Genomic DNA, 143,322 nt, shown 5'->3' on the forward strand with positions numbered 1-143,322 from the left:
TGCGTCCTCCGATACACAACCCAACCAGCCGTACTGCTTCTTAACACAGCGCACATCCAACCTGGAAGCCAGCCGCACCAATGTGTCGGAGGGTACACTGTGCACCTGGCAACCTTGGTTAGCGCGCACTGCGCCCGGCCCGCCACAGGAGTTGCTGGTGCGCGATGAGACAAGGACATCCCTACCGACCAAGCCCTCCCTAACCCGGACGACGCTAGGCCAATTGTGCGTCGCCCCACGGACCTCCCGGTCGCGGCCGGTTACGACAGAGCCTGGGCGCAAACCAAGGGACTCTGATGGCACAGCTGGCGCTGCAGTACAGCGCCCTTAACCACTGTGACACCCGGGAGGCCAATCACCGCATTCTTATCGGCAGACTAAATAGCCTTGGTTCCTCAAATGACTGCCTCGCCTGGTTCATCAACGACTTCTCAGATAGAGTTCAGTGTGTCAAATCGGAGGGCCTGTTGTCTGGACCTCTGGCAGTCTCTATGAGGGTTAAATTCTCGGGCCGACACTTTTCTCTGTATATATCAATGATGTCGCTCTTGCTGCTGGTGATTCTCCGATCCACCTCTATGCAGACGACACCATTCTGTATACATCTGGCCCTTCTTTGGACACTGTGTTAACAAACCTCCAAACGAGCTTCAATGCCATACAAAACTCCTTCCGTGGCCTCCAACTGCTTTTAAATCCTAGTAAAACTAAATGCATGCTCTTCAACCGATTGCTGCCCGCACCCGCCCGCCCGACTAGCATCACTACTGTGGACAGTTCTGAATATGTAGACAACTACAAATACCTAGGTGTCTGGTTAGACTGTAAACTCTCCTTCCAGACTCACATTAAGCATCTCCAATCCAAAATTTGATCTAGAATCTGCTTCCTATTTCGCAACAAAGCATCCTTCACTCATGCAACCAAACATACCCTCGTAAAACTGACTATCCTACTGATCCTTGACTTCGGAGATGCCATTTACAAAATAGCCTCAAACACTCTACTCAGCAAATTGGATGTAGTCTATCACAGTGCCATCCTTTTTGTCACCAAAGCCCCATATACTACCCACCACTGCAACCTGTATGCTCTCATTTGCTGGTCCTTGCTACAGATTCGTCGCCAAACCCACTGGCTCCAGGTCATCTACAAGTCTTTGCTAGGTAACAGCCCCACCTTATCTCAGCTCACTGGTCACCATAGCAGCACCCACCCGTAGCACGCTCCAGCAGGTATATTTCACTGGTCATCCCCAAAGCCAACACTTCCTTTGGCCACCTTTTCTTCCAGTTCTCTGCTTCCAATGACTGGAACGAATTGCAAAAATCACTGAAGCTGGAGTCTTATATCTCCTTCTCTAACTTTAAGCATCAGCTTTCAGAGCAGCTTACTGTACCTGTACACAGCCAATCTGTAAACAGCACACCCAACTACCTCATCCCCGAATTGTTATTTACTTTATTACTCTTTTGCACCCCGGTATCTCTACTTGCACATCATCATCTGCAAATCTATCACTAGAGTGTTAATGATAAATTGTAATTATTTCACCTCTATGGCCTATTTATTGCTTTACCTCCCTACTCTTCTACATTTGCACACACTGTACATAGATTTTTTTATATTATATATATGTATATATGACTGTACGTTTATTTATGTGTAACTGTGTTTTTGTCACACTGCTTTGCTTTATCTTGGCCAGGTCGTAGTTGTAAATGAGAACTTGTTCTCAACTGGTTTACCTGGTTAAATAAAGGTGAAACAAATAAAAATACAAATAGTCACTTTAATAACTCTACCTACATGTAACTCAATTACCTCGACACCGGTGCCCCCGCACATTGACTCTGTACAGGTACCCCCTGTATATAGCCTCCACATTGACTCTGTACCGTAACACCCTTTATATAGCCTCCACATTGACTCTGTACCGGTACCCCCTGTATATAGCCTCCACATTGACTCTGTACCGTAACACCCTTTATATAGCCTCCACATTGACTCTGTACCGTAACACCCTTTATATAGCCTCCACATTGACTCTGTACCGTAACACCCTTTATATAGCCTCCACATTGACTCTGTACCATAACAACCTTTATATAGCCACCACATTGACTATGTACCGTAACACCCTTTATATAGCCTCCACATTGACTCTGTACCGTAACACCCTGTATATAGCCTCCACATTGACTCTGTACCGTAACACCCTTTATATAGCCTCCACATTGACTCTGTACCGTAACACCCTTTATATAGCCTCCACATTGACTCTGTACCGTAACACCCTGTATATAGCCTCCACATTGACTCTGTACCGTAACACCCTTTATATAGCCTCCACATTGACTCTGTACAGGTACCCCCTGTATATAGCCTCCACATTGACTCTGTACCGTAACACCCTTTATATACCCTCCACATTGACTCTCTACCGGTACCCCCTGTATATAGCCTCCACATTGACTCTGTACCGTAACACCCTGTACAGAGCCTCCACATTGACTCTGTACCGTAACACCCTTTATATAGCCTCCACATTGACTCTGTACCGTAACACCCTTTATATAGCCTCCACATTGACTCTGTACCGTAACACCCTTTATATAGCCTCCACATTGACTCTGTACCGTAACACCCTTTATATAGCCTCCACATTGACTCTGTACCGTAACACCCTTTATATAGCCTCCACATTGACTCTGTACCGTAACACCCTGTATATAGCCTCCACATTGACTCTGTACCGTAACACCCTGTATATAGCCTCCACATTGACTCTGTACCGTAACACCCTTTATATAGCCTCCACATTGACTCTGTACCGTAACACCCTGTATATAGCCTCCACATTGACTCTGTACCGTAACACCCTTTATATAGCCTCCACATTGACTCTGTACCGTAACACCCTTTATATAGCCTCCACATTGACTCTGTACCGTAACACCCTGTATATTTAGCCTCCACATTGACTCTGTACAGGTACCCCCTGTATATAGCCTCCACATTGACTCTGTACCGTAACACCCTTTATATAGCCTCCACATTGACTCTGTACCGTAACACCCTTTATATAGCCTCCACATTGACTCTCTACCGGTACCCCCTGTATATAGCCTCCACATTGACTCTGTACCGTAACACCCTTTATATAGCCTCCACATTGACTCTGTACCGGTACCCCCTGTATATAGCCTTCACATTGGCTCTGTACCGTAACACCGTTTATATAGCCTCCACATTGACTCTGTACCGGTACCCCCTGTATATACAGTGCCTTGCAAAAGTATTCGCCCCCCTTGAACTTTGCGACCTTTTGCCGCATTTCAGGCTTCAAACATAAAGATATAAAACTGTATTTTTTTATGAAGAATCAACAACAAGTGGGACACAATCATGAAGTGGAACGACATTTATTGGATATTTCAAACTTTTTTAACAAATCCAAAACTGAAAAATTGGGCTTGCAAAAGCCTGAAATATGGCAAAAGGTCGCAAAGTTCAAGGGGGCCGAATACTTTCGCAAGGCACTGTAGCCTCCACATTGGCTCTGTACCGTAACACCCTTTATATAGCCTCCACATTGACTCTGTACCGGTACCCCCTGTATATAGCCTCCACATTGACTCTGTACCGTAACACCCTGTATATAGCTATTGTTTTTTATGCTGCTCTTTAATTATTTGTTATTCTTATCCCTTGCTTTTTTTAAAATTTGTAAGTCGCTCTGGATAAGAGCGTCTGCTAAATGACTTAAATGTAATGTAAAATGTAAATAAACTGCATTGTTGGTTAAGGGCTTGTTAGTAAGAATTTCACTGTAAGGTCTACACCTGTCTACACATGTATTAGGTGCATGTGACAATTAGATTTGTACAATTTGATTTGAATAAAATACGTATTTTTCATGAAGTCTTTTGGGTTCATATCTAGTTTTTGGTTTAAATCTGATTGAACTACTGACCAGTTATCGAAATGCTACTCAATAAATAAACACCAATCTATATAAACATATGCATAGTGTTTGTGGGCATCATTACAGTTTTTAAAATTGGAGTAATATTCTTTTTTCATCAGGTTTTGCCTGGTTCAGCTTAGCACTCTTGGCAAACAACAGCTGGCAGAGTGAACCAAAGCGGCTTTGGGTCTCGTGGCATACTGTACCCAGTCAACACGCTGGGCTCGGGCCTATTCCGTTTGAGACTCGGGGGACTCAGCATGGACTCGGATTCATTACATTACATTACATTTAAGTCATTTAGCAGACGCTCTTATCAGAGTAGCTTAATGCCGGCCGAGCTCTTTCCAAGTCTGGCAGATCATATTACTATGGGCTATGGCTAATGGTACTTGGGCTGAGTCAACTTCAGCTTATCTGTCCCGATTAAAATTTTCAGGAGTAGGGTCATTTGAGGTTTTTATTCGGCAGGTGATGTAATACCAAAGAAATTTGATATATTTCACTTCCTCGTCATCAAATTTGCTAGATCATTAAAAGCAAAAATGTGTGACAGTCTCTGCAGTCCTATAGCTATCAAAGATGGTCCCTAATTTAGAGAATCTCTGATGCTATAAATGCTTTCACTTTTACTACATCTTGCTGGGTGTGTCGGCTGCACATTTAGTATATTGCACTGAATGTTGTTTCAATGTTCGATTATGACCAACTCAATTATGACTAACTAAATAACACGTAGGCCTGTCTTTCATTTCAAAATCCTACTATAATCCACCAGGATTTACAAAACCCTATTTTTATCGCATTTTTTTCATCAATAATATGTCCAGAATTATAGCACCTGAATTTGACCCTGAAAATATTACTATTATATTTTCCCTTAAAGATTTTAAGCAATTAACATAAAGTGTGCAGTAATCTAATTTTAATTTCAGTATCTAAATAAGGAGGTAGGCATATCAGTTCCAGATAAAACTAGGATTTGAATATGTGCTTCACACTCAGCAATAGATCTCTGTGCACAGGCAGTCTGCTTGCTCGAGCGCATCAGTCAACACTCCATACTGCAGTTGGGACAGAGAGGTCAACACTCCATACTGCAGTTGGGACAGAGAGGTCAACACTCCATACTGCAGTTGGGACAGAGCGGTCAACACTCCATACTGCAGTTGGGACAGAGCGGTCAACACTCCATACTGCAGTTGGGACAGAGCGGTCAACACTCCATACTGCAGTTGGGACAGAGCGGTCAACACTCCATACTGCAGTTGGGACAGAGCGGTCAACACTCCATACTGCAGTTGGGACAGAGCGGTCAACACTCCATACTGCAGTTGGGACAGAGCGGTCAACACTCCATACTGCAGTTGGGACAGAGCGGTCAACACTCCATACTGCAGTTGGGACAGAGAGGTCAACACTCCATACTGCAGTTGGGACAGAGCGGTCAACACTCCATACTGCAGTTGGGACAGAGCAGTCAACACCCCATACTGCAGTTGGGACAGAGCAGTCAACACCCCATACTGCAGTTGGGACAGAGCAGTCAACACTCCATACTGCAGTTGGGACAGAGCACTGGGTATGCTACCCAAAAAAAGAGCTGAAAAATGTTTCACATTTTAAGAATTAGGCTAGCTCACAATGTCTCTCTTACACACACACACGGACAAACAATATTAATGTTTCCTATATGTGTATTTATTGTGAGCTAGCCTAATTCTTAAAATGTGGAACCCCCTATTTTAACATTTGAAAGTACAACACATTTTGTCTGTCCCTGCTCCCCCTCAACACTAATTCTAACGTTACAACTCTCAACTGCCTTACTCAATTCTTGATTCTCTTCTTTTGCAGGAATCTTCTAACTTAGATGGAAGGAAGGAGGATGGAACAAACGGGAAAGAGTACAGAAGTTATCCAGCCTGCTGACTAAGAAATGTAAATAGACAGAAAGATAGAGAGCCTATGTTTTGCTATCTCTCTCTGTATGTCTGCATAGTCAAGTTTTTCATATTCTAGAGAAAACAGACCATTTCCAATGCATTTAGTTTTATGGATTGGCACGTATTTCAGACATACACCGAGTGAACAAAACATTAAGAACACCTGCTCTTTCCATGACAAAGACAGACCAGGTGAGAGTGATGATCCCTTATTGATGTCACTTGTTAAATCCACACTCCATGCCCAGATGAATTCAGGCTGTTCAGATGTTTGGTATACTCAGTGTATATGATATTGGATTACTCCGAATATCACACATGGACATTTCCTATGGCCGGATATGGACTCATTCGATATCCTAAGACGTCCTATTTTCTCTCTTCATGTTGACAAATACTGACTGTTTACAACATCGCATATCTGTGTTTTCTCAGTATTCAATATGTTAAGCTATATTAATTCCAGATAGGCCTATGTTTGTCTTGGCTGAGGTCCATATCAGGATCTTGATTTGCTTTTTGATATGCTAAATAAGGACAGTTTCTGATGCTTATTTGAGGACATGCTCAATAATTTGACAAATATTAAATCCATGTCATTCTTTCATACACTAGCTATAATTTTTGTATTCACTCTGCATAAAGGTGCACACAAACTAAAATCGCTGTAACTGGTAGCCTAGAAACAATAATAAAGTATTTTCTGCGGTTGAGTTCCAACAGTCATTTTTTAATTTGGGGTGCCACAATGAGTGTGTAAATGGTGTGTGATCAAACTGACAACTGGAGTAACAAAGTGTGAAGCTGTTCAAAAACTACCTCAAGGAAGTTTATAGTAAGTAGCTAATTTGAGATATTTTATTTAGCTTAGTAACTAGAATCAAGAACGTTAGCTAATCAAATATATGAAATAACATATGGAATATGTAGTAACCAAAAAAGTGTTCAACAAATATATTTGATATTCTTCAAAATAGCCACCCTTTGCCTTGACAGCATATTTTCAAGCATAGTGGTAGCTGCATCATTTCATGTGTATGCTTGTCATCGGCAAGGACTATGGAGTTTTTAGGATTAATATCAAATGTAATACAGCTAAGCACAGTTAAAATCCTACAGGAAAACCTGGTTCATTCTACTTGCCAACAGACACTGGGAGACAAATTCACCTTTCAGCAGGACAATAAACCTAAATCACAAGACCAAATCTACACTGAAGTTGCTAACCAAGACGACATTGAATGTCGATGACGGCATGCATTTCCTTGCAGGTAACCATGGTTGACAGAGGAAGAACAATGATTCCAAGCACCACCCTCCTTGAGGCTTCCAGTCTGATATTCAAACTCAATCAGCATGACAGAGTGATTTCCAGTCTTGTCCTTGTCAACATTCACACCTGTGTTAACGAGAGAGTCACTGACATGTCAGCTGGTCCTTTTGTGGCGGGTCTGAAATGCAGTGGAAATGTTTTGTTGGGGATTCAGTTCATTTGCATTGCAAAGAGGGACTTTGCAATTAATTGGATCACTCTTCATAACATTCTTGAGTATATGCAAATTGCCATCATACAAATTGAGGCAGCAGACTTTATGAAAATGTATATTTGTGCCATTCTCAAAACTTTTGACCACGACTGTATAGGGAGGAGGTTAGAGACCTGGCAGTGTGGTGCCAGGACAACAACCTCTCCCTCAACATGAGCAAAATAAAAGAAGAAGCCCGTGGACTACAGGAAAAGGAGGGTCAAACACTCCCCAATTCACCAACAATCTCATGGTCCAAACACACCAAGAAAGTAATTAGGAGGGCATGACAACGCCTTTTCCCCCTCGGGACACTGAAAAGATTTGGCATGGGTCCCCAGATCCTCAAAAGGTTTGACAGCTACTCCATCAAGAGCATCCTAACCGGTTGCATCACCGCCTGGTGTGGCAACTTATGGCATCAGACCATAAGGCATCACTGGGGCCAAGCTTCCTGACATCCAGGACCTATATACTATGCAGAGTCAGAGGAAGACCCAAAATAATTGTCTAAGAGTCCATAGACCGTTCTCTTTGCTACCGCAAGCCAAATGGTACCGGAGTGCCAAGTCTAGGTCCCAAGGGCTCCTTAACTGCCAAGCCATAAGACTGCTGAACAATTAATCAAATGGCCCCCTCCTTTGTTTTTACACTGCTGCTACTCGCTGTTTATTATCAAAGCATAGTCACTTTACCCCTACCTACATGTACAAATTACCTCAACTAACCTGTACCCCCGCACATTTACTCAGTACCACTACCCCTGTATATAGCCTCGTTATTGTTTATTTATTGTGTTACTTTTCTTTTTTTACTGTAGTTAATTTCATAATTATTTTCTTGACCAACAATACAGGTTTACAAAAAAATAAAGTTAAGGGCTTGTAAATAAGCATTTCAAGGTAAGGTCTGACAAATACAATTTGATCAAGGTGAGGAAAGCTCTTTGAGACTTACCCAAAAAGACTCCAAGCTGTAGTCGCTGCCAATGGTGTTTCTAACATGTATCGACTCGCAAATCAAGACATTAGTACTTTATTTTTCAGTGATTTTTAATGCTCACATTTTTCTTTGACAGAGTATTCTGTGTAGATGGATGACAATTTCAAATTAAATCCATTTTAGTCCCACTTTATAACACAAAATGTGGCAAAAGTCAAAATGTGGCAAAAGGTGTGAATACTCACTGAAGGCACTATGTACATGAAGACAGGGTAAAGTGACTAGGCATCAGAATATAATAACAGTGGTACAATAAAGAACAGTAGCAACAGCATATGATTAGTGTACAAGTGTGTGTTTGTGTCGGTATGTGTTTGTGCATATGAATGTGAAGATGGAATTGAGGGACATGCTCAAGCACGCTCGCTCAAACACACACACACAAATGTAGTGCACTTCTTTTGACCAGAAAGCTATGGGCTATATAGTTTCCTACTCTAAAGGGAATAGGGTGCCATTTGGGACACATCCTAGGATGGAGATGAATGGGCGGAGGTATCTGCTTCATCTCATTTAATCCCTCAGTTTTAATGAGGGGAAACTGCTAATCACCTTCACTCGCTTCCAAATACTCAGACACATTTCTCAGCATTTGGAGAACATTAAGAACAGAACATAAGTTCTAATGGGGGCAGGCTGTCAATTCTGCAGGTGGGAGGGAGGGAGATGGGGTTTGCGCTAAAGTTAGACTTGCATCCTCTTACCTCAAGTAAAATTTCTACAATCAGAGTTGCCCTCGCTCTCTGTTAGCTTCTGAAGGAAATGAAACGAACCAGACAATGACCATTTAGAGGTGAGGTCCCCAGATGAATGGTTTGTTGCAGACAATACTGCTGTAACTATTGGAAAACTTCTGTGAGGCCCTACTGAGTGAGTCAGAGAAATACTGTGATGACATTCACAAATGAATCCTGTTGCTAGCACTACTTCCTCGCCCTCGGACCACGGTGAACAGAAGAGCAAACAGAAGATAATAAAATATGCAGCCTCTCTAGGACAAAGGAAGCAGAATTTGAGAAGGCTTTTGTATTGCAAAAAGTAAACCTTTCCGGCATGTAGAATTCACCTGATACTCCCCGGCATCAGCGGTATGTGTTGGTTTTTAACAATGTAGAAATATTTTCCTGTTGCGTTATATCATAACCATTCACCACAGCACCACCAGGAGGAAACATTACATAGTTCTGTTTCTCACACAGTGATGTTCTGAAGCTGTTCAACCAGAAAGTCCCAGCAGGTGGCACCAGGTACAAATATCAACTATCTTTCCTGTTGTTTATTTAGAAAGGGTCAAAATCACATGGAAGATATTGAGGTACTTCAGTTTATTGTATTATTTAAAAGCATAAGGCACAGAGCATTATACTAACAATGAAACATTTAACACTAATATACTAATTGTAAATGTATAACTGTACTTCCAATGGGCTTAAATATATGATATATACAATGACATAGAAAATATATGCAAATATATTGATGATTGAGGGCATAGAAAGAAATTATCTGCATGTATATGCAATGTATTCAATCTAGAGACTAAAATGTCAGAAATTAAACTACACAGAAAGGCCACGGGTCGTGGGGATATAATTACTGTAGGAGAGTGATTTGCCTAGCAACCTCTAAGTTTCAGGCTGTCAACCTGGACAAGAGAAGAGGCCGTCCATATAGGCTACATCATTCGTTCGTTTCATTAGGCTAACATTTACAATTGTGGTCTCAGATCGCTTGTTGAGTGCTTGGATATGAGGGCATCATCTTTAAAACAAACTTTGAAGCCTTCATAAACCCTATATAAAGGGCCACATAGAACCTTCACAAATGATTCCATACACTAAGCATACGTCTATGTGTAGCAGCAAGGGTGGAGGTTTGAGGGGCTTGCGAGTAGTTTCATTCAAAGACGGCTCTTCCAGCGGAACTGGGGGGTGTATTTCTACCAAGACGAGGGGTTCCCTATGGAAAGAGGGTGGATGCACACACACCATATGCACACGATTAGTTGGTATGGAACAGATGTACATCATTTTATAGAATAGGTATATAAAAAGAAATGAGAGACCCGATCTATAGATATTGCGTGTTACCAACCCCGGCCTGGCATTTGGAGAAGTTGACATGGGCATAGAGCAGCACTGCTATGTCTTTATGTCCAGCCTCAAGAGCTATGGACAGGGCCGTGCTCTCATCCTGCATACACACAGACAAACAGGGCACAAACAGTGAATCAGACAAACAAAGACACTAACACAGTGATAGTCTGCTACGGTGAGTGAAAAACACACACACAGTAACTCACGCTGTCACTCAGGGTGGCGTTACAGCCTGGCTTGGCCAGCAGCAGCCTGACTATCTCAGCGTGGCCGTGTTCGCTGGCACACATTAGAGCTGTAGAGCCCTCATCATCCTGAAGGTTGACCTCTGCCCCCTTGGCCAGCAGGGCCCGCACCATGTCCATCCTGCCGTGGCTCACTGCCAGCATCAGGGCTGTCTGACCAGCCTGGGGTCAAGGGTTAGAGGTCAGCAGTAAGAGGTCAGAGACAAAAAGATGGACTCAAAGAGATGGCCACTCGGGAGCTTGAAGTTGACACACTCAGCCAGTGACCAGACAAGCTCGGACTTAACTTGTCAAAGCTTAACCCCCCCAGACCTCTGGCCCTCCACATACCTGGCTGGCCTTGGCATTAACATCTCCTTTAATGAAGAGCTCCTCCACCACCTCCATGTCCTCTGGGGCCTCCACAGCAGCCAGGGCAGCCAGCATGATGGGGGTATATCCTGCCTTGTTCTGCTTGTTCACGTTACACACATCTTGAATGGAAGCCAAAGTGGAAATGTGACAAAACAATGGCATAGAATTAAAAATAACACTACGGGTTGCTCAGTAAAAGCTCTGTGACCAGATTGTGGGGATCATACTCTGAAAGAAGTATAGAACAAGAAGGCCCGCTCACTGTTAAAGCTATTCACTGCTTTGTCAGGTCAAACAAACAGAGTGCTCACATTGCAGAATATACACATTTCACCTCACATGACCACCACAAACGTTTATATACTCTGAAAGAACACATTTTAGATTAATGTACTCAACAGAACATCATATGTGTAACTCTGTGTCGTTGTATCTGTCGAACTGCTTTGCTTTATCTTGGCAAAATCGCAATTGTAAATGAGAACTTGTTCTCAACTTGCCTACCTGGTTAAATAAAGGTCAAATAAAAAAAATATGAGTGAGAGGTTTAAATGGAAGTCAGGTTCAGGTCTGAGTCAGAATCAGTACCTGCCAGCAGCATCCTCTTTACGACGGTGAAGTTGGAGTGGGACACGCTGTAGTGGAGTGCTGTGTTACCGTTACCGTCTGCCAAGTTGGCTACGTGTCTCTGCACGGCTGGAGAAACTGACCGGAACGCCGTTAAATAGTCCCCCACCACAGCCGGAGCAGCTGACTTCTGACTGGACACACGGAACCACTCGTGCTGCAGCATGTTCAGGCAGGACCGCTGAGTGTGGGACACAGGATAATACATTCTAAGCAGGACGTCAACCAACACATGTATGGGCACACAAACATTTATGACATACACACACACTCCTAATAGAGACCTACATTGGGTGAATTTGTTCTAGCTCGCTTGGACAGGCAGAGATTTCACTTCAGAACCAATGGCATGGTCTAAATGTCCAAACCCTGCACACCAGGGTGAGCTAAAACAAATGCAGCCAAACAAAGACACACTGTCAAACCTTCGTGTTTTTAATTCGGAAAAAGCACAAACAGGCGTTGTTGTCTGTCAGGACGAACACGCAGTACTGTAATTTGGCAACCCTCCATCATGCAGTGTGTGCAGAGAATTTTGAACAGTGAATTACCAAAGACATATTGTAATTATAGGGACATTAGTGAATGAAAATAAACATAATCAGCCAATACTTCAGTTCCTTTGACCTCACCAAACCCTCTTCCTTGGGGGGAAGACTGACTGCCGATGGCAGTGACAGATCATCCACAACTTCCCTTCACCACAAAAATAACAATTACTGGGGACTAGTGCCCAGGGCATTTTGAGGAGTCTTCAGAACATTAGGTATGGTTAGGACTAGGAACAGTGGTGAAGGGTATCACATGGTTGGTCTAGCACAGGGCAGTTCAATGTCAGTCCTGGAGGGCCGAAACATTTCTGGATATCATCCTGTTCTTGTAATATGGGAATAATTCAGACCTCAGTCTCTCCATCCCTGCTCTTCTTTCTCCCCTGGGATGTATTCATTATACCAACTCTGTTGCAAAACGTCTCTTAAACGGAAGTAACCAGAACAAAATGGGGGGAGGGACCTACAGTACCTGAATTTGTCAAGTAGAAATTTTAGTTGCAAAACGTTCCATTTTAAAACTGTTTGGACTAATCACTACATCCCCGCTCTTCTTTCTCCTTCTGTTTTCTATCGCTCAACCAGTCACTATGACAAGATAAAAAGCAGATGATGTGGAACACATATGGTGGCGTCAGAGTTAGTTAGGTTTCAAGAGGCGTAAAGGACGTAAACCAAGACCGAGCTAGATGTTGTTGTCTGGGTGGAACACAGACAGAGAGGGTGTCTATGTAACTCATACACAACCAGGCCTTGAAGTCCCTGCCCAGAAACACTACCAGACGGCAGAAAATTACAGGAGTCGGCACATTCCTCAGTTATACATGTCACAAATGAAATATTTTTTCCTCTAGTTTAGATTCCAAGACATCGAGTTGACCTCGTGCCAACATTTTATATGGTTTCATAAATTCTTGTATGATGAATCAAAGGGACACAGGCAATTAGAGAGGTCCTAAAGTCACAATTGTAGTCATTAACCAGTAATGTTCATGACCATTCCCATACATTCTTGTTAACAGACAAACAAAAACACATTCATACATACACACTTCCATTCAGTCTACTTGTGCCACTGGCCTCTGTTTAGCAGTACTCACCAGTTCTCTGCTGGATAAAATCTGGTCGTCACTCAGATGGGTCTTCAGCGCATGGCAAGCAGACAACATCTTCTCACTCAACTGAAAACTGTAGGGATAGGACCTAGTTATTTGATGCACTAATTGCACAATAACTATATACCCTGAACAAGCTGGAGAATAATTCCCAGAGTGCGATGCAAACTTATTGATGGCTGATGCTCCCTGAGGGGAGATGGGATTAAGTGAAGTACATTCCCTAAAACCACTACCATATTCACCTCTCCTGTATCTCCGTCCTCCCATGGCCACTACATTCTCTGTTGGCCACCCCTTTGTTCCCGCCCGTTCGGCTCCGATCCTGGAGGCCACAGACCTCCCTCCACCTCTCGTTCCCGTTCTTCTCTTCTTCTTCAGAGCTGGATGGTTCACTAGTTGACATGGACTCACACCTGCAGCCAATACCCTCAGTTATTTCGAACTTTCCTCTACTAGGCCAATGCTTACAAACTAAATATGTTTAACCCATAATATGTAGACTTGAACCCACACACACACACACACACACACACACACACACACACACACACACACACACACACACACACACAGTACCAGTCAAAAGTTTGGACACACCTGCTTATGCAAGGGTTTTTCTTTATTTTCTACATTGTGGAATAATAGTGAAGACATCAACACTATGAAATAACACATTGAATCATGTAATAACCAGAAAGTGTTAAATCAAAATATATTCAAGATGTTTGTATCTTCAAATAAGCCACCCTTTACATTCTCTCAACCAGCTTCATGAGGTAGTCACCTGGAATGCATTTGAATTAACAGGTGTGCCTTGTTAAAAGTTCATTTGTGGAATTTCTTTCCTTCTTAATGTGTTTGAGCCAATCAGTTGTGTTGTGACAAGGTAGGGTTGGTATACAAAAGATTTGGCAAAAGACAAAGTCCATATTATGGCAAGAACAGATCAAATAAGCAAAGATAAATGACAGTCCATTATTTCAAGACATGAAAGTCAGTCAATACGTAATATTTCAAGTTTCATAAGGTGCAGTTGCTAAAACCATCAAGTGCTATAATGAAACTGGCTCTCATGAGGACCGCCACAGGAAAGGAAGACCTACAGTTCTCTGCTGCAGAGGATAAGTTCATTAGAGTTAACTGCACCTCCAAAATTGCAGCCCAAAATAATGCTTCACAGAGTTTAAGTAACAAACACATCTCAACATCAACTGTTCAGAGGAGACTGCGTGAATCAAGCCTTCGTGGTTAAATTGCTGCAAAGAAACCACTACTAAAGCACACCAATGAGAAGAGACTTGCTTGGGCCAAGAAACACAAGCAATGGACATTAGACTGGTGGAAATCTGTCCTTTGGTCTGATAAGTCCAAATTTGAGATTTTTGTTCCAACCGCCGTGTCTTTGTGAGACTCAGAGTAGGTGAACGGATGACCTCTGCATGTGTGGTTTCCACCGTGAAGCATGGAGGTGGTGGTGTTATGGTGCTTTGCTGGTGACACTATTGTTTATTTATTTAGAATTCAAGGCACACTTAACCAGCATGACTACCACGGCATTCATAACACACCTCCAGGCTGTGTAAGGGCTATTTGACCAAGAAGGAGAGTGATGAAGTGCTGCATCAGATGACCTGGCCTCCACAATCACCTGACCTCAACCCAATTGAGATGGTTTGGGTTAGACCGCAGAGTGAAGGAAAAGCCAAGTGCTCAGCATATGTGGGAACTCATTAAAGACTGTTGGAAATTCCAGGTGAAGTTGATTGAGATAATCCCAAGGGTGTGTAAAGCTGTCAAGGCAAAGGGTGGCTACTTTGAAGAACCTAAAATATATTCATTTTATTTAAAAAAAATATTTACTACATGATTCCATATGTGTTATTTCATAGTTTGAGGTCTTCACTATTATTCTACAATGTAGAATAGTCTAAATACATTTTTTAAATCCTTGAATAAGTAGGTGTGTCCAAACTTTTGACTGGTACTGCTTTATCAGACCCTCACCCTGTGGTCATGCCCACAAACTTCAGGCTCTTTCTGGTTCCAGTGTAGCCTCGGTCACCATCTTGTTTCTTCATGATGGACCTCAACATGTTGGCGGTCGTGGGCTGACCTGGAGGGTTAATGTTTCCCAATTAATTCTAATTTGATTGTTTTGAACCACTTGTTGTGAAGTTCTGAGAATTTGTTTTACTTATTGAATGTCTACTTCACCTAGTACTTTCTACAGAGAGTACAAACTCTTTCACATATACAAACACTCATACATAGACATACAACTTCAGCTCTAGCCTGTCAGCCACAGACCGCTGTGTAGTGAGAGATGTGTGCTTTCCAAAACTCAGCATCCACCCAAATATTTCAATAGTAGGTCTTCCAGAGCCAATGCCAAACCAGAGAAAGAGCTATTTCCTCCTCCATGGTTCTACTGGTTCAAAGGAGGCCAGGCTTCTTCTAGGGAGCGGTCTGCCAGCAGAATGCTCCTTTAGTTTCTATTTTTCTCCCGCTCTCAACCCATCAACATTATGGAACTATTTAAAGGCACCACTGGGATACAACTGCATTCAGCCCCTTACATGCACACACAAACTGACACATACCAACAAAACCAAAAAAAACACACCGTGCAATGCAGAGGACGTTTGGTGTTCTATGCGTAGTATCTTTTGCTTGACCTCTGACTCCTTAGTGACATGCTGGCTGACCCCTGACCTTTCTGTGTTTCTCTTAGGTGAGGTGTTAGTGAACTGGCCGGGCCCTGCGATGGACTGAAACTGTACACAATCTGTACAAGGGAGACAGAGAGAAGGGAAGGAGGAAGAAATCACCCACTGGATTATTGTGTATAAAGAAAATGTCCATGATACCAAACAATTATCCTTAGTAAATACCCACCGCAGATGCAAACTGTGAGTTTAAAGACTAGACAGACTATATCCATACCTGTGGATTGTGAGGGTATTGGCCTGTCCTCCGTGCCTCCCTGTATCATGGCAGAGTTGACGGGTGACATGATGAGGGTGGTGTTGTCTGACGCCGGCTGGATGAACACCTCTCCCAGTTCACTGTAGCTCTCAGTCAGCAGGCCCTGCTGCTCCCTCAGCAGACACTGCATCTTCTCTATGTAGTGGTCCAGACCAGGCTCTAACTGGGATTGGCCCTGGGCCTGGTGAGAATGGGATGTCTGTGTCAGTGATGGTGGTCCTGCAAGATCCCGTATGCGCCCCTCACCCACCCCAATCCCAATACTCCTGGTCTTGGTGGGGTCGGGGAGACACGAAGGACCACAGGCGATGTTCCGGGTTTTCAGTCCAACCAGGAAGTTGTCGTTCACGTTAGTCATCCCGACCCCAGCGTCTCTGGTCGTTGCCTTGGTGACGGCCGCATTGGTTTGGGTTGGTTGTTCTGAGTTTCCTCCCCATGGCACGGTCGTTCCAATGCCAACGGAGCGGGTCTTAGCAACGGTCTGGATTAGCTCTGAGACCCTGCTGTTGCCAACAGCGATGTTCCGGGTGATGGTGTGCACAGTGTTGGTGTGTTTCTCCTGGGTGTTGAGCACGGTGTTTGTGCTGGAGGTGGTGTTGAACAAGCGGCAGGTGTTTGTGAAACGGGAGACCGAGCTGAAGGTTGGTGATGTGTTGGTGCGCTGGGAGACCGTCTGAGGTGACACCATGACACCTGAATCCACCCCTCTGACTGGAGGGTCGGTTGCCATGCCGACCTCCTTTACAGCACTCATCACGTCGTCGACCGTACAGTCCCCGCTCCCCACCGACACCAACTGACACTCCCCCATCCCCCTTCTTCTCGCTGCAGCCAAACTCTCCATGGTCAGATCTGTGTTGACACCTGCCTCATACACCCTCACCCCTGTCCCCACACCTTGGGTGACCATCACCACCTGTCTCCCAACACATTGGTCCTGGGTCTCCACTCTCTCTCTGACCACCCACCAAGTCATCGGTACCTCTGGTCCTGAGCTCACGCTCTTCAGCTCCGGCCTACAGGACACTCCAACACTACAGCCCCACCCCTCCACCTCCATCCTACCTCCAGCGGAGGCGTCCTGGACCTCTGTGTGGTTGCCCACCCCCAGGCTCCTGGTCTGGGCCTTGGGCCTGGCCTCCGGGGCCTCCGTGGCTGTGGAGGTGCTGTGGGTGGATGGCCTGGCGGTGGAGCCTTTATCAGCCTTGTTCCTGGCCCCAGCAGCCTGTAGCTCCAGCTTCAGCCTGCCCATCTCCGTCTGCAGGGTGGACTCCTTTACCTCTGCCTCCAACTGACACACCCTCTCCTTCAGGGCTTCTATGATTCTCTGCTGGGCATCTAGCTCCGACCCCTTATCCACGGTGACAACGAGGTGGGCCTCAGTTACACCCGTTGCTATGCATCGTGTGTCTGTGGGCTTGGTCTTCATGGCGATGTCCCCGTGTTGTTTTGAGGAACTGACATCTAAGATGGCATCCAAGTCTTCATCAATGCCGATGTCTACTGATTTGTGAGCTCTGCAGTTGCTGCGTAATGTGTTCTGGTTGAGGCCATGCCGTGCTTGCAAGCGACCACCCTTGATGGTCCTCTCCAAAGCCTCCATCTCAGCAGTCAGCTGCTGGAACTCCTTCAGGCCAGAGGAGGTACTGTTGTGCTCTGCCTTGTTCTCCAGCCCATCTTCAGGTTTCCCTAGAAGTTCAGAGCCCTTCCCAAACCGGAACCGACCGGCGCTGCCCGTGCTGTGGGCTCTCTTCCGGAACATGTCACTCAGCTCTTCTTGGTCCTGGTTCTTCATCCGAGAGACCAGCTGTCTCTTCTCCTCCTGGAGGACAGAGATCTTCACCTGTAGAACAGGGATGCTCCTCACCTGCGTAAAGATACATTCAAATCAGCTAATTAAAACTGACTAGCTAGCTAACTAACAGTGTGCAAGCAAATCTACAAAATCATTATACTGATATTTTTAAACATAAATTAATACTGGGATTGAAACACACAATATATTTTTATACTTTATTTTACCACATTAAGTCAGTTTCTAGAATGAAAGATTCCCTGACGAAGATGGCTAGCATTTTACACCTGATGCCAATGTCCATTCTAGTGTTCTATTTAATTCAATGCTGACCTGTTCCTCCAGCTCCTTCAGCCTCTGGATGGCCATCACCATCTGGTCCCTGACATGCTGCAGGTGCAGGGGGCTGAGGCCCGTGACTGGGGTATCCCTGCCAGAGCTCTGGGGGCTGGGTCTCAGGGACCCTCCACTGCCCAAGGAAGAGCCGTGGTGGAGGGATAGGGGCAGGGAAAGCTCACCTTCAGCATGAGGCTTGTTGACATTTCCGCTGTTGTTCTGGTTGTAGGAACCCCAGCCGGTGAAGGTGGACAGGGAGCCACTGGAGCCCACTCCCCCGAAGCTGGCTAGGCGCCGGCGGGGATGGGGCTCAGGGTGGGGCTGGGCTGGGGTGGTGTTGGAGGTTTTCTCCAGCTCTAAGCGCCTACGGGTCTCCACCAGGGTCTTCTCCACTAGAGGGTTGAACCTGGGGGTGTTCAGGGAGCGGACAGCCGGGGCAGGTTTCCCCTCTTGGGGTTTCAGAGGGACGGAGGACCCCTCCTGACTAGACGGGGTGGTGTTGCTGGTGGTAGAGGCACTGTGGGGTGGAGGAAGAGGGGGTCTCCCTCGGTTACCGGTCGACATGGCAGACTGACTCACCCGCGTGTCACCACTACTCGCCGAGGACAGGGATTCCGATGAGGTCCATGATTGGCTGGGTGTGGTGCCACTTTGCGCTTCTGCCCTGCTGTTGGTCGCCCTGGGGGGCTTCTTACTCAGCCTATTAATGGTGGAGCCGTTCTGAATGTCGTCCACGTACTTGAGGAAGTCCAGGTCCAGCTGGTATCCGTAAGGCGTCTCCAGATAGTAGTGGGTGGTCTCCTCAGTAGCACTGACTGACCTTCCCCTGTTACCTGGTAGAAGAGAGTTAAAGAAAATTACTATTGTTCAATTGTACATGACCTACCATCAGGACCAGAGGAGAAGAAAGCAGGAAGTTATGTTATGGCTCTTGAATTCATGAAGAAATATTAAACAAAACATTGGGTTGGTTGGTATGAGGAAATGAAAGACAGCAGGCAGGAATGTGGAAATTATCAGATTCCTGAGAGCTTTCCCTGGTATCAAACATAGGGTAGAAATCATGATTCAGTTAAATGTAGAAGACAAAGTTGTAAACCTGTATCATGTAGAACTACTGTTAGTTTGCAATAAAGATTTTGAATGCAATAGGCCTAGACATACCAGTATTTGATTTGTCGTCCGATGACCTAGAACTAAAAGCATTCAATTTGAATCAATTTATTTATTAATTGTCTGAATCAAGATTCTTTAGAGATATTTCTTTAGAATATAGATTAAGACATATTTGGCTAACTCTAACCAAGAACATTTGCACGTATGTTTCTCAAATTTGTAAGGCAAATAAAGGAAGATACAAGTTCAAGTAACGACAAAGGTTTTTTTCCAAATTTAACAGTACTGAGTGGCATCAGCCTTACCTAAATGTTACACATCATTTTCAATCCAGTAGGCCTACATGGTATTGTTGTCCTTGGTTCTCTCCTCCCTGAATTAAGATTGTTGCCTCTCCTAACTTTTCTGACAATACCCTATCCTCTCCAGTCTCTCCAATGAGGCAAAATGAGATCGGCCAAGAGTAGACTATACCAACACAGAATGGAACGTCATTGGCTGACAGAACCCTCCAATCAGTAAGCCTCTCTACTTAGACTGGACCAACTGAACTCTATAATTACTGTGCAAGTAATTATATTGCCCAACCATATTCTTGGCATTCATTCTATAAACTCGCTCCTTTTACAAATATTTTAGCTGCTCACTTACATAAGGATATTGACTATCTATGCATATCAGAATTCGGGTTATCAGTAGTTTACTGTCCTTCACAGCGTTACGACTCCTTCACAACCTCAGTGAATGACTAGGACACCACGTAGGTAAGGACAGAAACAACAATTGTACAATACCTTGGCCATTTCTGTAAATGTGTGTGTCTTGAGCCATTGGTACAGTTGATCCTTATGGCAAAGAAATGGTCCATCCATGTGTGAAGTCCAGCTCAAGGCCTAATGTGCATCTTAGACAGAAATATCAGACAGAAATATCTTATAACATCTTGGAAGAATATAAAGCATGTCTTCTCCTTTTCTCACACACAGTCAATAACAGATAAACAGTGCTTACACATATGTAACTAAATACCAAATGAGACATACTGTATGAGGGATAATTCTGCAGAGACAACACCGATCCTTAAAATCAAACAGTTCTTACTGCACTAGTATGCTTTTGTCACCCGCATTATAATACTGTATCCCTATTCCTGTAAAGAAGAAGCACCCAGTCTGATTAAGACAGACCATTGTCTTCTTTAGAGAGTAATGTAATTTCATTGAAGGAACATTTCTACTAGGAAGGGGTTCTCTTATAAAAAGGCTATTCCTCACAGCAAGTCTCTATGCAGTGCACTACTTTTGGCCAGAGTAGTACACTACATATAAGGAATAGGGTGCTATTTGGGACACACAACAAGAGTTCTGTCCTATGAACCTGCTCTTTCTCACACCTTTCTAATCCAGCCAACATATGTAGTGCTGCAGACAACAGTAGTGTCAACTCAATACATAATGGTGTTCAAATTCTATTTCTATGGGTGGACTCTGAACACACTGGCTTAGGACTGTGAGGAATGCATGCAGCCTAGCACTTAATCAGCACATGCCAATCTGAAGCAGGTAAGGAGGGACATGTTTGGCATTGGGACTTGTGAACTACACTTCACAACTCTAAAATTAAAAGTATGTCAAATTCTGTCAGGCTGCTTGAAGTCCTTATGATCCCATTCAAATCACTGCATCGTTTATGTATGGGGTGAAGCTGGCAGGGAGGGTTGATTTTGGTTGGAAACGCTCCGCTCTTCCCCATAAAAAGCTCTCTATTTGAGGACTCTGGTTAGGACTGTTAGGTCGTGGTGAGAAGCCACCATTGGCTCCAGCTCATAGCCAAGGCAGAACAGATGCAGCAGCAGCCTGCCTCGACCCAACCTAACCCTGCACTGCCATCTGTAGGGCTTGGAGAAGAACATGTTTGGTAAGAGCTGAGCAGAATTGGCAACATTTGATTTGGCCAATCATGAAAATTAGAAAAAAAATACATTCAAGCCCAAATCAGACTATTTTGTCACACAGAGTAGACAGATATGGAAATGAGTCCATGATGCAGGGCCAAACTGAGAACATCCAGGACAGGGGCGGTCAGAGACTTGCTATGCTGAGCCAAGCCAACCCTTATTGACCCAGTCCAAGACATCTGCATCAGGGCCAAGTGGCCTGAAGAACACTCATCAACAGCTTATATTATATTTAGAGGTTCACAGGTCCTGCCATTGTTGGGTGAATGAAGAGGCAGAATTTGGATATATGGCTGTTTGTACTGGGTCCATTTCTTAAAGACATCCTCTTGGATGAAGTCAGTGAATGCAATTTAGTTCAGATTTTCCTCGGCAGACAACTGGGAGTTTGGGACATTTAACACTAAGTAGCCAGAGAAAAACTCACAAGCATGCCAGAGGTCAAGTATGGATTTGTCTGCTTGTGTGAGAAGGAAGCTGGCTGTGTAACTTCAGGAGAGAAGAAAGAACAAACTTGGTGTTCCATACTTCATTATAAACTGAGTAGTTTGGGTCCTGGATGCTGATTGGCTATTACCTCACCATGAAATGGTTACTTACAAGCCCTTATCCAACAATGCAGTTCAAAAAATAGAGTTAAGAAAATATTTACAAAACAAACTAAAGTAAAAAAATAATAATAATAAGGCTAAATACAGGGGGTACCGGTACTGAGTCAATGTGCTGGGGTAAAGGTTAGTGGAGGTCATTTGTACATGTAGGTAGGGGTCAAATGACTATGCATAGATAATAAACAGCGAGTAGCGGATTAAAGGTTTTGATACCGCTTGCCGTGCGGTCGCAGAGAGAACAGTCTATGACTTGGGTGACTGGAGTCTTTGACAATGTTTTGGGCCTTCCTCTGACATCGCCTAGTATATTAGGTACTGGATGAAAGGAAGCTTGGCCCCAGTGGTGTACTGGGTCGTACGCACTAGCCTCTGTAGCGCATTACGTTCAGATGCTGAGCAGTTGCCATACCAGGTGGTGCTGCAACCGGTCAGGATGCTCTCGATGGTGAAGCTATATAACGTTGAGGATCTGGGGAACAATTTCAAATCTTTTCAGTCTCCTGAGGGGGAAAAGGTGTTGTCCTGCCTTATTCATGTCACTGTCTTGGTGTGTTTGGACAATGATAGTTCGTTGGTGATGTGGACATCAAGGAACTGGAAATCTCGACCTGCTCCACTACAGCCCCGTCGATGTTAATAGGGGCCTGTTCGGCCCTCCTTTTCTTGTCGTCCACAATTATCTCCTTTGTCTTGCTTATGTTGAGGGAGAGGATGTTGTCCTGGCACCATAGTGCCAGGTCTCTGGCCTCCTCCCTATAGGCTGTCTCATTGTCGGTGATCAGGCCTACCACTGTTGTGATGTACGCAAACTTAATGATGGTGTTGGAGTTTTGCTTGGCCACGCAGTCGTGGGTGAACAGGGAGTACAGGAGGGGACTAAGCACGCACCCCTGAGGGGCCCCAGTGCTGAGGATCAGCGCGGCAGATGTTGCCTAGCCTTACCACCTGGGGGCGGCACATCAGTAAGTCCCGAATCCAGTTGCAGAGGGGTGTGTTTAGTCCCAGGGTCCTCAGCTTAGTAATGAGCTGTGGGATGGTGTTGAAAGCTGAGCATTTTATTAGTCGTATGTACGGGATACACTGTCCAACTAAATGCTCACTTGCATGTTCCTTCAACAATGGAACAATAAGAAATAATAAAAGATAAGAATACGAATTTAAGTAAATGGTTCAGTAGAATACAATATATCTCACACACACAGTACCAGTCAAACGTTTGGACACCTACTGATTCAAGGGTTTTTATTTATTTTTACCATTTTCTACATTGTAGAATAATAGTGAAGACATCAAAACTATGAAATAACAAATGGAATCATGTAGTAATGGAATCATGTAGTAATGAATAAATGATTCTTGAAAGAAGCCACCCATTGCCTTGATGACAGCTTTGCACAACCTTGGCAATATCTCAACCAGCTTCACCTGGAATGCTTTTCCAACAGTCTCAAAGGAGTTCCCACATATGCTGAGCACTTGTTGGCTGATTTTCCTTTACTCTGCGGTCCAACTCATCCCAAACCATCTCAATTGGGTTGAGCTCGGGTGTTTGTGGAGGCCAAGTCATCTGATGCAGCACTTCACCACTCTCCTTCTTGGTCAAATAGCCCTTACACAGCCTGTTGGTGTGCTGGGTCATTGTCCTGTTGAAAAACAAATGATAGTGAGACTAAGCGCAAACCAGATGGGATGGCAGAATGCTGTGGTAGGCGTGCCGTTTAAGTGTGCCTGGAATTCTAAATAAATCACTGACATTGTCAGCAGCAAAGCACCATCACACCATCTCCATGCTTCACGGTGGGAACCACACATGCAGAGATAATCCATTAGAACCAAAAATAATCTCACATTTGGACTCATCAGACCAAAGGACAGATTTCCCACCGGTCTAGTGTCCATTGCTCGTGTTTCTTGGTGCAAGCAAGTCTCTTCTTATTATTGGTTTCTTTGCAGCAATTTGACCATGAAGGCCTGATTCACGCAGTCTCCTCTGAACAGTTGATGTTGAACTTTGAAAAGCATTTATTTGGCCTGCAATCTCAGGTGCAGTTAACTCTAATGAACTTATCCTCTGCAGCAGAGGTAACTCTGGGTCTTCCTTTCCTGTGGTGGTCCTCATGAGCCAGTTTTATTATAGTGCACAATGGTTTTTGCGACTGCTCTTGAAGAAACTTTCAAAGTTCTTGAAATGTTTTGTATTGACTGACCTTCATGTCTTAAAGTAATGATGGACTGTCATTTCTCTTTGGTCTTTTACCAAATAGGGCTATCTTCTGTATACCACCCCTATCTGGTCACAACACAACTGATTGGCTCAAAAGCATTAAGAAGGAAAGAAATTCCACAAATTAACTTTTAAACAAGCCCCACCTGCTAATTGAAATGCATTCCAGGTGACTACCTCATGAAGCTGGTTGAGAGAATACCAAGAGTGTGCAAATCTGTCATCAACGCAAAAGGTGGCTACTTAGGGTTAAACATATACTTTGGTTTGTTTAACCCTCTTTCGGTTACTACATGATTCCATGTGTCATTTCAGGTAGAATGGCGCTTAGGGGATGGCTTACGTTTTACGTGCTCCAACTGTGCTATTTTGTTATTTCATTTCACATTGTTTGTAACTTATTTTATACAGAATGTTGCTGTTACCGTCTCTTCTGACCGAAAATAACTTCTGGACATCAGAACAGCGATTACTCACCTCGAACTGGAAGAAGATTTGTACTTTAACGAGTCCAACGCAAAGGATATACTGCTTTCTTGGGAACGGGCCCAAATCCCCATCATTTGCATTGTTGGGTTCTGAGAATATTAAATATACTTATTCATGTCGCTGAAGGAGAGCGGGTAATGTATAACGTTTACATTATGTCAGGATATGTTATTGTTAGCCATCAGGGATCCTATGGGAGGGATCTTCTGGGTGGAGAAGAGACACAGTCTGGTACCAGGCACCATGACAGCCGTGAGTTGGGGAGGAGTGAGCACTTTGGGGTAGAGGTCTGGCTAGATGAAGTGAGGAAGAACAGATATCACTAAGGTTCTGTCTAGCAACAGAAATGCATTGGCTGTTCAGATGTGTAGGAGGAGACTCAGTCTAGGAGGAACAGTTAAATATCCGTGCTTGTGTGAAAATGTCTTTGTCTAAAGCAGCTGTATTGATCCTCTTGGAAGAATAAACTTGGTTAAGCTTTCATAGTGTCCGTTGAGTTTTTTAACTCTGAGAATTAGAACTTAACAGCGTGAAGAAAAGATGGAGAAAATGGGGCAGAGATCTGGCTGCCTTCTGAGAATTTGTAGGTGAGTGAGTAAACCCCCACTGCCATCCGTTCTATTGGCCAACGTGCAATCATTGGAAAATAAAATGAATGACATAGGATCAAGATTATACTACCAACGGGACATTAAAAACTGTAATATCTTATGTTTCACCGAGTCGTAGCAGAAAGACGACATGGATAATATAGAGTTGGCAGGATTTTCCATGCACCGGCAGGACAGAAGAGCTACGTCTGGTAAGACGAGGGGCGGGGGTGTTTATCTATTTGTCAATAACAGCACATTGTTTAATATTAATGATGTCTTGAAGTATTGCTTCCCTGTGGTAGAGTACCTTATGATAAGCTGTAGACCACACTACCAAGAGAGTTCTCAGCGATATTATTTGCAGCCGTCTATTTACCACCACAAACCGATGCTGGCACTAAAACCACACTCAACCAGCTGTATAAGGCCATAAGCAAACAAAAAAATGCTCATCCAGAAGCAGAGCTTCTGGGACATTAAATCAATTTTTCCCTAATTTCTACCTGCATGTCACATGTGCAACCAGAGGGGGAAAAACACTCTAGACCACCTTTACGCCACACACAGAGAAGCATACAAAGCTCTCTGCCGCTATCCATTTGGGAAATCTGACCATAATTATATCCTCCTGATTCCTGCTTACAAGAAAAAACTAAAGCAGGAAGTACCAGTGACTCGCTCAATACAGAAGTGGTCAGAAGATGTGGATGCTACTCTACAGGAATGTTTTGATAGCACAGACTGGAATATATTCCTGGATTCATCAAATCGCATTGAGGAATATACCACCTCAATCATCGGCTTCATCAATAAGTGTATCAACAACGTCGTCCCCACAGTGACCGTACATACATATCCCATCCAAAAGCCATGGATTATAGGCAACATCCACATCGAGCTAAAGGCTAGAGCTGGCGCATTCAAGGAGTGAGACACGGATCCGGACGTTATAAGAAATCCTGCTATGCCCTCAGACAAACCATCAAACAAGCAGGACTTGAAGACTATTACGGACTACAAAGGGAAACCAGCGGCGAGCTGCCCAGTGCCACGAGCCTACCAGACGAGCAAAACACCTTTTATGCTCGCTTCGAGGCAAGAAACACTGAAGCATGCATGAGAGCACCAGCTGTTCTGGACGACTGCGATCACACTTTCGTAGCCGATGTGAGCAAGTTCTTTAAATAGGTCAACATTTACAATGCTGCAGGACCAGGACGTGTACTCAAAGCATGCATGGACCAACTGACAAGTGTCTTCACTGACATTGTCAACAATACCTACATATTTCAAGCAGACCACCAAAGTCCCTGTGCCCAAGAAAGTGAAGGTATGATTACCTCCCCGTAGAACTCACGTCAGTAGCCAGGGCCATTAACTGGAAGTTCTCTGGATCAAATCCCGAGCTGACAAGGTAAAAATCTGTCATTCTGTCCCTGTTCCCCGGGCACCGAACGTAGCCCCCCGCACCGCTATGATTCAGAGGGGTTGGGTTAAATGCAGAAGACACATTTCAGTTGGACAACTGACTAGGTATCTCCCTTTCCCTTGAAGTGCTTTGAAAGGCTGGTCATGACTCACATCAAGAGCATCCTCCCATATACACCTAGACCCACTCCAACTCGCATACCACCCCAACAGATGACACAATATCAAATTGCACACCATACTGCCCTTTCCCATCGGGGAAAGAGGAACACCTATGTGAGAATGCTGTTCATTGACTACAGCTCAGCATTCAACACCATAGTGCCCACAAAGCTCATCACTAAGCTAAGGACCCTGGGACTAAACACATCCCTCCGCAACTGGATCCTGGACTTCATGACTGCCCGCCTGCAGGTGGTAATGGTAGGCAACAACAACTGCCACGCTGGTCCTCAACACTGGGGCCCCTCAGGGGTGTGTGCTTAGTCCCCTGGTTTACTCCCTCTTCAACACCATCATTAAGTTTGCTGACGACAACAGTGGTAGGCCTGATCATCAACAACGATGAGACGGCCTATAGAGAGGAGGTCAGAGACCTCTCCATCAATGTGAGCAAGACAAAAGAGCTGATCGTGGACTACAGCAAAATGCGGGCCGAACATCAACGGTGCTGCAGCAGGTCGAGAGTTCCAGTTCCTTGGTGTCCACATCACCATGGACCATCATCGTCCAAACACGCCAAGACAGTCATGAAGAGGGCAACACAACACCTTTTCGCCCTCAGGAGACAAAAGATTTGGCATGGTTACCCAGATCCTCAAAAGGTTAATATTCGTCACCAGACCCACTGGCTCCAGGTCATCTACAAGTCCATGCTAGGTAAAGCTCCTCCTTATCTCAGTTCACTGGTCACGATGGCAACACCCATCCGTAGCACGCGCTCCAGCAGGTGTATCTCACTGATCATCCCTAAAGCCAACACCTCATTTGGCCGCCTTTCGTTCCAGTTCTCTGCTGCCTGTGACTGGAACAAATTGCAAAAATCGCTGAAGTTGAAGACTTTTATCTCCCTCACCAAATTCAAACATCTGCTATCTGAGCAGCTAACCGATCGCTGCAGCTGTACATAGTCTATTGGTAAATAGCCCACCCATTTTTACCTACCTCATCCCCATACTGTTTTTATTTATTTACTTTTCTGCTCTTTTGCACACCAATATCTCTACCTGTACATGACCATCTGATCATTTATCACTCCAGTGTTAATCTGCAAAATTGTAATTATTCGCCTACCTCCTCATGCCTTTTGCACACAATGTATATAGACTCCCCTTTTTTTCTACTGTGTTATTGACTTGTTAATTGTTTACGCCATGTGTAACTATGTGTTGTTGTCTGTTCACACTGCTATGCTTTATCTTGGCCAGGTCGCAGTTGCAAATGAGAACTTGTTCTCAACTAGCCTACCTGGTTAAATAAAGGTGAAATAATAAATAAAGGTTCTACAGCTGCACCATCGAGAGCATCCTGACAGGTTGCATCACCGCCTGGTATGGTAACTGCTCGGCATCTGACCGTAAAGCCCTACAGAGGGTAGTGCGTACGGCCCAGTACATCACAGGGTCCATGCTTCCTGCCATCCAGGACCTATATACACTAGGCGGTGTTAGAGGAAGGCCCAAAAAATTGTCAAACACTCCAGTCACCCATGTCATAGACTGTTCTATCCGCTACCGCACGACAAGCGATATCGGAGTGCAAAGTCTAGGACCTAAAGGCTCCTTAACTGCTTCTACCCCCAACCAATAAGACTGCTGAACAATTAATCAAATGGCCACTGGAAAATGTACAGACGACCCCCCCACATTTAAAAAAATGTATACATTTACACTTCTGCTACACGCCGTTTATTATCGATTTACTTCACCCATACCTGCATGTACAAATTACCTCAACTAACCTGTACTTCCCTGTATATAGTCTCGTTATTGAGGTAGTTTATTTGGTAAATATTTTAACTTTCTTGAACTGCAGTGTTAAGGTCTTGTAAGTAAGCATTTCACAGTAATGTCTACACATGTTGTATTCGGCGCATGTGACAAAGTTAGATTTTTTCCATAGTTATCACGTCTTCACTATTCTAGAATGTAGAAAATAGTAAATAATTCAGAAAAACCCTTGAATGTGTAGGTGTGTCCAAACTTCTGACTGGTACTGTATGTGTGTCTGCGTTCGGTAAGGTCCCAAGAGTCAGAGGTGGTCAGTCCAGTTCGTCTTCAGCAGTCTAATGGCTTGTAGATAGAAACGGTCCCTGAACCGGTTGGTATCAGACCTCATGTTCCGATGGCGTCTGCCTGATGTTAAGGGAGTGAACAGCTCGTGGCTGGTGTGTGTGGGTTCCTTGATGTTGCAGTGGGCCTTCCTCAGGCACCGTTTCCAGTAGATGTCCTGGAGGGGTGAGAGCACTGTCCCTGTGATGTACTGGGCCATCTTCACCACCCGCTGGGGGGGCATGAGGTCGTGGAAGGAGCAATTCTCACACCAGGCCATGATGCAACCAGTTAGGATGCTCATGATAGTGCAGCAGTATTATTTGGAGAGAATTTATTCAGTTGCCTTAGGAGGAAGACGCTGTTGCGCCCTCTTGACAATAGTGGTGGTGTTGTTGGTCCATGTCAAGTCCTCAGTGATGTGGACGCAGATTAACTCAAAACTGCTGACTCTCTCTCTACTGCAGTCCTGTTGATGTTTGCTCCTCTGCAACAATCAACTCTTTTGTTTTTCTGACGTTGAGGGCAAAGTTGTTGTCCTTGCATCTCAATGCCAGTTCAATTACCTCCTCCCTATAGGCTGACTCGTTGTTGTTGTTGGTTATCAGGCCTACAACCTTGGTGTCATCAGCTAACTTGATGATCGAGTTGGTTTTGTGCAAAGCCACGCAGTCGTGTGAACAGGAAGCACAGCAGAGGACACACCCCTGGGGGATGTTAAGGGTCAGTGTGGATGAGGTGTTGTTGCTAATCCTCACAGCCTGTGGTCTGCCCGCCAGAAAGTCCAGGATCCAGTTGTTGCAGAGGGTGGTGTCCAGACCCAGGCTCTGAGCTTGGTGGGAACAATACTGTTGAATAATGAACTGTGGGTCGATGAACAGCATTCTCACATAGATGTTTCTCTAGTCCATATGCGTTACAGCTATGTGAATAGCAGTGGGAATTGTCCATGGATCTGTTGGAGCGGTAGTCAAATTGGAGTTATCCAGTGTGCCTGCCATGCAAGCCTTGATGTGGGCCATGACCAGCCTCTCGAAGCACTTCATGGGCATGTCACCTTGTTTTTCTTGGGCACTGTGACGATGGTCTCCTTGAAGCAGGTGAGAACTACAGCCTGGGACAGGTTGAAGATCTCAAAGAAGATGTCTACAAGCTGGTCAGAACACTGTGGACACGGCCAGGGATACCATCTGGACCGGCGGCTTTGTGAGTATTCACTTTTGGAGAGTTTCTCACGTCAGCCTTGGAGAGCGAAATAATCTGGTCGTGCGGAGCAGCAAGAGTCTTCCTGGATGGCTCGTTATTGTCTGCCTCAAAGCCTGCATAGAATGTGCTGGGAGGGAGGCTTGGGAGGGCACCACACAGCTGGAACATGAATTCAAGTTTGAGTCTTGACAATATATCACTGGTATGATGTATAGATACTTGTTTATTGTTCTATTAATGTTGGCAACCAGTTTATAATAGCCAATATACCACTGCTAAGGGCTGTATCCAGGCACTCCACTTCTTGTCGTGCGGAAGAACAGCCCTTAGCCATGGTACATTTAAGCAATAAGGTCTGAGGTGGTGTGGTATATTTGCCAATATAGCACAGCTAAGGGGTGTTCTTTGGTACGAAGTGAAACAAAGTTGAAAATAAGTTATAGGGAATGGGATGAAAAGAAGGACGAACAAACTGAAGGAGAGAGGGACAAATGACAGAGGAAGGAGGGGGAGGAAATGGAAGAGAACAAGGACAAGGCTTCATGCTGATATTGTTCTGAGAAAAGACCTCCAGCACCTATTTTATCTTTATCTTTCTCTCCCTCAGCGAGGATGTTCCCATTCAGCACACTGGTTGACACGGAAGCCCTGTTGCCAAGGTGATCCTTCCCTGGCCCAGTCTCTGCTGTGAGGGCAGAAACCTGAGAGGGCCTTTCTCTGAGAGGGCCTTTATAACAGACACTGAGCTGAGGAGGCTGAACAACCAACACCACACACACACCAAGCCTTTAGAACTCTACACAGCACTCTAGGACAGTAGATCCTGAATGTTTCTGAGCTGTGACACATCTCCAAGTCCTTTTCATTTCCTTGTGACTGAAACCATGTTGAAACTTCCTCACTGCAGTCTAATATTTCACTGTGATCCAAAATGAAGAAGCTCCTGACACAGATGGGAGACACTAAGGGAGACCTGATTGTCAGAAAGCGTGTAACTATAAACCATGCAAAGTCCCAGCCCTGGAAGTAATCCCACTTAAACCTTGCTGAATGCAAAGAGGAATGTTTTCATATTGTTAAAAAAAAAAACATTTCTCAAGACTAAATATCCCAAAAAAGTTCTACAAAATACTTCTACCCTATGGTTTCTCAGAAATCTAACCAGACCAGTGCATGAATGCTTTGATGTGTGAGATTATCTCTACTTGGTACAAATTACAACCAGGAACAATTTAGCCAGATCTATGGATTACCTGGATTTGGGGGACTGGTACAGAATAGTCCTATTTCTTAACTTCTCCATCCATCCATCGATCAAGCCTTTTTAGACCATAATAGCCCATCACATCAATCATTTTCAGCCGCTCAGTCCAAACACTAAATGAATATGCATGTTTTGCAGTGATGTAGATTGAGGCATGGTTCATTGGTCCAATAAAAAACAAAAATAGGAGAATAGCATATTTTGGGAAGAACACATTTGTAAAGTTTCAGGCCAAAGTAAAAACAAAAATGATTGGTTTGATGTTGAGATTACTTCGACAGAAGGTCCTAGGATGATATAAACGTAGCAAAAAAAGAAACGTCCCTTTTTCAGGACACTATCTTTCAAGGATAATTCATAAAAATCCAAATAACTTCACTGTAAAAGGTTTAAACACAGTTTCCCATGCTTGTTCGATGAACCATAAACAATTAATGAACATGCACCTGTGGAACGGTCTCGAAGACACTAACAGCTTTCAACGGTAGGCAATTAAGGTCATAGTTATGAAAACTTAGGACACTAGAGGCCTTTCTACTGACTATGAAAAACACCAAAAGAAAGATGCCCAGGGTCCCTGCTCATCTGCATGAACATGCCTTAGGCATGCTGCAAGGAGGCATGAGGACTGCTAATGTGCCTAGGGCAATAAATTGCAATGTCTGTACTGTGAGACGCCTAAGACAGCGCTACAGGGAGACAGGACGGACAGCTGATCGTCCTCGCTGTGGAAGACCACGTGGAACAACACCTGCACAGGATCGGTACATCCAAACATCACATCTGCGGGACAGGTACAGGATGGCACCAACAACTACCTGAGTTACACCAAGAACGCACAATCCCTCCATCAGTGCTCAGACTGTCCACAATAGGCTGAGAGAAGTCTTTTTTTGCTGAGTTTACCTAGAATCAGATAACAATAGAGAGCAAAGTACAGACGTTTCCCTCCCTTCCCCATGTTTTCAAAAAGTGACTTTAGTTGGTTTCAAGGGGTGAAATTATGCACTCCAGGCTAAGGGACCGTCTTAAAAGTGCATCAGCTAAACATTTTTACTTCTAACTATTCAAATTATCTAGAGATGTTAAACTAATTATGTCTTCTCCCACAACAATTACATGTTAAAATGTGATCGTTTCATTTTAAAGGGTTTTATGTAAAAATATAGCTAAAAAAAACACAGGCCTATGATATTTATGACTCACCACTTGGATTCGGTCTTATATAGCAAAAAAAAAAAATTTTTTACATTAGATAAAAGTAGAGACACAGCGCTACAAAATGGTATATCATACACTGCATGTGAGGAACAATGGGAAAGTAATTCTGCTTTGAAAGTTGATCAACTGGTAAATTCACTTTTGAGAAAATCATCTTTGAAAGTTTTGCTATCTAGTGAGGAGATCTTCTTTGGCTATATCCATTCAGCATTGTTCACACCCTCTTAAGCTTTTGCCCTACCCATCTTGTTTTGCTCTCAAAGCGCACACTTGATGCTCTGGCTGATGATTTGGTTACCCCTGGATAACATGAAAACAGCCTAACCAGCTCTGCTGGCAACAATTTAATTTTGCTTTTTTGCAGACGTTTACTGACACTGGCCATATTCAACGGGTGTTGTACACACGTCACTTTAGCTAACAAGCCAGCCAGCTAACTTTAGCTAGTTAAACAACAATGAACAGTGCCAACAAGGCCACAGTGCAGGCAGCTAACCAACCATGTTTAATGTTAGCTAGCTAACATTAGGCTCTAACTAGAACAGCAAACGGCTCTGGGAAACAAATAATACTGTCAGATAGGGAGCCAGCCAGCTAACAGTACACTTCAGCTTGAAATGAAACAACTTTCTAATATATATATATATATATATATATACACACACACATATACACCATCATCATGCATGGACACGTCTCCCTGTCAGGAATGCCATGCCACAGATTCCCTTAGTTTGAATATGTAATCCGGAGACAGGTGTAATCCCCATCTCTTTAGCTATCATACATAGTCATCTCAGCCAATCATGGCTAGTGGGAAGGTTGCTAACTTTTTCTGTGACTTAACCAACAAGGCTCGCAATTGAACAATTGTATTCATATTTACAGAAGTTCGTTAAGGCACATGAACGTTCACATGTCCGAGAAGGCATTTCTGACAAAAACCACATTTGATAAATAAATATTTTTTACATTCAAAATGGCTCTCCTGTGAAGTAGTGACTTGCGACATATGCCTAGTTTCCTGAATTGGGTCACATTTCTAACTCATACACAACCTACTGTAGCCGACTTGCATGACCTAGGTAGCTCAAATCACTTGTAGCAAAGTGACTGATGTCCATAATCCATGATACCCCCATTAGAATTCACATTTTAAAGTAATATGATTGTAAGTAATTATAATGGCTTCTGATCCACAGACAAATGTGTGTTCCCTGACCTTTATTATGAAAGCATTTTTTCTTCGATTTTCTAGAAACATTTCCCCTATTCATAGGTTGCACCTCCATCACTTGGTCGCGTCATGCCATTGTTATGAACGTTCTCAAGCCGCCCTCTATCGGCAGCACCGTTGTGGTGCCCTAAAGTGGTGATAAGCCCAGTCGTATCCAAATTGAAAACAAGTATTCTTCCCTGTTTAGTCTAAATATATAGGAGGTCAGTGGAGGTGACCTAGCATCAAGTTGTACATGTCATTTGGACTGGAAGCTATGGAACATTTGATCTGTATGTCATTTTATTAACCACAGCTGTAATAGGATAATTATTTGTAGAAAATCAAAGGTGGGGAATTATGAAAGAAATAAAAGGTGTACCTTTAATTTGAGATGCACCAGACCTACCCATCATAAGGAATATGCCTATAAAAATTAGGTAACTTGTGAACTGGAATTCTAATGAATGTTTTGTAGCATGGATGAGCGACGTCAGTGACTTCATATTATGTGGTTTTATCCATCTCACATGGATAGGCAGCTTTTGAAAAGTATCCTTGTAATTGGGTCAAATATAGCACAGTAGTTAGAGGTTACTAACAAAAATGTTAGTCCATTCAGTGACTGGAAGCAGTGTGTGTAATATTCGTGTAGGGCTACCCCAGGATGAGAATGCAAAATATTTTTCTTTTTTTTGCTTTCGTGCAAACGCCGGTATTGCACCTTTACGACGGTCCCTAAAACACCTGAGCGCTCGAACACAGTATATTGCCTCCTTCGGCTCTGTTATTAAGGTAATTGTCCTACTATAGGTAAATTCAAAGGGTGTACTTTGCCCTCTAGAGTCATCTTATACTAGATATATCACTCATCATCCTAGGACCTCCCACCGGAGAGCTATTGACGACCGAACTCAGAATATCGAAAGTAAAAACAAAATGTACAGCAAATGTACGTTACCATGAGTGTAGTGGTCGGTTGGGTGCAATAAAACGTTCACAGCATGTTGGCATAGGTCTATATCGAAATCATTTTCCTACAATACGTTTATGTGGCTGACAAATGTTTATATATACAGACAAGAGGTAAAAGTTACTATGAATATTTAAGAAGAAAAGTCACAATAATGCATGAACGTTTAAATAATTAGCTAATTAATTCGACTCACCTGGATCAGAGAGTTGTGCAAACGTTTAGCATGCCATTGTTGAATAAGTGTTTAAAGTAAAAAATAAAATAAAAAAAAATCGTGCATACAACTCGTTTTACAACTTCTCGTGAACATTGACGCTACATAATTTACTTTTCATCCAATTTCACTTCCTTTGGCCTTCATTTTGGTGCGCCACTCGTTTATTCTGTCGGATCCAATGTTTCACTATCCCACCGGCCCTTTCACTGCCCATGCGCAGAAAGTTGTCAACAAAGCACATCCGAGAGCTGAGCGACGCTCGTGCTTCTGTTGATGGTGAGAATGGGTTGATTCCATATGGATGAAATATTGATGAAGCTTTTTCAAACGCTGACTCAAAACCGCTGGTGACTGGTTCTGAAATGCAAAGTAGCCTACATCCTTTTGGTGTCTATTTACAGATGCGTGACACAATGTGAAACTGTGAGTGAGTTAGGACAACATAGTCTATCATTGTAGGGCAGCGGCACCTAGACATACACACATCATTTAAACACAGGGTTTATCTTGTTTTCTAGATGTTACAACTATTCTACTTGACAACTTTAAACTTGTTTTGTTTGAGTAGGTGGGTGATGCTATACAGAGTATCAAAACCTCACAGGTAAAGAATGTATGTATTGATTCACATTGATTCATTAATCTGGCTTGCAAATTAGTCAAGAGGCTGAGACAAATCATTTGGAGAGGGACTAGATTTAAACATTCCAAATCATGTTGGCTGTTCTGCTCTGTCATTTTCATACCATGTGACACTGTTTTATGTGAATTAATTTCCTTATAGCATTTTCTTTGTGCCTGTACTGTAAGTATGCTCAAGTATCAGTGTTTGTTTCCGCTGTATTCATGTAGCAGAGGTGCTGCGAGAAGTAAGACGATTACTTCTCTCGCCAACAAGACGATTAAGGAACAGCAAAATCAGACAACCCCAAATGAAAATAGTTTAGGTCAGCTTGTGTTATATGCGAGAGAAGAAGAAAAAAACATTAAAAAGTGCTGTTCGAATAGAAATAGTGCTACATAACATAGAACCATTTTGCTCAAAACTTCTAACTTTTTTTTTGTTTTTCCACAACACTCTAGAATTCGTTGTTGTTGTTGCAACCATATGGATAGCAAAGAACCCTCTCCAAGAAAAGGGTTATTTGTTTGAGTAGAACTAATGCTATATACCAGGAATGGGGTCAATTCGATTTACATTCCAATCAATTCAGGAAGTAGGCCTACATTGAAATAAATATTCTAATTTTCTTCAAAGCTTTTCATTTAGATAGATTTGGAATCGGTATTTGTTTACTTCCTGAATTTAAACAGAATTGACCCCAACCCTGCTAAGGAAAACACAGGTGGTTGGTGGTACCTTAATTGGAGGACGAGCTCGTGGTAATGACTGTAGAGGAAGCGGTGGAATGGTATCAAATACATCAAACACATGGTTTCCATGTGTTTGATGCCATTCCATTCGCTACGTTCCAACCATTATTATGAGCCATCCTCCCCTCTGCAACCTCCATTGCTATAGAACCATTAATCACTTCAATGAACCTCTCAAGAACCATTTAAAAAAAGTGTATCCCAATCTCCAAGTCCAACAGCCAAAGTTGCTTCAATACCTTCACAATTTCTATATTTACACTCTTAAAGGATAATGTGGAGCACTTTATTGAAATAATATCAGGCTACCCTCATTAATAAAGTGGACAAATGTAGGCCAATAGCGAAACACAAAGGCAATAAATATCACTACCACACAAAAGTTAAAGGCAAAGCTAACTAAATGGCGGCAATTGTAGATTTCAGCACCATGTACAGAGGCAACCTGGATACCGAGATCTGACCTTCCATACCACATGGCAGTGGACAGTGCCGCTGCAGTCACAGGTGAAGCTGGGACTGGGGAAGACGCCTAGGAAGCAAAAATACAGAAGGGTTTTTATTGGATATATCCACAGATTATCCATTATACTGACCAGATACTCTAGTGGCCACTAACAATTAAAATAAATGTCTTCAAAAATGGAAGGCAATCGGGAGGAGGCAACCACCACATTCAAGCAACCACCATGACATCCTCTCCATAGATACTGTATATAATTACGAGATGGTCTTGACTCTGCCCTAACAATGGGAGACGTTGTCCCAAAGGCGTGAAGGCAGGCGATCCGCTTATTGGTCTGCTTATCTCTGTATTCCCGTGTGGACAGATTTTGACAGGAGTGGACCCTCTTCTTCTCTGTCTTCTCGCTCACTGTCATTACCAATTAATACTTTTTACCCAGACCCATACACATCTTGGACATTTACTTTTGCTTTGTGAACATAAGGAATGGCATTCACAAAGTGGTATTTGCATTCACAAAGGGGAGAAAGCTTGCTAGCTAGCTACGTAGCTAGATTCAAAATCGACCTGCTGAAAAGGTGAAATAGCTAATATGTCTTGCTAGATATGAAGTGATATGTTGTGTTTGCTATTTAGTTGTAAATATGTATGCAAGTGTTATAGCTACTACTGTATGTAATACTTGTTTTGATTAATTTGTTTTTAAGCCACGTTAGCATCTAGCTAGCTACTGGTAGTGTAGCTTGCTGACTGCGCCATGCTTTGATTGGTTTCATTTGAAATAAAATGTTTCTTAAAAATGTATAGCTAACTATATGTATCCTTGACGTTGTTATATTGTGTTATATTTCTGATATCTGTGATCTGATAGCCAGGTATCCGAATTATTCAGATGAAATGTGTCCATATATTGGTCTTTTAGTGCCACCTAGTATCAGTTGTAACTGAATGCTACATCAGCCTATGGCTGAGCTCAGTTGAGAAGTGTGTCATCTTGTCGAATGATAGCTCTGAAGTATGCCGCCATCAGAGGCTACCGCTTGTGTATCTTGGCTACATTAGTATTTACATTTGGTGAAAATTGTTCGTCAATTTCGGTTAATAACCTATGTCACTGATTGTTGGAGTTATCTCTGTTGTATGTTGAACTTGGGCTTCATCAAGGTTTATTTGTGAGTAAATCTGGCTTTGATAATAGCCGGTGCTTACCCAGCCACCAACCTCATTGTACCTGATTGTCTCAGAGGGATTCTGTGCAGGTTTGTGGAGAGGATGTATCCCGTCACCACAGCAGACATCCAGTTCCTCCCTCGCCCTGGCCGACCAGCTCAAGATCTTGGTCAAGAGCTGGAGATCTTGTCTGCGCCAACGTAGGAGGCCACTAACGGTTGGGATACATGCTCTGTGGGGAGTATGAGGTCACTGACCGGTTGTGATACATGCTCTGTAGGGAGTATGAAGTCACTGACCGGTTGGGATACATGCTCTGTAGGGAGTATGAGGCCTCTGACCGGTTGGGATACATGCTCTGTAGGGAGTATGAGGTCACTGACCGGTTGGGATACATGCTCTGTAGGGAGTATGAGGTCACTGACCGGTTGGGATACATGCTCTGTAGGGAGTATGAGGCCTCTGACCGGTTGGGATACATGCTCTGTAGGGAGTATGAGGCCAATGACCGGTTGGGATACATTTTCTGTGGGGAGTATCAGCGGATGTTCTCTTTGGACCATAGCTTGCCCCTCCAATTCTTCACTGAGATCCGGGAGAGGTATCTCCGTGTGGCAGACATGTTGCTGGGTCAGTTTAACCTTGGGCTAACCTGCCCCGCCAAACACCAACATCAAGCTCCATAACGTCACCCTGGACACTGAGGCTGATGAGTAACTCTGACATAGCGCACTCTGACAGATGCCTTCATCTGTTATATCTTGGTACCTTGTAGTAGAGGCATTCAACTGGCCAGTGTTTAGAACCTAAGCTTTGCATTTGTTTACATTCTGTGAGACTGTGTCCCTCTCCATAGTCTTTCCAGAAACTGTTGCTGTGGTTGCTGTCGTCGCCCACCTAACGTATCAGGAAGTCACCTCAGTGGTTACCCAGCAGGTCACCGCAGACTTTACCTCCCCAACATCCTTCCGGATGCAGAGGCTGGTGCTGTAATTGTGGTGCCCGTCGTCTCTGTTGACACAGAGGCTGCTGAGTAATACTTGTGTTTAGAACCTAAGTTTAGAATTTCTTTACATTCTGTGAGTCTGTCTCTCTCCTTGGTCTTTCCGGAAGATCCTCCAAGCCGAGCAAAGAGACGATTTTTAAGCAGACTTTGGAGGGCTGTTTGCTCCTGCGCCCGGCAGGAAGAGAATGAGTAGCTTAAATGCCTACTCATCACACTCACCTGCTCCACCCAGTATTCAATTTAACGTTTGGACAACAATTTAATTAAATTAATTCTTTGCATATGGTTGCCTTCAATCTTCTTTTTTTCTGCTCACTTTGCCAAAGTGCCATACAATACCAGAAATAGTCCAGAACATCCACGACATAGGCTATTGAAACTTAAAGCCAGTTTTCCCGCGTTTGTGGAGACTGCATTCACGGTAAGCACTGCATATTTTGACTCCTGGTGTCCATGTGTCTGATACCATTCCGGCCATTACAATGAGTAGTCCTCCCATCACGAGCCTCATGTGGCCAGGTGCTACCATACAGTTTGAGATGAATACATGTAACAGTAACCACGTTTCATTTCCACAGTTTTATGCGAGTAAAGTCATACCGGATTTTTTTTAAAACATGCTGTGATGGAAACGGGGTTTTGTTGCAATTTTATAAATGCCGACAGATAATTAGTTCGTTAGACATGGTTGTAGTGTTTGAGAGATAAGCAGAATGTTATTATGCACACCAGAGCTGTGTTTGAATACTCGTACTAACCATACTATTTGCGACGTGAATTGAGTACATAGTATGCTTATTGGTCATAGTATGGATATAAACTCAGCAAAAAAAAGAAATGTCCCTTTTTCAGGACCCTGTCTTTCAAAGATAATTTGTAAAAATCCAAATAACTTCACAGATCTTCATTGTAAAGGGTTTAAACACTGTTTTCCATATTTGTTCAATGAACCATAAACAATTAATGAACATGCACCTGTGGAACGGTCTCTAAGACACTAACAGCTTACAAACAGTAGGCAATTAAGGTCACAGTTATGAAAACTTAGGACACTAAAGAGGCCTTTCTACTGACTCTGAATAACACCAAAAGAAAGATGCCCAGGGTGCCTGCTCATCTGCGTGAACGTGCCTTAGGCATGCTGCAAAGAGGCATGAGGACTGGAGATGTGGCCATTGCAATGTCCGTACTGTGAGACGCCTACGACGGCACTACAGGGAGACAAGACGGACAGCTGATCGTTCTCGCAGTGGACGACCACGTGTAACAACACCTGCACAGGATCGGTACATCCAAACATCACACCTGCGGGACAGGTACAGGATGGCAACAACAACTACCTGAGTTACACCAGGAACGCACAATCCCTCCATCAGTGCTCAGACTGTCCACAATAGGCTGAGAGAAGCTGGACTGAGGGCTTGTAGGACTGTTGTAAGGCAGGTCCTCACCGGGGCGGGAGGGTAGTCTAGTGTTTAGAGCGTTGGACTAATAACCGGAGGGTTGCAAGTTCAAACCCCCGAGCTGACAAGGTACAAATCTGTCGTTCTGCCCCTGAACAGGTAGTTAACCCACTGTTCCTAGGCTGTCATTGAAAATAAGAATTTGTTCTTAACTGACTTGCCTAGTTAAATAAAGATTAAAAAATCAAATATCACCGGCAACAACGTTGCTACAAGCCCACCGTTGCTGGACCAGACAGGACTCTGACGAGTCGCGGTTTTGTCTCACCAGGGGTGAGGGGTGATTCACGTTTATCGTCGAAGGAATGAGCGTTACACCGAGGCCTGTACTCTGGAGCGGGATCTATTTGGAGGTGGAGGGTCTGCCATGGTCTGATTGCAGGCAATCTCAACGCTGTGCGTTACAGGGAAGACATCCTCCTCCCTCATGTGGTACCCTTCCTGCAGGCTCATCCTGACATGACACTCCAGCATGACAATGCCACCAGCCATACTGCTCGTTCTGTGCGTGATTTCCTGCAAGACAGGAATGTCAGTGTTCTGCCATGGCCAGTGAAGAGCCCAGATCTAAATAGCATTGAGCACGTGTGGGACCTGTTGGATCAGAGGGTGAGAGCTAGGGCCATTCCCCACAGAATAATATATGCCATTTAGCAGACGCTTTTATCCAAAGCGACTTACAGTCATGTGTGCATACATTCTACGTATGGGTGGTCCCGGGGATCGAACCCACTACCCTGGCGTTACAAGCGCCATGCTCTACCAACTGAGCTACAGAAGGACCACTGGACAGAAATGTCCTGGAACTTGCAGGTGCCTTGGTGGAAGAGTGGGGTAACATCTCCTAGCAAGAACTGGCAAATCTGGTGCGGTCCATGAGGACGAGATGCACTGCAGTACTTAATGCAGCTGGTGGCCACACTAGATACTAACTGTTACTTTTAATTTTGACCCGCCCTTTGTTCAGGGACACATATTCCATTTATGTTAGTCACATGTCTGTGGAACTTGTTCAGTTTATGTCTCAGTTGTTGTATCTTGTTATGTTCATACAAACATTTACACATGTTAAGTTTGCTGAAAATAAACGCAGTTGACATTGAGAGAATGTTTTATTTTTTTACTTTAGCTAGTATGCCAAAAGATCCTGGATGACATACTAAATTCGCCAAAATACGAAATATACATGCAGTGGACGCTATTTCCGTGCTTTTAGGGCCCATAATGCCTTTCTTCAGAAAATGGGCGTGCCTTCACAACATTTTCAGATTTGAAGAAAATGACGGAAAGTATGCAGCCAAAGTCTGACGAAAGCGAATATAAATTATTTGCTTTAACTAATTTCGAAAAATGATGAAGAAAATGTTGAGCAATGTAATAAAGGGTTAGGGTTTCTAGTAAGATACGTTACACGTTATGTTGGCTGACAATTTGTTAGCTACACTATCCTTACGAATCGCATAGCATTACAGCAGTAGCTTTCTACCTAACGTTAGTTGGCTACTAAATACATTGAATTTGCCAGGCAGTATTATTAACTATCTGCTATCTAACTAACTACCCAAAGTTTATTGACTTGATTATTCACATAATTCTTAGCTAAGTGGTATAGTTGTTGTGCATTTCAATGGACATTGTTCATTCTGGCTATCTACTCCCATTTCAGAGCGCTCTCGAGCAGAACAACTGATGAATTTACGACACCTGTTCAACACCTGTTGAATATGGCCTGTGTAAGTAAATGTAAAATGTAATTCAATTGTTGCAAGCAGCACATTTACAGTCACCAACGCTCTGGATAACATGAAAACAGCCTAACCAGCTCTGCTAGGGCGAGTTAAATGGTGAGGTATCTGTCATTTGTGTCTGGAAGTAGCTAACCAATGTTAGCAAGTTAGTTCTTCAGTTGAAGGCTCAGATCAACCCTACTCCTCAGGCAAGTGTCCAGTGTCCTCTCTGAATGCTCCGAATTTATGAATGGACAATCTGACAATGCTCTGGATTTGCGATTGCCCAGAGCGCACTCTGGCACTCCAGATTGAATTTACGAACACAACCGAAATCCTAAAATGTTTAGCTAGTAATTTGTTATGCTAACAAAATAGAAAAAGGTTGCATAGCAACATCATCAACTTCTGGTAGACAGGCGAAGCTCTAGTACGATACAGTTTGTTTACAGTATACTAAAATGAACTAATAGTATGTAGTATACAGTATGTTAGTATGGGTATTCGAACACAGCGATGGTTAAAATGGTATGCACATGTTTAGTGCGTGATATTGGAAGTATGTATCTGAATGGATACGCATAGCTTTATTGGTAGGCCCTCATTGGTTGTTGGCGAGGGTATTCAAGTGTGCTACCTTTGAGCGTGTGCAGATGGAGTTTGGAACCAGCGAGGTTCTATCCGCTGTCATGTTGGAAATGAACCGTCTTCATGATGTTAATGCTTTATTCTGTCGAGCTTCTCTTTGCAATAACTAAAAAGAACCCGCTTCCTTTAACCCTTGATGCAACAATGGTGGGATCTTTTTGTGTCTGTAAAATGTATTATGCAAGAAAAGGCGCTGGAAATGCATTTATGTGCAAATATATTGATATAATAACCATCATATTAAAGTAAACTTGGAGTCATGAGAAGATATGGTGTTGGTGTGTGGTCGTCCCACTACAACTTGGGAAACCATGCAGTTTATTAGGCGACAGATGAAATAAATTATGATGAATACCACGTGGTGGTGAAAGTGCACAGTGACGAGATTGATGCTCCTTTCCAGGAAGTATTGTGGGTCATGGTGACATGACGATTGACACTTGACTGCCATTTGACATACACAAATATTCTTGCTCTTATCCAAAATAATCTCATAATGTAGATTAGCCTACCCGCACTGTATTTGGGCTCCCGAGTGACGCAGCGGTCTAAGGCACTGCATCTCAGTGCTAGAGGCATCACTACAGACCCTGGTTCGATACCAGGCTGTGTCACATCCGGCCGTGATTGGGAGTCCCATAGGCGGCACACAATTGGCCCAGTGTCGTCCGGGTTAGGGATTGGCCGGGGTAGGCTGTCATTGTAATTAAGAATTTGTTCTTAACTGACTTGCCTACTTAAATAAAGGTTAAAGAATATATATGTAAGTGTTAACTGTTGGCTAGAGTGCATGTGACAAGACCAGAGTAGGCACATTTAATGCAACATATGCTTTAAAATGCAATGGAAACACATTGGACTTTATATTTTTGGGGGGGTAAATGAAACCTGAAGTGAAAGTACATGTGCACTGTAATCATGCAATGATTCTGAGACAACCAATCAAAGCTCAAGCCAATTGTTGCTGGATTATAGCACCAACAAACTGACTCCTGTCCAGATTAGTGTGTCACAACTCTCCCTCAAGGTGTACCACGTGAGTCGCATCAGCCCGGCTACCGGTCTTGGCCCAGGGACCTCAATCCTCACCTGAGGCCAATGAAGATGCTTGACTTCATAAATTATTCCCAAATAAACTCTACTCCTCTGCCTAGTTTCAGTCTTAGACATACAGTAGGTGTTTACAGTGAATTCAGAAAGTATTCAGACCCCTTTACTTTTTCAATTTTTTTTTACATTAGTCTTATTCTGAAATGTATTTAAAAAATAAAAATGTTCATCAATGTACGCACATTTTTGCAAATATATTAAAAATAAAATACACTGAAATGACAAAAAATTGCCTTTATTTAACCAGGTAGGCCAGTTGATAGAGTCGAAATCCTTGGCCAGGTCGGTGAAGACGGCTGCACAGTACTGTCTTTTATCGATGGCGGTTATGATATCTTTTATGACCTTGAGCGTGGCTGAGGTGCACCCATGACCAGTTCTGAAACCATATTGCATAGTGGAGAAGGTACGGTGGGATTCAAAATGGTCGGTGATCTGTTAATAACTTCGCTTTCGAATATTTTAGAAAGACAGGGCAGGATGGATATAGGTCTATAACAGTTTGGGTCTAGAGTGTCTCCCCCTTTGAAGAGGGGGATGACCGCGCCAGCCTTCAAATCTTTGGGGATCTCAGACGATATGAAAAAGAGGTTGAATAGGCTCGTAATAGGGGTTGCAACAATTTCGGTGGATAATTTTAGAAAGAGTGTGTCCAGATTGTCTAGTCCACATATGTCAGAGTCAAGGCCCGCGGGCCACATCCGGCCCGCGAGAAGGTTTTTTACGGCCCCTGGGATGATCTTGATTTATTATTAGAACCGGCCCGCAGACCGCAGCAAGCCGGCAGCCCGCAGATCTTTTACACGCACCAATACTACATTTCCCACAATGCAACGGTGACGCACCGAGCAGTAGGCTGCTTCATTTCAATATTTATTGGCACAGCAGTTGTCAGCATCACAGTAAAATTAACTTTCAGATACCCATCAAAAATGGCAAAACGGAAGGTGGACACTGAGAACCGGGGGTTTCAAACAAGGTGGGAGTCGGAGTATTTGTTCACGGAGGTAGCTGGAAAACCTGTGTGTCTTCTGTGTGGAGAAAGTGTGGCGGTACTGAAAGAGTATAATCTGAGACGACATTATGAAACGAAACACGCGGACAAAAACAAGAATATGGACATGGAACAAAGGCTACAAAAGGCAGAGGAATTAAAACGAGGCCTCAAATCTCGACAGGCTCTGTTCAAAAAAGCCAAATCACAAGGCCAGGCTGCTGTCAAGGCCAGTTTTATTTTGGCAGAAGAGATCGCTAAATCAGCCCGGCCATTTACGGAGGGGGATTTCATCAAAAACTGCATGATTAAAGTTTGTGACGAAGTTTGCCCAGAAAAAAGGCAACTCTTTTTAAATGTGAGTCTGAGCAGAAACACCATTGCCGAGAGAGTAGACCAGTTGTCCATCAATCTAAAAGAGCAGCTTGTGAAAAAGGGAAAAGATTTCATTGCATATTCCTTGGCTGTGGATGAGAGCACCGACATTTCTGACATTGCCCAGTTGTCAATTTTCATCCGCGGAGTGGACTCCAGCCTAAGCGTGACAGAGGAGTTTTTGGCTTTACGTCCTATGCATGGCACAACTACGGGGCATGATTTGTATGAAGAGGTGTCAAGATGTGTAAATGAGATGGAGCTGCCTTGGGAAAAACTCGTGGGTTTGACAACCGACGGAGCACCTGCGATGTGTGGACACAGGAGCGGCCTGGTTGCGAAGATACGGGAAAAGATGCAAGAGGAAAACGCGACAGGTGAGCTGACAGCTTATCATTGTATCATACACCAGGAAGCGTTGTGCGGTAAAGCCTTGAAAATGGAGCATGTAATGAGCATCATCACGCGCACAGTTAACTTTATCAGAGCCAAAGGTTTGAATCACCGCCAGTTCAAGGCATTTCTGACGGAGTTAGAAACGGAGCATGGTGATTTGCCTTATCACACAGAGGTGCGATGGCTAAGCCAGGGAAAGGTGCTTCAAAGATGTTTCGAGCTTCGTGAGGAGATTTGTCTGTTCTTGGACAGCAAAGGGAAAGACACAACACAACTCCGAGACAAAATGTTTCTGTGTGAAATGGCTTTTCTGTGTGACATTACGAGTCATCTGAATGCAATGAACTTGCAGCTGCAGGGTCGGGATCGTGTCATCTCTGATATGTACAGTACAGTGAAGGCATTTAAAACCAAACTGACTCTGTGGGAGACGCAGATGCGGAAAGAAAATTTGAGCCACTTTCCCAGCTGCCAGACCATGAAAGAGAAGCTCTCTACCAGTGCGTTCCCGAGCGCACAGTTGGCTGATAAAATAGGTATGCTTGCCGCTGACTTTCGACGCCGATTTGCTGACTTTGAAGCACAAAAAAGCAGGTTGGAACTGCTCGGTAACCCATTTGCTGTTGACGTGGAAAGCTCACCACCAAACCTCCAAATGGAGTTGATTGACCTCCAATGCAATGATGCACTGAGGGCAAAATATGCGGCAGTGGGTGCTGCGGAGTTCGCCCGTTTCCTCCCCGACACAATGCCCCAGCTGCGCATCCAGGCTGCTCAAACGTTGTCTATGTTTGGCAGCACATACCTGTGTGAACAACTGTTTTCTTTGATGAACTTGAACAAAACATCACACAGAAGTCGACTTACTGCTGAACACCTCCACTCAATTCTGAGGATTTCCTCAGCTCAGAGCCTTACCCCGAACATTGATGAACTTGTGGAAAAGATGGGACACCACCAAGTATCACCCTCAACCTCAAACAAGTGAACATTACTGTGCAATCACATATTTAGAGTTTTTACTCAGTTCAAGTTTAAAAGTTAAAGTTTAATATTTGTTTTCACTGCATGTTACTTCTCCTTAAACAAAGTGTTGTTTTTGATTAATAGATTTTTGCACTTTATTTTATTGTATTTCAATCCAATTATATTTTAAAAATATTTCAGTTGAGTGGATGATAGAAAATTGCTATTATTGTTTTTTTCTTTGAAGTAAATTTAGCCCACTTTTGCTAAAATAGAAAATATAGGCTACTGATGGTGCCTTGAATACCGGTTTCTTTCATTTAATGTTCATGTTATGGGGATTTTTATATAAAGGAAATTTGTCTTTTGTGTCTGTTGAAAATTAAAGATTACTGACAGAGCCATAAGAAAATATTGCTTTATTTATCTGATCATATTGGAATATATTTGTTAGGTTTTCAGTAGGTTCAATTAGGTTCACTAGACTATATGCGTCATTTAAAAAATTTTCAATGAACATTCGAACAGTCCGGCCCTCGGCTTGTAGCTAAATTTTTTATTTGGCCCTCCGTCCATTTGACTTTGACACCCCTGGTCTAGTCCATCTGATTTGTAGGGATCCAGATTTTGCAGCACTTTCAGAACATCAGCTGTCTGGATTTGGGTAAAGGAGAAGCAGGGGGGGTTTGGACAAGTTGCTGCAGTGGGTGCTGAGATGTTGACCGGGGTAGAGGTAGCCAGGTGGAAAGCATGGCCAGCCGTGGAAGAATGCTTATTGAAATGATTGATTATCGTATATTTATTGGTGGTGACAGTGTTTCCTATCCTCAGTGCAGTTGGCAGCTGGGAAGAGGTGTTCTTATCCTCCATGGACTTTACAGTGTCATTTATTAAGTATTCAGACCATTTACTCTACTTTGAAGAAACACCTTTGGCAGCGATTACAGCCTTGAGTCTTCTTGGGTATGAAGCTGGGTTCTGGCTGGGCCACTCAAGGACATTCATAAGCCACTGCGTTGTCTTGGCTCTGTGCTTAGGCTAGTTTTCCTGTTGGAATGAGAACCTTCGCCCCAGTCTGAGGTCCTGAGCACTCTGGAGCAGGTTTTCATCAAGGATCTTTGCTCCGATCATCTTTCCCTCAATCCTGACTAGACTCTGTGCAGCAGACAAATATCCCCACAGTATGATGCTGCCACCACCATGCTTCACCGTATGGTGGTGCCAGGTTTGGTGCCAGGTTTCCTCCAGACATGACGCTTGGCATTCAGGCCAAAGAGTTCAATCTTGGTTTCATCAGACCAGAGAATCTTGTTTCTCATGGCTTAAGCCTGATGAATTTACTGTGTTAAATGGTTACACTGTTGACCACACAACGGTGGGGGTGTTGCTAACATTTACGATAGCAAATTTCAATTTACCAAAGAAAAACAATGTTTTCGTCTTTTGAGCTTCTAGCCATGAAATCTATGCAGCCTACTCAATCACTACTCAATCACTTTTTATAGCTACTGTTTACAGGCCTCCTGGGCCATATACAGCATTCCTCACTGAGTTCCCTGAATATCTATCAGACCTAGCAGATAATATTCAAATATTTGGTGACTTTAATATTCACATGGAAAATGTCCACAGACCCATTCCAAAAGGCTTTCGGAGCCATCATCGACTCAGTGGGTTTTGTCCAACATGTCTCCGGACCTACTCACTGCCACAGTCATACTCTGGACCTAGTTTTGTCCTATGGAATAAATGTTGTGGATCTTAATGTTTTCCCTCATAATCCTGGACTATCGGACCACCATTTTATTATGTTTGCAATCGCAACAAATAATCTGCTCAGACGCCAACCAAGGATCATCCAAAGTCGTGCTATAGATTTTCAGACAACCCAAAGATTCCTTGATGCCCTTCCAGACTCCTTCTGCCTACCCAAGGATGTCAGAGGACATAATCAGTTAACCACCTAACTGAGAAACTCAATTTAACCTTGCGCAATACCCTAGATGTAGTCGCACCCCTAAAAACTAAAAACATTTGTCATTGGAACGGAAATGGCGCCACACCAAACTGGAAGTCTTCCAACTAGCTTGGAAAGACAGTTCCGTGCAGTATCGAAGAGCCCTCACTGCTGCTCGATCATCCTATTTTTCCAACTTAATTGAGGAAAATTAGAACAATACTGTCGCAAAGCTAACTAAAAAGCAGCATTCCCCAAGAGAGGATGGCTTTCACTTCAGCAGTGATAAATTCATGAACTTCTTTGAGGAAAAGATCATGATCATTAGAAAGCAAATTACGGACTCCTCTTTAAATCTGCGTATTCCTCCATAACTCAGATGTAATGAGTCTTCACAACTCTACCAGGACCTATGATCAAGGGAGACACTCGTGTTTTAGTACTATATCTCTTGACACAATGATAATGACAAAATAATCATGGCCTCTAAACCTTCAAGCTGCATATGGGACCCTACTCCAACTAAACTACTGAAAGAGCTGCTTCCTGTGCTTGGCCCTCCTATGCTTAACATTATAAACGACTCTCTATCCACTGGATGTGTACCAAACTCACTAAAAGTGGCAGTAATAAAGCCTCTCCTGAAAAAGCCAAACCTTGACCCAGGAAATACAAAAAAACTATTGGCCTATATCGAATCTCCCATTCCTCTCATAAAAATAAAAGCTGTTGCTCAGCAACTCACTGCCTTCCTGAAGACAAACAATGTATACGAAATGCTTTAGTCTGGTTTTTGGCCCCATCATAACACTGAGAATGCACTTGTGAAGGTGGTAAATTACCTTTTAATGGCGTCAGACTGAGGCTCTTTATCTGTCCTTATGCTCCTAGACCTTAGTGCTGCTTTTGATACCATCAATCACCACATTCTTTTGGAGAGATTGTAAACCCAAATTGGTCTACACAGACAAGTTCTGACCTGGTTTAGATTCTATCTGTCGGAAAGATATCAGTTTGTCTCTGTGGATGGTTTGGCCTCTGACAAATCAACTGTACATTTCGGTGTTCCTCAAGGTTCTGTTTTAGGACCACTATTGTTTTCACTATATATTTTACCTCTTGGGGATGTCATTCAAAAACATAATGTTAACTTTCACTGCTATGCGGATGACACACATCTGTACATTTCAATGAAACATGGTGAAGCCCCAAATTTGCCCTCTCTCGATACCCGTGTACAGACATAAGCAAGTGGATGGCAGCAAATGTTCTACTTTTAATCTCAGACAAAACAGAGATGCTAGTTCTAGGTCCCAAGCAACAAAGAGATCTTCTGTTGAATCTGACCATTAATCTTGATGGTTGTACAGTCATCTCGAATAAAACTGTTAAGGACCTCGGCGTTACTCTGGACCCTGATCTTGCTTTTGACGAACATATCAAGAATGTTTCAAGAACAGCTTTTTTCCATCTACGTAACATTGCAAAAATCAGAAATGTTCTGTCCAAAAAGGATGCAGAAAAATTAATCTATGCTTTTATCACTTCTAGGTTAGACTACTGCAATGCTCTACTTTCCGGCTACCCGGATAAAGCACTAAATACATTTCAGTTAGTGCTAAATACGGCTGCTAGAATCCTGACTAGAACCCAAAAAATGTATCATATTACTCCAGTGCTAGCCTCCCTACACTGGCTTCCTGTTAAGTCAAGGGCTGATTTCAAGGTTTTACTGCTAACCTACAAAGCATTACATGGGCTTGCTCCTACCTATCTCTCTGATTTGGTCCTGCTGTACATACCTACACGTATGCTATGGTCACAAGACGAAGGCCTCCTAATTGTCCCTAGAATTTCTAAGCAAACAGCTGGAGGCAGGGCTTTCTCCCATAGAGCTCCATTTTTATGGAATGGTCTGCTTACCCATGTGAGAGACACAGCCTCGGTCTCAACCTTTAAGTCTCTATTGAAGACTCATCTCTTCGGTAGATCCTATGATTGAGTGCAGTCTGGCCTAGGAGTGTGAAGGTGAACGGAAAGGCACTGGAGCAACGGACCGCCCTTGCTGTCTCTGCCTGGCCGGTTCCCCTCTCTCCACTGGGATTCTCTGCCTCTAACCCTATTACAGGGGCTGAGTCACTGGCTTACTGGTAAGTTGGTGGTTGAAGATATCTCTCTACTGGTGTGGGGGCTGTGCTTTGGCAAAGTGGGTGGGGTTATATCCTGCCTGTTTGGCCCTGTCCAGGGGTATCATTGAATGGGGCCACAGTGTCTCCTGACCCCTCCTATTTCAGCCTTCAGTATTTATGCTGCAGTAGTTTATGTGTCGGGGGGGCTACGGTCAGTCTGTTATATCTAGAGTACTTATCCGGTGTCCTGTGTTAATTTAAGTATGCTCTCTCTAATTCCCTTTCTTTCTTTCTTTCCTTCTTTCTCTCTCTCTCTCGGAGGACCTGAGCCCTAGGACCATGCCTCAGGACTACCTGGCATGATGACTCCTTGCTGTCCCCAGTCCACCTGGCTGGGCTGCTGCTCCAGTTTCAACTGTTCTTCCTGCGGCTATGGAACCCTGACCTGTTCACCAGACGTGCTACCTGTCCCAGACCTGCTGTTTTGAACTCTCTAGGGACAGCAGGAGCGGTAGAGATACTCACAATGATCGGCTATGAAAAGCCAACTGACATTTACTCCTGAGATGCTGACCTGTTGCACCCCCGACAACCACTGTGATTATTATTATTTGACCATGCTGGTCATTTATGAACATATGAACATCTTGGCCATGTTCTATTATAATCTCCACCCGGCACAGCCAGAAGAGAGCTAGCCACCCCTCATAGCCTGGTTCCTCTCTAGGTTTCTTCCTAGGTTCTGGCCTTTCTAGGGAGTTTTTCCTAGCCACTGTGCTTCTACACCTGCATTGCTTGCTGTTTGGGGTTTTAGGCTGGGTTTCCGTACAACACTTTGAGATATCAGCTGATGTCAGAAGGGCTATATAAATATTTTTGATTTTAGAGTTTTTTAGGTGCCTTTTGGCAAACTCCAAGCGGGCTGGTATGTGCATTTTACTGAGAAGTGGCTTCTGTCTAGCAACTCTACCATAAAGGCCTGATTGGTTGTGTGCTGCAGAGATGGTTGTCCTTGTGGATGACCCTCACATCTCCACAGAGGAACTCTAGAGCTATGTCAGAATGACCATTGGGTTGTTGGTCACCTCCCTGACCAAGGCCCTTCTCCCGGGGATTGCCCAGTGTGGCCGGGTAGCCAGCTCTAGGAAGAGTCTTGGTGGTTCCAGACTTCTTCCATTTAAGAATGATTGAGGCCACCGTCATCTTGGGGACCTTCAATGCTGAAGAAGTGTTTTGGTACCCTTCCCCAGATCTGTGCCTCAACACAATCCTCTCAGAACTCTACGGACAATTCCTTCAACCTCATGGCTTAGTTTTTGCTCTGAAATGCACTGTCAACTGTGGGACCTTATATAGACAGGTGTGTGCCTTTCCAAATCATGTCCAATCAATTGAATTTACCACAGGTGGACTCCAATCAATTTGTAGAAGCAAGGATGATCAATGAAAACAGGATACATCTGATCTCAATTTCGAGTCTCATAGCAAAGGGTCTGACTACTTATGTAAATAAGGTATTTCTGTTTTAGTTTTTTGTAAATTTGCCAAGAAAATCTAAAAACATGTTTTCACTTTGTTATTATGGGTTATTGTGTGTAGATTAGTGAAGATTTTGTTCCATTTTAGATTAATGGAAAATAAAAATGGAAAAAGTCAAGGGGTCTGAATACTTTCCGAATACACTGTATATATTTGAAATTCATGTTGATTCTTTAATGTTATCGACTAGAGAATTTGAAATTACAAATGTAACAAGTTTTTTATTGCTTATCAGCCTTGCTGTAAGAACAGAGTCCATGTGTTTCTCAAGAATTTAATCGACCAGTCTCTCAGTTCATGTGGCCAAATGTGTTTTTATTTGACCACGTTGTTGTATATTTAGAGAAGTAAGGAAACAAGGATTTTGACCTAGTATTACTGACCATGTGGCACAAGCATGCGGTAGCCACACTACAGCATGGCAAGCGGTAACGGAGTGCCAAGTCTAGGACAAAAAGGCTTCTCAACAGTTTTTACCCCCAAGCCATAAGACTCCTCAACAGGTAATCAAATGGCTACCCAGACTATTTGCATTGTGTGGCCCCCCCCAACCCCTCTTTTTATGCTGCTGCTACTCTCTGTTTATCATATATGCATCGTCACTTTAACTATACATTCATGTACATGCTACCTCAATTGGGCCGACCAGCCAGTGCTCCCGCACAGTGGCTAACCGGGATATCTGCATTGTGTCGCACCACCCGCCAACCCCTCTTTCACGCTACTGCTACTCTCTGTTCATCATATATGCATAGTCACTTTAACCATATCAACATGTACATACTACCTCAATCAGCCTGACTAACCGGTGTCTGTATGTAGCCTCACTACTTTTATAGCCTCGCAACTGTATATAGCCTGTCTTTTTACTGTTGTTTTTATTTCTTTACTTAACTATTGTTCACCTAATACCTTTTTTGCACTATCGGTTAGAGCCTGTAAGTAAACATTTCACTATAAGGTCTACTACACCTGTTGTATTCAGCGCACGTGACAAATAAACTTTGATTTGATTCATAAAGTCTGCTAATACATAAAATAAACAACAAATGTTTAAAGGTCTAATGCAGCTGTTTTTATCTCAATACCAAATCATTTATGTGTAATAATTAAGTCCCTTACTGTGATTGTTTTCAATTAAAATGGTCAAAAATAAACATAAATCAATTCTTAGCAAAGAAACATTTCTCCAGCAAAAATGTTGCTAGGACTGTCTGGGAGTGGTTTGAATGGGGAGGGGAAACTGAAAACTAGGATGTAATTGGCAGACTATTTCTTATTTGTCTATTAACACACCACCTAACAGGTCTAGACGTCACAAGGCAGACCAAAACTCCATCCTACCAAAACAGGCTGAAATTCCAGGCAGTGTTTTCAAACAGTTCCTACACTAAAACGGCATTATCATCATTTTCACAATTTCACAGTGTTTTTCCAACCTCATAGTGTGGAAATATATATAAACGTAATAATAAATAAAAATCACATTTTTGACTGCAGAAAGCAAAAACATCATAGTATTAGGAATTTCATAGTAAGTCATGTCAATGAGTCAGCGAAATTTGTTTTGTTTAATAAGTCAATCAGAAATTATAAACACGACCTAAAAAAATCCATTCACCGTTCTGTTTATACCGGAGTCCAGAGATCTCTATACAGTAATTATGTTAAACTCTTTGGGAATCTGCTATTGAAAGTGTTTAGAAGGAAAGCCCACCACACTGGGGTAGTAATAAACCGGAGGTGATTTAGAATAATTCTGGATTCTGATCCCTGATTAGCTGCTTGGAAGGAAAGTCTCCCAAATGCAGGGTAAAGGTAAGGAGAGAAGGTGGTGAGAGACAGGGGAGAGAATGTAGCCAAACAAGGGACAGGGAGAGGGGAGAGGACAGGGAGAGGGGAAAGGGGAGAGGACAGGGAGAGGCGAGAGGACAGGGAGAGGGGAAAGGGGAGAGGACAGGGAGAGGGGAAAGGGGAGAGGGGAAAGGGGAGAGGACAGGGAGAGGGGAAAGGGGAGAGGAGAGGGGAAAGGGGAGAGGAGAGGGGAGAGGACAGTGAGAGGGGTGAGGACAGGGAGAGGGGAGAGGACAGTGAGAGGGGAGTGGACAGCTAGAGGGGTGAGGACAGGGAGAGGGGAGAGGACAGTGAGAGGGGAGTGGACAGCGAGAGGGGTGAGGACAGGGAGAGGGGAGAGGACAGTGAGAGGGGAGTGGACAGCGAGAGGGGAGAGGACAGTGAGAGGGGAGTGGACAGGGAGAGGGGAGAGGACAGTGAGAGGGGAGTGGACAGTGAGAGGGGAGTGGACAGCGAGAGGGGGAAAGAGAATGGCATGAGAGTGGAGAGAGAGGGAAAGCAGGGCATATAATTAAATAAGATTCCTAGAAGATCTGAACGGGAGAGTAGGCGACTAGTCCCTGAGCTGCTGATTTAAACAGGACACTCAGAAGAGTAGTGGGACGCTGAGTTAATGGATCTTTCTTGAGGCATTGAATACTTACGGTAATTGGATTTATTTTGTTCAAAGAGTCTCTGAGTTGATTGTAAGAATAATTAGATTACATGTTATTTTCCTATATGCAGGGTATCGCAAATAAAAACAAATCCAACCAAATTGCTGGATTTCTAGGTTTTCTGTATTCACTCATGGATTGGCTTTAAAGATGATTTTTGTCAGATCCTTGACTAACTCAGAGTTGGTGAGAATGCATGTTACAGTATGAACCGATAATATAATAATTATATAATTGGGCTGTTTTATGTGTTTTACCTCTAGATTATCGTACAGGGTGTGAGTTGGGGAGAACTATTTCCATTTCCTATTGTTGTGTAATGAATGAATAAGTTAGTTAAACTATGTCTGCTTATGTGCTGAATAACCTTACTGTACCTTACATACTGGAACAGGAGGGGTTGGTTTCCTTGAGGAGGGGTTAACATAATGATTCTTTCAATTTGGCTTTGAGTTCAGTAATACTGGCTAAGTAATAATTGCTAAGTCATGTCCCCCTTTTAAAGCTTTGCCACACTAGGATATATTTCTTGTGGAAAGTTCTTTTCACTGTACATATGTTTTTATGTGCAAAAAGCATTTGATAATGCAACTTATAGTAAATTGGGCAGTATTAGTTATGTGCACCAGACGGAGTGGAAAGGGTCAAACCTCTGACTTAACCTTTGACTGAGGACCTAAAAAGAATTATGCTAATTTAAGATCCAGCAGGAATAAAACTGACCTTGACGTGGAATAACAGGACATAGCTGTGTGTGTGTGTGTGTGTGTGTGTGTGTGTGTGTGTGTGTGTGTGTGTGTGTGTGTGTGTGTGTGTGTGTGTGTGTGTGTGTGTGTGTGTGTGTGTGTGTGTGTGTGTGTGTGTGTGTGTGTGTGTGTGTGTGTGTTTTTTATTTTTAAATTGTGAATAGCATGTGTGCGGGAGGGTAGAGGGGAGGAGTTGTTGACACACGACTGTCTCTAAAGTAAACTACGGGTATTACAGGCGTCACTGTTCATGGAGATCTGGACACTTCTATTCCTGGCTCATATATCACAGGTAACAACTGATTTATAATTAAAAACAACATACCCAGAACTATTATGTATGTCAGAGTTGTCCAAACCTGGGAGTTTGAGTTTGCACCCCAAGTGGTGCACATTTGAGTTTTTGCCCTAGAACTACACAGCTGATGCAAATGGTCAACTCATCATTAAGCTTGGATTTGTTTGAATCACCTGTGTCGTGCTATAGGACAAAAACATTAGAGAGTTTGGGAAACACTGCTGTATGTGGACTTTTTTTTATGTGTTTACTATTTTCTGTCTAACTAGTTAATCTAGTTTATGGAGTTCATGGGACTTTTCAAAACGTAATTTGCTTTTACGTATATGGAATGCTGATTCTAATAAGTATTTTGACGGTAATAGAGTTGAGAGATATTTTGTGTAACTTGTGTCATGATCAATGCATCTGGTAAATGCTATGTTAAAAGGTTTGCCCATCTAGATCAAAGACTCCTCATCTTATGGAAACATAGAACACAGTTGGCCAACTCTTGACTAGATTGTACCATGATTCGTTGCTTATTTGACTTGGGTGTGTTAGTTCAGGGTTTCACATTCCTGACCCTGAATGTAGTTTATGGACCCAGAGAGCCAATGACCCAAACTGTGGATTTGAAGTATCTATTGAATAACATTCGCTAGCATTGTTGAAGTCAGGCAGTGGGAGTGGTAGGTAGGACCCCTGTTAGCATGCTCCAGATATCCAGACAAAACCAAATAATTTACTGCAAACCAGATGGCATAGCAGCACAGTATCTTAAAAACATTTCTGTCCAAAGGTATCACATTGCAATTGTTTGGAGTTTAGCTTTTATCACTCCACTGTGGAGTTATTACATCAACAATATGGTCATGACAGCATATCCAGAGAACTTAGAACATTGTTTTGGAACATTCTGAACCTCAGTCTGGGCCTAGGCCAGATACTGTAATGATATGATACATTTAATTATTGAATGTTATCTACTGTGTATGATTATAGCTGCCCTGCAGGAATTGAAGCCACTAATGATGACCCCAGCGATGGAGGAGGCGAGGTCTGTAGAGAAAGGGGCTACTCTTACATCCCATCTCTCCAGAGCACTCAATCTGCTTACTGGGGACATGCGTGTGTATGGAGAATGGATCAAAAGTAAGACATGTTCAATATATGATAAAGTAAATATATAAAAATCCGGGCCTTAAAGTCCCCTGCACTGCTGGGTCATGTTAAGTAAGGCACACTGTAGCAAAACCTTTGCTGAGGGAAATGTAAATCTGTGTTCTTATTAGACACGTTTAGGTAGTCCCTCCCTGTTTTATGCTGTTTCCAACATTTACTCCTCACTGAACTTGAGCCAGGTTTTCATCCTTACCCTCTAATCAGAGACTGATTCAGAGAGTGGATATAATGGTCAATCAATGACTGCCTGTCTGTCTTTCTCGGTTGCTCTGCTGCAGGGCAGATTGTGGTGGTCCAGGTGGTGGACTGGGTCCTACGTGGGGTGGCCCAGGTCATGTTTGTCAACAACCCCCTCAGTGGGCTGCTCATCACGTTTGGCCTGGTGCTGCAGAACCCCTGGTGGGGCCTGAACGGACTGCTAGGATCCCTCGCTTCCACACTGTCTGCACTCCTGATTAGACAAAACATGTAAGTCTATGGCAAGACCAGTAATCTACTTCCAATTAGGCCGAATATAAATATCCCTGGACAAAAGTCTCACACAGCCAGAGGGGTATGCTGCAAAGCAGGATCAATTAGTTAGTCTTTTGCTTTTTTAGAAGGATAAGCTTGAAATGGGCATGGTCTAATTAACACAACAACCAAAAAATATCTAAGCATAGATTTCTTAATGAACCAGATGTTTATCAAAGTTAGCTTGCTAACTCAGAGATCCTGGTTTGTAGTATACCCCTCAGGAGTTGTAATCTTGAATATGCTCTGCAAACTGAGGTTGGCGTGGGGAAGTCTGCTTGTCTCAGTCTGAAACTCACACCAGATGTATCATTTCTCGCAATACCTTGCTTTCCTTCCCACTCACTTGGTCTTTTTTTGACCCTAACATTTCTCAATATCATTGTATTTCTTTGTAGCTGTGTCTTTTCTGATTTGTTTGTTGTCTGTGCTTCAGGGGTGCCATCTGCTGGTTTATATGGCTACAATGGGACCCTGGTTGGAATGCTGATGTGTGTATTCTCGGCCAAAGGGGACTGGTACTGGTGGCTTCTGCTCCCTAATATGTTCATGTCCATGTTATGGTATGTTACAGTAAGAATGTTCTCAGTATTTTGATCAATGTAGGGGAGAGTGGGGTAAGTTGAGACATTTAAAAATATATATATTAAAAAAATATTCCGCATCACTCCGTCAAGGGAAATATAGTATTCTAACAAAGATATCTATATATATTTCCGGTGTTGTTTATCCCTGGAAATAATCCGAATTCATGTAAACATTCCAGTTTTGAAAATGCAGCTTGTGCCAGGAGCCCACTTTTTTTGGACAACTTACCCTGGGTATGGGACAGGGTACTGTAAGTCAAGCCGCCTACACATACCTGTACTGAATTAAATATTACCGCTACTTTTTTTTTTAAACCATGTCTATCTTTATTTACCAAACACAATTCAACACTATATAGAGATATATAGATAGATAAAACATCACAAATCACCTCCACAAATAAAACTTGAATCAATATTTTAAATTTCCTGAATGACACCAGATGACACCAGATGAAATGTATGTTGAATTTTGTTCCAGCAATATGGTGCATTTTAAAATTAAATGCAGGGCCTCCCTAGTGGTGCAGTGGTCTAAGATACTGCATCACAGTGCTAGCTGTGCCACTAGAGATCCTGGTTCGAGTCCAGGCTCTGTCAGGTTAGGGGAGGGGAGGGTCCCATCGCGCTCTAGCGATTCCTGTGGCTGGCCGGGCGCATGCATGCTGACATGGTCGCCAGGTGTACGGTGTTTCCTCCGACACATTGGTGCAGCTGGCTTCCGGGTTAAGCGGGCATTGTGTCAAGAAGCAGTGCAGCTTCGCTGGGTCGTGTTTTGGAGGATGCACGGCTCCCGACCTTCGCCTCTCCCGAGTCCGTATGGGAGTTGCAGCGTTGGGACAAGACTAACTACCAACTGAGGAGGAGAAAGGGGTGAAAATAAATAACAAAAAAAAGAAATGCAGATTTACTTAGCTCGGTGGAGACACTAGAGTTAACCAATCCTGTGAACAGGTTAGGCAACTCGGGTGTCTACACTTCAGCAGCAAAGTTAGATAAGATGGAAGTTAATGAAGTAGTGCCAAAAAGGGAGTAATGTAGAGCTCTACTGGTCTTGAGTGAAGTCTAGCGAAGTTTTGATACAGTGATGAGTAGTAGCAGCATAAATAATATCAAAATAATCAAGAACAAAGGTTGGCTGAATCATTTACTTCCCACTGCATAGAGAAAGGCACGATCTGTGTCTGTAGAAAAAAAAGTTAAATCTTAGCTTCTTAACCAGCTCATCTATGTTTTTTAAAAGTCACATTTTTGACAGATTGACCAATGATGTTTATATAAATAGTGAAGAGAACAGGTCGCTAAATTGATCCCTGTGGTACACCTTCATGTACTTCAAAAAATTCAGACAACCCCATCAATCACGATGGCCTGAGTTATGGCACTAATATAATCATGAAAACATGAACAGTCAGAGTTCAGGCCTTTCGTAGACTACTTATTCAATACAATAACATGAGCAACAGTATCAAACGCTTTAGACAGGTCCACAAACAAAGCTGCACATTTAATTTGAGTGTCTAAAGCATTGACAAGATCATTAACAACTAAAGTTGTAGCTCTAATAGCACTATGCCCAGGCCTAAACCCAGATTGGTTTACATTCTAAATATATTTCTCAGATAAATAAAGAGTAAATGTATACATTTACCAAGGATTCGGAAATCTTAGCTAGAAAAGGAAGCCTTGAAATGGTGTGATAATGATTAAGATCATGTTTAATAAATGTGGATTATTGAGCCAACAATGATGGCCGCTGCACAGTTAAGTAGGCAGGATCCAATTGGTCAGCCCCGGTTGATTTCTTGTCTATTGCTAGCAAAGCATCCATGACTTATTTTTCTGTAAATAGCCTAAAAGAAAAGCTTTGACTGTCATTTCTCTGATCATTCAGCAAGTTTCCCCAATCAGCATCCTGACCAATATCATTGTGAATAGGCTTAGAAGTTACTTCAAAGAGCCTGCTGAAATAAAATGGTGATTAAATGCATTAATGATGTAATTTGTTTCCTGTAATGAGGCCAGTGTCTGAAGTCATTTGTTGTGGCAGAGAGGAGGAAGTAGTGGCGCAGTGGTCTAAGACACTGCATCTCAGGCAAGATGCTGGTACAAGACACTGAAAGCCTGTGTTCCTGGCCTTGACCCAAGCATCATCTCTTTCATGAATGACTTCTGATAATTCCAGAGTGTACCATGCATTCAATCTACCTTTAACTCTTAATGTTTTGAAGGGAGCATGGTTATTGAAGACATCTGCTAAATGTCTCATAGCTAATTCAGGTTCAAAGATAGCTGAAATACAAATCAAGGTCACTAAAATAGAGATGTAAAAAAATCATTTTAAAAAGAGCCTGTTCACTAAAGTTTTTCAAGTTCCTCTTTGTGATGAAATGAGGCTTCAGATTTTTGTATTCTCACATCTTTAACACAAACAACTGGGCAATGGTCACTAATGTCTTGGGCAAAGACACCCAGGAAAATAACTTCTGATTTAATAAAATAAGACTAAAGACGGTAGACCCCTATAACAGTTACAGATACATGTTTCCCCACTCAAAGCCTTAAAGATGGTAGCTAACATTTTTGGGCAAGGAAAATGGTTTTCAGTTAGGAGACAAATAAATAATTTTGAATAAGAATGGCCACTCCACCGACTCTACCCTGTCTGTCATCGCTGAACACAAACCCCCCATAGATCCAAGTTTCAGCCAATACCAGAATGTCTGGATTTATCTGCATAGCCCAGATCATGATATTGTCCAGTTTATGAAGTAAGCTGCTAATTCTTTTTGTCTCTCTATCGGGCCGTAGGCAGCTATGCTATCGTAAATACAGAATCTTATGCATTCTAAATAAACGGCCATTTTAAAAAGGAAAATGCAATAAATATTTACTCTGAGCTGCGCTTTGGTAGATTGGTCATAGATAGAAGTTGTCCAGCATGGATCTCTTGTCCACTGACGAATGTCTAGTAGTTAACTGGAGCGTGGTAGAATGGATACTCTGTCTGTCCTCTCCTAGCCCACGTTTAGAGCTGCGGTTGCTAACGCATTGGCTTTGAGGTATCACTTCTTTAGTGAAGAGTTCAAAGTTCATACCAAGTTGCCATACTTTAAGCTCATGCTATATTCTGGCTGGTTTAGTCGAAATTCATCCTTTCGGTGTGTTGATCGTCATCTTCACGTTGAAATTCGATGCTAATTTTGTTAGGTTCTTGTCGTTCAACCAGAACTCACGCTGAGGTTGGCTTGGTTTTGTTGGTGATCTTGTCCTCACTTCCTTCGAACAGAAAGTTACATTTTTGTAAAGGGGCTTATATAGGGTTGGGAGAGAGGGCCGTGTTTCATAGTTTACAACCAATGTCTGTTCACATGGGCGGGGCCACTGAATTGAGCATAGTTCACTCATGAAAACCAATTCTCTCATTTAGAAGCTAAAATTACATTTAATCTTTTCACAAATAGTTTCATATTTAAACATTTAAATTGCACAATTCCATGTGAATATGATGATAACTAGAATATGTAGACATTTCAAGATACAGTTTGTCGTCTTATCATCAGTAATAATGTCTCAGACACCAACTGATCTGACATGATATTCATTAAGTACCAACACATATTTTCAACTGGTTGGATTACCGAAATACGGTTCCGTTTCCCACCTTTTGATGTTCCCAGACTCTCTATGTTAACAAAGCAATTTTTAATAGTCACATCGGTAGAGTAGAGAGAGGAAAAAGGGGAAAGTTATTACCTTCAGAAGTCACATAATTAGTTAAATAAAGTTCACCTGTGTGCAATCTAAATGCCACATGATCTCAGTATATATACACACCTGTTCTGAAAGGCCCCAGAGTCTAAAACACCATTAGGCAAGGGGCCCCACCAAGACCAAGGAACTCTCTTAACAGGTCAGGGACAAAGTTGTGGAGAAGAACAGATCAAGGTTGGGTTATAAAAAAAATATCTGAAACTTTGAACATCGCAAGGAGCACCATTAAATACATCAATTAAAAAATGGAAAGAATATGGCACCACAACAAACCTGCCAAGAGAGGGCCGTCCACAAACTCAGACCAGGCAAGGAAGGCGTTAATCAGAGAGGCAACAAAGAGACCAAAGATAACCCTGAAGGAGCTGCAAAGCTCCACAGCGGAGATTGGAGTATCTGTCCATAGGACCACTTTAAGCTGTACACTCCACAGAGCTGGGCTTTATGAAAGAGTGACCAGAAAAAAGCCATTGCTTAAATAAAAAAATAAGCAAACACGTTTGGCCAAAAGGCATGTGGGAGACTCCCCAAACATATGGAAGAATGTACACTGGTCAGATGAAACAAAAATGTTGCTTTTTGGCAATCAAGGAAAATGCTATGTCTGGGGCAAACCTAACACCTCTCCTCACACGAGAACACCATATCCACAGTGAAGCATGGTGGTGGCAGCATCATGCTGTGGGGATGTTTTTCATCTGCAGGGACTGGGAAACTGTTCAGAATTGAAGGAATGGTGGATGGCGCTAAATACAGGGACATTTCTGAGGGAAACCTGTTTCAGGTTTCCAGAGATTTTAGACTGGGACGGAGGTTCACCTTCCAGCAGGACAAGGACCCTAAGCATACTGCTAAAGCAACACTCGAGTGGTTTAAAAGGAAACATATTTTTAAATGCCTTGGAATGGCCTAGTCAAAGTCCAGACCGCAATCCATTTGAGAATCTGTGGTATGACTTAAAGATCGTTCTACACCAGCGGAACCCATCCAGCTTGAAGGAGCTGGAGCAGTTTTGCCTTGAAGAATGGGCAAAAATCCCAGTGGCTAGATGTGCCAAGCTTATCAAGACCTACCCCAAGAGACTTGCAGCTGTAATTTCTGCAAAAGGTGGCTCTACAAAGTATTGACTTTGGGGGGTGGCTAGTTATGCAAGCTCAAGTATTCTGTTTTTTTGTCTTATTTCTTGTTTGTTTCAAAATGAAAAATACTTTGCATCTTCAAAGTGGTAGGCATGTTGTGTAAATCAAATCACACACACTCCCCCAAAAAATCTATTTTAATTCCAGATTTTAAGGCAACAAAATAGGAAAAATGCCAAGGGGTTGAAAACTTTCGCAAGCCCCTGTACTCAATGCCATTAAATGCTGGGGCCAATCAAAACAGTAACGCAACGGAGTTCATGTTACCAGTATGATAGCCAGGAGAGAAGCACATGGGAAGGGATGGACAGTCATGGCCAAAAGTTTTGAGAATGACACAAATATTAAGTTCGCTGCCTCAGTGTCTTTAGATGCCCTGGTATGCTGTCAACTAACTTCTGGGCCACATCCTGACTGATGGCAGCCCATTCTTGCATAATCAATGCTTGTAGTTTGTCAGAATCTGTGGGTTTTTGTTTGTCCACTGGCCTCTTGAGGATTGACCACAAGTTCTCAATGGGATTAAGGTCTGGGGAGTTTCCTGGCCATGGACCCAAAATATCGATGTTTTGTTCCCTGAGCCACTTAGTTATCACTTTTGCCTTATGGCAAGGTGCTCCATCATGCTGGAAAAGGCATTGTTCATCAGCAAACTGTTCCTGGATGGTTGGGAGAAGTTGCTCTCAGAGGATGTGTTTATACCATTCTTTATTCATGGCTGTGTTCTTAAGCAAAATTGTGAGTGAGCCCACTCCCTTAGCTGAGAAGCAACCCCACACATGAATGGTCTCAGGATGCTTTACTGTTGGCATGACACAGGACTGATGGTAGCGCTCACCTTGTCTTCTCCGGACAAGCTTTTTTCCGGATGCCCCAAACAATCGGAAAGGGGATTCATCAGGGAAAATGACTTGACCGCAGTCCTCAGCAGTCCAATCCCTGTAACTTTTGCAGAATTTCAGTCTGTCCTGGATGTTTTTCCTGGAGAGAAGGGGCTTCTTTGCTGCCCTTCTTGACACCAGGCCATCCTCCAAAAGTCTTCGCCTCACTGTACGTGAAGATGCACTCACTCCTGCCTACTGCTATTCCTGAGCAAGCTCTGTACTGGTGGTGCCCCGTTCCCGCAGCTGAATCATCTTTAGGAGACGGTCCTGGCGCTTGCTGGACTTTCTTGGGTGCCCTGAAGCCTTCTTCACAACAATTGAACTTCTCTCCTTGAAGTTCTTGATGATCCGATAAATGGTTGATTTAGGTGAAATCTTACTGGCAGCAATATCCATGCCTGTGAAGCCCTTTTTGTGCAACGCAATGATGACGGCACATGTTTCCTTGCAGGTAACCATGGTTGACAGAGGAAGAACAATGATTCCAAGCACCACCCTCCTTTTGAAGCTTCCAGTCTGTTATTCAAACTCAATCAGCATGACAGAGTGATCTCCGGCCTTGTCCTCGTCAACACTCACACCTGTTTTAATGATAGAATCACTGACATGTCAGCTGGTCCTTTTGTGGCAGGGCTGAAATGCAGTGGACATGTTTTGGGGGATTCAGTTCATTTGCATGGCAACGAGGGACTTTGAAATTAATTGCAATTCATCTGATCACTCTTCATAACATTCTGTAATATATGTAAATTGCCATCATACAAACTGAAGCAGCAGACTTCGTGAAAATGTATATTTGTGTCATTCTCAACTTTTGGCCACGACTGTAGTTTCCAGTACAGGCTGGTGGAAGATGGGAGGGAGGCAAGCGCTTACACCGGGCCACGGGAGAGTCAAAGAGAGTTAATCCAAGTAGGCTTAACCAAGTGGAGTTAAAGTTTGGCAGTAGTCTAAAGACATCCCAGACACAATGTCAAGTGGAAGTATGAAAGCAGCAATAGGCAGGTTTCTGCTCAGCTAATGCCCCAGTGCAGGCTCCAGTGCAGACTATGGTAGCCAGGTATATCCATGTAGGCCTCAAAAGTTTCAGCAGACCTGTTTTGTATGTCTCCTTAAAAACACTGTATGCACTATTGTCCAATGTGTTCACAGCCAGCTGAAACCACGCTAAAATTGAATTAAACTAAAACACCCTAACTTCTAAATAAAGATCCAACCCTCCATTTCCTTTTTTCCTCTACCTGATTATGATCATATTTCAAGCTTCTTGTTGTGTGTTCTTCACTTCCTGTTCCTGTCCAGTCCCATAGTCTCCAGTGCCCTGGGCTCAGTGTTCAGCAAATGGGACCTCCCTGTGTTCACTCTACCATTCAACATCCTTGTGTGTTTGCACATGGCTGCCATGGGGTCTAACCACCCCTACTTTCCAGAGGTAGGCCCAAAATATACTAACGTACACACAGAGGTACACTACCGTTCAAAAGTTTGGGGTCACTTAAAAATGTCCTTGTTTTGAATGAAAATCAAAAAAGAATTGTCCAAAACAATAACATCAAATTGATCAGAAATACAGTGTAGACATTGTTAATGTTGTAAATGACTATTGTAGCTGAAAACGGCAGATTTATAAAAAATAAAAAATGTGAATATCTACATAGGCGTTAGCTAATCCAAGTTTATCATTTAAAAAGGCTAGTTGATCATCTGAAACTCATCAGTCTATTCTTGTTCTGAGAAATGAAGGCTATTCCATGGGAGAAATAGCCAAGAAACTGAAGATCTCGTACAAACTGTCTCTAACCAGAATAGAAAGAGTGGGAGGCCTCGGTGCACCACTGAGCAAGAGGACAAGTACATTAGAGCGTCTAGTTTGAGAAACATATGCCTCACATCCTCAACTGGCACTTTTATTAAATAGTACCCACAAAACACCAGTCTCAACAGTGAAGAGGCGACTCCAGGATTTTGGCTTTCTAGGCTATCTCAGACTGGCCAGTAAAAAGAAAAGATTAAGATGGGCAGAAGAACACAGACACTGGACAGAGGAACTCTGCCTTGAAGGCCAGCATCCTGGAGTCGCCTCTTCACTGTAGACGTTGAGACTGGACAGAGGAACTCTGCCTTGAAGGCCAGCATCCTGGAGTCGCCTCGTCACTGTTGACGTTGAGACGGGTGTTTTGCGGGTACTATTTAATGAAGCTGCCAGTTGAGGACTTGTGAGGCGTCTGTTTCTCAAACTAGACACTCTAATGTACTTGTCCTCTTGCTCAGTTCTGCACCGGGGCCTCCCACTCTTTCTATTCTGGTTAGAGACAGTTTGCACAGTTTTGTGAAGGGAGTAGTACACAGCGTTGTACAAGATCTTCAGTTTCTTGACAATTTCTCGCATGGAATAGCCTTCATTTCTCAGAACAAGAATAGACTGACGAGTTTCAGAAGAAAGGACTTTGTTTCTAGCCATTTTGAGTCTAATCGAACCCACAAATGCTGATGCTCCAGGTAGTCTAAAGAAGGCCAGTTTTATTGCTTCTTTAATCAGGACAACAGTTTTCAGCTATGCTAACATAATTGCAAAAGGATTTTCTAATGATCAATTAGCCTTTATAAATGTATAAACTTGGATTAGCTAACACAATGTGCCATTGGAACACAGGAGTGATGGTTGCTGATAATGGGCCTCTGTACGCCTGTGTAGATATTCCATTTAAACAAAACAAAATCTGCCGTTTCCAGCTACAATAGTCATTTACAACATTAACAATGTCTACACTGCATTTCTAATCAATTTTGTTATTTTAATGGACAATATTATTTTTGATTTTCTTTCAAAAACAAGGACATTTGTAAATGAGCCCACACTTTTGAACGGTAGTGTACATATGCACTCACACACTCTTACATACCACACACACACACACACACACACACACACACACACACACACACACACACACACACACACACACACACACACACACACACACACACACACACACACACACACACACACACACACACACACACACACACACACACACACCTCCCAATATCCTAATACCCTCAGTTTCTGCTTTCCCCAGGTGCTAGTGCAGCCAAAGTCCTCCCTACATCTGAACACCACCTTGGCAGAACGAAGCATACCTCAGGTAGGACAGTACCCTGTACGGTGTCCATATTAGGACAGCCTCCGAGTCACAACACTGTAACCTTGTGTGTTTCTAAACAACCTCTCCAACATATTCTAGAGGATTCTGTCACGTCAACAACTAAGAAACAAAAATAGGTTAAACACATAATCCTCACAGATATAGTCCAAAGAAACAATTTCACTGAACTTTCCAAGAGCAGGAAATTAGATTTCTAACAAAAGTGTATTGAGTGGATGTAGGATTATGGTAGCTTGTGGTGTTAGCTACCATGAGGTAGAAGTGACAGATCTAGGATCAGATTACCTTACTCCCAATCCTAACCCAAAGTGAAGAAATGAAATAGATCTTACCCAGGATCAGTGGTTGGTGATAGCCTGCTTGTTGGTTACTTCCTGGTGCAGCTCTTGATGGCGGTGCCAGTTGGCGTGGGTCAGGTGTACGGCTGTGACTGCCCCTGGACAGGAGGAATCTTCATCATAGCCCTGCTGCTTTCCTCCCCAACCATCTGCATGCACGCTGTACTGGGTTCTATTGTTGGTGTAGTGTCCGGTAAGAGACTTCCTTTCAGAGAATTTTGTACACCTGACCTCTAATCCCAGCACATACTGTGGAAATACTGATTGGGATACAAAACACGTTTGGTTTTAATGGCTATACTCATTAACAATACCAATGGACATGCTCTTTAGAGATATAACCGAGAGTGGTATAAACTGCATCACAGAACACAACAGGAGCTGTACTTCTTTAAAAAGCTGTCTTAAGAGTGCGCCTCAAAAAATAACTGGGGCGCATAACAGTTGTGAACATTACTTTTTTTATGTACACCGAATTAGAAACATCGGAAGTATGCTATTGTTTTCATGTTCATTAGTCAATTTTGAAGTTAAATTCAACATATCCCAAGCTGATTTGTTGTGCATCATCGTGAAGCAAAATAATGTAGATGTAAGCCATATATTGGCAATTCTTTATTCACAGGCTATAATTGGGGCCAGGAGTTGAACTAGGTACTAGGGCCCAGAGCTTTTCATGGTCAAATCACATGGGCAGGGAAATCTGGACCTATAGCTCTACTGTATGTCCTGTTCGATGTAGGTCTTGTTCTGGCTGCTCCTCATGAGGACATCTACTCAGGACTGTGGGGCTACAACAGTTGTCTGTCCTGCATCGCTATTGGAGGGGTGTTCTATGCACTGACATGGCAGAGTCATCTACTGGCTATTACCTGTGGTAGGTTCAGAAACAGCACCTTCACCTTACTCAATGCTGTCAGACAAGCAGTCTACTTCATGAACACCCATTCAATGAAGCCAGTTGTTGTTTTTCTACTTTCAGCCTTTTTCTGTGCGTACATGGGTTTGGCCATTTCAAATCTGATGTCCATAGTAAGTACTTACATTTTTATTTCAAATCAAATCAAATTTATTTATATAGCCCTTCGTACATCAGCTGATATCTCAAAGTGCTGTACAGAAACCCAGCCTAAAACCCCAAACAGCAAACAATGCAGGTGTAAAAGCACGGTGGCTAGGAAAAACTCCCTAGAAAGGCCAAAACCTAGGAAGAAACCTAGAGAGGAACCGGGCTATGTGGGGTGGCCAGTCCTCTTCTGGCTGTGCCGGGTAGAGATTATAACAGAACATGACCAAGATGTTCAAATGTTCATAAATGACCAGCATGGTCAAATAACAATAAGGCAGAACAGTTGAAACTGGAGCAGCAGCACAGTCAGGTGGACTGGGGACAGCAAGGAGCCATCATGTCAGGTAGTCCTGGGGCACGGTCCTAGGGCTCAGGTCCTCCGAGAGAGAGAAAGAAAGAGAGAATTAGAGAGAGCATATGTGGGGTGGCCAGTCCTCTTCTGGCTGTGCCGGGTGGAGATTATAACAGAACGTGGCCAAGATGTTCAAATGTTCATAAATGACCAGCATGGTTGAATAATAGTAAGGCAGAACAGTTGAAACTGGAGCAGGAGCATGGCCAGGTGGACTGGGGACAGCAAGGAGTCCTCATGTCAGGTAGTCCTGGGACATGGTCCTAGGGCCCAGGCCAGTTGAAACTGGAGCAGCAGCATGGCCAGGTGGACTGGGGACAGCAAGGAGTCATCATGTCAGGTAGTCCTGGGGCATGGTCCTAGGGCTCAGGTCCTCCGAGAGAGAGAAAGAAAGAGAGAAGGAGAGAATTAGAGAACGCACACTTAGATTCACACAGGACACCTGAATAGGACAGGAGAAGTACTCCAGATAAACAAACTGACCCTAGCCCCCCGACACATAAACTACTGCAGCATAAATACTGGAGGCTGAGACAGGAGGGGTCAGGAGACACTGTGGCCCCATCCGAGGACACCCCCGGACAGGGCCAAACAGGAAGGATATAACCCCACCCACTTTGCCAAAGCACAGCCCCCACACCACTAGAGGGAAATCATCTAATGTACTGCTGTCACTCATTTGAATGTGCTGTACTTGTCAAACAAAAATGAATTTCAGCCTATAAAGAGTGAATATCTTTTGATTGGTTAGTCTTCCGGTTCCTGTTATGTTGAGAGCTTTTGGTTACATAATGCAGTACAAGCGCCCGACCCTATACCATAATTAGCTGCAGTACTTCTGAATTCATGTATGAAACATTCTTACCTAACCAGGGCAATTTTCTGAAGTGTCAGTGAGTCTGTTACATCACCCAGTAGACAATCAACAATACCTAGGGTCGTATGTATCAAGCATCTTTGAGTAGGAGTGCCAGGTAAAAGACAGAAATGATAGGTAAATAAGAATTATTATTCTGAGATGCTTGATACAATCTCTTAACTCTACTTCTACCATATCACCTGTTGTTTTCAGTTTGGGCTACCAGCATGCACCTGGCCTTTCTGCCTGTCTGCCCTCACCTTCCTCCTCATCACCACTGAATCCAGAGCCATACAAAGACTGCCTCTGTCGGCCGTGACGTACCCTGAGGAGAACAGGCGCTACAACAAAAAGGGGTCACCAGAAAATCACCAGGAGGTTCAGCAGAACATCAGTAAAGAGGAGAAACTGCTGGAGAAAAGAGAAGAGATAAAGCCTCATATCAGCCTGTCAGTAGAGTAGTGTGTGTTCTGAGGACACGAAGTGAATAGCCCATCTCTCCGTGAATGCTGGTAGCCAATGGAAAAATTATAGGAAAATGTTAGCAAATTATAGTAAAGTCAACGCTGGAGTTAGAGACATTGAAAACATATTGGCTAGGATATCAATAGCTATTGTCTTACAGTCAAAGAAACCTCTGACTTAATTTCATCTTCCTCTACTGTTTTGAAAAGCAGTTTTTCTATCCTGGAATCCACACTGAATATGATTCCGGGCTGGAGTTTCACTATATTCTACAAATACTTTTGCAATGAGCCTAATAGTCTCTGGACTACAACAAGTTTAGCATCCTTACATTGGACTCAATATTTTTTTGTAGAATGTATAGTTTTGTTTTGCTAGTACACCTTTTTACGTATGGGCTTTGATTCAGGCTGTACCACTAATTTGTAATAACTTTATTGCTCAGTAGAGGGCAGCACTCACCAAAGGAAGCCGATGCTACTGCTGTGTCTGAAGGAGTCATTTTTGGAATCTCAAAATAAGCACTGTTTATATGAAACACTTTCTGTTACAAGTTTACTTATTCTATTTATTAGATTAGTAGAGAGGTGAGGTGGGATACAACCGAACAGAAATACATTTCTTCTCTTTGGATGTAGAGAGGAATTTACAGTGCAGTAGATCATCACAGCAGTTCAGCCAGTGAGTTGTTAAAGGGCGCTCTCATTAAGTTCTCTTCCAGAAAAACCAGGCTATTTTCAGACCGGTACTGTACATCACGACCTCTCCTCGTCTGCACTCGGAGGTAGAGTCATATTATTGGAGAGGACAGTGATGGATGTGAAGAAGACACATTTGTGAGAGATATTCTCTGAAACGTGTCCACGATCCTCTTTGTTTCACCAGTCCCCTCCCAACATCAGGTGGGAAGTAACTGCATAAATTATACTGTGTGTGTGGGTATGTATGTATATCTGTATATATTTTCTCGGTGTGTCTGTGTTAAACCGTGACACACGTTCAGTGACAGTCACACTCCCAGACACGTGAGAGTAAAAGCAGACAGGAGAGAGGGAGGGTAATAGAGCAGAAACAAGATGAGGGGTTGGGCGAGGATATTGAAAAAAAAGGATTACTCAACTAAAAATGAACTGAATCACGTTCTTGGTAGTCCACTTCCTCACATCCTCCACTCTCATTAAAACAGCTCTGGGAACTGGTCGTCACCACAGCCACATAGTCATAATCATGGCTAAACTCGCCTATTTCTACAATTTCTCTTCTTAAAATCTGATTTTAAATCTAACCTTAACCACACTGCTAACCTGATGCCTAACCTTAAATTAAGACCAAAAAACTAGGCAATTTTTTCTCATGAATTTTTACTACAGTGCCTTTGGAAAGTATTCAGACCCCATGACTGTTTCCACATTTGGTTAAGTTACAGACATTCTAAAATGGATAAAATATCTATTTTTTCCTCAGCAATCTACACACAATACCCCATAATGACAAAGCCAAAAAGGTTTTTAGAAAAAACAGAAATACATTATTTACATAAGTATTCAGACCCTTTGTGATGAGACTTGATATTGAGCTCAGGTGCATCCTGTTTCCATTGATCATCCTTGTGATGTTTCTACAACTTGGAGTCCAACGATTTAGAATTTGAGGCTGTGGTAACTAGTGACAACCCTGGGGACTATTCCAAACACACCATCACTCTAGCGATGGGTGATTCTGATCGAATTCCTCAGGGATTCCTGCTTTAACTTCTCACACGTGTGCCAACCTCAGCGACTGATTTAGACACAGAAAACCAGACAAACTCTCTGCACTCAATCTACAAATCAAATGTATTTTATAAAGCCCTTTTATTTAAATGTTTTACATGAACAGTTGTCACAAAGTGCTTTACAGATTACAGGCTAGGATAAACAAACCCAGTGACATTAACTGATGAACAGGTACTTCAGGATTAGAGTTGTCTAACCCTGCTCTATTCAGATCAACACACTACTGATCTACACTAAATTACACTGTGCTCTGTAACCTTTCAGTGACTGAATAGACTGTGACAGACAGTGTGTGAGTGGGACGAAGAGGGATGAGGTGGGTTAATGTCACTTACTTTGGGAATGCACTGTCCTTTGTGAATGCTGAGAGCACAATGTGACTCAGCAGCACCTACTACTCCCACATAGGGGAAGGTGGTGGACTGGACTGTGAAGGATCGCACTTACCACACACACTGCCACACACCATAATCTGTTCATCAGTCATAGGTCAAACACTTTGATCAGAGGAAGAAAGATTAACTCATGGGATATTGTCATTCATAATCATGCTTTCAGTTTCTCATTAGCCATGGGTCATGATATACAGTGCCTTCAGAAAGTATTCAGACCCCTTGAATTTTTCCACATTGTTACATTACAGCCTTATTCAAAAATGTATTTTACAAATTAAATCCTCAGCAATCTATACCACATAATGACAAAGCGAAAACAGTTTATTTTTAGAAAATGTATTTAAAATAAAAAACGGTGGATAAAAATAAACACCTGTGGTGAATTCAAATGATTGGACATGATTTGGAAAGGCACACACCTGTCTATATAATGTCCCACAGTTGACAGGAATTGAGCGCTACAGGAATTGTCCGTAGCGCTCCGAGACAGGATTGTGTCGAGGCACAGGTCTGGGGAAGGGTACCAAAAAATGTGTGCAGCATTGAAGATGCTGAGCAATCAGGTGAGAATGGCCTTGGTCAGGGAGGTGACCAAGAACCTGAAGGTCACTCTGACAGAGCTCTAGAGTTCCTCTGTGGAGATGGGAGAAGCTTCCAGAAGGAAAAGCATCTCTGCAGCACACCACCAATCAGGCCTTTATGGTAGAGTGGTCAGACAGAAGCCACTCCTCAGTAAAAGACACATGACAGCCCGCTTGGAGTTTGCCAAAGGCACCTAAACACTCTCAGACGATGAGAAACAAGATTCTCTGGTCTGATGAAACCGAGATTGAACACTTTTGCCTGAATGCCAAGCCTCACAATCTGGAGGAAACCTGGCACCATCCCTGCGGTGAAGCATGATGGTGGCAGCATCATACTGTGGGGATGTTTTTCAGCGGGAGGGACTGGGAGACTAGTCAGGATCAGGGCAAAGATGAACAGAGCAAAGTACTGAGAGATACTTGATGAAAGCCTGCTCCAGAGCGCTCATGGCCTCAGACTGGAGCAAAGGTTCACCTTCCGGCAGGACAACATCCCTAAGCACACAGCCAAGTTTGAACACTTATGTAAATGTAATAATTCAGTTGTTTTTATATATATACACATTTTTTTATTTAAATTTGCAAAATGTTTAAAAAGAAAACTGTTTTTGCTTTATCACTATGTGTGTAGATTGATGAGAAAAAACGATTTCATACATTTTAGAATAAGGCCGTAATGTAACAAAATGTGAAAAAGGTGAAGGGGTCTGAGTACTTTCTTAAGGCACTGTATAAGTTAGGCATTTTAGAAAATTGTAATAGGAGTGATACATATAATTTCGGGGGCCACAGCAAAGAGTGCTGTAGTGACTCAGTCCACAACAACTCTGATGTAAACAACAGGTAAATAGCAGCAATCTGAGATTTCAACACCACAGTGGTCGTGTCAAGTGAAGCTGAAATCACTGGGAAAAACATTTATGCAAGAGGAGGCCTGCACAGGAAGCAAAACTCCTGAAGAGCATCAACCCAATGCTTGACTATTTAGTCATATTGATTACAATTGTTAAACATTTTGAACTGTAAATATAAGAGACTTAATCTGAAAATAGTGATTCTTTGAAACTGCTCACAGGTGCCTTGCCTCAGTAGTATTTGAACACAATATACACATGGTGTATATTGTGTTCAAATACTACTGAGGCAAGGCAGTAGTAAAATATGTGGACAGCTGCTTGTCGAACATTTCATTCCAAACTCATTGGCATTAATATGGAGTTGGTCCCCACTTTTCTGATATAACAGCCTCCACTCTTCTGGGAAGGCTTTCCACTAGATGTTGGAACATTGCTGCTGGGGACTTACTTCCATTCAGACAAGAACATTAGTGAGGTCGGGCACTGATGTTGGGAGATTAGGCCTGGCTCACAGTCGGTGTTCCAATTCATCCCAAATGTTTCGATGGGGTTGAGGTGAGGGCTCTGTGCAGGCCAGTCAAGTTCTTCCACACCGATCTCGGCAAACCATTTCTTTATGGACCTCGCTTTGTGCACAGGGGCATTGTCATGCTGAAACAGGAAAGGGCCTTCCCCAAACTGTTGCCACAAAGTTGGAAGCACAGAATTGTCTAGAATGTCATTGTATGCTGTAGCGTTAAGATTTCCCTTCACTGGAACTAAGGGGCCCAAACCATGAAAAACAGCCCCAGACTATTATTCCACCTCCACTAAACTTTACAGTTGGCGCATTGGGGCAGGTAGCGTTCTCCTGGCATCCTCCAAACTCAGATTTGTCTGTCTGACTGCCAGATGGTGAAGCATGATTCATCACTCCAGAGAACGCGTTTCCACTGCTCCAGAATCCAATGGCGGTGAGCTTTACACCACTCCAGCCAACGCTTGGCATTGCACATGGTGATCTTAGGCTTGTGTGCGACTGCTCTGCCATGGAAACCCATTTCATGAAGCTCCCAACAAACAGTTATTGTTATTGCTGATGTTGCTTACAGAGGCAGTTTGGAACTCGATAGTGTTGCAACCGAGGAGAGACAATTTTTAGGATCTTCAGCACTCAGCTCAGCACTCAGCTCATTCTCTGAGCTTGTGTGGCCCTACCACTTCGCGACTGAGCCGTTGTTGCTCCTACACGTTTACACTTGACAATAACAGCACTTACAGTTGACCGTGGCAACTCTAGCATGGCAGAAATGTGACCAACTGACATGTTGGAAAGGTAGCATTCCTATGTCTGTGCCAAGTTGAAAGTCACTGAGCTCTTCAGTAAGGCTATTCTACAGCCAATGTTTGTTTATGGAGATTGTATAGCTGTATGCTCAATTTTCTACTCCTGTCAGCAACGGGTGTGGCTGAAACAGGAGAATCCACTAATTTTAATGGTTGTCCACATACACATAGTGTATCAGCCCTCAGGCAAATCACATAGACAAGAATAAAGGTGTACAACAATGTATTTTTGTGTGTGATAGCTTTTGTAGTCGGCTCCATAGTCCATAAATAGACCAGTGACAATACAGCCCCTAGCATGTGACAATGACAATGCTTAATTAGATTCAAATAAAGTACTGAAGTGTGACCGACCGCATGCGAGTGTACCCATTCTGCATGCTTGTCTGTGTGTATTATTGGTACACTTTGGCACGTGAGCCGTCCCCCCTGCCGCCCCCTCCAGCCATAGTCTGTGTGACACGACACATTAATAACCTGTGATTTTCTATTCGAGGAGAGAGAAAAAGGCGAGAGAGACAGCGAGCTCTGATTTCCACCAGTCCCAATGTTCCCGTGGGCGAATGGGAGAGTGAGAATACTGTGAATAGAACAGAATGTCCTAATTCGTTGCATTCTAGAACCATCCCTCTCTCTGCTGTAGAAGAGCCCCACTCCAGCCAGAGCCAGTGACGCTCCTGACTCCCCATGTTCAGACCAAATTTGTCTCCATTTCCTGTTGGAATGAATGAGAGACTCCACTGAAAGATGGAGAATCCATCTCTCCCATTGGCTGTGGTGAGCATCATAGAAGAGGAAACATGGCCATGTATGTCCACTTTTTGTTCCATAACCATAAAACTGCTGTACACAACAACACAGGTCCTTACTTCAACTGTACTGGATGTCCACTTATACAATTCATACTGCTAGACAAAACAACACCAAATAAGTCTTGCAGGATACTCAAATGGTTTCTTTGAATCTATCATCAGTCCATTTCTATTCTATACTTTGTTCATATGAAGCACATCTAATCTAACCAGATATCTAACAACCAGATGAGCATCCTACAAAACCTAAAATAAACACTTTGTTGTTATGAAGTAGATTGAGAATGCATGTCACCATACTGGGATCGTATGTCCTTATCTGTTCCCCTATTAAATATTATAATATAAACCAGTAAGCAGACACTTTTATCTTAATAGATTTACAGTCATGCATGCACACATTTTAAATAAGGGGGGTCCTGGGAATCGAACCCACTATCCTGGCGTTGCAAGCGCAATCCTCTACCAACTGAGCTTCAGAGTATATATAGTCATATAAATTAGTACTTGACTAGAAAACAATAACGATTAATTTCTCTAATCACATAGCTTCCAGGGATTGTTCAATCCAATGGTCCATGTCAGGGGGATTAAATAGCCTCTAGGGATGTCTATCTGTCAGTCAGTCTTCAGTCGACAACCCTCGACAGCTCTGAGGATTCACCTCACTGATCGTGACTGTTCCATGAGCTTCTGCTCAGAATTCCGGAAACGAGCCTCAAGAAGGAGAAGGAGGCTGTTACATCCGCGTGATAATGCTGCGAACACCAATGGTCTCTAGGAGAAATCGGTAGGCACGGTATTCCCTCTTGTGCGTATGAAAATGGGCGGGTTTTGGGAAAGCTCAGTCACGCTGCGTGGGTGGTGAGTGTATAGTAAAGGGCTGCGGCGGCGGTATATAGCACAGTCTGCAGTCAGCGGTTCAGTCAACCAACAGCTCAAGCACAGCTAAAACAGCTAAGAAACGTTCAGCACCACAGAACAGCGGACAGCTCCTCAATAAGAGAACACTATGGTTCTGATCTGGACACAGTTTGGAGTGAAAACCAAAAATGTCAAGTGCAAGGTCCGCGTTATGAACAGGAATGACAGCTCGGGCTCTTCATCAGGGGTAAGTTATATTTTTACAATTGTATTAATTTCAGTAATTTACTGATTGTAATGAATTAAAGAAATGCTCATTTTACGCATTTGGTCATTAATTGTGCCTTATGGTTGTGTCGTTAAAAAGACTTGAGTTCAAAGATTTTGCTAATTGCTGAGAATAGTCTTTGAGATTAAGCATAGTGATTTATGTCAAATATTGAATGTTCTTTTCGAACTGTAGCCTGTTCAACTTGTATGGGAGCAATGGGTTCCCCAGTATCCTGCAGACAGTGTAGCCTAGTTGAGACAATCAGGGTGCATCCAGGATCTGTGGTAGGAGCTGCAGTCTGCTTCACCATGCTCATACACACGAGCTCCCCCCATATTCACATTGTCTGTATTATAGGTGAGCAGATAAATATCTGAATTTTAGTCGGTAAGACTGAAATGGACATGATTGCATTTGCCATGGGCTAGTTTTAACATAACACTGTTTTCATTGGCTGAATGCAATATTTAATAATACATTGATATTGTGGTCATTTTGTATTCATAACACTGACATTTCCAAGTATGCATCTTCTGATATTGGTACAAACTAGCACAGTAGGCTTTCCTGATAATCATTGGTGACTCTGTGCTATTTGTCTTGGTCATTCTCAATCAACTGTTGAATGTCACACCTGCTGGGTGTCATAAAGGTGACGGATGCTTAGCAATGCATTATCATGGGCATGGCAACGAGAGCACTATCAGGACAGTTTAGAACCCACAGACCAGGGAATTAGTTATCTTTCTACCACATCTTATCCAACTCTGGTTTCATATCTTTTCATTGAGGCACAGTTCGAATCTGACTTTTAGACAAAGGACAAAGTGAATCTATTGGTGATTCAGTCAGGCATTTGTCAACGCCCTTATAAAAGGACATCTGTAGGCTATAGAGATCTAACGTGTTTCTTCTCTCATCCTGTTTCTCCAGGAGAACCAAAAGGACCAAGAGGTGCCTGTTATGTCCATCAAGCCTATGGGGAAGGATTTCTACAAGGTCCTGGGCGTCGAGACAGACGCCAACGAAGATGAGATCAAGAAGGGATACAGGAAGATGGCCCTAAAGTTTCACCCCGACAAGAACAGTGCTGCTGACGCCGCAGACAAGTTCAAGGAGATCGCAGAAGCTTACGAGATTCTGACCGACCCCAAGAAGAGAGTCATCTATGATCAGTTTGGAGAAGAAGGTGAGAGCCTTTCCTTCCTTCCCTTGTCATTTAACCAGAAGTAGCCTAGTAGGGCTCTTTGCCTTTGTCAGTTGAGTAGAAGTAGTTACTATAGCACAGGCAGATGCATTGTTGAATGGTTGATGGTAAGCAGCAGTACCTTTGCCAATTGCTGTTGCATCTAGCAAAAAATCTGTAGAACCTAGATGCACCATTGTTAAGTGACTGTCCCACTGGATGTCATAAGGTGAATGCACCAATTTGTAAGTCGCTCTGGATAATAGCGTCTGCTAAATGACTTAAATGTAATGTAAATGTAACCTGGTCCACCAGAGAGCCAGCCCAACATGTGTGGTGGAGACAACCGCAGGCTGATAAATTATTCAGCCATCCACCAAGAAAATGTTTCTGCAAACTTTAAAAAATTGCCAAATGTACATTTTGTAAGCCCTCCAGAAGTGTTAAACCAAATATACATGAGTAAGAACTTTGTCTCAGAGTGATAAGTAGAATAGAAGATTGGACCAGATGGAATATCACACATCTTCTGCCTTAGTAAACTGTACTGTCTTTTTTCCTTTTGTGTCTCAGGTCTTAAGAACGGAGGCGGAGTGTCCATGGCAGGCAAGGAGAACAACACCCATCAGTACAGTTACCACGGTGACGCCCATGCCACATTCTCCTCCTCCTTCCAAGGCTCCGACCACTTCGACATCTTCTTCGGGCCCGACGGCGAGGAGGAGCTCTTCAACCCCTTCAGCCGCTTCACCTTCAGCCACGTCGGTGGTTACCACAGTAACTATGGCCCCACTGGCGAGAAGCTTCGGCGCGGACGTCGGCGTCTGCAAGGCATGGCGGTGGTGCACGACCTCCTGGTGACCCTGGAAGAGGTGTTCCATGGCTGCACCAAGCACATGAAGATCACTCGGCGCCGTCTCAACCCGGACGGCCGCAGCCTGCGCACCGAGGACAAGGTCCTGAACGTGGTGGTAAAGAAGGGGTGGAAGGAAGGTACCAAGATCACCTTCCCCAGAGAGGGCGACGAGACGCCCAACAACATACCCGCCGACGTGGCCTTCGTTCTCAAGGACAAGAAACACCCCCACTACAAGAGGGATGGGTCCCACATTGTGTATACAGCCAAGATCACCCTCAAAGAAGTAAGTTTGTGTTTATTTGGGTGTATAACACAGTAAGTCTTAGCTGAATTACAACACTGCCATACTTTTAGTTTAGGTAGGATTACATGAAGATTCAAGGCATGGCTGAAGTGTGCCACTTCCATACTTTGGACAATGGCTAAAATTGGTGGCTGTAGAATAGATAAAACACTGTTCTATTCAGAGCCCCCCTCAGCTAACCCACAACTGCTCCAACCTTGTCCTTAGCTCAGCTCACAGACCCCCACGAACACACAGTGCAGTGCACCCTGCAGAGAGCAGCAGCTGTAGCTAAATATAGCCTCTGTGTCGGCCGCCCCCTCACACTTCTTTCACTTCGCTCCCTCAGTGACTCCTCTGCCAGCCTTTACCTTCCTCTCGCTCTCTCTCTGGCTCGCAGTCACTCACTCCCACGTCCTACGCTCCTCAGATTAGTATGAGAGCGTTCACAGACATGGCAGCCTCTTCAAAGAGCTCCTCTCCATCTTCCCATGGCCCCACTCAGTCACTCTGTTGAGTACCGACACCCACACGCACAGCCAGAATACAGAGAAGATTACCGGTATGATATTTGTAACACTTATCATTGCATAACAGAGCAAAGCATAGTCTTTAGGGGGTAAATGCTCTATATTCAATTCTGTGATATAACACATTCACTTGGAAAATTACCATGGTTAGGTAAGAGTTTCATACATTCATTCAGAAGTTCCAACTGCAGCTAATTTTGGTATGGCGTCTGCTGCATGTACTGTATTACAAAGGCTCTCAACATAAAACAAGCAACCGGAAAACTAACAGATTCGATCTTCCTCCCTGTTTCCTTCCAGGCTCTATGTGGATGCACAGTCAACGTCCCCACCCTGGACAACAGGACGATGCCGCTGCCGTGCAATGATGTCATCAAGCCCGGCGGCATCCGGCGGCTGAGGGGCGAGGGCCTGCCCCACGCCAAGACCCCCTCCACACGTGGCGACCTGGTGGTGGAATTCCAGGTGGCCTTCCCTGACAGGATCCCTCCCCAGTCCAAAGAGATCATCAAACACAGCCTCGCTGGGTGCTAATGGGCTAACGTCCTAGCATGCTATTGTGCTAACGACCTACTGTTTGAGCCAATAAAATCACAGCCTTGCCAGGTGCTGTGACAATCCAGCACAGCTTCTCCCTGTGCTCGGTTTAGAGACAATGGCAGAGGGCACCGGAGAGGGTCAGATGGAAGCTTTTTGATTATAGGCACTTTTCATAAGCATATTTAACAGATACAATGCCACAAGTAGAAAGGTTTACAGTTTAACTGGCAAATTGACTCCTGAGTGTCTGGGCACATCTACTGACTTTCTCTTGAATGAAAAGGGAATAGGTACTGTTACTGTGTATACTGCTTGCCTATATCAGGAACTTGGTATTCCAATCGAGTCATTTGACTTATTACAGAAACCTGAGGTAGTTGATAGTCACGTGACAAAATGATTCTACCACTTGTAGGCTATGGTTGTATGGTTTTCATATGACTGCACCTTTACATTGATTTATTACAATAACAAATATGTACTTGTGTACAAGAGTGTACTTGTGTACAAAAATATTTATAACTTTGTCTCTAAAAGAGATTCCTCTGTCAAATGTTCAACTGAATCATTTGAAATGTTTGTGTATATATGTGCTTTAACTTATACCAGATGTTAATGTATTATTCGAAATTGACAAATGGACACAAAGAAAAGCATGTTAAATAAATGAAAATTGCAGAATTTTAACTCATGGTGTTGGTGTTTGATTATCGTATAAAATGTGCAGCAGCGGTCATGAATGACAATTCATGCAGAGCATGTCCATATTGCCACAGGCAATGCTGAACACAAACAATCTGAATATGGATGCAGAAGTTGGAGCAAGACAAAGTCTTGGGCAAGACAAAGTCTCCTCCCACAAAATCATGGAAGACCAATGAGGCCTGAGAGCTATCTGACTACATCCAAGTGCAGATCAAGCGGTTGACCCAAAAATAAAAAGTGAATGAATTAATGAAATTTCATTTTCGTGTTAAATCACCAATTGGTAATCCATCCCTTATGGGATTAACTGACACAAAGAAACATTACAATAATTCACTGTGATAATTAAATTACAATTCTTCATTACATTTACATTTTACATTTAAGTAATTTAGCAGACGCTCTTATCCAGAGCAACTTACAAATTGGTGCATTCACCTTATGACATCCAGTGGAAAAGTCACTTTACAATAGTGCATCTAAACCTTAAAGGGGGGGTGAGAAGGATTACTTAACCTATCCTAGGTATTCCTTAAAGAGGTGGGGTTTCAGGTGTCTCCGGAAGGTGGTGATTGACTCCGCTGTCCTGGCGTCGTGAGGGAGTTTGTTCCACCATTGGGGGGCCAGAGCAGCGAACAGTTTTGACTGGGCTGAGCGGGAACTGTACTTCCTCAGTGGTAGGGAGGCGAACAGGCCAGAGGTGGATGAACGCAGTGCCCTTGTTTGGGTGTAGGGCCTGATCAGAGCCTGGAGGTACTGAGGTGCCGTTCCCCTCACAGCTCCGTAGGCAAGCACCATGGTCTTGTAGCGGATGCGAGCTTCAGCTGGAAGCCAGTGGAGAGAGCGGAGGAGCGGGGTGACGTGAGAGAACTTGGGAAGGGCTGCGGCGTTCTGGATGAGTTGTAGGGGTTTAATGGCACAGGCAGGGAGCCCAGCCAACAGCGAGTTGCAGTAATCCAGACGGGAGATGACAAGTGCCTGGATTAGGACCTGCGCCGCTTCCTGTGTGAGGCAGGGTCGTACTCTGCGGATGTTGTAGAGCATGAACCTACAGGAACGGGCCATCGCCTTGATGTTAGCTGAGAACGACAGGGTGTTGTCCAGGATCACGCCAAGGTTCTTAGCGCTCTGGGAGGAGGACACAATGGAGTTGTCAACCGTGATGGCGAGATCATGGAACGGGCAGTCCTTCCCCGGGAGGAAGAGCAGCTCCGTCTTGCCGAGGTTCAGCTTGAGTGTTCTCTGCATTGCGCATTGCATAGTGAAGAAATGTAAGTAAAAAATCTATACATAATAGTAAATAAAGGTTATCCAAACAATAATTATATTCCTAGAGCAGTAAAAGGACATACATACATACATACATACATACATACATACATACATACATACATACATACATACATACATACATACATACATACATACATACATACATACATACATACATACATACATACATACATACATACATACATACATACATACATACATACATACATACATAGAAGATTCATATGGGATACAAGCATCTACACCATCTATATACACACACACACGTGTCATTTACCACATAGAAGATTCATATGGGAGACAAGCCTCTACACCATCTATATACACACACGTGTCATTTACCACATAGAAGATTCATATGGGAGACAAGCCTCTACACCATCTATATACACGTGTCATTTACCACAGAAGCTAAATATTTGTACAATTGGATTATAGGTAGCCTTTTTTCTTTTATTCCAGGCTTTATCTAAATATTCTGCAAAAAAAACATTTGTTTCTCCTCATCGCTCAGCCACATAATGCCAGGGTATATCTGGTGTGCTTTTTGGAATAAGTGTATATATCGTGCTAGAAAGGATTACTGTGGTAAACTGTTGCAGATCCTCAGTGGTTGCAGTAGGTTTTGAGCAGTACTGTACTGCAAAACTTCACAATGTTTATCGATAAAATTGAATCAAATGTATTTATTAGGAACTCAGTCGGGGTCTCAACTTACTGAGAGTAAGAATAGTAAAATACAACTGGTGTGATTTTAGAAATGTGGATGTACATCAGCAGTTCCTCTCTTGTTAGGGAGGTCCCTCAATTAGCTAACAATTAACTATATATATATATATATATATTAATGGTAGGTAGTCTAGCCAGCTATCCTGACTGAATACCGACCAGTTGGCCCAGCATCGTCAGGGTTAGGCCGGCAGGGATGCCTTTGTCCCATTAAAAATGTTAAATAAACTATTGTACACACCTAGTAAGTCAAGGGTTTTTATTTATTTTTTGTATTTTCTACATTGTAGAATAGTGAAGACATGAAAACGAATAAATAACACGTGATAACCAAAAGTGTTAAACATATTAAAATATATTTTAATATATATTTTTCAAAGTAGCCACCCTTTGCCTTGATGGCAGCTTTGCACACACTTGTCATTCACTCAACCCACTTCACCTGGAATCAATCAATTAATTTATAAAGCCCTTTTTACATCAGCCAATGTCATAAAGTGCTGTACGGAAACCGGGCCTAAAACCCCAAACAGCACAGTGGCTAGGAAAAACTCCCTAGAAAGTCTGGAACTTAGGAAGAAACCTAGAGAGGAACCAGGCTATGAGGGGTGGCCAGTCCTCTTCTGGCTGTGCCAGGTGGAGATAACAGTACATGGCCAAGATGTTCAAACGTTCATAGACGACCAGCAGGGTTAGATGATAATAAGTTGAAACTGGAGCAGCAGCACGAGCAGGTGGACTTGAGGACAGCAAGGGGACTGAGGACAGCAATGAGTCATCAGGCCAGGTAGTTGAGGCATGGTACTAGGGCTTAGGTCCTCCGAGAGAAGACAGGATAAACACTCCATATATAACAGACTGACCCTAGCCCCCCAACACAAACTATTGCAGCATAAATACTGGAGGCTGAGACATGATGGGTTGGGAGACACTGTGGCCCCATCTGACGATACCCCTGGACAGGGCCAAATAGGCAGTATATAACCCCACCCACTTTGCCAAAGCACATCACCCACACCACCAGAGGGATATCTTCAACTACCAACTTACTACCCTGAGACAAGGCCGAGTATAGCCCACAAAGATCTCCCCCATGGCATGAACCAGAGGTGGGCGCCAACCCGGACATAAAGATCACATCAGTGACTCAACCCACTCAAGTGACACACCCCTCCTAGGGATGGCATGGAAGAGCACCAGTAAGTCAGCGACTCAGCCCCCGTAATAGGGTTTCCAAAAGTCTTGGAGGAGTTCTCACATATGCTGAGCACTTGTTGGCTGCTTTTCCTTCACTCTAATATCCAACTCATCCCAACTCATCTTAAATGGGTTGAGGTCAGGTGATTGGGGAGGCCAGGTCATCTGATGCAGCACCATCACTCTCCTTGGTCAAATAGACCCTACACAGCCTGGAGGTGTGATGGGTCATTGTCCTGTTGAAAAACAAATGATAGTCTCACTAAGCGCAAACCAGATGGGATGGTGTATTGCTGAAGAATGCGGTGGTAGTCATGCTGGTTAAGTGTGCCTTGAATTCTAAATAAATCACTGACAGTGTCACCACACCTCCTCCCCCATTCTTCACAGTGCAAACCACACATGCGAATATCACTCTACTCTGCATCTCAGAAAGACACGGCGGTTGGAACCAAAAATCTCAAATTTGGACTCATCAGGCCAAAGAACAGATTTCCACTGGTCTAATGTCCATTGTTCATATTTCTTGGCCTAAGCAAGTCCCTTCTTATTGGTGTCCTTATGTAGTGGTTTCTTTGCAGCAATTCAACCATGAAGGACTGATTTGCACAGTCTCCTCTGAACAGTTGATGGTGAGATGTGTCTGTTACTTGAACTCTGTAGCATTTATTGGGGCTGCAATTTCTCAGGCTGGTAACTAATAAATGTATCCTCTGCAGCAGAGTTAACTCTGCATCTTCTTTTCCTGTGGCGGTCCTCATGAGAGCCAGTTTCATCATAGTGCTTGGTTTCTGAAACTGCACTTGAAGAAACTTTAAAAGATCTTTAAATTTTCAAAATTGCCTGGCCTTCATGTCTTAAAAGTAATGATGGACTGTTGTTTCTCTTTGCTTATTTGAGCTGTTCTTTCCATAATATGAATTTGGTCTTTTACCAAATGGGCTATCTTCTGTATACCACCTGGTCAAAACACAACTGATTGTCTCAAACATTTTCGAGTAGGCCTCCGTTTGGTTGTCTATATGTATATATATTGTCTATATGTCTATATATTCACGAACAAATTGGATAGATCTTGAAGCAGAAAATCTAAGAGACCATGACCACAGGGTTCGCCAAGCACAAAATCCAAGCACTCATTGTGTTCAAACGCAGGATAGTGAAATTGATTGGTGCCACAAAACACCTGCGTGCTCACAGAAAATAACCAATTAGGATAAGTCATTTTGAACAAACTCACAAATCTTGTGTTCTGGAATTGGATCCTATAAAATATTTGTGATGAAATGTCGCAAATAGGCCCATCAACACCACCCTCAAATCGGAGTGATGGTTTGCCAATTACCAGTTTAACGCTACTTATTATTCTACTCTTACCGTGTGTGGTTCTTCTGTTGTTGTTGAACTGTTTGTTTCTGGGTTACAAGTTACACATTTGTTCAAAGAAGAACAAAAAAAGACGAGAGGACTACGAGAGTATGTTACAGTCTACTCTGTCGATGCGCCAGAGAATGACCAGAATATCCGAGATGCCATTGTTGCCAAATCAAGATGGGATAGGGGCTTACATCTCGGTTGCAGAGACAATTCCGGCACAGCCCTCGAACTCTTCAAGAACTTCGTCAAAGGAGAGGGCAGCAGTGGACCAGAGAATCCGATTCATCCGGCCGGACGGGGCCACAGGCGGTGGCTTGGAGTCTCCGAGGACGCAGAGCACCATATTGGCCACCTCCAGGGTCGACCAGACGCGTAGGTCACGAATGTACAGCAGGAACAAAATTAACTGGCGCAGAAGCGCCCCTGTCCTACCGCAGTCAAGTGATTCAGAGGTAGAACGGCCTGACCTTGTACCACCCAACTCGCCTGCGCTAAATAATCCACACTCAACGGTTAGTTCGTGGTTTCTAGCCTAAAATTAGTTTGTAACCCTGAAGTCTGTCTTGGATACATGTGATGAATGACTGTTTTTACGTACGCAGGTAACATCTGACCAGAGGCCCATGCGTCGGTGCAGCACCATGGAGCTAATGAACAACATAGAACACCAGTTTGATATGTTTGACTTCGAATGTGACTATACCAGTAACATGCCTCCAGAGATGTCATGCTTTGTTGTATCTGACAACTATTCCACCATGGGCCCTGGATTGGACAGCGACTTTGGAGCAAGCGCCGGTGAGCTATCATTAGGCCTACTAGAACATAGCGGTTTTACATTTACATGAAGTATGAATATCAAATGTTCTCCACCATTAGAAAGCGATGGCCTATCACAGCCTACCTACAGTGGTGTGCAAATACTTTAAAGTGCTACTTACGTCGTTTTTTGGGCTATTTGACATTTACTTCACTACATTTCTAAATAAGTGTACTTTTTACTCCATACATTTTCCCTAACACCCAAAAGTAGGCTACTCCTTACATTTTGAACGCTTAACACGACACGAAGATGGTACATTAAGTGCGTGAATTGGATCAAGAGAACATCCCTGCCTCTGACGGACTCGCTAAACACGTTTCGTTTGTAAATTGTCTGAGTGTTGGTGTGCCCCTTGCTATCCCTGTAATAAGGGGGGGGGGGCATCCGGTTTGCATAAATTTAAAGCATTTTAAATTATTTATACTTCTACTTTTGACGCTTAAGTATTTTACTAGTCATTTTCTATTAAGGTATCATTACTTTTACTCATGTATGACAATTGGATACTTTTTCCATCACTGCCAAGCTAATTATGCAAACGCTTCTCCAGGTGTCTCGCTCCGGATTTTATCCGCGGACAGCGACGGTCTCAACAACGGTGTGTGGGACTCCGGAATGGAATGGGACTATTACGACCCGTGCTATGTGAGGGAGAAAAACATACCCAAACAGAAACATCACATGCCTGCATTGCATACCAAGCATTATTGGGTATGATGCCAGAGAACATTAAATATTTTAATATTTATTTATTATTAGGCTACATATTTATCTCTAAATATTTCATTCTAAAAAGCGCACTAACACAGATTATCACATTTTCCATTTAGCCAAAAGTAACTGCCCACCGCCCCCACACACACCCGTTTTGTAAAGAACTGCACTCACTTTTGTAAATCACACATTTATTCTCATTAAACTATGTATATTCATTGTCCAAGACACTTCTACTATTCACATTGTTTGTTACACTTGAATAAGCACATTTATTATATGCACTAAAATTGCTTGAACATTTGATTTAATCCACTACTAAAGTTGTCAATAAAGATTGTATTGCTTGCAATACATATTTCCCCAAAATAATTGATTCGTTTCATGGTTGAAGTTTATTCCCTTTTCAAAGATCTGTACAAATTGCAAACTGACACCCACTATTCACCAGTTAATTTATTGTTTTAATTTCGTACAATTCAATTTAAATGTTTTAAACCCTATATATTCATACATTACAAGTCATAAGCAATTCCCCTCCCTTTCCTCTATAACAGGCTAGTTTTATATCCTTCATTAGTTGCACATATGAAGTCAGAAGTACTCACACAGCTTCTGCCCCCCCTCCTTAAATCCATACAAGGTTTGAAAAAGTCCTGCAGTGCCAGAACACAGACAAGCTGCAACATGCTGTCTAACTATTAAAGGGGGATGAAAGGTTTGTAAATAATGGGATTTTTTGTGTATATTGTGCGGCATTGTACAGATTTGCCAGAATGTATATGAGGAAACTTTGGTCCACAGAGTGGTTGTGTTTTGGTCCACTGTGGGTCATGGTGTGGTTTAACCATAGAGGTCGTCGTCGTTGTCCTCGTTGAAGACTGTGCCACCGCTGCCACCAGCAGAGCCCTGGCTGGGCCCAGCCCCTGGCGCAGAGTTAGTGGGGAACCTGAGACGAGGACAGGAATTGTTTTGCTCATTACAGTAAATATCAGGGGGAGCCAGCTTGCCATTGTCAGTACATTCCTTATGTAAAACACATGGCTTGTTGGCTGTACATGGAATAGATGTATTTTGTAAGAAAAGTTGAATGAAAATCCCCAGTGGTGGTGTATCTAGGATATATGGGAGCGGAGATAGGTAACAGTATTATTCAACACCATCATCCGCTATGTATTATGTGCGTTTTGCTTACCGGAAACTTCCGAAGCCTCTGCTCTGCTGTAACGTCTGGGCGAACATCTCGTATTTGCGGATGTCGTTGTCGCTGACGGAGCGGCGGGCGAAACGCATGGCCTCCTCAAAGTGGTCCTTACGGATCTCTGGGACAGGGTCGTCCTCCTCCACCTCCTGTGGGGGCAAGAGGGATAGAAAGAGGTGAAGGGGGGTTTAAGAACTTCTCTATAAAATACAATCACGCCTTCTCTTCCACTGGTATGTGTGTAAATCAGTTTAAGGTTAAAATTCATCATCCCTTCTCCCTTGTAAAATAAATACTTTGTGTATACATAATGAATAGAAATCAAAGAAATGTCCCAGTTGATTTACTCAGTCATTTAATATTGAATACAGAAATGTTGTTTTGTGTCTTCCTGAAATTAAATCTGCTGGTGATTTGCCCAGATCCTACATTATTCAGGCTTCACATGCACAAAGTTAGCTATAGTCTAGACTGCGTCATTTAACAAATACAGATTCATTAGTGACTAAACTCACCATGGCTGAGGGGTTGGTCTGCCTCTCCCTTTCCCTCCTGATCTCGTTCTCGATAGACTCCCTGATGGCCATCTTACAGGCCCTCTGGCAGATCTCTGTCAGGTCAGCTCCAGAGAAACCATTGGTCATCTTGGCCAAGAAATCCAGGTCCACATCCTTTAATCATACAGGGGTAGAGGGAGTACTTCCAGACAAAGATCAAACAGTAAATGGGATTCTAAAATACATTTGTTTCACACACACAGCAATTTCCATATGAACAACTTTTCCCACAAATCCATTTTCTACCCATTACATGTAGCCCAGCCTGGAATGAAGACATTTAATGAGCCCCGACCCCTCAAATCAGAACATGCTGACTGAGGTGGGAAAAACAGTTCAGTCAGCACAATGTCAGCGCATGGTCAGATACACATATAAATAGATAGAGGCTTGCCTTGGCGATGGGTGACTTCCTGAGGTTGGCTCCGAGGATGTTGATGCGGGACTTCTCATCTGGCAGGGGGATGTAGATGAGCTGGTCCAGTCTGCCGGGCCTCAGGATGGCCGGGTCGATGATATCAGGCCTAGTACGGCACACAGTTTAGTCATTTAACTTAACCTACATTTCTATCTCATTTTACAGTACCTTATTGTCCACCTAAGAACAAAGTGCAATCAACTGAGGTCGGGAAGACTCCCACATATCATCATTGCAAGTAAAACCATAAAAATTGCGTAGAGCAGCAAGCCTAGTGCTAGAAATGTTTTTTAAACTCCAATTAACAGTGAAGCAGAGTGCTCTTCTTTGGGGTGATGATGGCCAACCTGTTGGTGGCGCCGATGATGAAGACATTCTTCTTGCTGGACATGCCGTCCATCTCCGTCAGGATCTGGTTGATGACACGGTCGGCTGCTCCGCCACCATCACCCGCGTTGCCGCCACGCGCCTTGGCGATGGAGTCCAGCTCGTCAAAGAAGAGCACGCAGGGGGCGGCCTGGCGAGCCTGGAAGATTGAGGGTTTATAGGAGGGTACGATATAGGTTCATTGGGGCACACAACAGAAAACGTTTTGCAATGGAAAAGGAGAATAAGTGTCTCACATTTATTAACCATCTTTTGTGCATGTGTAACACACAAATTAGATGTCATACAATATATATATATTTTTAAATACAACTACAACATAAAATACAGGTAAATATGAGGTTAGAGGGATCTCGATAAATCAGTTTAACCTTACCTTGTCGAAGATCTCTCGGACATTGGCCTCAGACTCGCCGAACCACATGGTGAGCAACTCGGGCCCTTTGATGGAGATGAAGTTGGCCTGGCACTCATTGGCGATGGCCTTGGCCAGCAGGGTCTTACCGCAACCTGGGGGTCCGTAGAACAGCACACCCTTGGATGGGGTCATGCCGAACTTCAAGAACTTGTCTGGGTGCTCCACTGGGTACTGAAGAGAAGAAGATCGTGAAGGTTAGACAAACCATTAAGCTTTTCACGTGAGTTCCAAATATCTCTATCAGTCTCCCCGGCAGGAGTGGTTTTATGCACGTGATGTCAGAATGCACTCACTGTTCCAAAATGGGATTGTTTGGTAACAGGACAGTTAACACGTGCTGCCTGCTAATTATCTGTAGGCTATTTATCCACTTGAGAATTTTAAATTATTTCTAACAAGTCATATTTTTTTAACCACAGTTTGAATTGAGGTCTGTTCCACCTCCTCATTAATTCACATAGAAGTAACACATTTCAGTGTTGAGGACAATTTATGTCTGAGGTTTTACTGACCAAGACAAACTTCTCTCTTCGAGGAGAGCCCAAGCGCTTCACCAATGTTTCTGCAGATCAAGTATGCAGACATTTGTGCAGACTTGCACACTTGCTTGTTGTTTTCCTTACAAATAATAACTTTAGACATGTGTGCGTTCCTATCAAAGTTAGTGCCTTATATCCTGTATATCGTGTTGTCGTTTCTACTGTAGCATACAGTAGGTATGTATGGAGCATAATATATTTACAGTTTTATTCACGTTTTCAAGCACTGGTGATAAATAATGCATTCTGATTATTGCATAGATTGCAATGGATACCTATGATGTGTGTAAAATACGTTTTGAATGTTCTACTGATTATAATGAGCTAATGCTCAGCTATTTGCCAGCTATGTGTGGAGCCATGTTTGTTAACATCATACAATGCATTCTGGGTGTCAAGTAAATGTCTGTCAGACAAAAGATGTTATGAAGTGAAGGGTAAACTTCCAGAAGTGGATGAAGGGAAGTGAATTATCGTAGACGACACACCCTCTTCAAGATGCATACTTGCAAACAGACCAAACTCCTCGTATCTTTGGTTGACGAGAAAAAACAAACATGGAGGCGCACAAACTACCCATGGTCTGATTACTTACGATTTCTAGAAAGTGATTTACTCAATTATTTAGCTCAATCGTGAGCTCACCCGTGATGTGATGAATTATGAACAGTAATTGCTATTAGCTAATTCATATTGTGGTTTCCTCAGTCTTTTCTTAGTTAGCACTAGGACTAATGTAGGCTAGTTTCGATTATTGTGTATGCTATTGCTACTTGTAAGTCGCTCTGGATAAGAGCGTTTGCTAAATGACTTAAATGTAAATGTACTTCTGTGAATGTCTGAAAATTACAATAAACTGGTCACGTTCAGGACATCACTTTTTAAGGACTCTTTGTGAGAAATGTTTCTGTGAGGGAAAAAAAGTGTGGCTAGCTCAAATGTTGACTGTTGCGTCATCAAAACTGGACGTTCTAAATAAGCGTTCTAATCACAGGTTTGAACGTATGCTGCAGGGGACCACTGTAGAATGAATACACCTGTAAAGGGATTCATCATTCAGACTCCTCACTCTTTCAATGAATGATACAAAATCAACAAATGACATTAGATTTTGTGGCATATAAATCTGCATCACATCAGTAACATACCCCACGACTAGAACATGGCCTACCTGTACAAGCTCCTGGAGTTCCCTCTTGACATCCTCCAGACCACCGATGTCCTCCCAGCTGATGTTGGGCACCTCCACCACAGTTTCTCTCAGGGCAGATGGGTTGCTCTGGCTCAGAGCCCACTGAAACCCAACCCACATACAACTGGTTAGTGCAGCTGGCTTAACGATTCTGTGCTACGACTGGTTCTAATGCTCAATAGTTACGGCTGTCCTCAGACCATTAGCAAAAAGACAAATACTGGACGCTGCAGATTTGCATAGTGATGAAAAACCAAAGGGTGAATAAAGTTCTCAGTGCAGTAGAAGCTACTTTGAGTGCTGTGTGTGTGTTGGAGAAAATAATCCAGCTCATTACTCTGAAGTCGTCCATGGTGACGGCAAGGGAGTTCATGACCTCTGCGTCGATGGTCTCGTCCTCAAGGTCGATGAGATCCATCTTCTTCCTGATGGCCTGCAGGGCGGCTTCAGAGCACAGAGCAGCCAGGTCAGCACCCACGTGGCCGTGAGTCTGATTGGCAACCTGGAGGACACAGACAGACATGGTCACACATACAGTATAAACATGGCGGGGACTTCACTTAAACTCACTCTCCACTTTTCATTCTACCTTACATACACAAAATGTTTAATTGACAACTGATATAATAGAAATGAATGTGACTAAATTATTTATATGTTTAAGGTAATGTTAAGATAATGACTAAAAGTATTCTACCCCGTCACTGTATAATGGAGTGAAATGTATTTGAATCATAAGACTATAATTATTTAATGTGTGTGTGTATAGGACAAGTTAAGACATTACCATTTAGAAGTATAGGCGAGACAGTGTGTGCCTAAGAAAATACCGAGAACAATTCAGCTGTGTTTGACCCGACCTGGCTAGAACTCTGAGAAACTTATGATAGGACAGGGAGTCTTTCTCAAGGTTCCTCTAATCTCGGGGGAATGGAACTGTCGGCTGGGTAGTGATAAACAGTGGTGAGAGAAGGATACAACTCACCTACTGTTCATGTGTATGTATGTGCGTAGGATATCTACTGTTTGTGTGGAAGTATGTGCGTAAGTTATAAAATGGATGTCTTTGTGTATAATGGACTTCAGAGCGCTCTCGTGAGTAAACATTCTGACTATTGCAAGCTGGGACTCCGTCTGTTTCATTCAACCAGAATCTTACAAACTCTGGGTTGCAGACTGAGTAGTTTAATTGAAGTTCAGTTTAAGAACATTGAGAACAAAATTCTCGTAACAACAACCTCACTCTGTAAATTACAGTAGTGTTATATACACACACACACCTGCTCGAGGTCGACATCGTCGGACAGTTTCATGTTCTTGGTATGGATCTGGAGGATCTCCAGTCTGCCTGTTGCGTCAGGAATGCCAATGTCCACCTCCCTGTCAAAACGCCCTGAGAAGAAACATCACACAGTTAATGTCAGCCTCACTAACCAGCATATAAATAGATTCAATTCCAATTTATTTCTATGTTACCACCAACCCTGCTGATTCACAACCAGTAATGACAAAGAATTTTAAAAAAGGATGAAGATATTAGTCAAATGCAAGAGACCTCTGGCAAAACTAAGAACTTGATTTAAGAAGCGAACCTGTTACATTCTAGGTCTACAAGTGCACTGAGGGATCTTACCAAATCGCCTGAGAGCGGCGTCAATGCTGTTGGGTCTGTTGGTGGCTGCCATGACGATGACGTGAGCACGCTGCTTAAGGCCGTCCATGAGTGTGAGGAGCTGAGACACGATACGCCTCTCCACCTCACCGTGTGTCTACACAGGACAATATAGAGGGTTAATTACTTTTTCTGTTGACCCCAAGGAGGTCAAGTTTATGGTAGAGGGTATAGGAGTTTCATTTCATAGAGAATTTACTGTAGTGTCATTCAACCCTGGTCCTAGAGACCCATGTTTTAAGTTGTATTAGTTGCATGTACAGGACACACATGATGTACACCGTCCAACAAAATGCTTACTTGCAGGTAGGGCTGGGAATTGATAGGGACCTTATGATACAATATCACAATACTTAGGTGCCGATACAATATGTACTGCAATTCCCGCGATTCTATTTGTATTACAATTCGATGTTAAAAAACAACCAATGCATTCAGAAAGTATTCAGACCCCTTCGTTACATTACAGCCATATTCCAAAATAGATTAAACAGTTTTCCCCTCAATCGACACACAATACCCCATAATGACAAAGCAAAAGCAGGTTCATTTAAATTTTTCCCTAAAAAATGAAGTAAACTGATCACATTTACCTAAATATTAAAACCTAAAGTCTTCTTGGGTATGACGCTACAAGCTTGGCACACCTGTATTTGGGGGAGTTTCTCCCATTCTTCTCTGCAGATCCTCTCAAGCTCTGTCAGACTGGCTGGGGAGTGTCGCAGCACAGCTATTTTCAGGTCTCTTCAGAGATGTTCAAGTCCAGGCTTTGGCTGGGCCACTCAAGGACATTCAGACTCCTGCGTTGTCTTGGCTGTGTGCTTAGGGTCGTTATCCTGTTGGAAGGTGAACCTTCGTCCCAGTCTGAGGACTTGAGCACCCTGGAGCAGGTTTTCATCAAGGAGCTCTGTACTTTGCTCCGTTCATCTTTGCCTCGATCTTGACTAGTTTCCCAATCCCTGTCGCTGAAAAACATCCTCACAACATGATGCTGCCACCACCATGCTTCACCGTAGGGATGCCAGGTTTCCTCTAGACGTGACGTTTGGCATTCAGACCAAATAGTTCAATCTTGGTTTCATCAGACGAGAGAATTTTGTTTCTCATGATCAGAGTCCTTTAGGTGCTTTTTTGGAAAACTCCAAGCGGGCTCTCATGTGCCTTTTACTGAGGAGTGTCTTCCCGTCTGGCCACTCTACCATAAAGGCCTGATGGTTGTCTTTCTGGAAGGTTCTCCCATCCACATAGAGGAACTCTGGAGCTCTGTCAGAGTGCCCATCGTGTTCCTGACCAAGGCCCATCTCCCCAATTTCTAAGTTTTGCCAGGCGGCCAGCTCTTGGAAGTCTTGGTGGTTCCAAACTTCTTCCATGTAGACATTTTTTTGCTACCCTTCCCCAGATCTGTACCTCGACACAATCCTGTCTCGGAGCGATACGGACAACTCTTTCGATCCCATGGCTTGGTTTTTGCTCTGACATACACTGTCAAATGTGGGACCTTATTTAGACAAGTGTGTGCCATTCCAAATTATGTCCAATCAATTGAATTTACCACAGGTGGGTTCCAATCCAGTTGTAGAAACATCAAGGATGACCAATGGAAAAAGGTCCACAGGCGATGCAATCTCAACCACACTGCACACTGCCCTAACCCATCTGGGCAAGAGGAATACCTATGTGAGAATGCTGTTCATCGACTACAGCTCAGCATTTAACACCATAGTACCCTCCAAACTCGTCATCAAGCTCGCGACCCCGCCCTGTGCAATTGGGTACTGGACTTCCTGACGGGCCGCCCCCAGGTGGTGAGGGTAGGTAACAACATCTCCACCCCGCTGATCCTCAACACTGGGGCCCCACAAGGGTGCGTTCTGAGCCCTCTCCTGTACTCCCTCTTCACCCACGGCTGCGTGGCCACGCATGCCTCCAACTCAGTCATCAAGTTTGCGGACGACACAAGTGGTAGGCTTGATTACCAACAACGACGAGACGGCCTACAGGGAGGAGGTGAGGACCCTCGGAGTGTGGTGTCAGGAAAATAACCTCACACTCAACGTCAACAAAACTAAGGAGATGATTGTGGACTAGAGGGTAGTAAGTTTTAAGTTCCTCGGCGTACACATCAGAGACAAACTGAATTGGTCCACCAACACAGACAGCATCGTGAAGCTCAGGAGGCTGAAGAAATTAGGTTTGTCACCAAAAGCACTTACAAACTTCTACAGATGCACAATCGAGAGCATCCTGTCGGGCTGTATCACTGCCTGGTATGGCAACTGCTCCACCCACAACCGTAAGGCTCTCCAGAGGGTAGTGAGGTCTGCACAACACATCACCGGGGGCAAACTACCTGCCCTCCAGGACACCTACACCACCCGATGTCACAGGAAGGCCATAAAGATCATCAAGGACAACAACCACCCGAGCCACTGCCTGTTCACCCCGCTATCATCCAGAAGGCGAGGTCAGTACAGGTGCATCAAAGCTGGGACCGAGAGACTGAAAAACAGCTTCTATCTCAAGGCCATCAGACTGTTAAACAGCCACCACTAACATTGAGTGGCTGCTGCCAACACACTGACTCAACTCCAGCCACTTTAATAATGGGAATTGATGGGAATTGATGTAAAATATATCACTAGCCACTTTAAACAATGCTACTTAATATAATGTTTACATACCCTACATTCTTTATCTCATATGTATACGTTTATACTGTACTCTATATCATCTACTGCATCTTTATGTAATACATGTATCACTAGCCACTTTAAACTATGCCACTGTTTACATACTCATCTCATATGTATATACTGTACTCGATACCATCTACTGCATCTTGCCTATGCTGCTCTGTACCATCACTCATTCATATATCTTTATGTACATATTCTTTATCCCTTTACACTTGTGTGTATAAGGTAGTAGTTTTGGAATTGTTAGCTAGATTACTCGTTGGTTATTACTGCATTGTCGGAACTAGAAGCACAAGCATTTCGCTACACTCGCATTAACATCTGCTAACCATGTGTATGTGACAAATACAATTTGATTTGAGGATGCACCGGAGTTCAATTTCGAGTCTCGTATACAAAGAGTCTCAATATTAGAATGTGTTGTCACTTTAAGCATCGTACGTTTAATATTTTTTTGTGGTCCACCAGTTATTTTTCCTATTGCCCTTTCCGTTTTTTTCTCCACGTAAATTTTATATCCTGAGATCTTAGAATATTCTGAGAATATTTTTAACAAGGAGGCATTGAGTTTAATATTATTCAGGTCTAACAGGAGATTGTCGTCAAATAAGTTTAGTTTATACTCATGTTTACTAATACCTGTTATGTTTAGGTCCTGTTTATTTTTGCAAGCGGTTCCATTGCCAGTCCAAAACAGAAGGGTGGAGACAGTACTGTCTCGTAACCCTTTCTACAGCAATTTCATCAGATAATGTATCATTTGTATATACTTTTGCGAAATGTACTATCAGCTGGAAAGTTGAATGCTTCAAAAAGTTAATAGAAAAGGCCATTCAAGACAGTCGAAAGCCTTTTCGGCATCAATAGTCATTATTGATGAATCGCTATCTTGTTTCTTAGCACATTGTATTATACTAAAACATGTTTTTGTATTTGTGTCTATTTTTAACAAACCCTGTTTGTGTGTCAAGTCTGGTAATACTTCTGCCATACCGTTGTTTAAGAATTTTGTTATTTTACAGACTCAAGATTTTCCTGGTGTTAATATAACTGAAATAACAGTTTGATATATGGAACTCAGAAGCACTGAATTTAGTGATGCGTGTTGTCATTTGAATAAATAGGGGTGCTACTTTGTCCCAGAATATCAAATAAAATGTTATAGGAAAGCCATCCATCCCTGGTGCTTTTCTCCGTGAATGTTTTAATTGTCTAATATATTTATTGCTGGGTGATTTCCATTTTTAGTAATTTTTTCTGCTGATAGTTGTGTGAAGGTTGTTGAGTCTAAGGCGGCTATAGGATCAGTCCAAAGGTTATTTAAATAAAGCTTTTAAAATTATTAATAGCATTGTTTCTGATTTTAAAGCGTTTGTATCCTTATCCTTTTTTAAACTAAATGGTTTTGCGTCTTCATTTTGTGAGGGCTGCGAGGTGTTTACCAGGTTTGTTTCCCATTAAATAGTATGCTTTGAGTTTAACCTGCTGTATTTGGCTCTCTTCAAGGAGTAAATTCCTGCTTAAAATTCAGAAATTGTATTTCCTTCTTTACCTTGTATAAAAATAAAAATAAATTATGGGCTTTTTCAAAGATGTATTTCTTTAATTTACATTTCTAACTCAAGATTTTACTTTTGCAGAGTATGAGATTAGGAGATTGATAATGTACGCCTTAAAAACATCCCAAATCATGTTGGGGGTCTGCTTTTTTTTGTCCACATTTGTAAAAGTCTTCATTTTTTTGTTCACATATATAATAAAATGTAGGGTCTTGAAGATGCGCTGTTCATTCTCCATATTCTGTCACTAAGTGTATTTTCTGTTGGTGTAAAAGCATGATACAGGAGAATGATCCGATATCGCTATATTATCGATTTTAGCTCCCAGTATAATGTTGAGTGCATTTCTTGAAAAAGCTATTCGAGCATTTGTAATTTTTTTTGTCTTTTGTAGTTGGGAATAATAATCTCCTGGTGTCCTGTAGAGATTGTTTTTCAGCCTCTTTGGAGGTTCCTTGAATCCCCCCCCCCCGATGTCTGTCTCACTAGCTGAATGCATGATTTAGGTTACCTGCTAAAATAGTTCCTGTGAGTTTGAGTATTACTGAACAAAAAATAAACGCAACATGCAATAATTTCAAAGATTTTACTGAGTTACAGTTCATGTAAAGGAAATCAGTCAATTGAAATTAATTGGGCCCTAATCTATGGATTTCACATGACTGGTAATATAGACATGCATCTGTTGGTCACAGATACCTCAAAAAACAGGTAGGGGCGTGGATCAGAAAACCAGTCTGTTTCTGGTGTGAGCACCATTTGCTTCATGCAGCGTGACGCATCTCCTTCGCATAGAGTTGATCAGGCTTTTGATTGTGACCTGTGGAATGTTGTCCCACTCCTCTTCAATGGCTGTGCGAAGTTGCTGGATATTGGCGGGAACTGGAACACGCTGTCATGCACATCGAACCAGAGCATCCCACACATGCTTAATGGGTGACATGTCTAGTGAGTATGCAGGCCATGGAAGAACTGGGACAATTTCAGCTTCCAGGAATTGTGTACAGACAACAGTGGGCCTCAGAATCTCATCCTTGTATCTCTGGGCATTCAAATTACCATCCATAAAAGACAATTGTGTTCGTTGCTTGTAGCTTATGCCTGCCCATACCATAACACCACACGGTGCACTCTTCACAACATTGACATCAGCAAACCGCTTGCCCACACGACACCATACTGCGGTTGTGAAGCCGGTTGGACATACTGCCAAATTCTCTAAATTGATGTTTGGAGACTGCTTATGGTAAAGAACATTAAATTCTCTGCCAACCGCTCTGGAGGTCATACCTGCAGTCAAGCATGCCAATTGCACGCTCCCTCAAAACTTGAGATATTTGTGGTGTTGTGTGAGAACTTGACATTTTAGTGGGATTTTATTGTCCCCAGTACAAGGTGCACCTGTGTAAAAATCATGGTTTATCTTGGCAAAGAAGAAATGCTCACTAACATGGATGTAAACAAATTTGTGGACCAAATTTGAGAAGCTTTTTGTGCATATGGAACATGAGACCAACAATTTACATGTTGCGTTGATGTTTTTGTTTATATGCACAGGCAAACATCCAGCCACCCGCAGAATAGTTATTGACATACATGCTATATTTCCTTTTTTGTATTTTCTTTTCAGTGTCCATGTAACCCATTGGCATCAGCTACTGCTATCGTTACTTCCTAGAGAACAGCAGTTACTTAAGCAATGTATAATATGGTTTTGGGGGAGGGGGAAAGAATATTGTATGTGACGCCCAAGACCAGGTTATTGTATGTAGCCTAGTGTGCTTATCACTTTTTCCCGATCCTTCCTCTCCTCTGGGCAGGTGGCTCTCCTTCAACGGGAAAGGTTTCTTGTAGCTTGTTTAGGACTTCATCAGTGCTTGTGAATTCCATCGTTTGCGTTCTCTTCCATACCCATAGCACTGCCGGGAAGCTAAATTGAGATTTGATTCCAATTTCTTCCACTGATTGATGGGAATGTAATCCGTGCAGGTTTTTTCTCAGCCTAGCAGACAGGTCCTGGATGAATCGAATGGACTGGCCATGGATTTTGATCTCCTTTCACCCCTGTGCAGTCAGCATGTTGACTTTGGTCTAATAGTTCCACAGCTTGACGATTACTATGAGAGGGTATTTAGCGTTCTTCTGTTTCACGCCATCCTATGCTATCGTTCCAGATCCTCTGGTGATATATTCACGTCAAGTTCCTTTTATCAATTTGACCAGGTAGCTGGAAACATCTCCCTTTTCCTCGTCTTCCGGCAGGACAATATTCTCCTGTTGTTTGGTCTCATTCTGATTTCTTGCTGATCCAATTAATCTAAAGTTTGCAACTTTGTTACCAGAAGGCTAATTTTGTGGTCTTGTTCATTCATGCACACCCCTTGTATGTGCATGTATGACACGATAGACTACTTTTTTTAACAACAGCTTGTAGCAGTTTGTTTTGGGCATTTTGATGGGCATTGGGAGCATTTTAGCTATGTTTTCCTGGATATCCTTTAGCTGTTTATTACCATTGTTTGCACGTTTATTACCATTGTTTGCACGTTTATTACCATTGTTTGCATCTCCAAGTTGCTCCTTGTCTTTTCCTCTGGGGGAAGCCATGGCTTGTTACATTAGTGCCGTCGCGTTCATTGTTTAATTAGTGCCGTCCCAACTGATTGGGTCGCTGTTGTACATAACTGACCTCTCACTCTCTCCCAGTTGCTTGGTGATATATTGATCTATCGATTTTTAGAGGCTTGATTTAAAAACTTTGTTGTCTGGCCTCTACATATAACCAGTTTTATCGGTACAGAGCGGAGCTACTCACACCCCATGCATCCTATCGGTACGCACATGCGACTCTCCACTACTACTTGTAGGTTCCTTCTCAACAATGCAACATTAAGAAATAATAAAAGATACGAATATGAACACAGTAAATGGCTCAGGAGAATAAACATTTTTTATCATAACTATCACAAACGTTCAACTGGGTGTGCAGGCTTTTGTTCTAGCCCTGTGCTACCACACCTGATTTTAAAAAAAAAAAGTGTTTGAGCTGGGCTTGAAAAAAAGCCTGCACACCCTGTGAGCCTCCAGGGTTGTGTTCAGTAGGACACATTGTAGCAAAACTTGAGTTCAGGTAGTACCTTCCCATTTCACACAGTTTCAAAACTTTCTCCCTAACGAACATGACTTGGGACAGGATTGAAGAACATTGGTCTATTGGATGAGAAGGAAACTGTATCAGAAGATGTGAACCCACCTTTTCTCTTTTTGGTGCAATGGCGTCCAGCTCATCAATGAAGATGATGGCAGGGGCATTCTTCTCAGCCTCCTCGAAGGCCTTCCTCAGGTTACTCTCAGACTCTCCGGCCAGTTTACTCATGATCTCAGGCCCTGAAACATTTAGCAGGCACAAGTTAAACTACTAGGAAACGTCCTGACAACAAACACACTGAATATGTAATTCTGACCACCAATGAACAACAGATTTAGGGTCAATCAATTAAAAATTCAGTCAGTTGCATTGAAATTCGAACTAAAAACATTAAAGTATTTTTAATGGAATTTCAATCCACTTCATGCATTGACTGAATTGAAATGGAATTTCATGAAATGCTGATGAAAAATAACAAAAGCTTTTGTCCTTCAGTCTCTCACCATTGATAAGGAAAAAGAAGGCTCCAGTCTCATTCGCCACAGCACGGGCGATCAGAGTCTTTCCTGTTCCAGGGGGTCCATACAGCAGGATTCCCCTTGGAGGCTGAATGAAAATTAGAAGTGATAAAAAATGTTTTACATGAAAATGTAATTCAACAGCAATTCATTCACCTGCATAAACAAACCAAATCAAAATATATGGTTAAAACAATAAACCAGTTTTAGACATGTATCTAATAATTGTACACAAGGTTTGACGTGAAGGATGAGAGGTGTATTTATCTCACCTTGACGCCGATGGCCTTAAACAGTGCTGGGTGTCTCAGGGGCAGCTCCACCATCTCCTTAATCTGGGCCAGCTGCTTCCTCACACCACCAATGTCATCATAGCCAACCTCATTCAGAGACTCCTCTTCATCCTGAACACAGAAATATATGTGGTTAATAAAGCATAAGAAACTAGGGCAAAAGTCTACCGAACATTTTTTTACATTTGTATGCTTTCTACAATCAGAAAAATCAGGGATTCCTGAATAATCATGAAAAATCCCATCTCTTAAAACTCCAGCTTTGATGTTAACTTGCTCTCATGCACAAGATCCAACTGAAGATGTAGTAATAGAGACTCTATAGAAAACTGCAGCAGTGCTTGTACTGAATATAGCCGTACCTCTCGTTTGATGGGCTCCCCCTCACAGTGGATGACTGTGTCTGGGGCCACAATGCAGTAGGGGTTGGGGTCCGTCTCCACTACCTTGAACTCCACGGCTCGCATGCCTCCCCTCACCAGGAAGATGTCCCCTACAAACAGAGATTAAGCATTGACCCACAAGCCTAATCCTCTGGCCTTGGCGTTTTTCATAATCATATTGTGAGACACACTGGCTGTGCCAGGAAACACGGGTTGTTCGTACACACAAATCGAAAGAACACTCTGAATCTAAGTGAAACAGGGACCATCTGTACTTATCAAATGAAAAAATACTTGTTTTCCATTAAAAAAAATCATGCCTTAATGAACATGACCCTAAACATATTCTGGAGTACAGGGTCATGTTCAAGTGGAGGAAGTACCTCCTCAGTTTCAAAACATTTAATCCCATATGGTGCCTGCCTTAACACACCCCAGGTTGTCCTTTGGATCACAGTTTCCCAAACTCAGTCCTGGGCCCATCCTGGTTGTATGTTTTGGTTTTTGCCCTAGCACTACATAGCTGATTAAAATATCCAACTGACATTCAAGCTTTGATTATTTAAATTAGCTGTGTGGTGCTAGGACAAAAAACAAAACATGCAGGGGGGGGCCACAGGACCGAGTTTGAATCACTGTTACCTTTCCTGATGGGCCTGTAGGCCTCCAGGAAGTAGGGCTTGAGGTAGACCTCAAACAGGTTCCCTGTGATCCCCTCCACAGTGTCATCAATGGGCAGAACGTGGATCCGCTTCCCGTACTTCACGTCTGGGCATGGCTGAATACTGTGGGACCACCAAAATAATGAATTATGTCAGGGCTTTACTGTACATTGAAGGAGGAGCAGAGGTCTGGTTTTACACATGATGTGCATTGATGCCAAAGTTATCCAGTTCCATCTCACCTGATAACATCTCCCAGGCGGACTCTTAGGTTGTTGCGGACCACTCTGTTCATGCGGACCTTCTCGTCGGAGCAGGTGTCATCAGAGAGCACGATGCAGACCGTCTCACGTCTCTTCTTTCCTTTCATCAGCACTGTGTCTCCCCTGAACAGCTGCAACTCGTCCATCTTGGCCTAGGGCGGGACGGAGGAATCAGTCAGACACTAAATCCTATTGATTTAACATAGAACCTCCCACAGTGAAGATGTAACAGTCTAACACAGCCCGCAAAACTGGAATGAGTGAGTTACTGGTGAAACAAATATGTATCACCCGGTGCAGACTGGGGGTTCACTAAAATGTCCCAGCCCCATTCATTCACCCCACCAATGCCTCACCTGAGACAGCGAGACCACACTGTTGTCCTCATTGAGAGATTCATCCACAACCAACCGGTTAGGCCTGGTCTTTTGCTTTAAAATCGCTGTGGATAGATCATCATTTTTCGATCTGAGGGAAAATCAAAGAGATGCTAAATATATCAGCTGGCAAGATGTAACATACTTAAATCATCATTAAACCTGGTGTACATACTGACAAGCTAGTTGACTGTAGGAAAGTTTTGCTAAGCGATAAAAGGGTTTCCTTTAACCCTTAGTGTGATCTAATGAGCTTATTATATCAAACCAACTGTAGTCCTTCTGTAGCTCAGTTGGTAGAGCATGGCGCTTGTAACGCCAGGGTAGTGGGTTCGATCCCCGGGACCACCCATACGTAGAATGTATGCACACATGACTGTAAGTCGCTTTGGATAAAAGCGTCTGCTAAATGGCATGTATTATTATTATTATTATATTAGTCTATTTGGGTGAAAAGTAAAAGTGGCCCTACTGACTAGAGATAGAAACTTAGAATGACTATTGGCAAGTTGCTTTCAGTTTCTAATTATACAGTAATGAAACTAACTACTAGAATGGGCATTCTACTTTGATGGGTTTTGAAATGTAATCTGCCACACTGTTAGCAGAATTAACAGGAAAGTAGAGTATTATTATTTTTATGAACAATAAAACAAATATAAAAACAGAAATATACAAACAGTAAACAAACAGACAGGGGTATTAAATGTCGAGATACATTTTCAATTTGTCAAAAAGTATTATGGTACGTATTGCTTTTTTGATTTTAAACTTACTGATCATTTCAAACTAATGTTTCAATTCTATCTTAAACAATGTGAAGACGGGTTTGTTCTCCGCCCACTTCATTTTATGGATAAAGAATCTTCCATGAAAAATAAACATTAACAATGAAAGTTCAAATCGGGGTCCATATCATTTGGATCAAAATAAAAGTATTTCAAATTTACATTAATAGTAGTTTATTTTAATAGAAAATCTTCTAACTCACTACAATCTTCTGAAATAAGAACAGTCCCAAAATAAATGTCAAGAGTCTCTGGGACAACTAAAAAAATGCACATTTGTTATCAATAGCCATTTTTAATCTGTGTACAATAAAAGTCTTAACGGGGTAGATTCTATGAATGAGTTTGTATGATACTTCTTTCACCTTATTAGATATACAATATTTCCCAGACAACAACAAGACTTTGTTCCAGTTCACTTATCCTAGGGCTACATTCCAGTATATTCCAGCAGAGGGAAAAGTAACATCTTGATAGAGATTTCATTACACAGTGCCTTCAGGAAAGTACACAGTGCCTTCAGGAAAGTACACAGTGCCTTCAGGACCCTTTGACATTTTGTTATGTTAAAATAATATTCTCCCTCATCTACACACAATACTCCATAACGACAAAGTGAAAAAAGGTTTGGACATTTTTGGACATGTATTAACAATAAAACATACTTTATTTAATTAAGTATTCAAACCATTTGCTATGAGACTTGAAATTGAACTCAGGTACATCCTGTTTCCATTGATCATCCTTGAGATGTTTCTACAACTTTGATTGGAGTCTACCTGTGGTCAATTCAATTGACTGGACATGATTTGGAAAGGCATACCTGTCTATATAAAAGGACCCACAGTTGACAATGCAGGTCAGAGCAAAAACCAAGCCGTGAGGTTGAAGGAATTGTCCGTAGTTCTTCGAGACAGGATTGTGTCAAGGCACAGATCAGGGGAAGGGTACCAAACCATTTCTGCAGCATTGAAGGTTACCAAGAACACAGTGGCCTCCATCATTCTGAAATGGAAGAAGTTTGGAACCACCAAGACTCTTCCTAGAGCTGACCGCCAGGCCAAACTGAGCAATCGGGGGAGAAGGGCCTTGGTCAGGAACTCGATGGTCACTCTGACAGAGCTCCAGAGTTCCTCTGTGGGGATGGGAGAACCTTCCAGAAAGACAACCATCAGGCCTTTATGGTAGAGTGGGAAGATGGGAAGACACTCCTCAGTAAAAGGCACATGAGAGCCCGCTTGGAGTTTTCCAAAAAGCACCTAAAGGACTCTGACCATTAGAAACAAGATTCTCTCATCTGATGAAACCAAGATTGAACTATTTGGTCTGAATGCTAAGCGTCACATCTAGAGGAAACCTGGCACCATCCCTACAGTGAAGAATGGCTGTGGCAGCATCATCCTGTGGGGATGTTTTTCAGCGGCAGGGACTGGGAGACTAGGCAGGATCGAGGGAAAGATAAACAGAGCAAAGTACAGAGATCCTTGATGAATACTTGCACCAGAGCACTCAGGACCTCAGACTGGGGACATGGTTCACCTTCCAACAGGACAACGACCCTAAGCACACAGCCTAGACAACTCAGGAGCGGCTTCGGGACAAGTCTCTGAATGTCCTTGAGTGGCCCAGTCAGAACCCGGACTTGAACCCGATCTAACATCTCTGGAGAGACCTGAAAATAGCTGTGCAGCGATGCTCCCCATCCAACCTGACAGCGCTTGAGTCATACCCAACAAGACTCGAGGCAGTAATCTCTGCCAAAGGTGCTTCAACAAAGTACTGAGTAAAGGGTCTGAATACTTATGTTTTTTTATTTTCAATACATGTACAAACATTTCTAAAAACCTGTTTTTGCTTTGTTATTATGGGGTATTGTGTGTAGATTGAGGGGAAAAAAACAATTCAATCCATTTTAGAATAAGGCTGTAATGTAACAATGTGGAAAAAGTGAAGGTGGCTGAATACTTTCCGAATGCACTGTGTGTGTGTGTGTGTGTGTGTGTGTGTGTGTGTGTGTGTGTGTGTGTGTGTGTGTGTGTGTGTGTGTGTGTGTGTGTGTGTGTGTGTGTGTGTGTGTGTGTGTGTGTGTGTGTAAAATGTAAATTCCTTCAAGCTGAATTGAGGCTACAAAATCCTTAGTAGTTGCACTTTGAGTATTGTTATATTCTCCTGAAAGAAGAATAGCACCTTTTTAACTATTTGAAACTCCTCAGGAGTGAATGTAACAACGTGTGTGCTCATGAATTCTGGATAATCATATGGTTGTCCATCATTATTTGATAACTGTTTAGCCCAGATAATGCAGTTGTCAAACTAGTTCTGGAAAAAGAAAGACTTGCTTTTGTATGTCTTTATTATCACAGCTTGTATATCTACTATGTGGGTAAAAGTTGTTTGTACATAAGGTTTCAAGTTAGAAGTACTTGTTTATGAAAGTTTGCAAGCTTAATAGGGATCTGAGCCACATCAAAGATGCATTCGAGTAAGAACTCTAAACCACCAATCTGTTGGAATATTAAATTAGGGATTATATTCCAAATGCAATCCTTATTTCTTAAACTGTTTTGTGTGCATTTGATCTTAAAGATTATATTTGAGGTTTTAAAATCCTGAGCAGTCAACCCTCCCTCACTTTGGGTACTACATATTACAGCTTTTCTTAATAAGGTTAATTCCTCCATATGAAGTTGAAGAATTTAGGATCAACCATTTTAGTTACTGACAGACAAACATCCAAGGCAAGGGAGGTATAAACTAATCTGGACAGACCTTCAGATTTGGACAAAAATAAACATCTAGATAAAGATCACTTAACCAGGAGTTAAATATTTTTCCAATTTTCTCTACAATAGGAGACATTTAAGTTGGCCCTTTCTGATCTTTGCAAACTTTAATACCAAGATATGTGATCACATCTTTTACATGGATATTACAGAGTTTAAGTCGCATGTTTTCAACACAAATAATTCACATTTCCTAATATTCAGACATAAACCAGATACATGTGAGAAGGCATTAATACACTCAATCGCTGTCCTGACTTCATTGTGATCTTATCTGACAAAAAAAGTGGTGAACTGAAACAATTGTTAACATTTTCTCTTTATCTTGTATCTGAATACCCCTAAAACTATCCTTATTGATATTAAGTGCAATAACTTGTGACCAATACAAATAAGGAGAAATTGGGCATCCTTATTTAATTCTGCTTCTAATATCAAATCGCAGAGGTTCCATGGGATAATTTAAGAGCTGTTACTATTACTATAAAGTGTCACATTGAAAATGTTGACCAAAACCCTTCGTAAAACCAGACTGTGTATCATCAGTGATTTGATCAATACCCTTTTTAAGTCTTTCTGCAAAGATGGATGCAAATAGTTTTCCATCATTGTTCATTAATGTGATTGGTCTCCAATTTTCTATAATCATAGGATCTTTGTTTGGTTTGTGGATTACAGAAATTAGGCCTGGTCATAGAAATGGGCAGGACCCCTAAATCAATTGCCTCCTTAAAGACATTAAATATAAATGCATCAATATCCTACAGGAGAGTAGTAGTAGCTATTAGGTACCATATAACTAACTGCATAAGACGTATATTTACTCTTCAACGGAAAAAAAAGGGAGCATCACTGATGTTTACTGTACAAAATGCTAATGTTTTGCTAAACGTTTACATCATTCAGCTGTGCATCTAGCTAGCTAACAGTGTTGTGCAGGCCCCACATGACACAGCAAGAAAAACTGCGAGAGCTAGTGGACAGTCATTAGCACGAGTTTGCTCATTTAGGTAGCTAGTTGATTACCTAATTGTAGCAAATTCACTGTCAAATTAGCTAGATACATACACATCACTTATCAAATGTTGGCACAACATGACAAACACAAATTCATGTCGCTGTCAGTTAGCTACGTAGCTAGCTAACGTTATCTACCTAAGCTGCTAGCTAACAGTTTGGTAGATGGCTGGCTTTTTATCTTTGACATGGCTAGCTAAGGTTAGCTTGCTAACCGGCACTGGTATAATCTTGCGGCCATTTAACTCTGTGGAACAATATTCTTTGCATTTATTCTCTGTTCTCTTCCACTAGTTATATACCTAGCTACAGCCATAGAAAACACATACCGATATTAGCTAAAAGGTAGCTTGCTAGTTATTTGTACCTGAACCCGAAAGCTAGCTAACTTTAGCCAGCTAACAAAGCGAACATTATTGGTTACCGGATTCTATCTAGGTAAAGTTAAAACCAAAATTAGTTAGCAACGCCAACTTACTCTCCTCCTGAAGCCATGGTGCTTCTCTTGGTATGTCCAACAAATAAACCCTGATTTCTTCCTCTTCTCGTGTGTTTCTCTTCAGTGAGTGCAACACCAACAGCTAACTCTGGGTGCGTTCGTAAATTCCCTCTGGAGAGCCAGCGAGCCCTAAATGTGTTCGTAAATTCATCAGTTATTCTGCGCTCTGGCACACAGACGAGAGTGCTCTGAAATCGGAGTAGATAGTGAATTTACGAACGCACCCTCTGATCGGCGCTGCGGTTGACATTATGATGCCATAGGTGACATAGTTCCAAATTCAGATGAGACTTCAGTTATTGTTAATAATGCTTTGTAATTGTTTAACATAACCTAGAGATTCTTATTAAAAACACTAGTATATGACTATCCATCATTGATGTCTGGGAAACAAAGATTTGCTTTTTCTGGCCAAAGGTTGTTTTTTTAAATAATGCTTGAGGGCCTTTCAGTGAGTAGGCTAACTTGAGAAAAGGTGAGTCAGTGAGATATCCAGCATTTTGCAGTAAAAAGTGAAAACTTAATTTGTGCTCAACTCATTTGAAGAAGTGTTTACTGGATTATCTTGGTAACTTGTTCTCAACTTGCCTACCTGGTTAAATAAGGGTGAAATAAATAAATAAAACGTGACCCTCATCTCGTCTGGCTGACACCAGCTCTGTGTAGTCACGTGGGCCACATCAGCCAGGCTACTCTTCATCACCTTTCCAGGTTGAATGCACTGATTGTAAGTCACTTTGGACATGGTAAGTCTGCTAAATGGCCGAAATGTACTTTTGGAAGAGAGAGGACGAGAACCAGTCGAAAAAAGATCAATGGCTCCTGGAGTAGAAAGACTTTATTCTCTGTTAGGAGACATCTGTACAGTAATATCAAATGCCACTTCATTTTCAGATTCAAAGTTTAACATCCGCACTATGCAAACATTGACAAAATAGTTGACCAAAAATAAGACTACTCAAAGCTTGCCAGGAAGGTCAAGACGATCTGCTTAAGCTGGGCATCTGCGGTTTCTGAGATTTTGCCATCAGCTCTGCAAGCAGAAACAAAAGGTGTTAAAATATGTTCACGCCATGGTACGATAACGTACAAAAGGAGTCCAATAACAATACTGAACATAAAGCTAAAGCTGGCAAAAACGTGGTGGTAGTTGATTTGATTTACCTAATTTGTGCTAGGAGGTCCTGGTGCTGGCTGAGAACATGATGAAGAAAAGCCTTCTCAAACTTTGTGATCTTGGTTGGGTCCATTTTGTCCAAGTGTCCCCTCACACCAGCATAGATGACTGTAACCTGCTCCTCAATGGCCATGGGGCCTGCAGGTCAAAAAGAATGCAGTCAGTCACATAGGCAAGGGACTAAATGAAGCACATAGGCAAGGGACTAAATCAAATCAAATTTTATTCATATAGCCCTTCGTACATCAGCTGATATCTCAAAGTGCTGTACAGAAACCCAGTCTAAAACCCCAAACAGCAAGCAATGCAGGTGTAGAAGCACAGCAGTAAACAGAGCAAACTTTACCAAGGACGACCAGCTAGAAATACAGAGCTCAGTTTCATCTACACAAGCAATTTATTTAACAGGGACCGTGCACACATTAATCAACATTTCAGTTGAGTAAAATCATACAAATGTGACTAGAACAGCACATCCTAGGAGATACTCACAGTACTGCCCCTGCTTGAGGAGCTCAGTAAGGCGAACACCACGGTTCAGAAGCTGCTGGGTGGCAGCGTCCAAGTCGGAACCAAACTGTGCGAAGGCAGCCACCTCACGGTACTGGGCCAGCTCCAGCTTCATGGTACCAGCCACCTTACCAGGGAGGAAACAGGATCAGTCATTTTTTTATTTAACTAGGCAAGTCAGTAAAGAAACAAGTTCTTATTTACAATGACGGCCTACCCCGGTCAAACCTGGACGACACTGGGCCAATTGTGCGCCGCACTATGGGACTCCCAATCACAGCCGGATATGATACAGCCTGAATTCGAACCAGTGACTGTATTGACGCCTCTTGCACTGAGATGCAGTGCCTTAGACTGCTGCGCCACTCGGAAGTCAAAAGTGGGACGCTTTCCCCTTCGTGTGAGTTTCTAAGGCATGTGCCTAAAGTCAAATGACAAATACTGGGGAAAGAAATTAGTGGCCCACCTGCTTCATGGCTTTGGTCTGGGCGGCAGAGCCGACACGTGACACAGACAGACCTACGTTGATGGCTGGTCGAATACCTTTGTAGAACAACTCAGTCTCCAAGAATATCTGAGAGAGGAAAGAAGCATGAGTGGAGTCATGGGTTCAGTGTTTCAATAGAGTAAACACCAAAACAGTCAATCAATCCTAAAATGACAAAGTGCCATTACCAAAAATGGCAAATCAGGAATAAATGCGAGGATAGGTTTGAGGTAGCTCCATTTAAATCAGATCGTTAGAGTTATATTTTCAGCTCCTGATTAATTATGATTTTAACACACCTGTCCGTCTGTGATGGAGATGACATTGGTTGGAATGTAGGCGGAAACATCACCGGCCTGGGTCTCAATGACGGGTAGGGCGGTGAGGGAGCCGCCTCCGAAGTTTTCGTTCATCTTGGCTGCTCTCTCTAGCAAACGAGAATGGAGGTAGAACACATCCCCGGGGTAGGCCTCACGACCGGGGGGACGACGTAGCAGCAGGGACATCTGACGGTAAGCCACAGCCTGTGATAGGTGGGAAGCAAGGTTTGCGTCACATGAAGGTTGAGCATAGAATAAGTGCCACTCTATACCCCATCGTGTTTTACTGCATTGTCAGAGCCACATAGGGCTGCTGGAAGTCGCGTATTAACTGAGGAATAGAGTTATTTAAGATCAACCGTAATCACATTTCGACCTCCGAGCCCCATCGCTTGAACTGACCTGCTTGGACAAATCGTCGTAGATGATGAGCGCGTGCTTGCCATTGTCTCTGAAGAACTCTCCCATGGAGCAGCCAGAGTAAGGGGCCAGGTACTGCAGGGGAGCGGCATCGGAGGCTGTGGCGGACACCACAATGGTGTACCTCATGGCGTCGGCGTCAGTCAGCCTCTTCACTAGCTGGGCCACGGTGGATCTCTTCTGACCAATGGCGACGTAGATGCAGTACAGCTTCTTCTTCTCATCAGTGCCATCGTTGAAGCGCTTCTGGTTGATAATGGTGTCGATGGCAATGGCGGTTTTGCTACGAAGGAAAGACACTGGAATGAAGATTGTATCATTTATAAAAATTCAAGTGAATGACAAAACATGCATGTGTAACAGCAGTTCATTCTGTTCTGCTCCAAGTGGGGAATGAACAAGCAACCTTCTGCACAACACACACAACTCAAAGCCAACCGTCTTAGCCAACACACCAAGTGACAAGTCTGTCACTCTGAGCGACACTTGCCTTTAGATCTTAGGGAAAGTGTGAGGTCACTGATGTACTCCAGCCAATTTGCTACAGGTGATTTCCGCATCCACTACATATGGATGACCATAAGTCGACATATGACATGTCTACCATGAAAAACACAAGGAGCTGATTAACAGGTCTTTACTTGACCATTGTCCTCAATAACATGATGAACTGCTGGTTTAGGAATAAGACATAAGTGGATAAGACAGACATTCCTTAATTTTTCCCCTCCAATTTTTTTCCATTAGCAACTACTACAACTCAAGTTCACATGGTCTAGGAATTGAATACCGAGCCTAGCCAGTCACTAAACTATTCACACCTGTAGGGCTATAGACTTACCCAGTCTGCCTGTCACCAATGATCAGCTCACGCTGACCTCTGCCAATGGGCACCAGGCTGTCCACGGCCTTGATGCCAGTCTGCATGGGCTCTCTCACAGAAATACGGGGGATAATGCCAGGGGCCTTAAGACCCACACGCCTACGTATGCTGGACCCAAGGGGACCCTACAAAGAAGCAGTAGCAAAGAAAATATTACTTTACTCCCATCACTATCAGTTATCTAGGCCAGCGGTACCGTTTCCTTTCCGGGTACCACCAAATTACTGTCAAAAGTTTGAGGACCACCATTCGCGGAGTTGCAGATATCTTTTTTTACTTAAAATATCTTAGCGGTCAGATTTGGAATACATTTAATCAGCAACTAACAGATTAAAGGCCTATTATTACATATGGATTTTTGCTAAACATATGCATTGTGATAAGTAATATAATCATTTTAACATTATAGTCCCAACTTATTTATAAAAATAAATCAAACATTCGAACTGCAGTACCCCCGCGGGCCACCAGATGTCAGCAGACAATAGGCTGAAAAACAAGTGAATGATCTAGGCCCAGAATATTCTCAAAAGTAGATGCAGTAATGCACAACATAAACTGCAGTATAGTGCTGACATCAACAAAGAGCAAGAAGCGAGAGGCTAATCTTCTCTGCAGTCATCACACAGCATAGCAGGAGTGAGAAGCAATATGCATGCACATGTGCTGATCCTATGCGAGTGCATCATCATGCATTGCACTCATCTGCAATGCCTTTGGTTCACCCTGCTGGTCATGGCAACCTCATAACACTGAGGCTCAGTTTAACACTGTAAATCCTATTGCTTATCATAACCTACGAGTAAACCTCAGGGCAAATCCTGACCTTGCCGTCGATGGCATTTCCCAGAGCGTCCACCACACGACCCAGCAGCTGTTCACCGACGGGCACGTCCACGATGGCTCCGGTTCTCTTGACGATATCGCCCTCCTTGATGAGCTTGTCATTACCGAACACCACAACACCGACATTGTCAGGCTCCAAGTTCAGAGACATGCCCTGGATGAGATTATAAAACACTGTTACTCAAGAGTTCAGAGTTTCGGTAGAATAGACCAGCAGACAACAACACATCGCTGGATAGCGTTATGCGAGAATAGTAGAAATAAATCAACAGAATGGCAAACTCTCAGCTATCCACCTCAGGGATTTACTTTTCATTCAATAATCTACTAGGCATGTTGACAGACATCACCGTTGAGCATGGCACTTGCTCAATGGTACAACTGCAGTATATATCACCCCCCGCAAAGACTTGTTATGTCATCATCAGCTTGCAAGTCATCACACCCCACTGACGGCCTCACCTTAAGCCCGGAGGAGAACTCCACCATCTCCTCAGCCTGCACGTTCCTGAGACCATACACTCTGGCAATACCATCACCGATGGACAGCACGCGACCAGTCTCCTCCAGGTCAGCGCTAGTGTCAGCCCCCAGGATCTTCTCCTCCAGAATGGACGAGACCTCTGCTGTTCCTGCAGTACACATGCATGACATTTGAGAGTTAACCAAGTAATCAGACTTCGGGCAAACTGAGAAGATGCCATGAAGATAAAGATGCTACTTTTACCGAGAATACATTTTGAATGGCAACATGGGCTGCTCAAGACAATAACGGTTGTTCCTACCCCCAAGCTATAAAAAATGTCTTAGTACAATCCACTTTCTCAAGGGACTTTGCTACTACAAAGTTTGGCAACATGTATCAGTCAAGAACGCTGACCCGTCTTGGCCATCCATGGCTTTGTGGTGTGCAGGTGCCTGGCTCCTACACATGCAGCAGCATAAACATTTTTGGAAACCTGCAAGGACAGTGGTTGAGGTCATGTTACAATTGAAATCCTTTAAATGCAAAATAGTGACCCTCAAATCTGCATCATATATTCATATTTTGAATAGAGTAATGATACAGTGTTACTAGTTTACCATACATGTTTAAAATTACCCTGCCATTAAACTGTGCCTCCTATTTCTCTTTCTTCTTCTCACTGTCAACTGTCAGTGGATGAGTTGCGATGTTGATAGGCATCATTAATTCGCAAACGATCAACAAAATGCACTGAGCATGTATAACAAACAATTAAGTTGTGCCACTTCGCTGACAAGATACATAACATTACAACATGAACTATAGTGTAACGCCTTTGGGTGAACTACTGTCATTTTGATCTGGTCATCGGAAGTTTAAAAAATAATAAGAAGAAAAAGAAAATGGGTGCTTTAAAGAAAAGTGGGGACTCCGGAAAAGGGTAAAAACATGGCATCAGTGATCTTAAGGCCGGGGCTCTAGAAAGATTCCGACTTGGAATTCCGAGTTGGATGACTGTTCAAAAATATTTACTAACCCCACCTCCCCTCCCTCGTGATAAGGAATGACGTGTGTAACCTTTATTTAATTTGGCAAGTCAGTTAAAACAAATTATTATTTACAATTAACGTTGCGGCCAAACCCGGACGACGCTGGGACAAATGTGGGCAGCCCTATGAGAGATCCATACAGTCACTTGACTGGTTGATAGATCACACAGCTATATCAATGTGTCAAAACTACAAATACCACTACCGGTATAGACTTTTACAATTATATTTATCTAACGTTAGGTGGAGATAGCTTGTGTAAACAGTCCAAGAATGCCGTCTGCATGCACGGACTCGTAATTTCCCAATATTAGAACATATAGATGACGTGTTCACTTGCTAATCGGAACTAGGAAACTCGGAAATGTCCGACTTGTTCATTTGTCCATGCAATCCGGGATCCTTGGGACGTCCATGTCCCATTGAAGTTACCATTAAAAAAAGGGTAAGGTTTAAGATTAGGTCAAGGTAGGACCCCGGATAGCACTAACCCTTGCTGATTCGTTGAACGCGGCATGTGTATAAATACATCCGGTTATTACGTCTGACATTTAAGAGTTTCCCAGTTTCCGACTAGAACATGAACGCGGGAATAACTATTTCAAAAAGTATAAAAACACAACACAAAAAAATCTTACAAATCCAGCCCGTCGGGGAAGGGTGCGGACAAGGGCTGCGGCAACGCGAACTGACAGCATATCTATTAGTGTTTCTACGCGGATTTGTCCAACTACACCTACTGGTTAAATCACGTAAAGAAGATGGAGGACAGAGTAAAAAATTATACTGTGAACCGGAAATATTTGCAAAATCATATGAAATAATTGTTTAATTACTGCTATCAACTGCATTTATTATTAGATTAGATTATTGGATATGAATATTGTCATTATAAACTCGGATACAATTTTGTTTATGTCAATATATTTGAACACTCATGGGCAGATCAAACACTACTTCCGTTTTAAATAAAGAGGTTCTTTTTTCTCATTGGCTCGTCTATTTCAAACATCCAATCAAATACATCTCAAACCGGAAGCTGTTGAATGAATGGTGCGCGGGAAACGTTTCGGTTCAGTCAGGATTCCCATTACTTTCAGAAAGCTACTCTCAGCCGAGAGTCAGCCTTTTACTGTATTGTGTGTCTGGGCTGCCCGTTGATATGTGTGAAAAGAACAAGAAGGTAGTGTTAATAGCAGAGATGTTGATTGTGCTCTTATTTTGATAAATTTCTGTGTTTTTTTTTTTAAACCATCTCAGGGCTGTAAATCTATGCTAACAAGCTAGTGAGTTAGCTGTAAACTTGGTGTTTGTTTACACTTTTCAGGTGAGCAAGTGGCTCAGCACAGTCTTTGGAGATCAAACTATTCCAGAATATGAAGTTAACACACGGACTGTCGATATACTGTACCAGCTTGCAGAAGCAAGTGAAGTTCGATGCAATGAGACTTCCCTGCTCATTGAGGATCAGAAACAGAAAACTTCTGAGTATCAGGCTGATGGTAAAGTGAACATTGCATGTACTGTTAAATGAATCTTAAGTGGTAACCTGAATGATTGAGACACTTGGGGAATATTATGTGTCACTGTTTCAACTTCAAGCCCCACTCTGGCTGACATGTCAATACTTTAATGTTGTCTAGACACAACTGTGCACAGGGTCTTTCTTTTTTGCACTGTAATGTTGTTCCTTTGATTTAAAATCAATCTTTCTAGGTGTTCATCTCCAGAATGTTGTTTTACAAGGAGTGGGCTTATCCTCTGGAAGCTTGTCAAAACCTGCATCAGACTACCTGTCCGCATTGGTGGCAAACGCTAAGGTACTTGGTGTCCGAGACACCTCTCTGAGCAGGTAATGCACTAATGTACAATGCTGCCTATTGAAAGAAGTACACACAATTGCACTCACAGAAAGCCATACAAGATGGATTCTCATGATTAACTTGCAAGAATATAATCTTACATCCATGCTGTTTGTTTAGCTTTGTGCCAGCGGTGAATAACTTGACCAATGAGCTTCTGGAATCTGAAAAGATGGACAGGAGACTTGATAGGGAGCTTAATGCCCTCAGAAATAAACTTGGGTCCGTTCTTGTTCTACGGAAAACTTTCCAAGAGTAAGAGGATCACACAGTCATGAACCTGAAATGTTAAATTATTTTAAATGCTCACATCTGTAAAGCTCTAGAGTTCATGAATCTACGTAATCATCTGATTACAGGGACATCAAGAAAACAATGAAAGCTCAAGAGGTGGAGAGTGCCAAAGCAGAAGAAAGACTGCTGAATATGGACTTTGTCAAAGCAAAATCCAAAGACCTCTCATACCGAAACAAGAAGGCAGAGGTCAGTGCCTTTGACTTCTGTCATCTTATGTGCTGTTAATGTTTACTCCCTTTTTCTTCACAGGTCAAGATATCCTTTCTGGTTCGCTTCTGGTTTTGAGATGTTGGATTGGGGTAGCTTTTGATTTATTGAGCTGGGAAGTCAAAAGTCATCCTTGGAAACATTGTCAGGTGGTTAGGGCTTTTTGACTGGTAGAAATGCATTTATGTTCATCTTTTGTCACAAGCAATGCATTTTCATTCTCTCACCCTCAGGACCAGCTAACATCCAGACACATGGAGAATGGAATCTCCCACCAAGCTCTGATGGAGCTATGTGAGGTATCATGTTATGATGGAAGTGTTGGCTGTTCTGCTTTGCTGTGAAATGTATTGCAATGAGTTTCTGTTCTTCCCTTTGCAGCAAGTCTACACGTTGAAACAAGAAATTCTACCTTTGTCAAAGAAACTCGAACCCTACAGAGATTTGAGCCCAGTTAAGAAATGTTTTATTTTTTAACTGACATTTAATTTTCCTTTTATTTTGGTGATATTCTCTGCTTAATGATATCGTTGTTCCCTAGAGTCCATCTCTTGCTCAAGTGAAAATTGAAGAGGCAAAGCGAGAATTGGTGAGTTTTGCCATTCTACAATAAAACAGGAATATTGTGATGTTACTGTACATTGTCAATTATATTTGAATTGAACTGTTTTCTCCTTGTTTAAGGCTGCAGTTGATGCTGAACTGGAGATGAAGGTGGACTTCATGAATTCCTCCTTGCCTAAAGGGCGGCCTTTAAAATGACACATGAATTTGGGGGATTGTAATTGTAGAAATTATATGTAATGATAATAAATGTCAATGAAAATCGTAATCTGTTTTTCATCCAACTTGTCATGGGCTGCTTGGGCTATATATTTTTTCAAAATGTGTAACCAAACAGGGAACTTATTTGTCTTACGAGATCTAAAATGTGGTTGGAGGCTCTGTTTTGGAGGGTGTGATGCAATCACAGAGCTTCCGGAGGCATGCAGGGTCCAAATTGAGCTCCGTATCACTGCGCATCCCAAATGTTGTAACAATGCGGAGAGCTCCATATCTCTGCATTTACATGATTGTTTGACAGTAGGTGGGGGCAGGAGGTCCTGTATAAATGCAAACTCAATTGTTTGTCAACAGCTCTACACCACTGCTCTGTGAAGTGCAAGTTGTGTGAATGCCATGATGTCTTCAAAGGCCATATCACCGTAAATGCTGCACGGTAAATGCAGATGACGGATTGACCATACCGTGCCTTTTCCACTGTATAAAACATTACGTGCACAATGCCTTTTACATTGAGTTTGCTAAACATTAGGAGCACCCATTTTTGCCTTCAATTAGTCAGGGCATGGACTACAAAGTGTCAAAAGCGTTCCACAGGGATGCTGACCCATGTTGACTCCATTGCTTCCCACAGTTGTTTCAAGTTGGCTGGATGACCTTTGGTCGGTGGACCATTCCTGATACACACAGGAAACGAATACGTGTGAAACTCAGCAGTGTTGCAGTTCTTGACACACTCAAACAGTTGCGCCTGGCACCTACTACCATACCCTGCTTTTTATTTAACCTTCAACTGCAAGTCATTTAGGAACACATTCATATTTACAATGCCCATTCACCGTCTGAATGGCATACACATTTCGCAAGGCTTAAAATGTTTTATTTAACCTTTAATCTACACCGAATTACGTGGATTTAACAGAGTTACCATCATAAGGGATCATAGCTTTCACCTGCATTTACCTGGAAATAGTGAATTGTTCCATTGTAGCCGTTATACCTTCAGTTGCAGCTTGTTCGCCAAAAATATATATATATATATTCATAGTGAGAAATGCCATTGGATGTGTGTAATCTTTGTTTTGGTCGCACTGTGTGATGCTTTGTCCTGGTAGCACAATCATACAGTCCGATCAAAACAAAGACGTGCCACAGGAGGTTGTTGGCACCTTAATTGGGGAGGATGGGGTTCGTCGTAATGGCTGGAGCAGAGTTGGTGGAATGGTATCAAATACACACACATGGTGTCCATGTGTTTAATGCAATGCCATTTGCTCACTTCTAGCCGTTATGTGTTGTCCTCCCCTCAGCAGCTGTCTGAGATCGACACGCATGCAAAAGGCATATTCTCTGGTTTTTGGAGAACCATATGAAACTGAACACAGACATAAGATACTTTTTTGCCCCTCCATTCGGAAGGAAACATATTTAAAAACGACTAGACCCTTTCTACTAGCCAAGGTATAACGGCTACTATGGTAGAATTCACATATCGCCGTGTAAAGTCACGATTGTGTGCACCTACAAGTTGTACTGATAATGTTATGTTTCACTATATTGGATCACTCCAATATTTCCGGCCACAACTTGCAGACTTGTTTACATGTTGCTATGCGTTTTGTTGCCAACCTTACTTTGCTTTTTACTTCTTAATTACCGTTTATATTTGTAGTTTTTCCCTCACTCAACTTTTTATCACTCCGTACGCTTTATCTGGACGTGGTTCGTCAGGACCTCCAACAGCTAAGTAGTAACATTAACATGATGCCTTCTAATTGCAGTCGCTGTACTCATAATATACAGGAGAAAGATCGCCTTACGGCGAGGATAGCTGTTCTGCAAGCCCAGCTTCAGACGCAATCGTTAGGCAAGGGTAATTTCAGTGTAGGAAAGGATGAAACAGCGTCTGTGCCACCAGTAAGGACAGATGGTAACGTTAGTAGATATCCCCCCGCAGCCGGACAACTTTCTCATGGTTTCTGGAGGGAAATGCTGTAGGAATGCTCATTCAGCCGACAGAAACTTTCAACCGGTTTTCCCCATTAAGCAGCGAGTCGGAAACGCCAAAGCTTCCCACCATTAGCTCTGACAAATTGAAAACCCTAATCATTGACAACTCCATTACCCGCAGTATTAGACTTAAAACTAATCATCCAGCGTTCATACACTGTTTACCTGGGGGCAGGGCTACTGACGTTAAGGCTAATCTGAAGATGGTGCTGGCTAAAGCTACAACTGGCGAGTATAGAGATATTGTTATCCACGTCGGCACCAACGATGTTAGGATGAAACAGTCAGAAGTCACCAAGAGCAACATAGCTTCAGCGTGTAAATCAGCTAGAAAGATGTCGGCATCGAGTAATTGTCTCTGGCCCTCTCCCGGTTAGGGGGAGTGATGAGCTCTACAACAGTCTCACAACTCAATCGCTGGTTAAACTGTTTTCTGCCCCTCCCAAAAGATAGAATTTGTCGATAATTGTCCGTCTTTCTGGGACTCACCCACAAACAGGACCAAGCTGAGTGACGTACTCCATCCTAGCTGGAGGGGTGCTCTCATCTTATCTACCAACATAGACAGGGCTCTAGCTCCGCAATGAAATAAGGCGCAGGCTGTTAGCCGAGTCTGCCATTAACACAGTCAGTGTAGTCAGTTTAGCTATCCCCATTGAGACCGTGTCTGTGCCTCGACCTAGGTTGGGCAAAACTAAACATGGCGGTGTTCGCTTTAGCAATCTCCCTAGGATAAAGACCTCATCCATTCCTGCCATTATTGAAAGAGATCGTGATACCTCACATCTCAAAATAGGGCTACGTAATGTTAGATCCCTTACTTCAAAGGCCGTTATAGTCATTTAACTAACCACTGATCATAATATTGATGTGATTGGCCTGACTGAAACGAGGCTTAAGCCTGATGAATTTACTGTGTTAAATGAGGCCTCACCTCCTGGTTACACTAGTGACAATATCCCCCGTGCATCCCGCAAAGGTGGAGGTGTTGCTGACATTTACAAAAAAAATAATACGTTTTCGTCTTTTGAGCTTCTAGTCATGAAATCTATGCAGCTTACTCAATCACTTTTTATAGCTACTGTTTACAGGCCTCCTGGGCAATATACAGCGTTCCTCATTGAGTTCCCTGAATTCCTATCGGACCTTGTAGTCATAGCAGATAATATTCGAATTTTTGGTGACTTTAATATTTACATTTACATTTAAGTCATTTAGCAGACGCTCACATGGAAAATGTCCACAGACCCACTCCAAAAGGCTTTCGGAGCCATCATCGACTCAGTGCGTTTTGTCCAACTTGTCTCTGGACCTACTCACTGTCACAGTCATACTCTGGATCTAGTTTTGTCCCATGGAATAAATGTTGTGGATCTTAATGTTTTTCCTTATAATCCTGGACTACTGGACCACCATTTTATTACGTTTGCAATTGTAACAAATAATCTGCTCAGACCCCAACCAAGGAGCATCAAAAGCTGTGCTATAAATTCACAGACAACACAAAGATTCCTTGATGCCTTTCCAGACTCCCTCTGCCTACCCAAGGATGTCAGAGGATAAAAATCAGTTAACCACCTAACTGAGGAACTCACTTTAACCTTGCGCAATACCCTAGATGCAGTTGCACCCCTAAAAACTAAAAACATTTGTCATAAGAAACTAGCTCCCTGGTATACAGAAAATACCCAAGCTCTGAAGCAAGCTTCCAGAAAATTGGAACGGAAATGGCGCCACACCAAACTGGAAGTCTTCCGACTAGCTTAGAAAGACAGTACCGTGCAGAATTGAAGAGCCCTCGCTGCTGCTCGATCATTCTATTTTTCCAACTTAATTGAGGAAAATAAGAACAATCCAAAATGTATTTTTGATACTGTCGCAAAGCTAACTAAAAAGCAGCATTCCGCAAGTGAGGAGGGCTTTCAGCTCAGCGGTAATAAATTCATGAACTTCTTTGAGGAAAAGATCATGATTATTAGAAAGCAAATTACAGACTCTTTAAATCTGGGTATTCCTTCAAAGCTCAGATGTCCTGAGTCTGCACAACTCTGCCAGGACCTAGGATCAAGAGAGACGCTCAAGTGTTTTAGTACTATATCTCTTGACATAATGATGAAAATAATCATGGCCTCTAAACCTTCAAGCTGCATACTGGACCCTATTCCAACTAAACTACTGAAAGAACTGCTTCCTGTGCTTGGCCCTCCTATGTTGAATAATAATAATGAAATAATAAAATAATAAAAGGCTCTCTATCCACCGGATGTGTACCAAATTCACCAGAAGTGGCAGTAATAAAGCCTCTCTTGAAAAAGCCAAACCTTGACCCAGAAAATAAAATAGAAAAAACTATCGGCCTATATCGAATCTCCCATTCCTCTCAAAAATGTTAGAAAAGGCTGTTGCGCAGCAACTCACTGCCTTCCTGAAGACAAACAATGTATACGAAATGCTTCAGTCTGGTTTTAGATCCCATCATAGCACTGAGATTGCACTTGTGAAGGTGGTAAGTGACCTTTTAATGGCATCAGACCGAGGCTCTGCATCTGTCCTCGTGCTCCTAGACCTTAGTGCTGCTTTTGATACCATCGATCACCACATTCTTTTGGAGAGATTGGAAACCCAAATTGGTCTACACGGACATGTTCTGGCCTGTTTTATCTGTCGGAAAGATATCAGTTTGTCTCTGTGAATGGTTTGTCCTCTGACAAATCAACTGTAAATTTCGGTGTTCCTCAAGGTTCCGTTTTAGGACCACTATTATTTTCACTATATATTTTACCTCTTGGGGATGTCATTCGAAAACATGTTAACTTTCACTGCTATGCGGATGACACACAACTGTACATTTCAATGAAACATGGTGAAGCCCCAAAATTGCCCTCGCTAGAAGTCTGTGTTCCAGACATAAGGAAGTGGACGGCTGCAAACGTTCTACCTTTAAACTCGGACAAAACAGAGATGCTTGTTCTTGGTCCCAAGAAACAAAGAGATCTTCTGTTAAATCTGACAATTAATCCTAATGGTTGCACAGTCATCTCAAATAAAACTGTTAAGGACCTCTGCATTACTCCAGGCCTTGATCTCTCGTTTGACGAACATATCAAGACTGTTTCAAGGACAGCTTTTTTCCATCTACGTAACATTGCAAAAATCTGAAACTTTTTGTCCAAAAATGATGCAGAAAAATGTATCCATGCTTTTGTTACTTCTAGGTTAGACTACTGCTATGCTCTACTTTCCGGCTACCCGGATAAAGCACTAAATAAACTTCAGTTAGTGCTAAATACGGCTGCTAGAATCCTGACGAGAACCAAAAAAATGGATCATATTACTCCAGTGCTAGCCTCCCTACACTGGCTTCCTGATAAGTCAAGGGCTGATTTCAAGGTTTTACTGCTAACCTACAAAGCATTACATGGGCTTGCTCCTACCTATCTCTCTGATTTGGTCCTGCCGTACATACCTACACATACGCTACGGACACAAGACGAAGGCCTCCTAATTGTCCCTAGAATTTCTAAGCAAACAGCTGGAGGCAGGGCTTTCTCCTATAGAGATCCATTTTTATGGAATGGTCTGCCTACCCATGTGAGAGACGCAGACTCGTCTCAACCTTTAAGTCTTTACTGAAAACTCATCTCTTCAGTGGGTCATATGATTGAGTGTAGTCTGGCCCAGGAGTGTGGAGGTGAGCGGAAAGGCTCTGGAGCAACGAACCGCCCTTGCTGTCTCTGCCTGGCCGTTTCCCCTCTTTCCACTGGGATTCTCTGCCTCTAACCCTATTACAGGGGTTTAGTCACTGGCTTACTGGTGGTCTTTCATGCCGTCCCTAGGAGGGGTGCGTCATTTGAGTGGGTTGAGTCACTGATGTGATCTTCCTGTCTGGGTTGCCCTCCCCCCTGGGTTGTGCCGTGTGGAGATCTTTGTGGGCTATACTCGGCCTTGTCTCAGGATGGTAAGTTGGTGGATGAAGATATCCCTCTCGTGGTGTGGGGGCTGTGCTTTGGCAAAGTGGGTGGGGTTATATCCTTCCTGTTTGGCCCTGTCTGGGGGTATCATCGGATGGGGCCACAGTGTTTCCTGACCCCTCCTGTCTCAGCCTCCAGTATTTATGCTGCAGTAGTTTGTGTCGGGGGGCTAGGGTCAGTTTGTTATATCGGGAGTACTTCTCCTGTCTTATGCGGTGTCCAGTGTGAATTTAAGTATGCTCTTTCTAATTCTCTCTTTCTCTCTTTCTTTCTCTCTCTCGGAGGACCTGAGCACGAGGACAATGCCTCAGGCCTACCTGGCATGAGGACTCCTTGCTGTCCCCAGTCCACCTGGCCGTGCTGCTGCTCCAGTTTCAACTGTTTAGCACCTGAGGTGCTGACTTTCTGCACCCTTGACAACTACTGTGATTATTATTATTTGACCATGCTGGTCATTTATGAACATTTGAACATCTTGGCCATGTTCTGTTATAATCTCCACCCGGCACAGCCAGAAGAGGACTGGCCACCCCTCATAGCCTGGTTCCTCTCTAGGTTTCTTCCTAGATTTTTGCCTTTCTAGGGAGTTTTTCCTAACCACCGTGCTTCTACACCTGCATTGCTTGCTGTTTAGGGTTTCTGCTGGGTTTCTGTACAGCACGTTGAGATATCAGCTGATGTACGAAGGGCTATATAAATACATTTGATTTGATTAGGTACAGACTTTCTGAAGTTCGCTTGGTAAGTCACTGGCTGTTTGCAGCCTGGAGCAGTTGGCCACATGGCCAGCCCCTCTTGAGTGCTCCACCTGCTGCGCGTGGTTGATCTGTATCTTCCACCCGTGGTTTGTCATACTTGTGTTTCGTGTGCATCCATTACTATGGCTCTTGCTGCCACAAACTGTAATTTACCTTCCACAACTTGCCGACTGGCTTGTTCTATATGTGTGTTGTGAATTGCTTTAACATGCTGCCCTGTGGGTTTTTTTCTTGTTCTTTCCCCTGCAGAGTGTAAGAGTATCGTGGTGGGCTTTCCACTACGTTGAGACAATAACTTTGGAGTTCCTTAACGTAGGTGCTGTTTTTACTGCTTGGATATTAAACCGGTTATGTAATTTTGCAGTTGGTGTAAAACAAATAAATCCAATCCATTAGCTGGTTGCTGTTTTTTTGTCTGCCTGCCTTTTCCACACGGGTCTTCCTCATTTTTTTGCAGAGGTACTGGGTAATTCTTCCCTGACCAGGTTCCTATTCCTCCAATCGGGTCACAACATAAGCTCCCCCAGGGCTTCGGCACCTGCTCCGTGGCATTGTTGGCTTGGCTGAGCTTATGACTTCCCTTTGTGACAGGTGTGAGGGAGGCTTCCCCCCTGGGGGAAGCTGCTAGTCCCTCTACTGGGCCCAGTACCCCTCCCAGGAAGTGTTGCCGGAGCCAACGCAGGCAAAGCCCATCTGCTGCCAGTCCTGGACGGGGGCAGGAGTCGGCCGCTCGGACCACCTTGAACAGAGGGCGCATTCCCTGCGTCAGGAGGTTGATCGCTTCGATGGCAACAACAGCTGTTCCTTGTTGGCCAGTGGTAGGCTGATCCTGGGGGATGAAACTGGCACTGTACACCACAGTGAGCGGGGCTACCAGGCTGACATGCCATCAGAAGTAAGCAGAAGGGCTTCACCACTCCCCAGGAGCCTACTCACTCGGGTAGCCACTTCACTGGACATCAAAACTGGTGGACAATGATGATGATGTTTCTCCATCTGTCCCCGTCTCTGCTGAGTCTGCGAGGCCTTGCAGGATAGCTGGGCCTCTGCCAGGGGCACTTCCAACTCACAGCAGAGACTGGACCATGGAGTTATGTTGCAGGCGCAGAGTCAATCGTCTTCTGGGAGTACCCTACCATGGACACCATGATAGCTGCCATGGTCCTCCTGGACCGGGAGATTATAGGGCTGAACACGTGACTAAAGCCGGGACTCCCCAGAGTCTTTGATGTGGACTTGAAAGCCACATATGGTTCCCTCTGCTCTCTTGGCCACCTTACCAACGCGACCATGCTGCTGCAGGCCTACCTGCAGACTCTGTTGCCCCGGCTGCAGGAGGGCACAGAGGAGCTCCTCCAGGAAGCGATGGAGGTGTCTCGCCTGCTTTCACTGCTCCAGAGGGATGTGGCCCGCGCCAACGGACGGGCCATGGCACAGGTGGTTACCTCCCAGCACCATCTCTGTCTGGCCCAATCCCGTCTGCCAGCTGCTGTCCAGAGCACATTTGCCACTCTCCCCATCACCCCAGGGCTGATGTTTGGCCCATGGGTTGATGACTTTCTGGAGCAGACCGATAAGGTTCGTAGGGACAGTTAGACCCTGAGACAGTTCATGCCCCCTCCTCAGGCCCTGGGTCCTAGGCAGACAGACCGTTGCCACCCACCTGCACCCGAATAACAGTGGGGTCCCTCTCCTGCCCCATCGCCTTGTGCTGAGGAACGACAGCGGGGAGGTGCACAGCGTGTGCGGTGGAGCAACAACCTGTCAACCGTCACCGCCTTAGGGACATGCCTGGGGGACCCAGGCGCTTGGGGCGCCAGATGAGAGGAGGGCCCCGGCAGGATCCCTGACACACTCTTCACCGGCCTCAACCGCTTCTCCTGGTCTCAAAGGGCAAAGTGGGAGGAGGGTGTGGAGTCCCCCTGGGTGTTGTCCACAATGCTGAGGGATGCGTACTTCCATGTTCCTGTTCACCCAGCTCATTGGTAGTACCTCCGATTCGCTTCCCTTTGGCCTCTCCTTGGCACCCCACACTTTCACAAAGTGCATGGACGCTGTCGTGGCACCTCTCACATGTTCCTGACCCACATTGGCGGACTGGGAATTACTGTATTGACAAGAAAGTCATCCGACGCCCACCCAGAGGGTGGCCTTTATTGGCATGGAACTGGACTTAGTCCTCGTGAGCTCACCAGAAGGGTTTAGGCGATCTTATCTTGCCCACTTTCGGCAGGGGTGGGTTCTATCTACCCTGGCCTGCCAACGCCTGTTGGGTTTGTTGACGGCGGCCTTGTTGCTGATTCCCCTGGGCCTGCTCCATCTCCAGCCTCTTCAACGGTGGTTCAACTCCCTCCGGCTGCACCCAAAGCACCACCGTCATCCTGTCACATTCACATACCTGACATCCAGAATGTGGCAGCGGATATGCTCTCGAGGGATGGCCCACCACCTTGGAACTGGAGCTTACATCCCCAGGTGGTGCAGCACCTGTGGGACAAGTTCGGGAGGGCGCAGCTGGACCTGTTTGCTTGGACAATGCACACTGCCCCCTGTGGGACTCCATGTCGGAGCCACTAGGGCCTCTGGGCTTGGATGTTCTGGCTCATGATTGGCCAGGGATAGAGCTTTACACATTCCCCCTTTTCCCCTGATCCAGACTGTGCTGGACAGGACGAGGATGGCGGAACATCGTCTGCTGCTGGTGGCCCCATACTAGCCCAGGCGACCCTGGTTCAGCTTTCTCTTGTCTCTGTTGTCTGGGACACCTTGGCAACTGCCCCTGAGAACTGACCTGCTGTCTCAGGCCGGGGAAACTCTGGCATCCGAGACTGCACCGCCTCAGTCTATGGGCTTGGCTGCTGAACTACACCAATGGTCCATGTTAGGACTACAGGAGGGCGTAATGTACACCATGCAGAGCGCAAGGGCACCGGCTACAACTGTGACATACCAGTTGCACTGGTGGTTGTTCTGCTCTTGTTGCCCTGTTATTGAGGTTGTGCCCGAGTGATGCGGGGTGCAGTATGTCCTCCAATACCTGCAGTCTCGCTTGGATGAGGGCTTGGCAGCCACTACTCTGAGAGGGTTTTTGGCCACTATATCTGCCTGCCATGTGTGGTGGATGGACAGGCCAGTGGGGTAACATCCCTTGGTTTCCAGGTTTATGAAGGGGGTTTGTCCCCTGCATCCACCTAGGACTCGCTCAATGGTGATCTGGATATGGTCTTGGCAGCTTTGGCAAAGCCGCTTTTCAAACCGTTGGAGTCTGCCTCCCTGAAACACCTCTCTATGAAGGTGGCTTTCTTGGTAGCAATTACTTCCATGAAGAGGATGGGTGAGCTCCATGCTCTTTCGGGTATGTTCTGAGTGCCGCCCCAACTCTTCATTCCTCCCGAAGGTTCTGTCAGACAGGCATGTGAACATCCCTTTTATCCTGTCTGCTTACGACCCCCCCAGCAGTGTTGGGGGGGTCTGGGCCTTCCTCTGGCATGCTGTGCGGGCACTGGCTGCCTATGTGGAGCGGACACGGTCAGTGAGAACAACAGACCAGCTCTTTGTCTGCTATGGTGAGAGAATCCTGGTGGCTTGGATATCAAAGCAGAGGCTCTCTCACTGGATCATGGACACAATTACGACAGCATACTGCCTGGCTGGCAGGTCACTGCTGGGATCTCTGGTGGCACATTCAACACGAGGTGTGGCTGCATCCCGGGCTCTACTGAGAGGAGTGCCCCTCGCTGATATCTGTACTGCGGACAGCTGGGCTTCCTCTTGCTCCTTTGCTGGGTACTATCTGGTAAATGTGGCACCTCCGCTTCCGGGAATTGTGCCGGGACCCCCCTTTCCACATTGACGGCCCCTGCGTCTCTGTCCCGCACTGGGATTTTGCTGCTGGCTGGCCAGGTCCCTCTAGCACAAACTAAATCTGGTACTGGGATACCAATAGGTTACGTACTGTAACCACTGTTATGTGCTCTATGTGGATCACTCCAATCCTCTACGGTGCTAGAGGCGCCTCAAAAATGATGTAGAGAACATGTGTAGCGGCCATGGGGTCTATATATAGAGGCAGACCCCAGCCGTGACAAAGGTCTATACTGGAGTAAATCTGTAAATCCTCACCTCGGATGTGTCCCTCCCTGCGGAGTGATACCAATATATTGGAGCGATCCATATAGCTCACATAACCATGGTTCCATACTTAACCTTTGTTTATTTATTTCACCTTTTTATTTGATCAGGTAGGCCAGTTGAGAACAAGTTCTCATTTACAACTGCGACCTGGCCAAGATAAAGCAAAGCAGTGCAACAAAATCAACAATACAGAGTTACACATAAACAAACATACAGTCAATAACACAGTAGAAAAATCTATGTACAGTGTGTGAAAATGTAGAAGAGTAGGTCGGTAAAGGCAATAAATAGGCCATAGAGGCAAAATAATTACAATTTAGCATTAACACTGGAGTGATCGATGTGCAGATAATGATGTGCAAGTAGAGATACTGGGGTGCAAAAGAGCAAGAGGATAAATAACAATATGGGGATGAGGTAGTTGGTTGTGCTATTTACAGATTGGCTGTGTACAGGTACAGTAAGCTGCTCTGACAGCTGATGCTTAAAGTTAGAGAGGGAGATATAAGACTCCAGCTTCAGTGATTTGTGCAATTCGTTCCAGTCATTGGCAGCAGAGAACTGGAGGGAAAGCGGCCAAAGGAAGTGTTGGCTTTGGGGATGACCAGTGAAATATACCTGCTGGAGCGTGTGCTACGGGTGGGTGTTGCTATGGTGACTGATGAGCTGAGATAAGGTGGGGCTTACCCAGCAAAGACTTATATATGACCTGGGGCCTGTGGGTTTGGCAACGAATATGTAGTGAGGGCCAGCCAACAAGAGCATACAAGTCGCAGTGGTGGGTAGTATATGGGACTTTGGTGACAAAATGGATGGCACTGTGAGACTACATCCAGTTTGCTGAGTAGAGTGTTGGAGGCTATTTTGTAAATGACATCGCCAAAGTCAAGGATCGGTAGGATATTCAGTTTTACGAGGGTATGTTTGGAAGCATGAGTGAAGGAGGCTTTGTTGTGAAATAGGAAGCTGATTCTAGATTTGATTTTGGATTTTGGACTCTCCTTCCAGACTCACATTAAGGTGAGTGCACCAATTTGTAAGTCGCTCTGGATAAGAGCATCTGCTAAATGACTTAAATGTAAATGTAATGTAAATGCAAACACCTAGGTATTTGTAGTCCACATATTCTAAGTCAGAACCGTCCAGAGTAGTGACGCTAGTCGGCGGGCAGATGCGGGCAGCAATCGGTTGAAGAGCATACACTTAGTTGTACTAGCATTTAAAATAAGTTGGAGTCCAAGGAAGGAGTGTTGTAGGGCATTGAAGCTCGTTTTGCCGGTTTGTTAGCACAGTGTCCAAAGAAGGGCCAGATGTATATAGAATGGTGTCGTCTGCGTAGAGGTGGATCAGAAAATCACCAGCAGCAAGAGCAACATCATTGATATATACAGAGAAAGGAGTCTGCCTGAGAATTGAACCCTGTGGCACCCCCATAGAGACTGCCAGAGGTCCGGACAACTGGCCCTCCAATTTGACACACTGAACTCTATCTGAGAAGTAGTTGGTGAACCAGGCGAGGCAGTCATTTGAGGTTCCAAGGCTATTGAGTCTGCCGATAAAAATGTGGTAATTGACAGAATGGATCCAAATTTTGCAGCTCTTTCAGAACATCAGCTATCTGGATTTGGGTGAAGGGGAAGTGGGGGGGGGAGTTGCTGCAAGGGGTGCTGAGATGTTGGCCGGGGTCGGGGTAGCCAGGTGGAAAGCATGGCCAACCGTAGTAGAATGCTTCTTGAAATTATCGACTATTGTAGATTTATCGGTGGTGACAATGTTTCCTATCCTCAGTGCAGTGGGCAGCTAGAAATTAGTGCTACAGGATGCACATTTCTGTTTGAAAAAGTTAGCCTTAGCTTTCCTAACTGACTTGAGTGTATTGGTTCCGAACTTCCCTGAAAAGTACTGGTCAAGGGCAGTGTGGGGTGAACCAAGGGCTATATCTGTTCTTAGCTCTCAATTTTTTGAATAGGGCATGCTTATTTAAGATGGTGAGGAAAGCACTTTTAAAGCGGAACCAGGCATCCTCTACTGACGAGATGAGGTCAATATCCTTCCAGGATACCCGGACCAGGTCGATTAGAAAGGCCTGCTCGCTGAAGTGTTTTAGGGAGCATTTAACAGTAATGAGGGGTGGTCGTTTGACCGCAGACCCATTACGCACACAGACAATGAGGCAGTGATCGCTGAGATCCTGGTTGAAGACAGCAGAGGTGTATTTAGAGGTTACAGATTTAGGGTTGTACCTGGTAAATTCCTTGGTAATTTGTGTTTAGATTGAGGGCATGTAGTTTAGATTGTATAATGGCCGAGGTGTTAAGCATGTCCCAATTTAGGTCACTTAACAGTACGAACTCTGAAGTTAGATGGGGGCAATCAATTCACATATTGTGTGAATTGGGGGTCTATAAACAAGCTGCAACTGTGAGAGACTTGTTTCTGGAAAGGTGGATTTTAAAAAGTAAAACTATAATTTTGGGGGCACAGACATGGATAGTATGACTACAGGCTATCACTGCAGTAGATTGCAACTGCATCCCCTTTGGCAGGTCTATCTTGTCGGGAAATGTTATAAAAACTAGGTCTAATGTCACACGTGATTTTCAAATCGGAGCTTTAGAAAGATGCCTGAGTTTCCGATTTTGAATTCGGAGTGACCGTTAAACTATTTTTACCAGTGAAGTTCCCAGTTGTCCAAAACGCGGCATACCTCTCCCAAGACTCACGGAGGCGCTAATTATTTTTCTATGTTACTCACGCATGGAAGTGACGCACACATTTGTATGTGAACAACGGCTGATGGGGACATTTTGAAATAAGTAGCTAGCTAGTGGACCAAGGTTCACTTTACAAGCCACATTTACTTTATTAGTTGTATGTCTCGCGTGCGTGATACGTTCAAATTAATGAAGATGTCACAGAAGTCGGACACTGAAGAAACAAACGTATAACGTAATACACAAGTAAGTTGCTAGTTTAGGCAGCAAATTAGCTACGCCGTCAGTGCGAACTGGCTGGCTAGCTGCTGGGCTGGGTTAAAATGGAATCGTCGTTAGCATACGTCGCTTCCATTTTAGGTAGCTAACTAGCTGCCTATCGAGTTCGTGCTAGCGGTATCACAAATACATGCATGGGTGGTGGACTATGTTTAGAAATCCCCCTAGCAACTCCAACTCGTTTTATGGGAAGCTAGTTTACTAAGCAAGTTAGTTTACTAAGCAAGTTAACGTCGTTAGTCATAGCTCGATAGCCAACGAAGCCCTCACCATAGATTGCCTAAATAATTTCCCTGTTAGCTAGCTACCTAGCCAGACGGGTAAGCTACCATCAAGCTAGATAGCTAACACTGGTAAAGGATGAAGGAAGCCAGCTTCCGCGATACTGGTTTATGTTTAGCGTAGTTGACGTTAGCTTCATATGTTTTGCTTGCTAGCCAGCCAGTTGATAGTGGCGTTTAATTGTTTGTTATGTTGTCGAGCTAGCAATCCAGGTAGCTACGTAGGTCAACATTTCGTTTTTTTGTTAAAACGGTCAGTGATGTTATTCATACTTGATAGATGAGGCTCTGTCTGAGCTTGCTCTTTTCCTAGGCTACCGGAAGGTGTGGCGCAAAGAACCCCGGACTTGAGTTTCGTTGTTGCCCACACAGTGGTGTTATGACACCATTATATATAGCCACAGAACTACTGTTATAATGCTGCGTTCATAACAACTGGGGTACTCTGAAATATCCGACTTAAGTGCATTGAAATTAACTGGGAATTCGGACAAAAACCAGCTCCAACTGGGAACTTTTTGAACGGTCATCCAACTCGGAATTCCAAGTCGTAAACTCTGGCATCATGATAAGACCCCCCCCCCCCCCAAGTTCCCAGTTTTCTTGAAAGCACCATAGCACAACTTTGAGTAATATATTCAACGACAATCTACCAGCTGGGCCACATCTATCTTAAGTTTAGGTGTATTTTGGTGGAATGCTGTGAATATGAGCAATGAAGAGTTCATTATACATTTTGAAAGAAGAGGGTCACTATTTGTAGGCGTCTTCTCCCTACAGGTATGTGACCAACATTCCACACAATGGTAACATATGTTTGGAACCAGCTGATATTTGTAAGCTGACCACATGTGGGGGGTTCAAAGCTAAACCAGTAGAATAGATGTTGCCAGCATCTAGGTGATAACCTTATGTGAGAATGCTACCAAAAACCCATGTTACCCTTTTGATTCATTATTGGTTTTTGAGCGGCAGATAACCTGGCGGTTAAGAGCTTTGGTCCAGTAAGTCGCTCTGCACAAGAACGTACGCAAAATGACTCAAATGTAAACACACCCCACTACAGCTGTAAATGCAGCCAGATTAATTAGTGCTAAATTGCCTTTTGCTACTGTTGTAGGCTACTGGTACTTCATTGAAACGTTTTCAGTGGTTCCCATCTCCTGTCCTCATCTACCTCCAAAAGGTACACATTTTTATTGTTGACCCTGTCAAACATGCCTGATTCAACTTGTCAACTAATCATCAGGCCCTCAATAAGTTGAATCAGGTATGTTTGTTTGGGGTTACAAGACAAATGTGTGTTGTTGGAGGTACTTGAGGGCCAGAGTTGGAAAACACTGAGTTACACCTTTCATAAATCGGTCTGTTGTGCTGCGTCATTTTAAAGATCCTGAAAGAGGATGATTAATTTCTAATGTGTTTAGTCTTAAAGATATATCAATATTATAGTGGGTGCAAGAGTAGGTCTTTTTGAACCAAAGTTAAATCTCTGTGATATCGTATATTGTTCTTCCAGGTGAGTTCCTGTCCTGGCCCACCTGTTTAAAACAGTCAGACCACGGGGTCCTACGCTCAACTAGCAGGAAGATGGCAGACACTGAGAAGACAGAGGAGTTTGTCAATGCTGAGATCTTCCCAGAGCGTCCCGTGCAGGAGGGGTCAGCTGCTGCTGTCAGGGGGGAGCAGGAGGAGCCCCTTAAAACAGAGACCACCAGCTCTCCTCCAGGAGAAAAGGAGGGGGACAGCCCCCTGCAGACTGAGGGTGAGCCTAGCCTTCTCTCAATGCCCTGCCTCATGATGGAGCTGAGAAGGAACTCCCCTGAGTCTCCGCACGCCTCCACCGGCAGTGACAAGCCCACCTCGGGCCGTGCCTACGAGAGTGACTCCTCCAACCCCTGCATGCTCTCGCCCTCCTCCAGCGGCCACCTGGCCGACTCGGACACACTCTCCTCTGGTGAGGAGGGATCCGCCTCGCGTGTGACAGTGGAGGGGGGCTCCACAGAGCCCGGGGCCGACACCAGACTTGCAGCAGGGGGTCAAACATCTGCATCAAGTGGGCGAAAGTCCCGTCGTTCACGTTCTGAAAGCGAGATGTCAACCAACACAATGGCAGCCAAGAAAAACCGCTGCCAGCCCGCTGTGGTGGGAGGAGCAGGCGTTGAGAAGCAGACCAACGGCCGGCTGGCTAAAGTCAAAGGTCACCGGAGCCAAAAGCACAAGGAGCGTATTCGGCTGCTTAGGCAGAAGCGTGAGGCGGCGGCAAGGAAGAAATACAACCTGCTGCAGGACAGTAGTACGAGCGATAGCGACCTCACCTGTGACTCCAGCACCAGCTCCTCTGAAGACGACGACGAGACATCAGGCGGCAAGACAATCACCACAGACATCCCAGGTAACAATCACCACAGACATCCCGGGTAACAATCACCACAGACATCCCGGGTAACAATCACCACAGACATCCCGGGTAACAATCACCACAGACATCCCGGGTAACAATCACCACAGACATCCCGGGTAACAATCACCACAGACATCCCGGGTAACAATCACCACAGACATCCCGGGTAACAATCACCACAGACATCCCGGGTAACAATCACCACCAGACACATTTAACTCAACCCCCACGGGGTAATATTCACCACACATACGGTGCATTCAGAACGTATTCAGACCCCTTCCCTTTTTCCACATTTTGTTACGTTACAGCCTTATTCTAAAATGGATTAAAAACATATATATATATATCCTCCTCTATCTACACACAGTACCCCATAATGACAAATCAAAAGCAGGTTTTTTTGAAGTGTTTGCAAATGTATTAAAAAATTATCAAAGACCTTATGTACATAAGTATTCAGACCATTTGCTGTGAGACTCGATTGCGCTCAGGTGCATCCTGTTTCCATTGATCATCCTTAAGATGTTTCTGCAACTTGATTGGAGTCCACCTGTGGTCAATTCAATTGATTGGACATGATTTGAAAAGGTACACACCTGTCTATATAAGGTCCCACAGTTGACAGTGCATGTCAGAGCAAAAACCAAGCCCAAAGGTCAAAGGAATTGTTTGTTAAGCTCGAAGACAGGATTGTGTCGGCACAGATTTGGGGAAGTGTACCAAAAAATGTCGGCAGCATTGAAGGTCTCCAACAACACAGTGGCCTCCGTCATTCTTAAATGTAAAAACTAAAAACTCAAATATCAGGCCGAGCTGAACAATCGGGGGAGAAGGGCTTTGGTCAGGGAGGTGACGAAGAACCCGATTGTCATTGACAGAGCTCGAGTCCCTCTGTGGGTGTGGGTGAACCTGTCAGAAGGACAAACACCTCTGCAGCACTCCACCAATTAGGCCTTTATGGTAGAGTGGCCAGACGGAAGCCATGAACAACAAGATTACCTGGTCTGATGAAACCAATATTGAACTCTTTGGTCTGAATGCCAAGCGTCACGTCTGGAGGAAACCTAGCACCATCCCTATGGTGAAGCGTGGTGGCAGCATCATGCTGTGGGAATGTTTTTTTTTTTTTTCAGCGTCAGAGACTTTGAGACCAGTCAGGATCGAGGGAAAGATGAACGGCGCAAAATACAGAGAGATCATTGAAAAAAACCTGTTCCAGAGTGCTCAGGACCCCAGACTGGGGCAAAGGTTTTACCTTCCAACGGGACAACAACCCTACACACACAGCCAAGACAACACAGGAGTGGCTTCGGGACAAGTCTCTGAATGTCCTTGAGTGGCCCAACCAGGGCCCGGACTTTAACCAGATCGAACATCTCTAGAGAGACCTGAAAATAGCTGTGCAACAACTCTCCCCATCCAACTTCAGAGCTTGAGAGGATCTGCAGAGACAAATTGGAGAAATTCCCCAAATAAAGGTGTGCCAAGCTTGGTAGCATCATACCCAAGAAGACTCAATGCTATAATCGCTGCCAAAGGTGCTTCAACAAAGCACTGAGTAAAGGGTCTGAATACTTACCGTATGTGAGATTTCACTTTTTATTCTTAATGCATTTTCAATCATTAAAAAAATGTACTCTTTGCTTTGTCATTATGAGATATTGTGTGTAGATTGAGGGGGGGGGCGGGTGTAACAATTTTAATCAATTTTCTAATAAGGCTATCACAAAAGTAAAGGGGTCCGACTACTTTTACGGAGACACTGTATCCCATGTTTAATGCATTTGGGTCTTTCTATAAATAATGGGGCCAAGGTATGACGTTGGGATAAACATTTCAAGATGGGTTGAAATAAAAATACGTTTTATGCCGTTCCACGTGTACTTGGATGAGTATGCCAATTGCCCCATAACTCTACATATATACTACAACAGGACTATACATTCTTAAAGCAGGGTTTATACAGACATTGGCAAGTCATATTCAAGGTCTTTCAGATATGTTTTCAAGCCCTTCTTTGTACTTTTCAAGGATCTCAGTGTTATACAATTGTTTAATTTATATAATTGAACATATAAGGCATAATATAGAACTGTCAAACTAGGCCATTACCACTAAGAATTTGGCATTGATATTAAAATGGCATTCTAAAATGTGAGAATACTGTGGACTGACTATTATTTAAAAAATAAAAATAGTGAGGTAAATAAAATAAATTAACCTTGATTTAACTAGGCAAATGAAGTGGATGAATGTATGGTTTTTCTCTGTCCTATGTGGCCCGACGCAGGCACACATAAAGCCAGGCTGATTTTGTCATGAGTGGCTAAAACCCCAGTTCCTTTTATAATGGAAGGATTTGTATGGAAAGCCAAGTTGATGCCAGCATTCGATCTTGTCGTCTTCATAATCACTTTACGTGGTTTTACCGCAACAGAGTAGCGCAACACCCATCAATTGAAGTGGTTGGAAAGAAAAGGAAGTGGCCACATCTCTCACAAAATGGATCCAAAAGGAAATCGCACATTATCAGGGAGCAGGAGAACTTATTAACTGGCTACAATCATTTACAAGGACTTTTCAAGCACCATATTCTAGTAGATGTCAGATTTTTCAAGGTAGGCATATTCTAGTACTTGAATATCTGTTCTTCAAGTTTAGGTAGGCTGCTTCAAGTGCATTGTATTGCTTAAAATTGCAGGTGTATCATGGAAACTAACATGTATTTGTCATGTTATTTCATTACCAGATCATATTGTGAAGATGCCTATTAGGCCTGATCATTTGTCATTATTATCCAGAATAATGAACAGAGTTGGGTGTTGCACAATTGTCTATCCTACGCAATTGCAAACAGTAGACTCGTCCAATCCAAGGCACAAAAACATACTCATTACTCTGACACTTTCTGTTAAATCTAATGAGACCCTTTCTCTAACTCTAGCAGACAACAGATTATCAACATCAATTTTCCATGGATATTAGATCCAATGTAGATCCAGGCACAACGGTCTTCACCAGAATAAGGAATGAGACCCTAAATATTTTGGGCATTTCTTTTGCGGACACCTTTTTCCAGCACCTGCGCTGTTTCATCACCTGTGCTTTCACAACAGCTGTTCGTCATTCAGAAAATTCCTTCCTGAATCAGATGTGTGAAAATATCACAGTATAATTAAACAGCTGGACACCAAATACGCATCCAACATGCATTATGCATAATTATTGAAGAACCACGTTAATGATTCGAGCTTTAGATTTTCAGTATCAAGGTAAGGTGACTCTTTCTTTCTGTTAGAAGCATTCAATTCTGCAATCACATACATTTTGGGGAGATTTGTGTGCCCATAAACTGTTTTCACCCCATTACACAAGGAGACACAACATTTTTAAGTAGTTACATTGCAGTTCTGGAATCTCGAAACAGAACAACTACAGGGTTCAATGTCTAATTGAACTAATTCATGAAAAATATATGATATCAGGACAACTTACACTGCCACAAATGCAAGGACAGAAAACTAATGTTTTGTCACATGATTTTTGGACATCTGTCAAGATACCAATCATGACAAAGGGATAAACAGGTTTTAAATCAACTCGTGAATTTTATGTGAAATGGCTACTGTATTTTCCCCCCTTAATGTAATGACATGAAAAAAATGGCTTATCAATTACTTAAGTTTTCCAGCATAGGAAATCCTGGTACCCTAGTCTATAGAAAGACCCATGTACTACAGGGATTCCAAGTAACCCACATTTAGTGCACCGTAAGGTAATAATCACAATTTACTACAGACATCACAGGTAATTTTGACAATTTCTCGTAAACAGTTGCAACAGACATCTCACATGAATCATTTCACATACGTTTACCAGAGATGTCGAGTAACCATAGCATCCCCGGCCAATATGCAAACACACTGACGCTTCTGTTTATGAATGTTTGCTAATCTTCAATGGCTTCTAGCACAGGCATCACTGAATGTTAATTGTTTTAATAACTGTTCATTTGTCTCCATTCACCATGCATTTTGAAGGTTACAACCCATCACGTCTTCACGTAATCCACCTGTAGGAAGTGTTCTTTTTAAACTCTCATTGTTTGCATGTTGTGTGGAATGTAGATACCATTTACTGAGTTACAATTGGGTCATTGTTTTATTTCTACTTTTCCAGTCTGTACTGCCATAGCGAGCTTTTTTTTACAACAGTATATGACCTCACTGTGTGGTAGTAACCTTGTGATAAACATACAGGAGTATCTCAAAGCTATGACATAAACATAGTAGTAAATCTGTCATTCACATCGAAGGCTCCACTGTCCATTGTAATGTGATTGACTTCTTCCTGTCCTCGGTCAAAATAGAGATTGAGGGTTAATGGAATGAGATGTCTCCATCCCCAGAGCCTTCCATTAATTCAACATACCTTTGCCACGTAGCACCTTATCGTGCTGGTTCGGTTGAGAACTTCTGTTGAATTATTTGATTGTCGCCCTTTGAGATTCCCCTAGGCTCCAGTGCATGTTTTCAGCGCAGTAGGTCTTGATGTAGTTGTTAGTCAAGGCTCTGGATTACTGTTAAACAGATGCTTCAAGTGTAATAGGCACCTTTTAGGATGTCCTCATTTTAAAATGCATTAGTTAACCACAGAATCTTGTCGAAGTTGGCAAAAAATCAATCATAGGATAGGATATATTTGACAACACTTAAGATTAATTATCTTGTGTTTTTGTGTTAATTGTACATTGTTTTATTGGTGGCCCTTGTTTTTGACTTCCTGTGACTTGATTTCCTGATAATTGGAGGGACAGATTTGATTTACATTACGGATGTGTTACTCAACTTCAATGAGTACAATGGCTCAAATACAGTATGACTAGTACTGTAGATCAAATGAAGATCTATATTGCTTTAAACTCGTGACTTTATATTGAGTCATTTCCATTGGTATTTCAATGATGTTGCTATCTGGTTTGATAAAGTGAGTTTTGACATTGCATCTTGGCATTGGGGTGACAACATTGATATTAGTTTGAGGTAGCGTTGTTCTAATTTAGACTGGGTTAAATCACTGCCACAACATTGAGTTGGTGGTGCATTGCTCTGCCTGCACTCAAGCAGGGATATTGTAGTTTGTAAGATAATTTGTAGCGAACATGGCAATAGTCAGCTGTCACTGACATTTTCCCCCTTCACGCTTTCCTTGATTACCACAACTACATAACTCTTCTAGATCTGCGTAGGTAGACATCTTTTATGTGAATTGCATTTTGAAATTGTTGCTAGTTCAAATAAGTCATGTCTAGCTGTACATTTGATGTCCAAAGAGAAATGTCAAAACCATGGTGCTTGGTGCTGTGTCTGTATGGGTTATTTCTTACGCTGTATTTGCGTACAAAGTTAGACAACTACAAAGTTTATCTTATCACAAACTATGCACAGTAAATCTTCAGTACACTTGCTACAATGAGTTACAGCAATTAAATCTCTTAAAACCAATTTCTGTCTATAGTGGATCTATAGGACTCCATTTTATCAACCATTACTGCATTCCGTACACAGACCTGACTGCTACAACTGCATGAACGTAGTCCATCAGCATGAAAAAGTCGATCTGCACGTCAACGAAACTTGTCATTTTTCAATTTTTTAATAACTATAAATAAAACAAACAGTCCACCAGCGAACATGAAGTGCTACTGTGTTTCTTATGGCTTGGCCTCAATGTCTTTAAAGCTGCGGAGGGATCCAGAGTGAGCGCTCAGATGCAGGGCCTGCTGGACGGCGGTGGCTCGTGGGACAGGAACAGCATTGGCAGCGTGCTGGAGGAGGCCATGACTCGCTTCGCTGTGATGCAGCGGCAGACAGAAGAGCGCTTCCGCGTCTGGATGGAGAAGCTGACGCGCCTCGACTCGGACGACAGCGTCGACTCGTCCATCCACTCGAGCGACGCCCCCGGGCGGCTCCATCGGCACCGCCACAGGGCGCCGCGTCCGTCCAGCTCCTTCCTGCCCTCCTCGGAGTCGCAGGAGACAATGGCGGCGTACATGTTGGCCCGGGAGAACGCCAACGTCACCATGAGCAGCATGGCCCCCGACCCCCTCAACAACAACATCCTGCCTGATGTAGTGCCTGTGGCTACCCAAAATGGAAATCTGGACGTTCCAGACCCCGGCCTCTTGAACGTTTAGATTCCCTTGTTGGACTTGTGGAGTGGTTTAGTGCTGTATTTTCCAAATGGATAAAGTTTCACTACCATCACACATACGGTGATGATGGCAAATGTGCTTATCTGATTTCCACTTTTTTGGGGGGGAAGGGGGGTTTAATCACCAACTCTCCAATTTTACTGGAAGTCCCTAATATGTGTGTTATTACATAATTAACATGGTAAGCATGGCCTTGACTGTGACACTCAAGTCCTCCGTGAGCTTTGTGGCTCATGGCAGCTGTGGGTGCTGAATCACTGTGAGATCTAAGTCTTTTGAATGCGTTTTTTAATATCCAATTGGTTCCTGGAGCCAATTTACTTTAACCGCAACTTGTAGGAAAAATTGCATCATTGACACGGACAATGCATATTTTATCGACCGACTGTCAAGTCAGGGCTCTCATTGTATTGCTTTCAGTATGCCAATTCCAAGAGTATACATGTTTACCAGCTAACATACTGTGTCAGTTCATACAATAACGTGCGTTACAGAACCCCAGACAGTCACTTGTGCAGGGGGCTGCTTCATGGCATGTGCCTTGTCATACAGAATGCTAGGAATAAGAACGTTGTCATAGTGCCATTTTACTTAAAGCCACATCCGCTGATTTAAATACTTGTCAATGTTTTCACAGCCTTTTATTTTAGTGGCATAGCTTTACTAACAGTAAACATTCTAGAGAGCATTATATTCTTAACACAATATATTCTGCCCCAAACGATTCCTTGAAATTGGATGTCCAAATCAGAACATTGTTAAACTTTTTTATATATAGTTAGAGAAGTATACTTTTTTAATTTGACCTGAACTTCTGTTGTGGTAGCACTGACTGTGAAAGGTTAGGCCTAATACTATGATGGCAGTGGAGAGACTTTTTTTTCTTTCTTTTAGTGTGGATATCGTGGGTGTGGGATCTTCTGTGCTGAATAGGAGCTAACACATCAAGAGCTTCATGTCTGTCCATATCCTTAAAATAGTTTCTGCCAATCTGGCCTGTGCTTAAAGCAAATTTGGCCTTTATTTTTTTTTATTTTTAATAGTAGTTGTATTGATATGACTTTTATCAAACTGAAACCAGGTTTCACACTTCCTGCCCACTAATATATATAAATATATATATATATATTAGTTTGGGCTCCAGAAAAGTATAGCGCATGTTAATGATTATTGGTTTCTACATAGGCCTACATAACATACAGGTGACAATGCAGCCTTTTTGAGTCTGAATAACCTCCAGCTACTTATAAAAACAAGAATGACTTCAAACACTACCTACACATCCAGGACATAGCTAAAGGAACATAGCTGGAAGCATATTCAATAGGGTCTTTTGGAGGATTGTAATTTGCACATGAAAATGTACTGCATATACAATATAGCTACACCGTTCTCAATTCCACACTGTTTAATCTGCATAAAGTTTTACTGTTTGCATGTGATCTTCCCTTCATGTATATGTCAAATGTCAAAGAATAATTTTTGATTAGCCTGTGTGTGCAAGGTAAACCTTTGCTCGTATGCTCATGAATTGTAGTGAGTGACAACTTCCTTTTGGTTTTATGTTAACAGGACTTGGTCCAGCTCTCGTCTCCTGCCTTCAAATTCATGATGCACAGTTCATCTGACATATTTAGTTTGCCGCCTTGTCCTGTTTGGATCCCAGTACTGTAAATGGTCTTCCATTTGTTTACCACAGTATTGTATCATGTCAGCAGCTCGCTGAAAAGAGCCTGATTTTTACAAGTGCATCAAATACCTTCATGGTCATTTTCCATTGGGGACCGGTATTAAAATCATATTGTATTTGTCACATGCGCCAAGTACAACAGGTGTAGTAGCCCTTATAGTGAAATGTTTACTTGCAAGCTCTTGTCCAATGATGCAGAGTTAAATAAAGCTATACAACACACAAGATTGTTTACCAAAGAGAGAATCTTGGTTTACAGTGAGCTCCAAAAGTATTAGGACAGTGACACTTTCTTTTGGGGGGGGTGCTCTGTATTTGAATTTACAATGATACAATGACTGAGGTTAAATTAGACTGTCAGCTATAATTTGTGTATTTTCATCCATATTGGCTGAACTGTCTATGAATTACAGCACTTTTTGTCATTAATGTAGACATGTTTAGAAACTTATTTCCAATAAAAGTGACTCCAATATAACACACTACATTATTTACCATTTCTATTGTAATTTGAAACCCAAACAATCAGCAAATGCATCCAAG

General features: G+C 43.2%; 8 protein-coding genes and 1 long non-coding RNA gene across 19 annotated transcripts in view; 5 read left to right on the forward strand and 4 right to left on the reverse strand.

Annotated features, from left to right (window-relative positions):
• Nucleotides 1-8,551: 8,551 nt before the first annotated feature.
• LOC123989319 (KN motif and ankyrin repeat domain-containing protein 1-like) lies at nucleotides 8,552-35,551 on the reverse strand. Of its 4 annotated transcripts, none has more exons than XM_046290251.1 (13): nucleotides 35,316-35,551; nucleotides 20,462-20,571; nucleotides 18,549-19,384; nucleotides 16,379-18,287; nucleotides 16,059-16,220; nucleotides 15,440-15,548; nucleotides 13,678-13,848; nucleotides 13,418-13,505; nucleotides 11,728-11,947; nucleotides 11,116-11,258; nucleotides 10,747-10,947; nucleotides 10,539-10,637; nucleotides 8,552-10,403 (listed from the first exon to the last, which is right to left on the reverse strand). In XM_046290251.1, the coding sequence occupies exons 2-13, from the start codon at nucleotides 20,496-20,498 to the stop codon at nucleotides 10,341-10,343; spliced, it is 4,038 nt and encodes a 1,345-aa protein (XP_046146207.1). In that variant the 5' UTR covers nucleotides 20,499-20,571; nucleotides 35,316-35,551; the 3' UTR covers nucleotides 8,552-10,340. The 4 variants fall into 4 exon arrangements, with proteins under 4 accessions (XP_046146207.1, XP_046146208.1, XP_046146209.1 ...); XM_046290252.1 differs by lacking the exon at nucleotides 35,316-35,551 and adding an exon at nucleotides 35,108-35,243; XM_046290253.1 differs by lacking the exon at nucleotides 16,059-16,220.
• A 19,396-nt stretch (nucleotides 35,552-54,947) lies between these two features.
• Nucleotides 54,948-73,003, forward strand: LOC123989322 (urea transporter 2-like). 4 transcript variants are annotated; one of them, XM_046290257.1, is made up of 10 exons: nucleotides 54,948-55,158; nucleotides 56,154-56,207; nucleotides 57,198-57,347; nucleotides 57,656-57,845; nucleotides 65,577-65,706; nucleotides 67,355-67,420; nucleotides 67,825-67,972; nucleotides 68,522-68,656; nucleotides 68,762-68,811; nucleotides 70,273-73,003. In XM_046290257.1, the coding sequence occupies exons 3-10, from the start codon at nucleotides 57,224-57,226 to the stop codon at nucleotides 70,519-70,521; spliced, it is 1,092 nt and encodes a 363-aa protein (XP_046146213.1). In that variant the 5' UTR covers nucleotides 54,948-55,158; nucleotides 56,154-56,207; nucleotides 57,198-57,223; the 3' UTR covers nucleotides 70,522-73,003. The 4 variants fall into 4 exon arrangements, with proteins under 4 accessions (XP_046146213.1, XP_046146214.1, XP_046146215.1 ...); XM_046290258.1 differs by lacking the exon at nucleotides 68,762-68,811 and having other exon boundaries at nucleotides 70,273-70,482; XM_046290259.1 differs by lacking the exons at nucleotides 54,948-55,158; nucleotides 56,154-56,207; nucleotides 57,198-57,347 and adding an exon at nucleotides 58,327-58,453 and having other exon boundaries at nucleotides 57,717-57,845.
• Nucleotides 59,278-87,159, reverse strand: LOC123989325. Its single transcript, XR_006830553.1, has 3 exons — nucleotides 87,049-87,159; nucleotides 67,774-68,039; nucleotides 59,278-59,333 (listed from the first exon to the last, which is right to left on the reverse strand). It is a non-coding gene; the product is annotated as an uncharacterized LOC123989325 (long non-coding RNA).
• On the forward strand, nucleotides 77,176-81,493 carry LOC123989321 (dnaJ homolog subfamily B member 5-like). The gene is made up of 4 exons (XM_046290256.1): nucleotides 77,176-77,384; nucleotides 78,342-78,597; nucleotides 79,168-79,736; nucleotides 80,567-81,493. The coding sequence occupies exons 1-4, from the start codon at nucleotides 77,286-77,288 to the stop codon at nucleotides 80,798-80,800; spliced, it is 1,158 nt and encodes a 385-aa protein (XP_046146212.1). The 5' UTR covers nucleotides 77,176-77,285; the 3' UTR covers nucleotides 80,801-81,493.
• Nucleotides 85,965-87,829, forward strand: hwa (huluwa). Its single transcript, XM_046290261.1, has 3 exons — nucleotides 85,965-86,619; nucleotides 86,710-86,905; nucleotides 87,481-87,829. Exons 1-3 carry the CDS (start codon nucleotides 86,017-86,019, stop codon nucleotides 87,645-87,647), a joined length of 966 nt encoding a protein of 321 aa, XP_046146217.1. The 5' UTR covers nucleotides 85,965-86,016; the 3' UTR covers nucleotides 87,648-87,829.
• A 256-nt stretch (nucleotides 87,830-88,085) lies between these two features.
• On the reverse strand, nucleotides 88,086-109,148 carry LOC123989320 (transitional endoplasmic reticulum ATPase-like). Its single transcript, XM_046290255.1, has 18 exons — nucleotides 108,994-109,148; nucleotides 103,907-104,018; nucleotides 103,530-103,702; nucleotides 103,268-103,410; nucleotides 102,605-102,735; nucleotides 102,222-102,353; nucleotides 101,935-102,037; nucleotides 101,537-101,670; nucleotides 93,990-94,125; nucleotides 93,637-93,749; nucleotides 92,694-92,858; nucleotides 92,336-92,458; nucleotides 90,584-90,796; nucleotides 90,168-90,346; nucleotides 89,797-89,926; nucleotides 89,361-89,516; nucleotides 88,840-88,994; nucleotides 88,086-88,593 (listed from the first exon to the last, which is right to left on the reverse strand). The coding sequence occupies exons 1-18, from the start codon at nucleotides 109,008-109,010 to the stop codon at nucleotides 88,488-88,490; spliced, it is 2,421 nt and encodes an 806-aa protein (XP_046146211.1). The 5' UTR covers nucleotides 109,011-109,148; the 3' UTR covers nucleotides 88,086-88,487.
• Nucleotides 109,149-109,834: 686 nt separating this feature from the next.
• LOC123989326 (ATP synthase subunit alpha, mitochondrial) lies at nucleotides 109,835-115,948 on the reverse strand. Of its 2 annotated transcripts, none has more exons than XM_046290262.1 (11): nucleotides 115,811-115,948; nucleotides 114,538-114,616; nucleotides 114,120-114,289; nucleotides 113,638-113,811; nucleotides 112,770-112,936; nucleotides 111,911-112,211; nucleotides 111,488-111,712; nucleotides 111,168-111,275; nucleotides 110,684-110,828; nucleotides 110,179-110,329; nucleotides 109,835-110,047 (listed from the first exon to the last, which is right to left on the reverse strand). In XM_046290262.1, exons 1-11 carry the CDS (start codon nucleotides 115,868-115,870, stop codon nucleotides 109,969-109,971), a joined length of 1,659 nt encoding a protein of 552 aa, XP_046146218.1. In that variant the 5' UTR covers nucleotides 115,871-115,948; the 3' UTR covers nucleotides 109,835-109,968. The 2 variants fall into 2 exon arrangements, with proteins under 2 accessions (XP_046146218.1, XP_046146219.1); XM_046290263.1 differs by lacking the exon at nucleotides 115,811-115,948 and adding an exon at nucleotides 114,760-115,779.
• A 270-nt stretch (nucleotides 115,949-116,218) lies between these two features.
• Nucleotides 116,219-118,391, forward strand: haus1 (HAUS augmin-like complex, subunit 1). The gene is made up of 9 exons (XM_046368287.1): nucleotides 116,219-116,355; nucleotides 116,500-116,674; nucleotides 116,889-117,024; nucleotides 117,155-117,289; nucleotides 117,394-117,517; nucleotides 117,772-117,837; nucleotides 117,920-117,991; nucleotides 118,080-118,127; nucleotides 118,223-118,391. Exons 1-9 carry the CDS (start codon nucleotides 116,335-116,337, stop codon nucleotides 118,298-118,300), a joined length of 855 nt encoding a protein of 284 aa, XP_046224243.1. The 5' UTR covers nucleotides 116,219-116,334; the 3' UTR covers nucleotides 118,301-118,391.
• A 13,526-nt stretch (nucleotides 118,392-131,917) lies between these two features.
• lg11h18orf25 (linkage group 11 C18orf25 homolog) overlaps nucleotides 131,918-143,322 on the forward strand; it is a 16,879-nt gene continuing 5,474 nt past the window's right edge. For 2 of the 4 annotated variants that reach the window (XM_046290264.1, XM_046290267.1), the window contains exons 1-2: nucleotides 131,939-132,154; nucleotides 133,988-134,863. In XM_046290264.1, coding sequence (XP_046146220.1) covers nucleotides 134,059-134,863 — 805 coding nt within the window. In that variant the 5' untranslated portion in view covers nucleotides 131,939-132,154; nucleotides 133,988-134,058. Of the gene's footprint in view, nucleotides 132,155-133,088; nucleotides 133,249-133,987; nucleotides 134,864-140,616; nucleotides 142,656-143,322 lie in introns of those variants that run through there. The other 2 variants (XM_046290266.1, XM_046290265.1) reach the window with 2 other exon arrangements.

Source organism: Oncorhynchus gorbuscha, linkage group LG11 (assembly GCF_021184085.1).
Source record: "Oncorhynchus gorbuscha isolate QuinsamMale2020 ecotype Even-year linkage group LG11, OgorEven_v1.0, whole genome shotgun sequence".
Lineage (NCBI taxonomy): Eukaryota > Metazoa > Chordata > Actinopteri > Salmoniformes > Salmonidae > Oncorhynchus > Oncorhynchus gorbuscha.

Bases quoted from the DNA above. Each gene is read 5' to 3' on its own strand.
- LOC123989319 (XM_046290251.1), bottom strand. From the start codon at position 20,498: ATGGCTCAAGACACACACATTTACAGAAATGGCCAAG. The intron at 13,849-15,439 runs GTGAGGGTCTGA...TATTGGCTGCAG, and splicing joins TTTGTGGGCATGACCACAGG to GTGTGAGTCCATGTCAACTA. The intron at 10,638-10,746 runs GTGAGTTACTGT...GTGTGTATGCAG, and splicing joins ACGCCACCCTGAGTGACAGC to GATGAGAGCACGGCCCTGTC.
- LOC123989320 (XM_046290255.1), bottom strand. The intron at 103,411-103,529 runs GTGAGATGGAAC...GTGGTCCCACAG, and splicing joins CGCCTGGGAGATGTTATCAG to TATTCAGCCATGCCCAGACG. The intron at 88,995-89,360 runs GTGAGTTTAGTC...TTGCCCCCACAG, and splicing joins AGACCAACCCCTCAGCCATG to GAGGTGGAGGAGGACGACCC.
- LOC123989322 (XM_046290257.1), top strand. From the start codon at position 57,224: ATGATGACCCCAGCGATGGAGGAGGCGAGGTCTGTAGAGAAAGGGGCT. The intron at 57,348-57,655 runs GTAAGACATGTT...GCTCTGCTGCAG, and splicing joins GTATGGAGAATGGATCAAAA to GGCAGATTGTGGTGGTCCAG. The intron at 68,812-70,272 runs GTAAGTACTTAC...TGTTGTTTTCAG, and splicing joins TTTCAAATCTGATGTCCATA to TTTGGGCTACCAGCATGCAC.
- LOC123989326 (XM_046290262.1), bottom strand. From the start codon at position 115,870: ATGCTGTCAGTTCGCGTTGCCGCAGCCCTTGTCCGCACCCTTCCCCGA. The intron at 113,812-114,119 runs GTGAGGCCGTCA...AATCTCATCCAG, and splicing joins AGTTCTCCTCCGGGCTTAAG to GGCATGTCTCTGAACTTGGA. The intron at 110,829-111,167 runs GTGGGCCACTAA...CTCCCTGGTAAG, and splicing joins AGACCAAAGCCATGAAGCAG to GTGGCTGGTACCATGAAGCT.
- hwa (XM_046290261.1), top strand. From the start codon at position 86,017: ATGTCGCAAATAGGCCCATCAACACCACCCTCAAATCGGAGTGATGGT. The intron at 86,620-86,709 runs GTTAGTTCGTGG...TTACGTACGCAG, and splicing joins TAAATAATCCACACTCAACG to GTAACATCTGACCAGAGGCC. The intron at 86,906-87,480 runs GTGAGCTATCAT...ACGCTTCTCCAG, and splicing joins CGACTTTGGAGCAAGCGCCG to GTGTCTCGCTCCGGATTTTA.
- haus1 (XM_046368287.1), top strand. From the start codon at position 116,335: ATGTGTGAAAAGAACAAGAAG. The intron at 117,992-118,079 runs GTTAAGAAATGT...GTTGTTCCCTAG, and splicing joins CCTACAGAGATTTGAGCCCA to AGTCCATCTCTTGCTCAAGT. The intron at 118,128-118,222 runs GTGAGTTTTGCC...TCCTTGTTTAAG, and splicing joins AAGAGGCAAAGCGAGAATTG to GCTGCAGTTGATGCTGAACT.
- LOC123989321 (XM_046290256.1), top strand. From the start codon at position 77,286: ATGGTTCTGATCTGGACACAGTTTGGAGTGAAAACCAAAAATGTCAAG. The intron at 77,385-78,341 runs GTAAGTTATATT...CTGTTTCTCCAG, and splicing joins GCTCGGGCTCTTCATCAGGG to GAGAACCAAAAGGACCAAGA. The intron at 78,598-79,167 runs GTGAGAGCCTTT...TTTGTGTCTCAG, and splicing joins TGATCAGTTTGGAGAAGAAG to GTCTTAAGAACGGAGGCGGA.